Raw genomic sequence first — 144179 nt, 5'->3', positions numbered from 1 at the left:
GGCAGGAAAGGGGCACTCCTTACCCCTACAGTGGTGTTTCTCATTCTCTGACCAGAGAGCCAGAGGGAGCAGTTAAACGCAACTAAAATGAATTAATACGTAATTCACATCAGACCCTGTCTGTGTGTCCTAGGAAGACAGTCAGGAAGTTCACGGTAACCCAGGTGGGGGTGCAGGAGCACCTGTGCAACACAAACAAAGGACATGGGTGATGCCTCTCTCATCACTACCTGGAGTTAATCCTCCAGCCACTTGTATCTCAGGCCAACAAAAATGTCACTGCTGTTTTTGCAAAAAAAGCCAAGCTCCCAATTTTGGCAGTATGGATTAGAAGACTTTATTAACCATTCTGCCTTTATAGTAACTGATTAATACCATATAAAAAGCAAGTCTTCATAAAAGCAGCATCCAAGCCTTCAAGTCAAACAGCATTTATACGGAGCCCACATCTTTTTAAACATTTCATTCCCACTCTGTTGCTTTTCAAGTTATATTATTCAGCAGTAAAACACAATTAGCTTACACAACAGTTTCCTTATAGATATGTCCCTGACACATACTGTACCTAAAGGATCACATAAAATAGATGGTATTTTAAGCCCTCATTATTAACCTGAATTAAGTTTAGCTTGGCTGTCATATAAAAAGCACTGGAAGTATTAACTGCATTTATCTTGAATTTTTCACATTAAAAAGCATTTCGTAAGAAATAACTTTGGGTCAAACCAGTGGTTTCACTCCACTGGTGCTTGATTTAGGCCTGCACGGTAATATTTTAGAATCTAATAGTGAAAGATAATATAACAGGCCTTGAAAACTACACTTTATTAGAGATTCCAACTCTGCTAACACCTTGGGTGGGCTGGCATGAAATACAAATTGTGCTGTTAAATCCGGAAAGGTTTCAAGTAAACCCGGAATGAATTCTAGGTATTCAAAACTACATCCAAATTACTTTTCAAAATGAAAACGCAAACATTCAAATAAATTAAATATCATTTGTTTAACTGTTAGTGCAATGTAAATTATCCTAGCTACTGTTGAAAACAATAGGGAGATTTCTTTAAAAACTAGAACTATTCTTGCTATTTGATCCAGCTATTCTGTTACTGGGTATACACCTAAAAGACATGAACACATTGTATCAGAGGTACCTGCACCACCATGTGTATACCATTACCATTCACAATAGCCAAAACGTGGAATCAACCAAAGTGCCCATCGTCAGATGAATGGATAAAGAAAAAGAATTTTATATAGTTACACAATTAAATAGTATTAAGGTAATAAAAAGAATGAAATTCTATAATTTACAGCAAATAGCTGCAGTTCATATTGAGTGAAATAGCCGTCCAGGAAGACACACATATTGCCATGTTCCCCCTTATATATGGCAGCTAAAATTTTCAAGTCAAAAAACAAAAACAGTACCTGGATATATTAGATTTGCTGCAAATACAGGGTTTTGTCAAACTTTGTTTTAAATCTTTGTCAAACAAACTGATAGAAATTATATACTACTATAGTTGTAATGATTTTGTGAATATTTTAAAATTTATATAAATGAAGTTGAACATAATTTTATTTGATTATCATTTGTACCTCTACCTATATTCCTGCTGAACTATGGTCTTTTAACTTTTTATTTGTTGGATTCTTAGTGGAACATTACTTCTAATTATAATGTAGATTAAAGATGTCTCCTCAAAAAAATAAAATCTTAATTTTAAACAATACTAAACGTTTTTACAACGTCACTTTTTTAGAGGACCAATACCATGTACACCGCATTAGAACTAGAAAATCTGAGATCTTAAGATTGATTTCCTTTCGATGTAACGCACATGTGTATGGAAAACTGATATGACGGGGATCCAGAAAAGAAAACTGATGAAAAATAGCTTTGTTTCTCCAAGAATCTCTTTTTCATATGAGGAAGGCATGAAGGCGATACACACACACACACAAACACATTGTTTCTTTGTTTTAGAACTTCATAGCAAAATCATATTTTTTTTAATTAACCTAGCATTCCTCCACCACCCTTGGGCCTTTGGGGTCTGGGATTTTCCAGCTCCTGCTCTGGTCTGCTGACTCCTTCTGGAGCTGTGAGGAGAAGAGGATCAAAAGGACAGCAACGGCCCCTTGCTAGTCCAAGCACCCACAGATAATTGCAGTGGGCACACTTTGAGGGGAGGAAGCTATCTGGGGGGAGGGACTTCCTTGGCTGCTGCGCACCCTTCAGCTAGCCACTTCCTAGGCCTGGAACTCCCCTGTGCCAGCCGGCCTGCCAAGCATGCCGAAGGATTAAGCTAAGGCCCCCACGTCTAGGGTGACGATGGCCCACAAAGAGACTTGGCTGCACCTACTACACTCACACAGTAAGAAAAATGGCTTTTGGAGCTGTCCTCATAATGACTCAGGCCCACCACCGTGATTGATTCGGTGGCACAAAGTGCTTCCGGGGCATCTGTGGAGTCAGCACGACCCTTGCAGGGTCCACCACATGCCGCTCCGAGAGCCCCCTCCTCAGAAACCTCCCAGGAAGGACACAGAGATGCCTGGAGGGCCAAGACACAGGCACTCTGGGATCCAACCCAAAAGGCACCGGTTTCTCATCTCTTACCTGTTGGACTTCTGCCAAGTCTCCCTTTGAACCAAGCCTTTCACAATGAAAAATGCTTGAAAATCAAAAATCCCTTTCGGGCATCAGAGGAATGATGGAAGTCAGGACTGCAAGGCAAGGCAGCCTGGGCCCCCCGAGACAAGGGCTTTGGGGGTGCAGCCTGGTGCCACCGCGCAGGAGCCACGGGGACTGCGGTCCCACTCCTGCAGAAATGGCAGACTGCCTTCTGCCTCTGAATAAACAAACAAGGCAGCACGGCCAAGGGGTGGCCGGCTCTGACCTTTCCTGGTCTGGATTCTCAGCTGGAGAGGAACCAAGCGCAGGCAGAGACAGTTCAGGACAAGCCTGGGGGTCCACACCCACCTCGGATGCATACACTGCTCCCATGCATCAAGCCCTAAACCTCCTTCTGTGTGAGTAAACGCTGGTCGGGGCAGTTATTTTTTCCCCTTGTCCTACCCACAGACTGGAAAGTCAGTCCAAATGTTCCACAAATGAGGAGCTAGATGAAATAGGGAGCCTAGGACTTCACCCTTTAGCCGACTGGCTGGCATCAAGAGAGGCAGCCTGTGGGTTTGCACAGAAACGCAAATGTGGGCCGCCAAATGGGAGCTAGGGAAAGCTGCTCCGTTAGAGACCAGGAGGTGGCTGCTGGGGGTGACTGGCCCGGCTTCTAGCCCCTCGAGGTATATCACATACAAATATGCTTATTTTTAACTTATTAGAATGAACTTGCTGGATAGGATAAATGAGCAACTCAGTAGCAATCTACAGACCAATGGAAATTGCCACACAAGGCATGGTCCTAAGTCCAGGATTCACTAAAACTAACATGACTGCACGCATGTGTAGCTGGACTCCAGGAGTCACATACTCAGCCCAGGCACACTTCACGTATGAACCACAGAGACATGCTTTGATTCAGACAGGCTTCATGCATCCACACAGAATTTCAAGTTCAAGACAAGAGGCCTTTAAATAGAAGCACAGGATTGAGTCCTCAGTTCACAAAAAAATTAAAAAAAAAAATAGTTCCAATATGGAAATTGAGGACAAAGAGCAAGAGAGAAATTCCAGGTGCCAAAGATGAGCGATCCAACAAACAGCCAGCCATCAGCTATCAATAATACCATGGCATTAACACTTGGCTCTGCCCACGTACGCCCTGCATGTTTTATTCATATCTAGCATCGGGATATTATCCTCTTTTCACAACTGAATTATATTTGCCAATCCATTTCTAATCTGTGGATGACTACAACTCTCCAGTAGGTAGAATTTCCCTTTGCCTGTATGTCTACGACCTAATCAGGTGGGGGGTGGTTGACATTTCTTTGTGTATTTTTCTATCCCCTAAAGCTTCAAGTATTTGCATACTTCCGGCAGGAGTGTAAAGAAATCAGGGCTCCAGGACTAACTGAGTGCTAAGTATGCTCAACAATCTATCCATCTTACCAAAAAGATGTCCATCTTGTCAAAGGGAAAAAAAAAAAACCTCTCAGAATGCATTTTCGGTGCCCTGTTGATAATTGTCTAGAAACAATCTGTGTTATTTTGCCAGGGCTCAGGTAGGTTTTGAAATAGGTGAGTTTCCTACTCCTTTTCTTATGAAGTAATTTTCTCATTGTAAATTCCCTGGCTTTGACATAAGAGGACTTTGGAGCCAAAACAAATACATTCCTGATAACAGAGTACAGCAGTCTTTCCACCAAATGGAAATTTCAGAATATTTCAGCCAAAGATTCCAAATTTTTCTCCAGGCAATGTGAACGCCAAGATCGTTACACCTCAAAACAAGCCTCAACAAAAGCAAGGTGGTTTTTTTGTTTGGTTTGGTTTGGTTTCCCCTGCCTCTTCATTTACCATCACTCAGCCCTGGCTTCAGTACTGAGCCACACTGATCTGGGAGGTGTGTTACAGGTGTGTACCTGGGCAGTGGCCTGCCTTCTTTATGCAAGGAAGAGAAGATGCCACAGTGCCCATGGTCAGTGTGTGGCTAGCCTGGGAATGAAAGAGTGGCAGAGGTTTGGGGTAACCATTTTGCAAGTTCCCTGCCTGTCACTTCGAGGTGTCCACTGAAGGAGAATCAGGGCTCTCCTCGTGGCGTAATTAAGTGGCAGTGCCAGGTTGTCAGGCTGCATCATCTTCTCCAGCCAAAAACACTTGGAACCCGCACGTGGCGATTTATGATTTTGTTGCCTGGCCAAGCACCAGGACCCCAGCTATTTCAACTCATCCAAGCCGCTCTCTGAAAAACTCATCTGTATCGTTCCAACCACGTCTCTTCATTTGCAGCTATCACACATTCTGAGCTTGTAGAGCCTCAGTTACATGGGTTGAAGTTATTGATGCTGGCTTTGTTGTGATGTGTATGAATTGTAGCCTCCTTATTTTTGTTCTCACTGAAAACAGAGCAATATCGTGCCATATTTCAACTATCAAGGTGCACTCAGCAACAGCATTTGAGCTATGGGTACTTGTTGTTAAGCCAAATGACAAAGGGACTCTCCTTGGGCACCCTGCAACCACAGCCCTGTGGGGAGATATCTTGTGGATTTCCTCTCAAGGGAGAAACCGATAAAGACCTGTATTGTTAGTGTAACCAATAAACCACTAATGTCCCAAGCGCATGCCTATATAACCACATCAAAATGGTATCCTATACTTTGACTATTTAACACTAATTGAACAACCAGCTTTCAGGGGTCCATTTAGCATCTTCAGCCACTCTCTTGAATCTAATTTCTGGCTGGAGCCATGGCTCAATAGGCTAATCCTCTGCCTTGCGGCGCTGGCACACCGGGTTCTAGTCCCAGTCAGGGCGCCGGATTCTGTCCCGGTTGCTCCTCTACCAGTCCAGCTCTCTTCTGTGGCCCGGGAGTGCAGTGGAGGATGGCCCAAGTGCTTGGGCCCTGCACCCATATGGGAGACCAGGAGAAGCACCTGGCTCCTGCCTTTGGATCAGCGCAGTGCGCCGGCCGCGGCGGCCATTGGAGGGTGAACCAACGGCAAAGGAAGACCTTTCTCTCTGTCTCTCACTCTCTCACTGTCCACTCTGCCTGTCAAAAAAAAAAAAAAACTAATTTCTGTTTTTATTAATGGAGACAAATATATTCAGCTAAACATGAAAGTGGAAGTGATAGGAAAACAAGGCAGCCTTAGACTATCCAGAAGGACTCAATGCAGTGGATACTTGTTCTTCAGCCCAGGGAAACTTATTCTGATTAAGCTCCAGAACGTTAAAAGAATAAATGTATGTTGTTTTAAGCCACAAAATTTGTAGTAACCTGTTACATTAGCAATAAGAAACTAATACATGAGGATATAACTCTAAAAGTTTCTTACAACATAGAATTTAAAACTATTTATTTTGGTGCAAAATAATTTTGAAAGTCATGCATTTGAGGATTTTTATACAAGTCATGAAAAGTGTGGATGTTTGGCACAGCCATCAGGATGTTGCTTGGGTGTGCCTGGGTTCACATCCCAGCTCCGAATTCCAGCTTCCTACTAACGCACATCTTTGAAGGCAGCAGGCGATGGCTCAAGTAGTTGGGTACTTGTCACCCATGCAAGAGGACTTGGCTTGAGTTCCCAATCCCCTGTTTTGATCTGGTCCAGTCCCGACTATTGTAAGCACTTAGAGACTGAACCAGAAGGTGTAAGTGTGCATGCTCTCTCTGTCCCTCTCTCTCTTTTTCTATCTCTCTGCACTCAAATAAATGAGTAAAAAATGTTTTAAAGTCATTGAATAATACATATTATGAAAAAACTATGCATGGATCTTAAAATATCTTTATGACAAGTTTATATTTTAATACCAATTTTCCACAAAGTTTTTGAAGTTTCTTCATACACTCCTCTGTCCAGTGAAGTCCCTAAGAGTTTGTGTTGATTTGCCACCTTGATAACTCTTGATATTTTTTGTGTTTTCATTTTAGCCATTTTGCAGGTATATATTTCATTATGGTCTCAATGTATTTTTGCCTAATTAAGGATGAAAGGCATCAATGTTTACGTAATGAACATCCAAGCAGATTTTCTCTTTTGCAAGGTGCTCATCTTTATTTTTACCCACTTTCCTAAAGAGTTGCCTTTTTTGCTCATTGATTGGTAGGTATGATTTGCAATGCTATAAGCTAAAACTTCTGGGGTATATAAACATGGATGCATGGATATAGATTTGGCATAGATGTATAATCATGTTTCTCTACATGGTTCATCATTTCGCTTTTGTGAATTTTAGCTGGATGAACAGAAGATCTTAAATTGGGTCTTCTCATTTTCTATTAGCTGTTTTTTAGTGACTGGGAATTAGGAAATGTTTCCTGCCTTGAGATCATGAAGATATGCTACTATATTATATTCTGAAGATGTTAAGGTTTCATTATATTTAAACTCTTAAGATAGCAGGCATCAATGTTGGTTATGTTGAGATAATTGTTAATTTCATTTTCTTCCTACAGATATCCAATTTCCTTAGCCAGCTGTTGAAAGTCTAATTATCTTGTTGCTTCATCAGTGCCACTCCTGTGTGTATGCCTATATGTGATTTTTCCATTAACCTGTTTACTTATTATCTTTGTTACTGTGGTTTTATAATAATTCCTTCTATTTCTTAAATCACATCTTCCACATGACTCTTGTATTTCATGAGTGTCTCTTAGCAATTCAAAGCCCTTTGCAATTACATGTAAATTTCAGATTCAGCTTTTTAAGTTCTACCCAAAACCTATTGGGATTATTTGAATTACACATGTGTCCCTCAATTTGGGAAATATGACACCTTTAAAACATTGAGTCTATTCAACATATACTGATATGGAGTATCTATCCATGTACTTAAACTATCTCAAATTGCTGTCAATGAGGCTTTATAATTTTTTATTAAAAATTTCTTTAACAACTCTCTTATATAGGATTTATTACTATATGATAGATGTTGGCGTTACTACAGTAAATGGGATTTTTTAAAAAGTATTATTTAATAAAATATAAAATATATTTTAATAAAATTTTCTACTTAATCTTTATCCAAAATTTTAAACAACAAATTCTAAATATTAGGAGCTAAGTAGGTTTTTAAAATGCAATCATATCAAATGAAAAATCATACTGTGAGGTTAATCAAATGATTGATGGAGCCCAGGGTGTCACACCTCCATAGGTGAACACAACAAGCCAATGGCCTATAGTGTTATATACAAATTTGCATTAGGACTGGAGCTCACTAAAACATCCAAATACTGCTGTGTTTTTGCAGGCTGAATAATAAATGGATGCCAATGTATGGTAACTGAAATAAAATAAATTGGTGATTTTGAATTCCAATTTTTATACATATTTAAAGAAATGTAAGTTTTAAAAAACAATGAGTTTCTGCCTTAACCTGACAATGATAAATGGTGGCAAGAATTTAGAAATCCAACACTTCTCATATAATGGTGCCAGTTTTGTAAACTGGCCCAAACTTTTTGAAGAGCAATTTCTGTCAAATTGTAACGTTTGTACTCATTGTCCCTGGGACTCCAGTAGGAGAAATGTAAACCTAGATATACTTCCACATGTGCACAAAAAGAATGAGCATGAATGAGGATGCTCAGTGCAACCAACAGGCTAAGTCCACCTGCGTGAGCGTCAGTCAGAGACAGCATGGTGGAGCCCTGTGAAGCATACTTAGGTGAGAACAGGGCAGAACTACATTTGCAAGTAGTAAGTTAATATAAGAAGTAAAAAGCAATGAGTATAGTATGCTCCTGTGAAATTTTAAGATTTGATTTATTGTTTATACTTATTTAAAAGGCAAAGAGACAATGAACTCCCATCTGCTGGTTTACTCTTCAGATGCCTGCAACAGTTGGGGCTGGATCAAGCTGAAGCCAGGAACCAGGGACTCAGTTAAGGTCACCTAGTTTGGAAGGGACCCAAATACACAAGCAAAAACCTCCTGCTTCCAAGGTTTTGAATTCAGGAAGCTGGAATCAAAAGTAGAGCCAGGACTCAAACCCAGGCTCTCCAACATCAGAAGCAGAATGTGTCCCACGCAGCATCTTAACTGCAATGCCATACACCTGCTCCAGAGTGTTGTGGGTCTTTTTTAGACCAGATATATAATAGAATACAGTTTGTTAATCAGGGTCCTTCAGTAAGAGATGGGGAAGTGGGGAGAGACTTTAAAGACTTGACTATACAGCTGTGGGTACTGGCAAGTCCAAAATCTGCAAGACAGGCTGGAATCCTTGCAGGAGTTGAAGGTTTAGTGCAGAGGCAGAATCCCTTTCTGTTCTGGGCAACCTCAGTCTTTTCTCTTGGAATCTTCAACAAATGATATAAAGTTCACCCACATTAGAGACAGCAATCTGTTTCACTCAAAGTCTACTGATGTGTTAGTTGCATCTAGAAAATTCCTTCACTACAACACCTGGACTGGTGTTTGAGTAATCAACTGGGTACTGTAGTTACCACAGTTGACACCTAAAATCAACACTCACAGGTAGACAGCAGATAAGTTGGTAGATAAGTAGGTAAATGATAAACGGAAAGATGAATACAGTGCTAGACAAAGGCATGAATGGGTGGATGAATGCGTGCACATTCATGGAAAATTTCTGTAACTTAACAGTTTTCCTGGGTGGGGCTGACTGTTGAGGAAGCACAGGTTGATTTTAACACACACGCCTTTGTTTTTTAAACACACATATGCTTTATTTTTTCAATGACTTGCTAAAATATTAAATCTCATGAAAGAAGTATCAACATGAAAACACATCGAGTTACTCTCATGAACCCTTCTTCCTCTACTCCATTCTCTGCTATCATCTTTAATGCGTCTCCATGTGGTTGCTGAACTTTGGAATTCTTCTCTCTTAACCAGTCACTTACTCACACCTGTCCTGTTGTCTCCCTGACCTGTATCTTGACATGTCCTTCACATCTCCAAAGTACTCCCTCATCTGTTGAGAGGGTTCTGCTCATTCACATTGCTGAAGTCTTTTTTAAAACAGATTCTATTTTATGTATTTCAAAGACAGAGTGACCAGGGTGTGGTGGGGGAAGAGATCCTCCTTCTACTCCCCAGAGTAAATCAGTAGAAGTGCAATGGAACCAGAGCTGTACCACAAACACGGGCCCCCACGCTGGTGAACTCTTACCCACCCTTCAAGCCCTCCCTCACCAGTTCCGTGAGAGACTCAGGACTTCATCTTTCTTTTAGATCTCCTTGTCCCTCTGCTGTAGATTTTTCCAGATAGGTTAGCTTTGGATTTCCATTTCTTGTTGTGTCTTTCTTCTTGCCACCCGCATGCAAAGATCTTGCCTTAATTCTTAACTTATCTCTCGAGTTTAATCAACTCTGGTTGAGCATCAGAATTCTGTGTATAAATATTAAAAAATAAAATATTCTGTGGGGTAAGTGTTGTGGCCCAGTGGGTTATCCTGCTGCTTGGGATGCCTGGATCCTATATCAGAGAGCCTAGTTTGAGTTGTGGCTACTACACACTTTCATTCTAGCTTCCTGCTAATGCACCTGAAAGGCAGTGGATGATGGCTCAAGTACTTGGGGCCCTGACACCCATGTGTTGAGTCCAGGTTGAAGTTCTTGGCTCTTGATTTCAGCTTGGCCCAACTCTAGCTGTTGCCGGTATTTGGTGAGTGAACCAGCAAATGGACGATATTCTCTCTCTCTCTCTCTCTCTCTCTCTCTCATTCTCTGCCCTTGCCTCCTGTCACCTGTCAGGCAAATGAATAAATATTTTTTAAAGTACAAAATTCTGGAGATCCTGGAGCTCAAACATCTACTTTCAAAGATACCGGCAGGAGTCATTCACCTCCTTGCGGATAAGGACTTCTGATTTGTCTGTACCTAACTTTTGCAATTCTGCCATAAGCTGTTTTAACCACCAGTTCTTTCTAACACTTCTGCTATCTACCCACCAGCTGCCTTTGTTTTTTCCTTCTTTGATGCTGCCCTTTATTGAGTATTTACTACATAAAAAAACAGTGTCATGTGGCAATCTTATTTAAGCAAATTTTATTCTTCACAACCCTTTAAGTTGAACATTGTTATAGATGGGGAAGCCAAAACACAGAGAGGCTTGGGAATATCCCCCACGTGGCCAAGCTGGTAGGTGGCTACAGTGGGTCCTACAGTTCCGCCTGCTGTCTGGACCCATGTGTGATCTCTCTACTCCCGCCTCTGCTCGGCTGAGTCTTTGCAGCAGCTCCCCAGAACCACATTAGCTTGCCAGTCTTGGACCTCTTCAATGCATCCATTTCTGTCTTCCATGTGGGTTCCTTTTTTGTCTCCTTTCTCTTGAAGTAGGATTTCCAAAACTAGTCGTCCCCCACCAAAGTCAAATTAATATACCTGACTCCTCTCCCTACTTCTAGGCAGATAGTTCCTGGTCTACATCCAAAATAATTTCTATTTTAATCTACATGGTTTCTAATAGGTGATTTCCAAAATCTCTACATTCTTACACATCACTCCTATTTTTCTACTGAAACATCTTGCTCTGGCTTTCTCTGCCTTAACCCTTTAGTCACTTTGGACCAGATAAATTTTTGTTGTGGGCACTGTCCTCTGCATTGTGTGATGTTTACCCACTGGATGCCAGCAGTACTCCCTGGCCTCAGTTGTGACAACCAGAGTACTAGCAGTCATTCCCAAATATCTCGCGTGAGGTGGAGGGAGAAAAATTGCATCCTTGAGAACTATTGGATGTCTTGCCCAGCCCCTAACTCCATTTGATCTAAGTTTGTAATCTTCCCCCAACCAGCTCTTGTTCCTTACTTCCTAAGTGGTGGGTGGTGGGTCTAATCTTTCCGAGGTCATTCAAGTTCACACCTCAATGTCAAGTCTGACTTGGCCCCTACTCCCAATGCTCCATGGCCACCCAATCACTAGGACATTTGGAATAGATTTTAATCACTAGCCCCTCCTTTCCTTTCCAATTTCTCTCTAGTTCTGGCCTCTGTTATCTCACACTAATGCCTATCTCTTTCAGATGGTCTCCTCACCGTTAATCCACCCTGTCCAATGAAGATAGATAAAGCTTTCTCCAGGACAATTTGTAATATGCCCCTTCTGTTGATAGAACCTCCAGTACCAGTACTTCCCTCTGATAGACCAAATTAACTATCAGTTGCTCACCCAAGCGTTTCAGAGCCTCAGTCATATGGCACCACCTCGCTTTCCAGCTTTAGTTCTCACGTCTCCTCTGCAAGTACCAACAGGGTTGCTTATTGCTCATCACAAGTGGGCTATGCATATGGCCCAATGCCTTTTATTCATGCTGTTACTTCATTTGGTGTGTCCTCCTCCGCAATTTTTCCCTTAAAAATGCTTCCTTTTCCTTTAAGGCTAACCATGCAATCTATACTGTTTATAATTCATTTCCTGGTTGACCAAACAGAACAAGTTCACCTTTTCCACTGAATCTCCATGGCTGTTCCTACTATTTGTTGACTGTTATGGGCACAACACCTGTGTGATATCAGGAGTATTGACTATAACCCTAATGATGGCAGAGACTGGGCCATTTACTTCTTTGTACACCACCGGACATCATCCTACACAGCCAATTACCTTTTAGGTATTCCTAGTTCTCCACCTAGATGAAGAATAAAAGTACACTTACTGCTGGTTTCTTAGATCAGTTCCTCACCCTTCTTTGCTTAAATAATTGGCCTCTTAACTTGCCTTCTCGCTCGTCCTTTACCAACTCATTCTCTGCCTGTTACAAAGGGTAACTTTGCAAATACCAGACTGATCACACTGACCCTCACTTAGAATTTGGAATAGCTGCCATTGCCTATAGGATAGGTGCAAACTCCACTAGAGGACACACAACATCTACTGTGTTCTGGCTGCCCTGTTTGTCTGGGAAGTCTCACCTCCAGCCACATCCTGGTAATGGGTTGCTAAGTCTCCCATTGCAGCTGTCAAGCTGGGCTTTTCCCCATGTCTTCCATACTTTTGCTTGCACTGCTGCTTCTGCCAGGAAGCCTCTGTAAGGCATATTCTGCATCATCTGCACAGCTGTTCATTTTCACCAGTGTACAAGCAATGCACTTCCTTACACAATGCACTTCCTTCTTTGGGCACCCTCTGTACTCTGCATACATTGCTATCACAGCTCCTGTAATACTGTGCTGTGCTGACTTCCTGCATTTCTGAATCTACATGATACACGATGAACATTCAGAAAATGAACAGTGCTTTATAGTTCTTTTCATTCTTGATGCCTGGAAGAATGCCTAACAGTGGATAGAGTTAATGTAAACTGTCTTGCTTAACCCTCCAGTAAATAAAAATTCAATGAGTAGTAAGTAGAAAAACCACTGTTACTCAGAACCGTAGAAAAGGGCTATAAATAATAATCAAATCTGAAAATGTCAATTTCACTCATATACAGTACATATAGTAAATTGAAATTATGTCATTGCAAAACTGAAAATAAAAATAAGAAAGGAAGGCGGGTGAGAGCAAGGGAAGAAGGATAGTAGCATTAAGTTGTAGGCATTTGGGGAGTAAACCATAGGAGGGAAGATTTCTCTCTTTCCGCTCTCTTGCTTTCTCTCTCATTCTCTCTTTTCTTTTCAAATAAATAAAAACAAATAAAGAAGAAAGAAAATTAACCTGTAAGAAGAAAGGAAAAGAAAATACATCTCCATGTGATTTTCAAAAAATTGATGTCTACAGATATGGTGGAGAAGTCAACCTGCACTGACAAGCTCCACTCTGCCTCTGCCTGTCTCCTCCTCCCTGTTAGGACGTTCTCTTGCACATCTCTCCACTTTGTCCCTTCAACACTTCTTGCCCCTTCACTTCTGTTCTGCATCAATCTTATGACTCAATGCTGTTATCAGGAAAATCCAGGAAAGTAAATGTGTTAAGCTACATATGATCTCAGTCCATTTGGGGTGCTGTTACAGGATAAACCGGGTAGCTTATAAATAAGTGAGATTTGTTTATAACAGTTCTGGGGTCTGGAAAATCCAAGATCAAGGTGCCAGTAAAGTCAGTCTCCGGTGAGGATCCCCTTCTTAGTCTACGGACAGTCATCTTCTCACTGCGTCCTCACTTGGTAGAAGGAAGGAGCCATGGAGCTCTCTGGGGTCTCATACAAGGAGGCTAATCCTATTCATGAGAACACTGTCCACATGACCTAATCACTTCCTAAAGCCCTCGGTTCCCAGACCATCTCTTGGTGATTGGGTTCCAACACATGAATTGGGCAAGGACAAATCACTCAGACTACAGCGCATACCTATTCCGACTTCCATTTGCTTTCCCTGATCACTATATTTCTGTCCCCCACAACAATATGTGTGAGCTATACGGGAGCTGGTTCCCATATTTTTCAATGGCTTCAGAAGTACATATTTGTATCTGAACTCTGATCATGGTTCTTAATGTTGCTGACAGCTTCCCCACTAGAGAAAGGGGTTCAGAATGATCAGTGGAAATGCTCTACATTTACATATTTCGGAGTTGGAATAGGAAAATGAAGAGCAAACTCCAATATCAGCATACTCAATTTGAAAGGATGTTAGAACTCAAATGAAAGCAGAGATGTTTTTAAAAGCAGAACTTTGCAAATAGTGTGGGAAAGAAGTCAAATTGGAAAAGACCAATAGTTTACAAAGGCAAATGGTAGAGTTGTGTGTAATGGAATATAAAAATAAGTCTATACCAATTAAAATAATCAGAGATGGGGCAAAAATTGAAATTTATTTTTAAGAGGATAAAAAGATGATTAAAGCTAAGGCATAATTAAAATATGACATACTTAACAAAGTAATCTGCTTGCCAACGAAAGGAAAAATAAGTGTAGTGGAAGGAATCTGTCCAAAAGAATAAAATAAAGCAAAATGGAGAATTGAAGAAGTCAAGCAGTCCTTGTCTCTAAATGATAAGAATCAGTATTTCCTGGTCATGTCCCATTTAGGGTATCCTCCAGGCAAAGTGCATGTATGCTTTGTATCATTTAGTCTTCATCACACCTTTTGAGGTAATTACAAGTATTTTACCTGTTTAAAGACAAAGCAGCTCAGCCACACTATGTTAGCTCCCCTTTGTCTGGCGGACAGGCCACACAGCAGCTATTCTAGGACAGCCTCAGGTAGGTCTGGAACCACTCAGATGGGGTCCACCCATCTTGTCCTCTGCTGGCTAGTTTGGGCATATCCTCCTCACGACAACATGTAGGTTCTTTCTTCAGCCTCCACTAGCATTGGCCACGACAAGTCCTAGGGCCAGGCGGGGCATCAGAGTGGGTGTGCTTGACAAAGTTACCTTCCCGAGGATATGGACACAGGGTGGGATGAAGAATGAGCCGCTGATGTTATGGGAGAGCTGGACTGCCTCAACTGCAAAAGGTGATCAACTGCTGGGAGGCAGAGCCTGGATTCCAGCTCGCTCTTACTCAGGGCTGCCTATCAACACCTGCTGTAACCAGAACAGGCTACAGAAGACAGGAGTGTCCTTCATGACTCCGAGTGTGACAGCCTGCAAGTCAGTGACACAGCATGCAGAGGGAAGTGTGGCAAAGATGTGATTTTAAAGAGGTGGAGAGGAAAGTCCAATCAGAAATGAAAAGCTAAAGAAATTAAAACCAAATGAATACTGCAGAGATTGAGCCACCATGATAGCAGGCCTCCCAAAATCACATGCCTCTACATTTGCAAAGAAACAAACATGATGTGGCCAGGAGGGAAAAGCATTTTATGAAAGGAATAAAAGGAGGAATGCAATAAGGGTAAAAATATGAGTTGACAGCATTTGTACTTCAAATGACATTCATCTGTTGTGTCTGGATGTTATTATTGATCGGGTAGCAGTCTTGAAAGTATGCATTAATTACATAGATTTTATAGTACTAAAATGACACACAATGGATTGGTTTGAGGTTTACTAGAGAAATGTACCTTATAGATGATGTGGCCCTTTAGAAATCTGGAGAATTTTTCATACCATCAGAAGCAGCCATCTGCTAGACTGGTCAGTTGACCTGACCTTCTCTTTCTAAGATTTTACATGCCTTAAAGGAAACAAGATAGCCAAGGTAGGGAAATCTAGTATTCAACGACTGCTTTCGTAGAAATCTTCCCGACTGCCCAGTAGAGCAGTGTTGGACCACAGTAGCACCACAGGAGAAACTTTGAGTATTAATTCAGAAGGTTCTTCAGACAAAGGCCGACTGGCATGACAGCCAGCCACACTGGGTTTCAATGCAGAGTAAACGGCACAGGTAACATTTTCTGTAGCTGATGTGAGTGACTTTAAATTTAATTCCTTCCCATGGCTAACCTCTAACGTGGCATCGGTCATACGGAACCATTTGGAGACAGGACTAATCAGAATGTCACGGTGGCTTTCAGAGGTATTTGTGGCACTGTCGCTGGGCCATTTTCTTACAGGCCTTGTTGTGCTTTTTGCCCTCAAAGTTCTGATGCTTCCGTCTTGGCCAAATTCAAGGTCACACAGCAAAGCTGGGCTTTTTCTCCTTGGAGGTGACTGCTCAGCAAGCACAGGAATGGGGTCTGTTCACGGGGTCAGGAAAATCATGCTCTTGTTCCAACAGCAGTTATTTTCCCCTACCTCGTTCACAACTTGGTTTCCTTCACCATACTAGTGCAATCGTCTGACATTTTGGACTCTCGCATGGTCCTACGTCATTGTATTTAACCTCCATGATAGTCTTCTAGGGAGCCAGTATTATGTGTATTTTTCAAGCAAGGCACCCGTCATTTAAACAGACTGAATAATCGCTCAAAGTCACCAGCCTCAGGATTGGCACAGCGGCCCTTCCGCTTTAAATGCTGGCTCTTTCTCTATCGTGGGAGACAGCCTTTCTTCCTACTCTTTATCTTGTTCATGTTAACTTGGGAAGACAGAGCCACATTTCAGAAAGGGCCTAATACTATGGATGGTCTGTAGTTTTGTGTTCACCAGGACAACCTCTACTGCCACCAAACGCCCTGGTGCAGTCAACTACAGAAGACAAGAGCTCAGGTCCAGCTCAGGAACTCTTGTTTCATTGGCTCTGTGATCTTAGGCAAACACCTCCCCTGCCTGGCTGGCTCCTTCATTTCTAAGAGTGAAGTTAGTAATCTTTGCCCTGCCCACTGCTCAGGGTATGTAGGGAGGACTGACGAGGGTAATGCAAGTAAAATGACTATTCAGTCTGCAAATTGTAAACAAATGCACCATGCTGCTGTGACTTCTGCCTAATTCATCTCCACTGGGGCCTCGAAACAGCCCTGTCATGCTCCATTGCCAGAAGATGTCCAGCAGGACAGTGAGGCTAATATCCTTCCACCTTTCCCCAGGGTTACACTCCCACTGACCCTCAGCTCCTTTCCCACAAAGGCTGACCATGTATCTTTTTGAAGGCAAAGCACCCTGCTCTAATCTCTTCCCTCCTTCGGCCACACTGTCCTTTGTCACACCGCTTGCAATGGATTTTTCCCCCTCTTGCTCTCCTGGAACTCAAAGAGTGCAATTTTCCTCCTCTTAAGTTTTCTAAGCCCTGTGCAAACATTCAGCTACCTGATGCAGAGATTCTGAACGTAGCAACAAGCTGTGACTGTTCAAGTGATGCAGTTTTCCAGAATCATGAGTGAAGTCCCCAGGATCTCAGTGAAACACTTTGGAAAAGCTGTTTATACTAAAGCCACTGTGTTTAGAAACTGTACTGTCTTTGGCCTCATCCAAACCAGGAGACAAGCTGCCAGTTGAGAGAAGTGACTACAGGATGACCAGCCAGCCTCCCCACTGTTGACACAGAAAGCTTGCTTGCCCAGAAATGCCTGAGTCCTGAGCACATGGGACAGTGAGTCACCCTAGAAGTTGAGCCAGCTCTGCACCAACACATTGCCTTCTGTGTTTCTCCAGGTTCAAGCACAAGGAATAAACTTCACCTATTTGTTACTAGCACAAAGCCTCTTTAGAAAACATTAAGAAAGAAACAACTAAACACCGTGAATTTTTCCGTGGAACACTGTGCCCCCTAGTCATCTCTGGCTGAGCCAGAGCAGTCCCCACCTAGAGGAGAAGCCAGTCCACAGTGCCGCTGTCCACTGCCCTGGGGTCTTCAAGCCTCCTGATAAAAGATGGCTGTTTTTCATGTTTGTAGCTCTCCCAGAACAATGAAGCAAAAGTGTTTGTGATCCATACAGGACAGCTGCAAGCAGTGTTTGGGAGGGATAATTGGACGACACCCAGGGGAAGAGGGAAGGAAGCAGCTTCTCATGGAGGTGGGGGTGTCTCGTGGAAGGCCAGCCCGCCGTGCTCCCTGGCCGTGCGCCTGTGTCCCTGGCTGCGTCATCCTGGTCTCAGGGCCGGCCACACCAGCGCTGGCCAGCGCGCTGCTTTCTCTGCACTTTTCTCTCAGCTGGCAGCAGCCTGAGGGGACTTTGCTGCTGTTTTGCAAGTGGGCCACCGAGCTAGAAAGGCCAATTGCCTTTAACCCTGCGAAAAGACCCCTTTGACAGGGAGACTTTGATTCACGGAGGGCTGGGTGTTCACGACAGACAGCTGTCAAGACAGGGCCTCTGGCAGGAAGACGGAGGGAACGGGCACTGCTGTGAAAGACACACGAAAAGTGTTTGATCCTCTGATCCCCGTCCTGCCCACCCTCAGATTCCTCGCACACAATGGCGCAACTCACAGGAGTCCCACACAAAGGAGCGTTCATCACACCACGCTCAACAAGGCGGCTCCTGCTTTGAACCACTCTTGAGAAAACCCCAGAGTTTTAAAACTCGTCCCGCTCGTTCCTAAGTTTTTTATGTAGTGTACAAGACCATCCATTTAAAGATCAAAACTTGAACATATAGTCCTTGTATTTTCACATGTCATGTGTTAGGAGTGTGTGTGCATGTGTAATCTGTGTCTGTATGTACATGTGTCGATAGTGCACATGTGTGTATATGTGTGTGTACAGTATGCATCATGTGTGTAAATGTGTATGAGTGTATACATGTGTGGGTAGTGTGTACGTATTGTATGTGTGTATGTGTGCACATGTTTGTGTGTGTATGTGTGTGCAGGTGTATGCTGTGTATATATGTGTATATGTGCATTGTGTATTGTCTATGTGCATTGCATGATGTGTGTAAATGAGTGTGTGTGTGCATGCATATGTGTGTAAAGATGTATGAGGTATACCTGTGTACTCTATTATATATGGGCACATATTTGTGTGTGCTTAGGTGTGTGCAGTACAAGTTCTTTCATTTATATTGTTTTATGTTTAATATGAAGAGGACAGATTACATGTATTTTATAGGTACAATTCTAATAGCATAACCATAGTTCTTTCCCTCCCCCCCTCCCTCCCTCAACCTTCTTCTTTCCTTTTTTCCTTTAATTTTTATAATAACATGCCTTCAATTTATAATAATTTTAAATGAACAGCTTTACAGTTGTCTGATCCCAAAACCTCAAGAGCAAAGCAAATGGACAATTTCTCATTATCCCTTTGATCTTAACTCTGAGAGCCATGTGGGCACCATGTAGATGCTCAGTGGTGTTGCCTGGATGAGGGGCAGCAAGGCTGAGTTGAAAGAGCTGTACTCTAGAGGCAGGCTGCTTCAGCTCCACTCCACGATGCCTCATTAAGTATTGGAATGACTCATTTATCAGTTTCCCCACTTATAAGATAAAGTTAACAAGAGTTAAAAATTACAGGATAATGTTAATAGGCATTTCCATTTTTTACTTTATATCATTTTAAAGAAGATGTTAAATAAATGACCAAGAACACCACATCAATCCTTTATACCTATTCAGTGTCTTAGCTTTTTTAATTTTTTTAAAAAATTATTTAAGTTATACAAGCTTTGTGTATTTCATATATACAAATTCAGGAATATAGTGATGCTTCCCCCCCGACCTTCTCTTCCACCCACACTCCAACCCTTCTTCCTCCTCCCACTCACATTCCCACTCTTTATTTTTTCAAAGATCTCTCAGTGGAGTCTTTTGGATTAGCTATATATAGGATCATGTCATCTGCAAATAGGAATAGTTTGATTTTCCCCTTCTCCAATTTCTAGCCCCTTGATTTCTTTTTCTTGCCTAACATCTCTGGCTAAAATTTCCAGGACTATATTATAGCAATGGTGAGAGTGGGCATCCTTGTCTGCTTCCAGATCTCAATGGGAATGCTTCCAACGTATTCTCATTCAACAGGATGTTGGCTGTGGGTTTTTCATAAATTGCCTTGATTGTGTTGAGGAATGTTCCTTCTATACCCATTTTGCTTAAGGTTTTCATCATGAAAGGATGTTGTATTTTATCAAATGCTTTCTCTGCATCTACTGAGATAACCATATGGTTTTTGTTCTTCAGTTTGTTAAGTTGATGTATCATATTGATTGATTTGCAAATGTTGAACCATCCCTGCATACCAGGGAGAAATCCCACTTGGTCTGGGTGAATGATTTTTCTGATATATGTTGGATTCGATTAGGTAATACTTTGTTGAGGATTTTTGCATCTATGTTTATCAGAGATATTGGTCTGTAGTTCTCTTCTCTGTATCATTTTCTGGCTAAGGAATTAAGGTTATGCAGGCTTCATGGAAGGAGTTTGGGAGGATTCCCTCCATTTCAATTGCTTTGAATAACTTGAAAAGAATTGTAATTAGTTTTTTAAACGTCTGGTAGAATTTAGTAGTGAAGCTGTCTGGTCCTTGACTTTTCTTTTTTGGAAGGTATTTATTATTGATTCAATTTCCATCATGGTTATTGGTGTGTTTAGGTTTTCTATGTCTTCATGACTCAATTTTGGTAGATTGTATGTGTCTAGGAATCCACTGATTTCTTCTAGGTTTCCCAATTTGTTTGCATACAGCTCTTTGTAGTAATTCCTAATGATTCTTCTTATTTCTATTGTATCTGTTGTTACGTTTCCTTTCTCATCTCTGATTTTATTGATTTGTGTCTTGTCACTCTTTTTTTGGTTAGTTGGTCCAATGGTGCATCAATTTTGTTTATTTTTTCAAAAAACCAGCTCTATTTCACTGATCTCTTATATTTTTTGGTTTCAATATTGTTTATTTCATCTTTAATTTTAAGTATTTCATCATACTAATTTTGGGTTTAATTTTTTGTTATTTTTCTAGGTCCTTGAGATGCATTGATAGCTCATTTATTTGGTATCATTCCAATTTCTTCATGTAGGCACTGATTGCTATAAACTTGCCTCTTAACACTGCTTTTGCTGTATCCCATAAGTTTGTGTTTTTTTGACAGGTGGAGTTAGACAGTGAGAGAGAGAGAGACAGAGAGGTCTTCCTTTCCTTTGGTTCACCCCCTAAATGTCTGCCATGGCTGGCGCACTGTGGCCGGCGCACTGCGCCGATCCAAAGCCAGGAGCCAGGTGCTTCCTCCTGGTCTCCCATGTGGGTGTAAGGCCCAAGCACTTGGGCCATCCTCCACTGCCTTCCTGGGCCACAGCACAGAGCTGGACTGGAAGAGGGGCAACCGGGACAGAATCTGGCACCCTGACTGGGACTAGAACCCGGGGTGCTGGTGCTGCAGGCAGAGGATTAGCCAAGTGAGCCGCGGCACTGGCTCCCATAAGTTTTAATATGGTGTTTTGTTGTCTTCATTTGTTTCCAGAAATTTTTTTATTTCTCTTTTGATTTCTTCCATGACCCTCCGTTCACTCAGGAACATGTTGTTCATTTCCTGTGTGTTTGTATATGATCTAGAGATTCTGGAGTTGATTTCCAGCTTTATTCCATTGTGGTCAGAGAAGATTCGTGGTATGATTTTGATTTTTTGAACTTGGTGAGACTTGTTTTATGGCCTAGCATATGGTCTATCCTGGAGAAAGTTCCATGCACTGCTGAGAAGAATGTGTATTCTGTAACTGTGGGGTGAAAGGCTCTGTAAATATCCACTAGGCCCATTTGGTCCACAGTGTCAATTAGCTCTGTTATTTCTTTGTTGATTTTCTGTCTAGTTGTTCTGTCCATTGATGAAAGTGGGGTGTTGGAGTCCCCCGTTACTACTGTATTTGAGTCTATGTCTCCCTTTAGATCCATAAACATTTCTTTTAAATAGCCAGTTGCCCTGTAACTGGGTGCATATACATTTATCATAGTCACATTTTTGTGTTGAATTGATCCCTTAATTCAAGTGCCCTTGTCTCTATTAATAGTTTTTGTGTTAAAGTCTATTTTGTCTATACCTGCCCTTTTTTGCTTTCCGTTAGCATGAAATATCTTTATCCATCCTTTCACTGTCTTCATGCATCTTTGTTGGTGAGATGTGTTTCTTGTAGGCAGCAAATAGATGGGTCTTGAATTGTAATCCATTCAGCCAGTTTGTGTCTTTTAATTGGAGAGTTGAAGCCATTTATATTCAAAGTGACTATTGATAAGTAACAACATTTCCCTGACATTTTCCATAAATATTCCTAATTTTTACTTTGGATTTCCTCTGTCCTTCTACTGGGAGATTTTCTGCCTTTACTTTGTTTCACAGTGATGACCATGTTTCTGTGTTTTTGTGTGCAGCACAGCCTTAAGCATCTGTAGCAAAGCTGGACAGGTGGTGACAAATTCTTTCAATCTCTGCTTGTTATGGAAGGTCTTTGTTTCACCTTCACTCAGAAATGAGAGCTTTGCAAGGTACAGTATTTTGATTTGACAGTTTTTTTATTTTAAGACTTTGACTATATCTTACCATTCTCTTCTAGCCTGTATGGCTTCTGAAGAAAACGAGCTGTGAGTCTAATTGGAGATCCTCTGAAAGTAATCTGGTGTTTCTCTCATGCACATTTTAGAATCTTTTCTTTATGTTTTACTGTGGAGAGTTTGAGTACAAAGTGTTGTGGGAATATCTTTTCTGGTCATGTCTATTAGGAGAACTATGTGCTTCTTCTACTTGGACGTCCCTTTCTTTCTCCAAATTGGGGAAATTTTCTGTAATTATTTCACTAAATAGGCCTTCTAGTCCATTCTCTCTTTCCACACCTTCAGGAACTCCTAAGTTCTGTATGTGGGGTCACACAGTTTTTTAGTTTTCTATATTCTTCGTGTGTGTGTATGTGTGTGTGTGTGTCTGTGTGTGTTCTGACTGTAAGCTTTCTAAGGATTTGTGTTCTAGTTTGGATATTCTTTCTTATCCCTCACTAAGTCTGCTGTTAAGGCTTTCTACCACATTTTTTATTTGATCTATTGAATTCTTCATTTCTAATATTTCACTTGGATTGCTCTTTAAAAATCTCAATTTCATGGGAAAATTTTTCATTCACATCATGTGTGCTTTTCTTTAGTTCATGGATTTGCTGTTGATTGCTTTTGAGTAATCCTATGATTAAATTTTTGAATTCCATTTCTGGCATTTCCTCAATCTCTTCATCCTCACTTTCAAGTATTGAAATGTTGTGTTCCTTTATGGGGGAGGGGTGTCATGATATCATCTCTCTTGAATTTCTGTACTTTTAGGCATTTGTGGAGTTGATTTTTGCTTTTTGTTTTCTCCCTCTGATGGTTTTTATCTTTGGGCTATGTCTCTGTGGCTTAGTGGAATGCCTGCACTTTCAGTGAATACTAAGAGGTGTGTGGTGGATGTAGGCAAGGAGCTTTGGTCAGTGCTCCAGGGTAGGGGGAGTATCCAAAGTAACACCCAAGTTGGGCGAGGTAGATCTCAATGCCAGGTGGTAGCCCCCAGTGTATTCTACTTCACCATATGAACCACACAAATGATCTGCATAGTCCTCACTGTGAACATAGTTCCCACTGCAATGACCTGCTCTAGGCAGCCAAGGAGCTCTGAACATGTGGAGTGCTCCCAGTGATTGCACGGAGACCCAACTACACCCTGCATCTTCTCACGTAACCCCACATTCACAGCACACAAGAATCCCATAGTCACTGAGTCCAGAGCCTTCTCTCTGCCCTGCTAACCTGTCCAGCCAACAGAGAGGCAGATGTTCCCAAGATAACTCCGCCTAGGTGTCTTGATCCTGGGAGCCTACAGGCACCTCACCATCCTACTTGGGTGCCCAGACACCTCCAGGCCAGGCTCAGAGTCAGTGGGAACTCAGGTTGTTCCCTCTGCTGGAATCTCTGGCTCACATGCATACACAAGAGCCACTGGCTGAATGTTGCTCTCTCCCCACCACTGCCACCGGTACTACCAAAAAGATGGTTTCCTGTCTCAGCCAGTTGCTATATGCTTGCACAAAGTCCCTCATAGCTCCCACCCAAATCCAAAATGGTGCCTGCCCTTTTTCATCCAGGCAGCCAATGAAATGAGACCACACTCACAGCAGCAAGGCAAGAAGAGACATTTGCACCCTCTCCTGGTGTCACTGAGTGAAGAGCTTTGACCACAGGGAGTTAGATGCCATGGGTTTGCAGTTCATTAAGCAGGACATGGAACATGGCTACCCCAAGTAGGGAAAACATGGAAGTCTCTGGGGAGCCTAGGGCGTGTTGCTGGCTGCAGGTGTACAAGGTGTAGGAAGACTGTGAACTTGGGAAGGACTGGCATTTGGGATGCTCTCAGCCAGGCTCTGGCTCAGTGCACTGAGGCTGCTGCAGCCAGTCACCGTAGACTTGCTGGCTTGAACAGCAGATGCTTGTTTCTCACAGTCCTGGATGCTGAGAAGTCAAGGAAAAGTGCCAGCAGACCCCAGGCCTGGTGAGGGCCCACCTCCTTCCTGGTGGCAGACAGCTGTCTTCTCACGTCCGCAGAGGGCAGAGTCAGACAGTAAGGAGCCCCTGTGCCTCCTGTCCTTGCAGTGCTGAGCCACTGCTGAGGGCTCCACCTTCACCACCTAATCACCTCCCAGAGGTCTCACCTGCAGACAGCAGCACGTGTGGGATTTAGACTTCAATGTGTGGATTAATCTGAAGTGACACAGTGTTCATTCCATAGCAGGGTCCTTCAGAGAAGGAGAACACAAACATGCAGATACACACAGAGATGTACACATGCACACACATATACAAACACACTTCAGAGGTTTGCAGAAAATGGAATTACAACATGTTTGCTTTGGTGCAAATGAATTTTGAAATCCACAGCTTTTTGATACCATGCATTTTCTATAAATTTTGGTTCCGTGAGCTGGAAGGACAGCTTTCTCTTCTGAGACCTTCAGCTGATTGTGTGAGGCCCACTTGCATCGCAGAGGGCCACCTGCTCATCTTCACATCATTTCTCTATTGACATCAGTTGCATCCTGAAATACTCTCATAGCATCACCCCAGCTAGTGCTGCAGAGAACCAGCAGTTCCTGAACCTGGTCAGCCTGACACCCACAACAGTCCCTACGGAGACTTGCACTGTGCAGGGTTAGCACACTATTGGCCTCCATCTGATCCAGGCCAGGTGCACACCCTCCAGCTGTGATGAACAACAATGCCAGTGGGTACTGCCGAAGTCCCTTGAGGGTGGGGACAAAATCACTCCAATTGAATCCACTCTGGTAGGCATGAGGTAAAGAACCTGGGCTTGCTGTGCAACCTCACAAACAGTTCTGCACTATCCATGGTCTAACACAGAAAATCCCAACTGTCATGCTGCGTTTTCAGCATTTTATATTTTTACTCACATGCTATTTTAACACATGGAAGGTTAAGGAGCTCAATTAATACTTTTGAAAGTACACAGCAGGTAGGACATCTAAACTTTGGTGTGAGAGCAGTGTCCTAATTAGTAACAAACGAGTCTTGTCTTCAGATGCCGTCTTGTCCTCCCTCCTGGGATTTGGAATGAAAACTGAAATAATATTAATAGAACCAATGGTGAAATTTGTCCAACAACTCTCAGTTAACCTGTTTGAACTCAAAAGGGAGTCTCTGCTAAAAACTCCGCAGAAGCTAAATTCACGATTTTATTTGATGTTTCATTGAACAGAATATTTTTACTTACTAACTGTATAAAAATAGTTTGAGGTTGCTAAAGGTGAAGGCAATTGGACAAATATTCACTTTTCCTATATTGTAGATCTTTTTTTCCATGCATTGATATTAACAGATTTTTGTATGTACCCTCCTAATATAGAAAAAAAAAAGGTCCTGTGCTCTTTCAGCCATCTGGTGTGAAGTGACACATACATGGCAAGCCGCTATTTTAAACCCTGAATGCATTATCTATCACCAACCATGATTATTTTCTGCATTGTTAATTTCCTGCTGTGCCTATGTAATTTGGTATTTTCTTGGTCATGCACAACTGTATGTTATCTTATAAGCAGTGCGTGCGCACGCACACACACACACACACACACGAACGGCAGACAGTGCTTTAATGATACATCAGCTACAAAACTCTGGGGCCAGGGTTGCAAAAGGAAGACTCGAAAGCTCATAAACCACTCTTTGTAACTGGAATCTATCTATATTTTTCTAGTTGCAAGGCAAAGAAAAGCTTCCAATGTGGAATTTTAACCCACTAAACCATCATAGCAGGATATGGGGATTTCTCCTTGGCATTCTTGTTTGCCCATTAAAACACACATACACACACACCCATACACACTCACATGCAAAGAGAGAGAGAAAGGTGGGGGAGGGAGGGAGAAGGAGAGGGAGAGGCCATTCTCACTGAATTCGTAAGTGGGCTATGTGCGTTTCAGAGTGGTCAGCTGAGAAACAGATGCAGAGCATGTTTGTTGTGAAGTGTGCCGGATGCTGGCATTACTGGTCTGATAAACTACTCACTTTGCAAATCAAGCTCTCACAGGCCCTTGTCCACCCAGGCAGCAGCAATATCTGGGGTTCATTTCTGAAAGGGAGACTTTTGTGTTCTCCAAACCCACCTGGAAGGGAGTGGGAGGCCACTTCCCAACAGTGCATGAGTGATGACAACTTCTATCCTCTTCCACGTGTGTAAAGAGAAATGGATCTCACTGGCGAGCAGAGCAGCCAAGATGTTGAAGGACTTTTTTCCATCCTTCATCTTAATCCTCTCTGGGTGGCCCTTTTCATCTTGCCCGAAGACAGAAGGAAAGTGAATTACACATCTTAGTGCACTGAGTCAGTGCACTGGACACTCTCCCAAGTTAGGAATAGAGCCTACACATTCATCAATAAAATAAAAGCAATATTCTTCACCAGAAGATGTCACATTCCTAATTCTATTCACTCTAAGCCTGGGAATAGCACAGCACTAATATTTGCTTAGGGAAGTCAAAAGACTACGGCCCCACCTATTCTCAGAGAACCTAGATGCTAACAAACTGGTTTTTCATCATAATTTTATTAAATTCCACAGCAAATATTTAACTTTACAACCACCAAAAAAATCAAAATGCAAGTTTTGGCTTATTCTGTATGAAGACAAGTGCATTCCTCCCTCATGAGAGCAAATAACCTTTATGTTCTGTTTTGCTTGCAAACTCATTGCAGCTTCAGGATGTAAGATAGACAGCTGAGACCATTTCTTTCCATTGTTACTCTCATTTGTTTTTCACCAAACCTTTATGGAGTAGATATTATCACCCCCAACTGCCAATGTAGATACTGGGGCTTCTCTAAAAAGGTGCCATTAAAAAGAGGGGAGATTTGAAAACCTGCCTAATCAAACACAATTTTGCCCCTTTGTTTTAGTTGCACATAACTGCTGGATCACTCCACACTCACAGCATGAATATTCTCCCAATTCTGGTTCGGAACACATGTGAACTTATTATACTCAATGCACATTACAATATTAAGTCTCAAAATCAACCACTGCTTAGAGGTAGACATGGAGATGATGGTTATGGAACGTCTCATCCCACAATGGAGCTGAGAAGTACATATCCACTTCTAGCAATGGATCTAAACAGACCTAAACAGATCTTTTTGAAGGTAAATATCCCGCTGTAGAGTCTGACTTCTTGTTCAGAGTGAAGAAAGTTTACCTGGACACATGTCCATTGAGATGAGTCAATAAATTCCAAGACTTACACACTAAAGAGAATCTCCATAGCCCCTTTCCAGCTGCATCTTCTCTGTCTCATTCATCCATATGTATGAAACCAACACCCTCAAGCTCACTTCCTGAGGTTTTACTCAATCAAATAACCAAAATAAGAACCACAGTGCATGCAAGAAACACCCTAGTTATGTGCTAGATTTCTACTACCAAGACTAATTCTGGTTTCCACAAAGAATTTCATAAACACGAGTGTGCTTCAAAGTACTTGTGGAAAAATGGAATTAAAAGTTCACTTTGAAAGTTGGCATTGTGATCCAATGGGTTAAGCCACTGCTTATAATGCCAGCATCAGTTTGAGTCCAAGTTACTCCACTTCTGATCCATCTCCCTGTTAACACGCCTGGGAAGGCCGTAGAAGATGGCTCAAGTACTTGAGCCTCTGCCACCCAGCAGGGAGACCCAGCTGGAGTTCCTGGCTCCTGGCTTCAGTCTGGCCCAGCTGTGGCTGGTGTGACCATTTCAGAAGTGAATGAGGGAATGGACGAACAATCTCTCTCTTTCTATTACTCTGTCTCTCTCTGTGTCACTCTGTTTTTCAAATAAATAAATAAATATTGAGAAAACAATAATCAAAAGTTTATTTTGGTGCAAAAAAAATTTGAAATCCTTTTCTAGTTTTTTCATTACATGCATTTTCCAGGAATATTTGGAAGACCTTCATATACATAAATTTCAAAATTTTTGCCCACAATAAACATCTTTTAATCACATTTTTTCTTCATGTGCTTTTTGAAACCCCCTTATAACTACCAAAAGGTTGAATCATCAGTGGATTAACCCATTAAATAAACCTGTTTTATGTCAGGCAGATACAAGATAGTTCATATTCTGACCCTTCTATAAATGTTTAAAATAACTGGTAGTCTGAAAATACTGTATAAGACAAAGATTAATATTTATCACTGGCCAGAGGACATCAAACATTTATAAGTGAATTACGGGATAAGTGGAAATATATAGAAAAAACTGCTCACATAACATGAGTTATCCCAAGAGATTGTACCCTAGACCTAGTCTCACCTTGCGAATGAATAGCTGGCCAAAGTAAAAAGAAAAGATAAGAAACGCCTTGTAGTTCTGCCAATTTTCCCCTGTTGCTCAGCCATTACCTACTGTGTGATACATAATTGGCTTGAGAGAGACGTGGAAGGGAGAGGTTCTAATTATGGAGAAGTTAATGATGCACAAATAATTAATCCAGAGATTTTTGCATTGTGTGGTTTTCGTTTTATGGTTTTAGAAAACAGAATATGACATTCATCATGGTAAGATCCAAAGTCCTCCAAGATGATAGAAATGTAATACAACTTGACATGACAGCATTCCATCAGCAAGTCCATGTGCAGTGCTCCTGCCAGACTCCTGGCATTGCCCTTCGCTGCCACAGATTTCTTCTCTTCCATACGTGTCAACCACCCCATTGCTATTATGGTTCTTGAATATACAGTGCTCTCACTTTCCTCAATTCCTCCCACCACTTCATATCTTACAAAACATTACTCAGCCAATGTTCTCTGTTTATCATATTCCTACAAATTTATATTTCTCTCGTGTGTCTTGCCAGCATCCTAGCGAGGTGCATACCCTAAGCCCACAGCCCTAACACAAACTCCTACGAGTTAGATTCCTTTTCTAAAGTGTTAAATGATAATGCAGTCATTAATTCTGAAACTGTCTTCTATTTTTTCCCACTTCCTCTTTCTCTTTTAATTGCTGTGCCTCTGAGCTCAAATTTCCCAAGTTGCCACATAAGTATGCATTTTCACGATTACTTTCCTGTGTGTGGGATCACTCCTGAAAGAATGATGAACTTTCCCTTCGGTTCCACACTCCCACTCAAGATGGAGCAAGAAGCAGAATTAAACAGAAGCAGGAGGTATTCAATCCATCAGGCACTTCCTGACAAGCAGGAAAGGGCTCTTGGCTGGGAATGAGTGCATAATCTCCTCCACTAAGGGCCTTACAATCGGGAATGCAGGGAAAATCTCTACAATAACTGAGGTGAAACACAATGGAGTGACAACAGTCTCTATTCGCATTCTATCTTTCCAAAGCAGAATCCCACAACTCAAGGTTCTGTCACTGCACAGCAATACAGGGCAATACACACAGTGCCCACTGATGATGCTCTGAGAATAAAATTTAAAAATTCAGTCTGATCAGAAATTACATGGGAAATAAATAACCTCACATGTCTTCAAATTTGATGTTTCCTTGATAACACATATTTTATGTAGTAAGTAATTTTAAATGATTAGATTTGACTTTCCTGTTTCTTTTTTTTTAATTTTATTGTTATATACTTAATTGAGAGGCAGAGAAAGACAATCAGATACAGAGAGATTTCCCAAATGTTTCACTCCCCAGATGCCTGCAATGCCCAGGGCTGAGCCAGGCAGAAGTCAGAACTCAGTCCTGGTCTTCTATATAGGCATTAGAAACCCAATTTCATGGGTCACCTGCTGCCTCCCAGGGTCTTCAATGGTGGGAAACTGGAGTCCTGAGCCAAAACCAGGAACTGAACCAGGTACTCTTATAGGAATGCATCTTAGCATCTTAACTACTAGACCAAATGCCCATCCCAAGTTTCTTATTTCTTTACTGGTTCTTTGTCATTGACCAGAGTCACAAAGAAAACAATTGCTGATATTGAAAATGCCTCCTGATAGTTGATGCTTAAACAAATGACACCCTGACTCAGAAAATACATTAAAATATATATAATATAATGTAAATGCTTTTAAACTAAAAACTAGTTTTTCTTTAAAACAATGGCTGTTAATTTTGAAAGTTAGCTGAGTGCTCCTTAAGACTCAGGAGAGCTGCACATGAGCTCTGGAAAGCCTTGGTGCTTGGTGACACATTGAACTTTCTCTTGCTAAACCAAGTGCCCATTGCCTCTGTTGCAAGAGCTGTAGAAGGTCAGGACAGGACAGTGGCCAGCAACACATTAGGGACAAACGCAGGTCACTGTGGTTGAAAAGTATGAACACTCAGGAACGTAGGAATTTAAGGAGGGAAACTGTGGTCATGAATATTGACAATACAACAGGGTATAAACTGCTCTGAACAATGCACCTGAACTTAAGAATCTGACCTCTACCATCAGACAATCAAACTTCCTGTTAATTTACCATCAAACAAAACATAAAACAAACAAAGCTGTGATTACCTGCCCAGCCGTTTCTAACCTTAAGGCTTGTTGCTTGGCGAAGCAAAGAAGGGAAGCTATCTTACAAATCCTAACCCAAAGCTCATTACATTGCTCTATGCTGGCTCTTAAAAGTGAGAAATGCCTCCTTTGGAAGGATGAAATAATTTCTTTGGCTTTATTTTTAAAAGAAAAAAAAAAGCCTAAAGGATAGGTAATACGTAACTGCACATTTAGATCCCCACTTTGCAAATCCTACTGTCTTCAAAAATACACCTGAATCACATAAAAAAAAAAAAAAAGCTGAGAAGTGCTCACATGCATGCACACTATCTCTCCTCCACCCTCTCTCTGTCTAGTTTCCAGAAATATTTCAAAGCATCCAGGCTTTATCTGTAAACATTGAATTTCCATTGTCAGCTAGAGCCCTACTCCCTTGGTACCAGTAGTCATGAAATTACAGTTCTAATCCTTTAGCTATGAGTTAATCTGGCATGGAAATTCACTTATTTGTTTATGGCTGAAAAAAAATCTAGCTAAATTTTTAATGCCTTAATCACTCTAAAATACCAGACAGTGCAAAATGAAATTTTATAGATTCTACTGTCACTGTCACCCTTGGTACCTAAATATCCCAGTAAGAAGTATTTGAGAGGAGCTTTGTTTCAGACGTCCCTATTTGGGGTTACAAATTAGGATGTACTATGCAGAGAATATACTTGGGTAATTATGATTCCTTGCTTCATAATCTCTAAACAAGTTTCTAATTTTAGTCAGAAGCTACTAAATGCAAAAGTAAAGAGGGTGATGGGAAGAGGGAAGTAAAAATCGTCTGTTTTCTGATTCAAAGAAAAAGAGGCCTGCACTGTGACGTAGTAGGCTAAGCCTCCACCTACAGTGACGGCATCCCATACAGGCACTGGTTCGAGTCCTGGCTGCTCCTCTTCCCATCCAGCTCTCTGTTTATGGTGTGAGAAAGCAGCAGAGAATGCCCTAAGTGCTTGGGCCCCTGCACACATGTGGGAGACCCAGAGGAAGCTCCTGGCTCTTGGCTTTGGATCGGTTCAGATCCAGCTGTTGTGGACATCCAGGGAGTAAACCAATGGATGGAAGACCTTTCTCTCTGTCTCTCCCTCTCTTTGTCTGTAACTCTGCCTCTCAAATAAATAAATCAACGTTTTTAAAAGAAAAAAAAAAAAGGAGGGAGCTGAAGCAATGATCCCAACACCCCGTCATCCAATGGTTTCCTTCTTCCCTTCTTATCAGAGTTTCTGAGATAAAATGCACATACATTAAAATTCACCCCTTTTTTGGGTGTTTGGTTGTAAGTATTTTATTTTATTTTATTTTATTTTTATTAATGGAGGATGGGGCTGGGAATGGGAAAGGGATGAGGAAGTGGGGTGGCTGTGGGGGTGGGAGGGCGGTATGATGGTTGTAAACATTTTAGCAAATACATAGTAGGGCCACCATCGTGACAACTAAGATATGGAACATTTCCCTCCCAATTCTTTGGAGTTGGCTCCTCTCTTAGCCTCAGCCATTGCCAAACATGGATTCATCTACCCTCTGCCCAGTCCTGCCACACACAGAAGGTCATATAAACAAAACCTTAACAGTAGTTAGCCTTTCAGAATGTGGGTAACAGAAGAAATGCAACTGGATTTTGACAGAAGTCACAGTCGTCAAAGAAAGGAAACCACAAAAAGGAGACTAGCAAGCAGTTGGAAGACAGAGAAAGTACACAGAGACTCTCAAATTTAAAGAAAGAGGCACCAGTATTTCAAGAACAGAAGTGATAAAGATTGTGATGGAGATAAGCAAAGTGTGAAGTAGTTAGAATCAGAGTAGGAGATCAAAAGAGTGTGAGGTGACCAAAGAAAAAGAAGATGCGGAGGAGAGAAGGCTAGGAAGGAGAAGAGAGAGGAAGACAAAGTGTAAAATCAACCATACTAACCCATGGTTGAGGCAGAAAAACAAATACACAGCATTTGAAAAATAAATCGAGGATGAAGACTTAAACAGCTTCAAGGCCCAGCTACTCTACTCTGACCCAATCTCCTGCTAATATACCTATAAAGGTCACCCGGGCGCTTGGGTCCCAGCCACCCACCCACATGGGAGACCCAGATTGAGTTTCTGGCTCCTGATGTCATCCTGGCCCAACCCTGATGGTCATAAACATTTGGGGAGCGAACGCGTAGATGAAATATTTCTTTCTCTTTATCTCTTTGTCAGTCTGCCTTTCACAGAAGATAAATAAATAAATCTCTAAAAGCATAAATTAAATGAATCTTTTTAAACAAAAACAAATTGAAAGTGAGAAAGCAGGACTGCCAGTGTAGGCCAATCTTTCCAGAGTTATGCTGCTGTCTTATCTCTGAAGACTTAAGTATTTTTCTGGTCTTTATTATGGCTTTTGGAAAGTCTCAAGCGATTTTAGATTTCCATTTAATTTCAACATGTGTACAGAGATACTTACAGGAAGCTATGGGGACACAGGAGACTGCACGACTCATCCATTCAATTGGATGATGAAGTCCTTTGAGGTACCAGTATTGGGGTGTAGCAAGTAAAGCCACCACCTGCGATGCCAGTATCCCATCTGGGTACCCCTTCAAGGCCCAGCTGCTCCACTTCTGATACAGATCCCTATTAATGGCCTTGGAAAAGCAGCAGTGGATGGCTCAAGTTCTTGGGTCCCTAATACCCACATGGGAGACCAGAATGAAACTCATGGCTCCAGGCCTTCAGCTGGCCCAACTCTGGCCATTACAGACATCTGGAGAATGAACCAGCAGAATTCTTTCTCTCTCTCTCTCTCTCTCTCTCTTTCAAATAAATAAATAAATCTTTTTTTAAAATAAAACAAAGTACTTGATGACAAGATCTTTTAAAAATTCAGCTTTGTATTCTGCCTAGCACCCAGAACAACACTTGGTAAAGGGCAGGTGTTCACCAATACTTGTCATACAAAAGCCAATGGATAAAATGACTATTAAAGATGCAAATATAGGCCGGCGCCGCAGCTCACTAGGCTAATCCTCCGCCATGCGGCGCTGGCACCCCAGGTTCTAGTCTCGGTCAGGCCCCGGATTCTGTCCTGGTTGCCCCTCTTCTAGGCCAGCTCTCTGCTGTGGCCAGGGAGTGCAGTGGAGGATGGCCCAGGTGCTTGGGCCCTGCACCCCATGGGAGACCAGGAGAAGCAGCTGGCTCCTGCCATCGGATCAGCGCGGTGCGCCGGCTGCAGCGCACCGGCCGTGGCGGCCATTGGAGGGTGAACCAACAGCAAAGGAAGACCTTTCTCTCTGTCTCTCTCTCTCACTGTCCACTCTGCCTGTCAAAAAATTAAAAATAAATAAAAAAGATGCAAATATAAACTACCTTAAAAACCAAATCCACACCCAGGTTTTCAAAGAGTAAATTTCATTGTAAGTTTAACAAAGATTGCTCAAATCTTCCACCTGGCATTCTTTTCCCCTCTTGGTTGTTGTCTGTTGCCTGTAAACAGTTATATAGCCCCCCAAATTACTTCACAGTGAAAAGAGATCAATACCAGACATAGATGAATGCACCTCGGAGAAAATTGAGCCATTATGGTTTGTGGACTATGAAATGAGGTGACACCACCAGGCATATGCCATACTGCTTCGCACAATGCTCCTTCAATGAGGCATCATTAATTTCCAGAACTCAGTGAATGGAGCCCACTACAGATGGCCATTTGTTTTGATGTTCTCCAATTAGACTATATTATTGCTACATTCATAAAAATAATGCCACTGACCTGCCATCAACAGGCCACGTGCTAGAGGCAGCTTTCAGCACAAGGCAAATGGACCTACCTCCCGAGAAAGTCATCCAGCGCTGCTGTGATCAGCGAACACCTCACTCCGACATGATGAGAAAGTTCAGCTCTGTCCACCCTCTGTCCATGGGCAGTGGCATGCTAGGACGACTGTAGCACTTCCCGTTGCTTTTCTTCTTCTCAGAGACAGAGTGGCATGAGATCCACTCCACCTGCTGGAGAATGTAAACTAGACAAAGCAGGCCACCATCGTCTCAAAGCACCTGTAAATTCTATTGGCTTCCATCATCAGGCGAACAGTTGATTCACCAGACTTATCAACCCAGAGTAACATTCTGGAAACAAGAGGAAAAACACAGAGGATGCGACTCAGGTCTGGTAATTCCACTTTAAAAAATAAGTTTATCTTAAATATATGTCTAGGTTAAATGACCTCTGAGGATTATTTTTAGTCCTAGTGTGTTGTTTATGTGTGTGTGTGTGATTACATCATAATTTTTCTGCAATGAAGAACAATTCTTATTCTGCATATCAGGTCCTAGAGAAGGTTAAGAGGGTAGAGGACCCAGCAGCCCTTGGGCTGACCTGTGGGAACTGTCACCTAAGTCACCTGCCTACTCCCATTGTAAGTCTTTCCCAGGTGTGAGAAGGAGAATTCTAGGGGATGAGTCCTCGGGTCCTTGGGTCCATGGCCAATCATTGTAAGAAGTGTGTTTTCCCTAAAGAGAGAAGATCTACAGTGAAACATCCTGCCAAAGGGTCTGAACACTGTAGACAAAATAACACATCTAGGGAATGGCTGCTAAAAGGATGAATGGGCTGACCTCATTCACCCCTCCACCGACCCTGTGTGGAGAGAAGTGGAATGCTCATGAGGCAGCCAGTGCAGTTGTTTTTGGCAAGGAGCAAGTACAACTGGAAGGAGAGCAGAGATGACTCATGGCAGAATCTGGAGCGACTGGGGCCATGCCAGGCAGAAGTAACTGCAGAGCAGTAACTTAGGGTCAGACATAAGACAGAATGGCGGCTTCCAAACATACTGCAGTGACTATGGGCAAAGGGGACGGGCTGGCAGAGGAAGGGCACTGCCTACACAGGGCCGAGGCTGCCTGACTGGCAATCCTCAGAACACCTGTAGGGTTGATAGAGGCTGCTCACGATCAGAGTCCACAGCCCAGCTAAGTAAGGACAGTCCTCCTTGAGGAAGTCTCAGTTATGAAACACCAAGATAATTTTAGAGGGTTAAACAGTATCTCTCAGAAATGCGTGTCTGCCAAGATTCTCAGAATGTGACCTTCTTTGGAAATGGGGTCCTTGCAGATGTAATGAACTGAAGGTGAACTCACAGGAGACCAGAGCGGGTCCTAATCTAGTGACTGGTATCCCTTTGAGAAAAGGGGAAGATGATGTCAAGACAGGCACATAGAATGCCAGGAAACACCAACACGGCCAGCAACCACCAGAAGTGAAAAGGCCACTAGATTCTCTCCTAAACTCTGAAGAGAGAACACGGCCCTGCTGTCCAGCCGATTTCAGACTTGCAGTGTCCTGGGGGGTGAGACCTTCTGCTGGGAGACGCTGAGCCATTTGTGCTGCCTTGCCACAAGGCCAGACGAAACGAATGGAAAGATCAGCCTTGAAAATCCCCCAAATCAAGAGGTGCAGAACCATGCCATGGAGGCACTACTGAAATGATAATCACAACAAGAGTAGTAACCGCCAATCATGTAGCAAAGAAAACTGCCTTCCTTTTAGGCACAGAGGAAACCAACCCCAGAGAGGGGCAGCACACACCCTTGCAAGAGGCAAGGCCAGGTTTCCCAGGCGTGCAGAGGCTTGGTGGGAAGTTAGCATGACAGAGAACCCCACCAGGATGGTCTCTCCCGACTGCTAACATAAGATCAACAAAAATCCCTTTTTGTGTTCACTTGACCTAGATTTTGATCTACACATAAACATTTTAAAGGTCAAATAAGAAAATATTTTGAGGAAATGATCAGTAAATGATGACGTTCTATGGAGGTATTAACTGCTTTTATTAATAACTTTAACATTATTTTAAATTCTTTAACAGCAATGAAATTTTCAAGGGAATCACTTTAGAGAAATTTAGAAACGATAGCTTTTCAATTCTCCTATAATAAATCGTTCAGCTCAGATCAAAGACACAATAAGTGAGCAAAGTAAGTACAAATGGATATTAGCAACCACAATGGGAGAAAACATTTACAATGAAAATTCAATTTACCTCTACAAGCAGCAACATGTTTCACAGATAAAAATATACATGAAGGCACAAAAATATGTCCACTTAAGGGACTGATGTGTTTAAATTGTGTATAAATACTAGTACTAGCAATTGAAAATTAGTAGATAAAATGCACATAAATGCTATTACAGATATGCCATGGAATATATCTTTACATGAAGTACCAGGAAATACCACCGATCTTGGCATCCCTTGTAGAGAACACAGAACATGTCCTTTCATGTTAAAATACTGTGCACTTTTTTATTTATCAACTGCACTCAGCACCTCATTGCATGTATTTTAGCTGCCCAGCAAACATTTTGACTGTGCTTATAAATTTGGTTAAGAAACAAGATCTGGTGTTCCAAATCCCCTACAGCCCCACCCCACCCCAGAAAAAAAAAAATAATGTGTTTCCAGAAGACAAATTGCATATCTGGCATGTAAAAATCTACCGTGTTACATCAATGTACCATATTGTTAAAAAATCATAAAAGCTATGTTGGCAAAGGAAACGGAGACTCAAGATCTGTCAAAGGGAAATTTAATCAAATTAGCACATATTGTGAAGTGCATACGATTTTTGTAAAATTGTGACTCATAAAAGTGAAACAGAAAATTATGTATTTGTCTTTATAGCCAACATTGCAGTATACTGCCTCCTGGGTTCCAATTAAGAATTTAATCCAAATAACATTGGCCATCACCACGGCTCACTTGGCTAATCCTTTGCCTGCAGCACCGGCACCCCAGGTTCTAGTCTAGGTTGGGGCGCCGGATTCTGTCCCGGTTGCTCCTCTTCCAGTCCAGCTCTCTGCTGTGGCCCGGGAAAGCAGTGGAGGATGGCCCAAGTGCTTGGGCCTGCACCTGCATGGGAGACCAGGAGGAAGCACCTGGCTCCTGGCTTTGGATTGGCGCAGTGCGCCAGCTGCAGCAACCATTTGGGGGGTGAACCAACGGTAGGAAGACCTTTCTCTCTGTCTCTCTCTCTCTCACACAGTCTATAACTCTCTCTGTGTCTCTCTCTCTCACTGTCTAAATCTGCCTGTCAAAAAGAAAATCCAAATAACATAAAGATTGTTCAAGATGCCCAAATAGATTCTTTTTTCTTAAAGGCATCTCTCTCCAGCCTCAGCTTCCATGTCAATATTGCCCACAAGCATCGTGTTCCTTTTTTTTTTTTTTTTTAATAGGCAGAGTGGACAGTGAGAGAGAGAGACAGAGAGAAAGGTCTTCCTTTGCCATTGGTTCACCCTTCAATGGCCACCGCTGCCGGCTCACTGCGGCCGGCGCACCGTGCTGATCCTAAGCCAGGAGCCAGGTGCTTCTCCTGGTCTCCTATGGGGTGCAGGGCCCAAGCACTTGGGCCATCCTCCACTGCATTCCTGGGCCATAGCAGAGAGCTGGCCTGGAAGAGGAGCAACCGGGACAGAATCCGGCGCCCCGACCGGGACTAGAACCCGGTGTGCTGGCGCCGCAAGGCGGAGGATTAGCCTAGTGAGCCGCGGCGCTGGCCTCATGTTCCTTTGTTATTCTAAGGCCATAGTGCCTTAAAAGTACTACGCATGGGGTCTGTGTTGAGGCGTAGCAGGTTAAGCCACTACCTGTTATGCCTGCATCCCATATGAGCACCTGTTGGAGACCCAGCTGCCCTACTTCCTATCCAGCTCCCTGCTAATGCACCTGGCAAAGCAGTGGAGGATGGCCCAAGTGCTCAGGCCCCTGCAGCTATGTGGGAGGCCCAGAAGAGGCTCCTGCCTTCAGTCCGGCCCAGACCTGGCCTTGGTAGCATTTGGAAAGTGAACCAGAGGAGAGAAGCTTATTCAACTCTCTCTCTTTCTCCTTCTTTCTCTCTCTCTCGCTTTCTCTTTCACCCTGTCTCTCCCTAACTCTTTCAAATGAATAAAAATAAATCAAAAAGAAAAAAGAAAATACCAACCATCAAAAAGGGTGATATAGCAAAACACTTTTGCCTGTAAAACCCTACCCTCAGCTATTGCCTGCCTATCCAAGGCTTCCCTTCACTGCCCTTCACCCACATCAGTGTCACAGCCTATGGGACTCCCAGTCTCTTCAGGAGAGTCACCTCCCTCATTGCTGCAAGCCCCTTCCCATCCGCTGTATATTGCCACTCTGTGAAACTCCACATTGCTGACTACTGGTCCCTGAAACCAGCCTCTCCTTCACTCCCATCTTTTCTTCTTGTTGCTGCTTTTAAAATATATCTTATTTACTTGAAAGGCCAAGTTACAGACAGAGAGGGAGAGAGACACAGAGAGATTTCAACTGCTGGTTCACTCCCCAAATGACCCGGATGGCTGGGATGGGTCAAGTTGAAGCCAGGAACCCAGAACTTATCCTGGCCTCACACACAGTTGGCAGGGATCCAAGCATTTGGGCCGTCTTCCACTGCTTTCACAGGTGCATCAGCAGGGAGCTGGACTGGAAACGGAGCAGCCAGCATGTGGAGCAACCAAGACATGAACCAGTGCTCACATAGAATGCTGGCATTGCAGGCAGTGGCTTAACCTGCTGTGGCACAATGCTGGCCCAAACTTCCACCCTTTCTATTTCCAGTTCTGATGGTCCTTCCCAGACTTGGGCCTTCCTTTCCTTCCTGTGACTCATTTTCTAGAGGTAAATTCTACCCAGCCTCCGGCTTCAGCTCTCTTCTCTTGCATTCATTGCCTCAGAGAATGAATGCACACTCTTCATCTGCTTGCCTTATCTCTAATCAGATGGCCCCCCATGCAGCTGCTTCTGAGAATACTTCCCAAAGGATGCTGTCCTATATCTTGTCTATCTGGTAGTTAAAATATTCCAGTATAAACAATGTTGAGTCCACGTTTGTAAAACTTAATTTTGATCTACTTGGATTGCTTTGCTAGCATTTAAAACACATTAATCATTAATCCATAATCTACAAAGTATCTCCCACAGATGCTTTACATACATACCTTTAGCTAAATTTCACAGGTAGGTGGTGGGGTTTCATGTAGTCATTAAGATGCCTCTTAGAATACCCACATCCTCTTTCAGACCTCTTCTTAAGCTCAAGTCCAGCTATTCTTCCAAATTCTGCTTCTTCTTCTTCTTCTTTTTCTTCTTCTTCTTCTTCTTTTTTTTTTTTTTTTTTTTTTTGACAGGCAGAGTGGACAGTGAAAGAGAGAGACAGAGAGAAAGGTCTTCCTTTGCCATTGGCTCACCCTCCAATGGCCGCCGCGGCTGGCGCGCTGTGGCTAGCACACCGTGCTGATCCAAAGCCAGGAGCCAGGTGCTTCTCCTGGTCTCCCATGCGATGCAGGGCCCAAGCACTTGGGCCATCCTCCACTGCACTCCCGGGCCACAGCAGAGAGCTGGCCTGGAAGAGGGGCAACCGGGACAGAATCCGGTGCCCCGACTGGGACTAGAACCCGATGTGCCGGCGCCACAAGGCGAAGGATTAGCCTAGTGAGCCGCGGCGCCAGCCCCCAAATTCTGTTTCTTGCTATACAACCCTGGAGGTAGTGTGATGGCTCATGTATTTGGGTCCCTAACATACATGTGGAACACAAGGTTTGAGTTCTTAGCTCCTGGCTTCATTTTGGCCCAGCCCCAGCTGTTACAAGCATTTAGGGAATAAACTTGTTGGTAAAAATCTCTGTCTCTGTGTGTGTCTATCTGTGTCTCCACTTTTCAATAAATAAAATGTTTTTAAAATTAAATTACATAAAATTCATGTAAATTATTCCAGAAATGAGGTCACATTGGTCAAATGAGTAGCACACATGAAGTACAACAGAGCCCACTGCCCTCACATGACAAAGTATATGATCCCGAAAGCCAGTAATGCCAGACCCGTGAAAGCCTCAAGCAGAGTCCAATGCCTAGAACCACACTTAGCCCTATTTCTGCCCCAAACCTCTTTCTCATCCTCTCCCTCATTTCCCTTTGTCCCAGCCCATCATTCTAGCTACTTGAAGACTCTGCTTCCTGACCTGACACAGCCAGTCCTGTTGTCAGATTACCATCGCATCCACTTCAGAGTAACCTCTCATGCCTGGTACTGCTGAGCACATGAAGACAAAGCAGAGATTCTCCTGCACTCACACATCTCTCCCTGACATGGATATTTACCCTGCTTGCTACCAATGTTGGCTCTCTGAGAGGCTCACTGTATGATACTTGCTTTACTTCTCAGTGTCTTTACTGTACTAAAGAGCTGATCACATATAGAGCTGGTGGTAGAGATTCTCAGGTTGCAGTGAAGAACATGTGTCCCCTACACATGAGTCCATGTCAGGGGCTCTCTTTTCTATCTATGTTTCTCCTGACCCTCCTGTTCCTTGTCTTCTTCCCTTCCTCTACAATGGATCCAGACAGGAAGTATCATAGGCCTTCTCACTCCTCCATGTCTTCATTACGGGGATGCCTTGGCCATTAGGCCCCACACCTTCCTTTCCTGTGAAGGGCTAACCTGTGCAATGGTGAAGTGAAATGTTGAAGTCCTATTTCCCTACCACGTGAAGGCAAAGGGAGAGATGGGAGAGATGCAAGGGAAGCTCCTTGCCTGGAGGTTTTGAGGGAGCATAACCCTGCCAGCAACTGAATATCAGATGTCAGACTTCTAGTACGGTGAGAGGATGGGTCTGTGTGGTTGTTTGCTGCCCAGTTTGCAATGTTCCCTTAGGATATTCCTGGAGAACACACAATTCCCAGCAGTGCTGGTCCTGTTCAGTCCTCAGAACAAATTGATATCCAGTATTGTGTTATACAATGAGTCTGGCCCCACCTGCCTCCTCTTCCTCCTTTTTATTGGAATGAGATCAGTGTTCCCAAAGACACCTTAGACTCATCTTGACATTCTCTTACTGGGAATCTTGAGGATTTTCTTCTAGGTAGAGAACAATGTTCTAAGTAGTGGTCTCCAAGGCCCAACCCCTGCGGCAACAGCTACATCTCCTTTATCATGGCCTGGGGCCTTTCACTGCATGCTGTGGTCTCTGCTCTTCGGTAATCTGTCCTTCCCACCAAAGCTTTTGCCTTTCCTACCACTACCCTGACATTGTCTCTACCTCACCTACTCTTTTCCTAGCTATATGAGTCAGGTCCAGCTCACATAACATATTTTGAGTGATGGTTTTTATAATACACTCTGTCAAACAGGAGTTTGCATTTCTCTGCTTCATAAATTCATATGTATATGCATTCATATCTCATTATAACACACCATAGTCTGTAATATATAATAGTGAATCATAAACATATTCTGTCTCACTGTCTGAATCCCAAACTCTTTAAAGGTTTTCATTTTTGCCTACTCTGAGTTATCTTGCATGAAGACTGACATCTTACATGATAAAGGTCGAATTGAATTGGAAGAAAATGAACTTGGGCTGCTTCAGAGAGATCCCATTGCCACATGTAATGAATTAGCAAGTCTCTTCATCAAAAGCTGCCCGTTTGCATTTGCATGTTCACATTTGCACAGTTAACTTTTCATACAGAAGTTACCAAGTCATAGATTGTACATTAGACAGAGAAAGAAAAACTACTCATGTCATTGTTTGCCATCAGTAACATGATCAATGATTCCATTTTGTGTGCAGAAAGAAGATATGAGAGTGTGTGTGCATGGATACATATACACATTCTGTATATTTGTGTATATTAACAAATGTCCATTGACAATATACCTAAAATAAGTGATACATAGCTTCTTTCATTTTTAGAAATTATACTAAGTTCCCCCATCTAAAAATAGGATACTGAGTCTTGACTGTAAGTCAGTCTCTCTTAGACATAAACCTTAGAATGTTTTTGCTCAGATCAGGCCACAGCACACACTGGGTTCCGTCAGGTATTTCTTTCTGCAATTTATGGTAACGATAGAGCAAGGCTGAGTTCTGATACACTAATGGGATGGTATTTTGTGGGAGTTTGTTCCTTCAATGTTTGCATATTCTCAGCCCTGGGGTGCAGCAGTTTTCTTGGACTTAGTATACCTTCCCTTCCGTGTTCTCTGTGACTGCTTCCTCTATAAATTTATTCTGGATCAGCTAATTGATGCTCTCCTTCAAAAGCTAACAGTAAAAAGGTGATTATGCATTCTTTTTCTGAAAAGGTTGAAAATCAAAATTCATTGAGGCAAGGATTAAGCAAAAGTGTTCAAAACTGTGCTATCAAAGAGTAAAATCTTGGGCATTCATTTGCTGTAGCAGTTGAGGCACTGCTGGGACAGCTGCCTCCTCCATTGGAGCACCTGCGCTTGAAATCTGGTCGGGCTGCTTCCCAGGAATGCACGTCCCCAGAGGCAGCCTGTGACGACTCAAGTACTTGGGTCCCTGACACCCGTGTAGGAAACCTAGGTTGGATTTGTACGTGTTTGGCCAATGCACCAGTTGATGGGAGATCTCCTTGTTTGACTCTGTATCTTTCTCTGTCTCTCGGCCTTTCAAATAAATGAAAATTAACAAATGTGGGGCTGGCGCTGTGGCACAGCAGGTTAAAGCCCTGGCCTGAAGTGCTGGCATCCCATATGGGGGCCAGTTCTAGTCCCGGCTGCTCCTCTTCTGATCCAGCTCTTTACCATGGCCTGGGAAAGCAGTGGAAGATGGCCCAAGTCTTTGGGCCCCTGCACCCACGTGGGAGACCCAGAAGAAGCTCCTGGCTCCTGGCTTCGGATTAGTGCAGCTCCAGGTATCTGGGAGGCCATCTGGGGAATAAACCAATGGATGGAAGACCTCTCTCTCTGTCTCTACCTCTCTCTGTATCTCTTTCAAATAAATAAAAATAAATAAAAAATTAACAAATACATTTCTTTTAAAAAGAGAAAATCCTTAGCAAGTACTTTTATTATGATAGTCACTGTCTAACAGGGAACAAATGATATCACTTGAAAAAAGTGAAAAAATTCTCAAAGAAAGATAATCTAGAAATACTAAATTCTATGGGGAAAGAAAGGATCATTTACTTTGGCTTCATGCAATAAAACCATGGACTGTAAATCATAATGACTAATTCATATTATCTTTTAAGTTCGAGTCTAATCACTGAGTAATTTGATGTGACACAGTGGCAGGTTCCCCTTATCAACCATCTGTACTCAGGAGTTTAGAGCTGCATCTCCACTGATCCATTCAGGACTGTGTTCCTCATCTCTGCCTGACACATGGATATTTACAAAGAAATTAAAAATTCAGGAAGATGCAACATCAGTATTTCCACCAACATTTTCATGAGAATGCCTTAGTATTCAGAGTTCACTCTATGATGCTGGTTTTCCTACTCTGTAATTATTATTGTTTAGCTTAAAATGCAAATGCCCCTTATATTTAGACCTTTGGCATATATCCTCATGTTACCCAGAGAATAAATAATAGAGCTAATATCAGCAACAGACTTGATCCCTCCGCAAACTGTCTCTCCCATGCTGGATAGTCATACAACAAAATCAGGTCTCAGAACTGCAAATGAATTCATGCGCTTTGTTTTCTTCAAGAGTAACTCTTAAGAACACAATGATAATTTTTTTCAAAGATTGATTTATTTATTTGAAAGGCAGAGTTACAGAGAGAGAGGGAGAGAGAAAGAGAGAGACATGGTAACTTGATAGTTCCTCTTCAGAAGAAGAAAAATATGCTCCTGTTGCACCATATTTGCAAAATATTCTCATTCTTTCTCATTCAGTGGGCTAAGGATCAGACATCTATATAGGTAGACCAAGAATTTCCAGAGGTCATCAAGCTTATTCATGTAATTGGATCCTTCTGTGATTTCCAACTTGAGTTCTTATTCATAGTGTTATAGTTTTATAAAGGGTAAGTATATACAGATTGATAGGAAAATTGTAAAATAGAGAAACAAAGGTTAGATTGAAAATATTGTGATGGCCAAGTAGTATGATAACTTCAAGGACCTCAAAGAATTATTTGCCTACCAAGCCATTTTCACAGAAAATGAACATCTACTTCCTGTTTTCTTTATATAGTTTCACAGAACACCATAAACATACTAGTTTGGCCTACACTGATAGTCTTCAATATTTGTTATCCCAAAGAGAATTTTAGACCCAGAGGGGAAACCAGACATTTGCCTCTGCTTGAGAAACAAAAGTCTGGTTGATGAATTGAAGTAAGGAAATATGAAAAAAAAGAGCTTTTTAAAATCATGTTGATAACAAATTATTATTTCAAAGATGGTTTTAATGTAAACATTTTCTACAAGTTGAATGAATCTGTGAAACTTATTAGTGATGTTTCTGATAAGCAACTTTAAGGATATGGAGGACAGCTTTTATTACTCCAAGTCTTACGGACAAGTCTCAAGGGACAAGGAAATAAAGGTGGCAGCCTCATTAATACACATTATCTGAATGTCAATGGCACCCGTACTTTTATATCTTGGTGTTAAAATGTGAATGGGGTCACTTAAATGTGTTTTTCCTGTAGCAAATTCCATTTGAAACTATTACCTGGATATGAGTTTATCCCAGGTCTCAAATACAAGTCAGTTAAAGTCAAGCACAACTGTGAAGCCAAGCGGTTACACCAATGAATAGCCATTAATCAATGTGTACTCTTAGCATCCAACTTGCAAAATTATCTTGAAAATGATACAGCCATCATCATAAATGAGTGTGCTTGAAAAAGCCCATTTTAAGTGTGATTTCAATTCTGCACAGCAACTGGAAATCTGTGAATTTTTTTAAATGTCTCATTCAGACATTTTATATCATGCAGCCCAAATATCAATAATATGACTGCTTCATAATTTTGATTTGATTTCCATATTGACCTACATTTTGTTTAATTTGTTTTTAGTGCCTGTGCAGGTGCACCTTAGCTTATGATTCTTCTATCACAAGATATTTTCAGTCACTGTGTATTAAACTGTTAAACAATTCTTGGCCCTTTGGTGTGTTAAGTCCCAAAGATTAATGTCAAGTTTTTTGCCATGCTTAAATATGCATGCAAAAATGTCTGCTGTCCATTTTTACTACTTTGTAAGAGTATAATAAAAATATGCTTGCTATCAAAATAAAAATTGTAAGATTAAAAAATTTCAAAATGAAAAAGATAAGTCAATATGGGGGGAAATGGCAAGGATACAAATTATTGCAAGTTAAAGTAAATAATAATCTGCTTTGCAAACACCAGCATCTAAAATGAACAAAATCGAAGTGATATTTCTGAAAGGAACATATGGTATCTTACCCTTTAATAAATTGGTGTTAGTATCAACAGTAAAAAATGGAGAGTATGCTTATTCAAAACCAAAGCCAAACCACAGAGGATAAAATACCCTCAAAGCAATGCAATAAAGTAAAACTCAGGATTTGTTTATTCTTGTTGTTTAAGTGGGAAAGATAAGTGCTAATTTAAGGACCTGTAAAATTACATATGGGAAAGTTTTACTGGGGTCAATATGAGAGGTAAATAATAAAATGAGAGATGATTCCCTTTCTGAAAGGATATCCTTTATTCAAAAATCTCATTAAATGTACTCAACAAAACAACACACTGAGATTTTATAAAGACTCTTCAGGGTTTTACAGTGTCAGCAGGATTTAAACTACATCACCAAATAGAATGAAGAAGTTCACCAACCTACCAGCCACATGATACAGGAAATCTGTGAACTATTTAAAAATGCATCTTAATACTATGAAGAATCCCATGGGATTTAAGAAATACAATAATACATCTACCCACAGTGTGTCTTTCCCACCCCAAACATGTATAATTGTACGGATATCTCACTACATTTCACATGCATAATTTGTTACTGTATAAAATACAACCAAGAAAACTGGTAGAGAATTGGAAAAGAATCGAAACATTGATCCTCAGGGACATGCATATACACACACACAGAGATAAGATTTAAAAAAAAAAAAACCTATAGTTGATCTTAAATTATTGTTTGTTTCCCAAACTAAAATTTGGTCAGATTTAAAGGAGCAAGTCCTAATATTTTTACAATTAATGAACTCTTTCATTATTCTCCTGTGAATTTCATGGCTTAAAAGATTTTAAGTTGCTTTCCTAGGAAGATTAAAAATGTTTAGAATGAATTCATTTTCTATTATATTAATCAAAGACAAACTTAACTGAAACTACAGTAACCCCAGCACACAGCTAAGCAATATAAAATTTGTGTGCTTGATTAACCATATATTCTGAAATATTTTAATAACCTGTGTGAATTTAGGATTCTGAAAACCAGTGTCAAAGAGATCATCTGTCTTGGAACCCAGACATCCCATTGTATATCTTCATTCTCACATTCACTGGCTATGGGTCTTTAAAGAAATCATGTAAATCCTCTTAGAAACTCCAGCCTCTATGTCAGTGAAATTAAAGCAAGGATAGGGTCACTCCAATATCACAGGTGCACCATAAGGATCAATTTTCTGAAAAAATAATTTACAACGTATAGAAACACCAGATGCATTTTAGTGTGACACATTTAGGTGCTTGGATTAATTTTGCAGATTTATATATGTGAATCACAAATTATTCAATCAATCACTAGTAATGGTGAGAAGAACTTGTGCATTTTTTTTTTCAGCAAACAGCCTTGCAAAAGAATTTGGTGCAGTGTAGAAAAATCTAGAAACATGCCAATGGCATCATGGTAGAAAAAGTCTGAAAACAAGGGAGCTCCATAAGCAGATCCCCCATTTAACCCGTCTGGCTTTGCACTTCACATCAATAAAGGTGGAATGATGACTGCAAAGCACCATTTCTCACACAAAGCTCTGCTACTGCTAAGCATGGTGGCAAAAGCAATACCAGTAGGAGAGATGTGCAATTCGGGACATGCTCAAGCTGACTTACCTCAAACGGTAGAGTTAGAAACATACCAGGGGATTCCAATTCAATCCCATCAAGGTGGCATGTACCAATCCCATCTCACTAGTCCCAGTGATCAATTTCTGTTCACAATTGATCATAATGATAGGACTAAGAGCCAAAGGATCACATAAACAAGAATAGTGTCTGCAAATACTAGCTGAAAGAATAAAAAAGGGAGAGAATGATCCAACATGGCAAGTGAGATACACAGCAGACCCATAGAATGGCAGATGTCCTAAACAGCACTCTGGTCTCAGAATCAGTCCTTAAGGCATGCGGATCAGGCTGAAAAGCCCATGAGAGTATTTCAGGCATGGAAAGCCAACCACTCTGGGGAAAAAAAAAAAAAAAAAAAAAAAAACCCTAATTGTAAGATCTCCGCGAGTGAGATCCCAGGGAAAAGAACAGGTCATCAAAGAAGGAGGTACCTTTCTCTGAAGGGAGGAGAGAACTTCCACTTTGACCATGGCCTTGTCTAAATGTGATCAGAGTCGGTGAACTCAGGGGGCTTCCATAGCCTTGGCAACTCATGAAAGAGTCTAGGGTGATTACTGATGCCATAAACAAGAGTGTCTATTTGTTAAGTCAACAACAGGAGTCACTGTGCACTTACTCCTCATGTAGGATCTCTGTCCTTAATGTGCTGTACATTGTGATTTAATGCTATAACTAGTACTCAAACAGTATTTTTCACTTTGTGTTTCTATGTGAGTGCAAACTGTTGAAATCTTTACTTAATATATGCTAAACTGATCTTCTGTATATAAAGAGAATTGAAAATGAATCTTGATGTGAATGGAAGGGGGGAGGGAGAGGGAAAGGGGAGGATTGTGGGTGGGAGGGAAGGTATTGGGGGGGGACCATTGTAACCCATAAGCTGTACTTTGGAAATTTATATTCATTAAATAAAAGTTAAAAAGAAAAGGAGGAAAGTTTTAAAGATGTTCATGTTCAAATATGCAAATAAATACTAACATCATTTGATCTAAATTTTGGCCCAACTCCATAGTTATGAATTTGTATTATTAATGTATTAAGAGAGTAAGAGGAAGACCCAGCTCCTAAATACCAGAGAGACGTAGTTGACAAAGATTTGGGCATGCACAATGTACAAATCTGTCCTAAGTACAGAGGGTCAGGATTTAGACAAGAAGCCCCCAGCTCTGTCAAGGATGAAGGGTCACAGCCTCTTGCCCACTTCTGGCACATCACTGGATCCCTATATCTTCTCTGGAAAATATTCTGGAAGAATCTTTTTCAATTAATAATACAAACAGCTTGTGACCTAGTAGTTCCTCATTTGAAAGTTGTGAGAGTATCTATTGTAGTACATTTTTCTTTTTAAAAAATTATTTGGGACAGAGAAAGAGAGAGCTCTCCCATCTGCCGGTTCACTTTCCAAATACCTGCAGCAGGTAGACTGAGTCAGGGCCAAATCTGGAAGCCAGGAATTCAGTTCAGGCCTCCCACATGGGTGACTAGGACCCAACTATTTGAGCCATCACCAGCTACTTCTTGGTAACTGCATTAGCAGGAAACCGAAGTTGGGAGCTGGAACAAGGACTGAAACTCAGGTACTCCAATATGGAATGCCAAATGCTTGCCCTGGATTGCAGTATTTGCTATAGGGACAAAATGGCAATAGTAATAGCTACAACAAATCTGAAGGAAATATCTGAAAAACTTGTATGCAAAAAATAACGAGTTATGCACCTTTGTATACTGCACTGTGATATACTGTTAAATGAAAAAAAAAAAACATTGGGAGAAATTTGAGTTCTGTTTGATCATTTTATTATTAATTTTTTACCTCATAAAATTATATGGGCAATGCCTGTTCATTTAATGGGATTAAAAATGAGCAATTTGAAAACTAGTAGCACAAGGAGATACAGAAATAACTTAGAATTTGCATTCAAGTAGCTTAAACACAATAGGTAAGATGAGGATTTTACAAATTAAATTGGAAAAAAAAAAAAAAAACCCTGTAGAAGATGCTTCTCAACATCCCCAAAACATGTTGGAACTGATAGTGGTCGAGGGGTAGATGAAATCACCTGGAAAGGATTTTGGTAGAAGGAGTGAACTGTATCCTAGTCTCCATGAACATTCTAGACAAGAGAAAGCTGGAGGCAGAGGCTGGAAGGAAGGGATGAGACAGGAAGGAAACCTTCACTCCAGCTGACAAACCCTGACATCAGTGCTCCAACACGCACCCTTGAGCTCTTGGGAGTTCAGCCCGTGCAAACGTTCGGTCCTAGGAGAGGCTGCTGCAACTGTGTCCACGTAGCTAGACAGAGCTAGAGCAATCTAGAGGACATGACAAAGACATGCATTAGCATTTCTAAATAAATTTTGCTGAGCTGCACTTTTAATCTGGTAATACTCTAGATATGTTGAAAAGATAATTTAGTAAAAGAAGAAAATGCTTCCTAATGATCAATTTTAAGATGATAGAACATCATCAGAACGATTACATATACAGATGGCAGACTTGTGCGAAGATCACAACGAAAAGCTAAATAAGCCAATTTGTATATTATCTTTGATAGAATAATAGACTATCTGTCTCTGTGGAATTCTGACTTCCAGAATTACCCCCCATGCAGACCTGAACATCATTCAGGCAACTGCTTAGCACTTAAATAGCTTTCACAGAAACAGATGGCAATAATAAATAAATCTGCATATCAAGCACTTACTGGTAAAACCATAAGCCTGCTATGAAAATTAAAATCTAAGCAGAAAAATAAGAAAAAATATATATTTTAGTAGGTTCCTAACAACAGTCAAAATGAGCCATGTAAAAATAATTTAAAAGGCAACAGTTCTAAGCTTTTTCAATGAACAAATGAAGTTAGGTAAAAATCTCTCAATGTCTGATTAACTCTCAGTCAAAATGTACCAGGGATGGAGTGGAAAATGAGATGGTGGGAAAGCAAGGCAGGATACGCACAGACAGTGCCCTGTAGGACTAAATCTCAATATCTTGGTGCCATCTACACATTAACTCAACCTAACACAGGAATCAAACACTTGTTATCAAAGGAGGAGTATTTCTCTAGCAAACCATACCAAAAAACCCTTTCAAGCATATCTTTGGTATCCAAGAATCTAAGGAGATCAACGTATCCACTAGATTGCCCCTCCTTTACCAGCCAATGCAAATTAAAAAAGAAATACCTACAGATTGGATTGCTCTCAAAGGAGCACTGTGAGTATAAGAATGGCACCTATTCCTACCTTATTTCACAAAATAGGTGAACCATTTATTTTTAATATCAAATAAATCTTCAACACTCCATTTACACATCCCCATTTAAATTATAAGACTGCATAGACAAAGAACAAAAAAACTTATTCAAAATGATATTCATTGCCACTTTTGTAAATCAGTCATGACTGATGGTGAAAGTCACACAGTTACACAGTTAAGATTTTTGATCACTGTCAAAACAGTAGCCAAAATTCTCTTAGATTCTCTAAAAATTTATATAAATATCTGCAATGCAAGTTTCACCAGTAGAATAATGCTGGAGACATATGAAATATGTAGACTTTCATGATTTCTGTACCAACCACATCTGAAAAGGTGGTAAGTAAACAACTTGTTCCTATCACATTTAGCTGCAGGTTAAGGTACCACCTCCATAACGTCACATATAAATTGGTTTATAAGTTAAATAATGTCCTATTTGGACAATTCTCTCTCAAAGTAAAGCAAGCACTTATGCACACGTGCTAGAAGCACACACGGGCATGGGAATGTGCTTCTGGACACCTGGGAACGTCCAGCTTCATAGCTAAAAACTTCATCAGAATTTCTGGAAGGAAAAACCCCAAATCATTGCTTTCTGGTGACTTGAATTACAAGTGACTCTTTCTCTGAATGAGTAATTGGGCTCAGGCCTGAGAGCTCACGTCGCCTTCCCTGTGGTAGACTTGCAGAAGGCCGCTGCCTCTGGGTCAGCTCATCTCACTGTGTCCCAGTCAAGTCCCTGTAGAGGAGATGCTGTGCTCACTGGGGCTCCACCCTGACTCCCATTCATCTCCCAGCGTCTGTTCTCCGGGACGCTTTTCCTCTCCTGATTTCAGAGAAGCCATACTGTAGAGTTCACACCTTTCTCTTCACACCACTTCTCTTCAGTCCCATTGTCTCCTAATCTCCGCATGGTCTCACGGAGGAGTGCTTACCTGGAGCTCAGTCTTGGGTCTACAGATAAGCTCTTTGGGGCGATCTCATCCACACTCCTCTTCTATACGGGCAACTCCTAACTAACTCCTCATTGTCGTCAACATCTCTTTCTAGTGTCAACTCTGTATCCAATTGCTGCTGGAAATATCTCCAGGGGCCCCACAGGTTCTTCCCCTGCCCCTCCACATTATCTATGCTACAGTATTTCTAGATGCGGTCGGTGGAAACCTGTTCTTGATCAAGGAGGTCTACTCACTGAAAAGATTGAATTCACGGAAAACAGGAGATGATTTAATGCATGTTTGAATCTCTAACATGACATCATGAAGAGTAAATGATCAATGAATGCTCTTTAAATGAGTAGCAAGTGAAATTTACAATAACATTGATAATATCCAAAGATACAACACAAGGAAACAGAAGTGTGAAATATTAAGACAGAAAAGCTTGTTTTGTTTTGAGAAATGAAAGATAAAAATTGGTGCCTGTGTATTGTTATGCTTGTAAGGAATGTCTCTAAGTGCTGGTAACAATAGGCACTCAATGCAGCAACTTAATGAATTAATGCAAGAAGCTCTCTTTTACACTTCAACCCAGTAATTCAAGGAGAACACCTTTAGGTTTTCTAATATCTATTAACAAGTTAGTTACATCTAGGCAATGATAAGGACAATGAAGTTGGAAGAATACAAGATGTCAGAATTAAACCACATCTTACTCCTGACCTTGACCTCTGTGTAACCTTGAACAAGATGCTTGCTTTTGTAAGTCTCCATTTCCTCATTTGTAAGTGAGTTTAATCATGCTCCTCCTGCATGTCCTGACCTCCTGAGAAAATTTGCAACATGTGTATGTGAACTACTATATCAAATACAACACAGCACTGGAATGAGAACATAGATTTCACACTGGGAAACCTCCATAAAACAAGAGATGTCAAACTTCTGTCGGGTTCACTTGCATCAGAATCAGAATCTTTGGGAGTGGATCAAACACCTGCATGCTTATCAAGCTCTTGGGGTTAATCCAGTGCACACAACTCCAATGTTTAGGAACTGCTGCCTTGGATAGGGACAGTGCTGTGTAGTTATTTCTGTTACCTAAAGTGCTTTCAAACACATCCAACCAATTCATGTAAGGCAGGGAGCCATCAATCCATTCCTTTATCAGTCCAGTGATGAGCGTGCATTCATTGTCTTAGGCGCAGGGGGGTGACAATCCTTCCTAACAGAATAAACAATTTGTATGACAGACTTGACTTACACACATCACTATGACGTTCTCATCCTGGATACATAGGTGAGGAAATTGTGGTTTGGGAAGGCCAACATACATCTTAAATCACCCTCATTGGCCACGGCCGAAAGTCATGAAATCTGAATTTGGTTTACGGTGAGCATTCTACCATCTCTGCAAATTTCTTACTAAAGTCCTGACTGCATGTGTACAGACAGCAGAGACAACAAGGCTCCCACACGCTCACGTGTGATCTGCAAGTGCCAGAAGGAAAAAGAAAAAACTTCCAGAGTTGCTCTGAGATTGATTTTCAAAGCTGTGGCTGGGCCAAAGTCTGGAGGGAAATAAAAGGACACACAGGCCAGCCTCGCCCAGAGCCACTGAAAGAGAATATCCAGGTATCCCACTCTTAGTACAGTTACACTTCATAAGAAATTTGACAGGACAAAATACTAAAGTCTTAAAGTTGTGGGGGAGATCCAAAATGGTGGAATAGGGAGGGAGCTTGCTGCTCTAGTCTAAGGGAAGATAGTTTAAAAAAGGGGTGGGGAGAGAGTGCAGTCTCAGGGAAGAGTTAGGAAGAAAATGGCAGAGGGAACTTCACGGAAATTAAAAGGACACTGCGGACCTATGTGGAGGGCATGGACGCGCACAGCTCAGGATCCCAGCAGCCAACAGCTTCGGCATCCCAAATCAGAGTACAGGTTCCTGTCCCTGCTGTGCGATTTCTGTCCCGCTTCCTACTCACGCACCTGGGGAAGCAGTGCAAGATGACCCAGATGCTTGGGCCTCTGCCACACATGCGAGAGACACACATGGATTTTCTGCTGGCCATTGTGCAGTAGATATAAGATATTTCTTTCTATCTCTATCTCTCTCTTTCTCTGTTGCTCTTTTAAATAAATAAGCTTTAAAGAAAAAATGAAGAAAATCAACTATTAAGAATTAAATGTTTAAATATATGTTCAAAATAATTTCTAAGCATATCTTATTTTGAAATGTTATTATGGTTTTGAAAGCTCAAAAAAACTTAAATGTGTAACATTAAAAGAATATTTAATAAACCTGTACAGTACTAAAAAAAGGGGTTTTTGAAATATAATAACATGCTCCCTACATAAAAATAAATTCAAAAAGTATATATACCTGGTTTGATCTGAATTTGGAGAAACATAAGCCAAAAAGCCGATTATAAATATTGATTAATTCTGCCTTTAATTGCAGTTCAATTTCTGTCCCAGCACCCCATGGATGTTCATCAGTAAATAAAGAAAGGAAGAAAAACTAATGGCAGGTGTTTCTAAAAGGAACTGACTTTTTTCTAAAGAACCACATCTCCTCTGGCTGACCAAGAGGGTTATGAACTAAGAACACAGCAATCGGCTTCTCTAAGGGAAGCTGCAGTAGTGAAATTATTTTTTTTTAATATTTACTTATTTTTTTGAAAGGGAGAGGAAGAATCTTTTATCTGCTGGTTTACTCCACAAATGCCCACAATGGCCAGAGCTGGGCCAGTCCAAAGCTAGGAGCCAGGAGCTTCCTACAGGTCTCCCACATGGGTGCAGGAGCCCAAGCACTTGGGCCATCTTCCGCTGCTTTTCCAGGCCATTAGCAGGGAGCTGGATTGGAAGTGGAGCAGCCGGGACACCTACTGGCACCCATATGGGATGGTGGTGCTTCAGACAGTGGCTTTACCCACTATACCAGCTCCTCCAGTGGTGAAATTAAAGAATAATTCTCACCTGTGAGCTAGCCAGTAAGAACCTAGACTCACCAAACAATCTTTCAGAAGCCTTGTAGCATATTTATTACAAATAAGATGCTTGTAGATCATTAAGTCTATTTTAAATTGTCTAAAATAATCTGATTCAATTAAGTTTAGGACAAAACAGTCATTAGGAATATGGAGCTAGGTCAGCAGGTAAGACACTGGTTAGCATGCCTGCAACTCACATGGAGTTCCTGGCTTTCATGCCCAGCTCTGGCTCCTGACTCCAGCTTCCTGCCAATGCAGACCTTGGGAGGCAGCAGTGACAGCTCAGGGAGTTGAGTGGGAGACCTGAACTGAGTTCCTTGCTCTGCATTTGAGCCAGGATCAATCCCAGTCATTGCAGGCATTTGGGGAATGAAGTGGTAGATGGGAGCTCTCCATCTCTCTTCTTTTCAAATAAATAAAGTTAAAGAAAATGTGGATATATATGATAAGAGTAGAATACGCCCATTCTTTAAACATCAAACTATGTCCAGACTTTCGGACGCTTCAAAAAGTTCATGGAAAAACACAATTAAAAGATGAATCCAGGGGCTGGTGCTGTGGCTCACTTAGTTAATCCTCTGCCTGCGGCGCCGGCATCCCATATGGGCGCCAGATTCTAGTCCTGGTTGCTCCTCTTCCAGTCCAGCTCTCTGCTGTGGCCTGGGAAAGCAGTGGAGGATGGCCCAAGTGCTTGGGCCCTGCACCCCATGGGAGACCAGGAGAAGCACCTGGCTCCTGGCTTTGGATTGGCACAGTGCCAGCCGTAGCAGCCATTTGGGGAGTAAACCAACGGGAAGGAACCTTTCTCTCTGTCTCTCTCTCCCTGTCTATAACTCTAAAAAAAAATTAATCTATTTCAGTGCAAAAAATTTTTGAGATCCATGCATAGCTTTTCCATAATATATATTTTCCAGGAACTTGTGAAAGACGCTTCATATTCCTTTAAAGTCCCATTCTCTCTATTGTTCCTGTTGCTCCCCCTCCATCCATTCATTGATGTAACTCATTGCTTTCATGTGTGTTGTCTTAACTGGGAGTGTTGGATTGCATAGGTATTAACATACATTGTCTTCTATGAAGCCAACACAGAATCCCATGACATCAGAGAAACGCAACATAACCCGATCTCAGATTCATCAAGGAGGTCTCTGAGGAGGCCTTTGGGTGGTGACAAGTCAGCGTCTGAGCTTACCAACTGGCTAACAGAGTGACGCACTGCACTTTCCCATTGGGTCTACGGAGCCCCACGGACCCAGGGGAGACCCACAGGCTGTCCTCCCAGCTGGTGGCCATCTGCCTAAGTGAGAACAGCCAGATGGGGAGAAAAAGCTGAAGTGGGGATCAAACATTAAATGAAAGAGGATTTCTTGGAAAGCAGCATTGACATCGATTATTCATGTGACTTTTTAATGTCTTGGAAGTCTTCATGCGAAATATTTGAGTAGGAATTAAAAAAGGCAGATAAAAATTCCTGGATGAATATGTCTAGTGTGCTAGACGTGAAATGCTCTGTGTTTCCTACAGAAACACACTGAATTGATTTATAAATGTACTTGTTGTTCCAGTCAAACTTCAAACTCATTCAAGATCAAAGAATCAATAAATGGAGTGTTTCACACCCCTCCTGGCCCCCAAGAAAGCATCCGGCTGTCTCCTAATCACATTTCCAGTTGTTGTACAACTCTCTAAAGCTGTTCTCATAGGAACCTCTCACCTGTGGGTTGTCTAACTTTGAAAGGTGAACAACAAACAGAGAAGAGGGTGAGAAAAGCTGGGAGCCACTCAGCTCTCTCACTAACTTGCAAGTCAGGTCAGGGTAAAAGAAGGTCATGTAAGTGACATGAACCAACAGAAATGGACTTGGTATTTTTTTTACCCATTTTGGAGTCCACACAATTTTCTTTATAATGTAGGGTTTTAATGTTGAGGGCAACATTCTAGACTCAGCAGTTTGAACTAAAAGGAGTTAGAATAATGGTACAGCCTATCTGTGTTGTTATTAAAGAATGAAAATAGTAATTAACAGCCAAAAGAAGATTAAGTCAGAGAGGTAAACAGATTTGATTTTTCTTTAAAGAAATTTAAATCCTGGATAAAAGAAAGTATAAAAAAGACTTTTTTTTCCCCACTGTCATCCATTTTCCTAACCAAATCCAGATAAAACCAAGAATATGAGCACAGATTTAAAATGAAGTTAAGGAGAGAAGTCAGAGTTATAGGAATTAATTGACAACCATGGATGCTCAAGTCCTCTTTTATTATCAGGAAGTGTGCTTCTCGCTGCAGCCCAGCAAATGTGACTCTGACTGGAGGGCTCATCTCGAGACAAGGGAGTCCCCTGGGCACTCTGCGGCCAGCCTCTGAGTGGGACCAGTGTTGTGCTTTGACCCCTGTTTTCAGGGCTGCGTCCATTTCTCTCACTTTGGCTAGTATCGGTTCCATCCATGCACAAGCTTTATCTAAACTAGCAGTTGTGAGGTGGAAATCTCTAACGAAAACTGACAAATGCAAACCCTCTAATTTGACATTTTCTGAAGTGCTCGATTTGGCTTCAACATAATTGCTAAAAGATGGTATAAGTTATTTTCATATATTTACATTTTTATCATTCAAACCTCTATAGCTCATGCTTTTTTTGTTATGTAGCCTCTTGTCTTTTCTAAGGTTTTTCTGAAGGAAATATATAGAGACACATACACCAAAATGATTCAAAGCAATCAGTGTTACTGTGGAGACTTTTTTAACACAAAATCAGATCATTAACATTTTGTTTGTTTTAAATTCTAACATCAGAGAAGCAAACAAGCTCTATGTTCTATCGTCAGATATACTTCTAAGAATATAAGAGACACCAGGTGACACTGAAATCTCACACAGTCCCTACTGAACCATAAATACGCATCTTCTATGATGTGTAATGATTCTGAACTAGAAGTACAGATAGACTTTCTATGTCACAGCAGAGCAAAGAAATGAGACGAGCAGAAAAGGTAAGGGAATGTTAGGAAACTGATGCAGTTTTAGCCAGGTGGAGCTACCTGAGCCAGGCTCCACCCCCATCCTAATGGGATTCGCTGCTCCTGCTTCCCTGCCCGCCCTCAGGGGAAGTTTTAAAAGGGCCTGTTCCTGAACAGGCTCTCTTGGCCCTTCTCTCTTAGCTCTCCTCACCTGCTCTCTCCTCTCTCCTCTTCTCTATCTTCTCTCCTTGCTAGCTCCTCTCCTCTCTGTTTCTTTCTTATATTCTCTTTCTCTCTTTTTTCCTTTGCCACCCCTTCACTCCAGTCTGTTGGGTGTTCCCCAATAAACTCTTTCCCTTAAAAAAAATGTTCTATAGTAAGATGAAGAAAGAGTGGCAGAATCCCATGTCGTTTCTACAAAGATGGTTAAATTAAAAAAACAGTAACTTCTCTAGCACATTCTAAGCCTTTAAAACAAGAGTCAACTCAACATATGCCAAGTAGTTAATCAAAAAACATGGAGAATAGACACCTGCCCGGCTCCACTGCCCACTACACTTTGGGGACACCCATTGTCCCTGCTGGCTCAAGGAGTCATTGGGGGACACTATTTCCACTGAAAGGATCTACTCAGAAGATAGAAATTTGGATGCAATTCTCCAAGTCAGAGCATAGTAGTTCAGCTTTGCGTGTATCACAAACTCCACTTCCATGTGCTCCGTACATCAACATGAGCTATTCTTACCTCACTCTGGGTAATCTGGGTGGCTGTTATTTTGCCAGCTTTCTCATGGCATGTCACATTTTCTCAAGTGTTAGCTTTAGAGAAATATTTCCTATTTTGTAGCCAAATATTTTAACATTCAGAAAATAGTGTCAATTTTCTGGTGAATTTTCTGATGCTGAGACTAGCTTTTATTTTGTACCTCAGCTACAACAAATCCCAGATGGAGGTAGATGAAACAGACCATTTCACTCTTTTTTGACCATTTCTCTCAGTTTCTCAGTAATAGTTATGGTGCCAAAGATGCCACTATTTCACGGCTCTTTGAAAAGGGCTTAAGAATGTAGACCTGGATGTCAAAAAAAAATTTTTTTGTAGTCTTCACTCTGCCACTACTCAGCTGGGAGATATGAAGCCAGGAACCCCATGTTTCCAGTCTCCATTTCTTTATCTGAGAAACGGTGATTAAATGACACGATTCACATGACATGCCCAGACCATTGCTTGGCTCATTAAACACTTCTCATTCATAATAGCATTAATATCACCTGGCCATAAATTGTGTCATCAGGGTTTATCCCCCAGGTGCCACTGCCCTAAACGTCTTATAAATCACAATTAGGGTGCAGGTAGGGTGAGGATATACGATGTTGTCCAAGCAGGTTGTCTCCTACACATCTAAGGAATCACGGATGGGCTCTGCTGTGAGGAGTGGCGGAGGCAAGCATGTTTAACAGGACAGGTGCTCCACATCCCTACACAGAGAGTGCTTTACAGATATGGCAATAAATTAGGCATTTTCTAGTCCTCTGACAAAACACTGCATACGTCTAGCAGTGCCCAACTAAATGTCATCGCTGAAGAAATGCGTTTGAAATGGGGAAGTCACTAGCTTATCAGAGTTGGTCAACAGACAGATAATGCACCATGTCCTCCTCATTATCTCTTGGCACAGTGATCTTTGCAGTGAAACCACCTTCTAAATGTCTGGGACTTCTCAGTCCTCTCCATCACCAGATCAGGAGAGAAAGCTGCCAGTGCTCTTGGATAGCTCTCCAACCTTCCCTCACCACTCTTGTCTGTCTCTATGGCTGTCACCGTCGGGGTGCCACAATAGAGAACAGGCTCCATCCAAAGTACTTTTGTGCTGGGTGCTTGATGTGGAACACCTCAGTCACAGATCTCAGGCACAAGCAAGCACCCGCATTTAAACGCTGGTTATGCACAACACGACTGCTAAGCACGAAACATGCCAAGTTGTCCACAAAACTTAGAGTTGAAAATATGTCTTTTTAAAAATCTACATCACAAAAAAAAGCACCACCAAGATTTGTCAGCAACTACCCACAAGGAGGTAACTTTTTAGTATAAGAGCTCTTATAAGCCAAGGAGAAAAAAAAATTCTCCTGGGAAAATAAGAGGTCAGAAAACTTTAAGTTTTTAAATTTATTTTTATTTATTTGAGTGACAGAGAGCTCCCCATCCATCATTCACTGTTGGGAGAGGGAGAGGAGGAGGGGGAGAGGAAAGGGAGAGGGAGAGGAAACTCACTCCAGGACTCCACATGGGTAGGGGGAGTCCGATCACTTGAGCCATCATTGCTGTCTCACAGGGTCTGCATTAACAGGAAGTTGGAGACAAAGAGCTTGAGCCAGCATCAGCCCAGGTATTCTGACATGGGACATGGGCATCTTAATCACTAGGCTAAATACCCACTCCAGAAAACATCTTTCAAAACTCATTCTGCTATACAACGATAAATGAAAAAGAGTTTAAACTTAAAGTGTAAAAAGGAATATTTCCCCAATGTTGACCAGTGCTATTAAGTGTATAAGGAAAAGACATAGACATAAGTGGAAGTGAGCTAACCTTATAACACAGACATATTTTTAATATCTACAATCTTTAATCCAAACGTTAGTTTTCTTAAGAGTATGGGTATCGGGGTCGGTGCCGTGACTCACTTGGTTAATCCTCCACCTGCGGTGCTGGCATCCCATATGGGCGCTGGGTTCTAGTCCCAGTTGCTCCTCTTCCAGTCCAGCTCTCTGCTGTTGCCCAGGAAGGCAGTGGAGGATGGCCCAAGTTCTTGGGCCCTGCACCAGCATGGGAGACCAGGAAGAAGCACCTGGCTCCTGGCTTCAGATAGGCATAGCTCCAGCCGTAGCAGCCATTTGGGTAGTGAACCAATGGAAGGAAGACTTTTCTCTGTCTCTCTCTCTCACTATCTAACTCTATTTGTCAAATTAAAAAAAAAAGAGTATGGGTACCAGGATATTCGGAGTTCCATGGGTAATATTAAAAATAATGGAGGCACTATAAAGATCTACCATCAGTTAACTGAAAACCATGAGTAATATCTATTAAAACTGATTATATAACATATATTTATTGAAATGCAAAGTCTCAATTGTTACTGGGAAATGCAGTCACAAAATAATCAGGAGTTTAGTACTAGTACTGATGTCAAATAATGCACGCCTAGACAGATGTTCAGGATGAATGGCAAAGATGTGGTTATTTCAGAGTGGTGAGATTTCAAAAGATATTTATTTTTAAAATAGTCTTCTATACTGTTTGCCTATTTGGTATAAATACGCACTATTTTAAAATAAGCAAAGCGACAGCTAGCTTTATTTTGGAACAAAAGTGCACTCCCTCCGCTGGAACTGTTTTCTGTGAGTTGTGCGCAGTCAGAATGCAATTCTCAAAGCCCCGTGCCCCGGATTTTTCCAGCCTGCATTTCACCAGGGTGGCGAAACTGCAGCTGGCTCAGGGCTGTGTATGTATGCTCTCACTGACTGTCTGGCTGTCAGACACAAAAAAGTGTCATATTTCCTCAAAGCAAACCCAGGGCCACAATACCACCACTAAGACCAACAACAATAATGCCTACCAGTGATGGCCCCTGGCACACAGTAATAGCGCTGATCAGTGCAACAGCAAGTTACAATTGCCATTCTGTAGGCAAGTAAACTGAAGTACACTTGGCAAGGACCTACAGCTGCCCAGTGGTGGAGCTGGTGCCAACCCAAGGCGACCCTGCCAATACGGAGCAACTCAGCCGAAGCCGCACCTGTCCGTGCCTTCTTCTTTTCACAGAATAACTGCACCACCTCTCTTCGCGTTCCCTCCACAGGTGCCAGGGAGCTGTGCCCTGCAGCCTTGTCAGGGCCTTGCTCTCTCCTTAACTCCTCTCGTACTCACTGCAGCCTGGCACCTGCCCCACTGTCCACTGAGTGTCCTCTTGCCAGGTTCACCTGGAAGACCCCAGAGCAGTTATGCTGCTTCGCGTGGGCAGTGGCTTCACATTCCAGTGCACCTGTGTGCCACATCTCACTTCTCAGCTATTCTGTTACCCACACTTGATACTCCCAAGTGGTAATCCCTCTGGCACTCCAGTTGGCATAGTTAATAAGCAAAAAAGTCTGGGTGAGCCTCTGGCATAGAGGCTGAGATGCTGCGTGGGATGCCAGCATCTCATAATGGAGTGCCTGGGTTCGTCCCAGCTCCGCTTCTGATTCCAGTTTCCTACTAATGCACACTCTGGGAGGCAGAAGGTGATGGCTCAAGTAGTTGGGTCCTTGCCACCCATGTAAGAGAGGGGGAAGGAGATCCTCACCCCTGGGCTTGAACTGGCCCAGTTCCCACTGTTGTAGGCAGGTGAGGAGTGAGCTGTTGGACAGGAGAGATATCTCTCTCCCCTCCCTGTTCAAGTAAAAAAATAAATAATTTTTACAATGATCCCCAGGTTATATTTTCTCCTTATATTTCTCTTTTAATAACCTATAAATATTAGATGCAGTTTTAATCTTATTACATGAAAATAATTGCTATGCCCTAGACACACAAATACACATATTCTTGTGAAATCTTAAATGAAATAGATACTTTTGGACCCTGTTGTATAATCCTTTCAATTTAATTCAATTACTTTAAGATCAGAATAGCACACAAAGAAGCAACACAGCTGAGAAATAAAATGTAACTGCTGGGTTAACTTATTTTCCTTTTCATCTGAAACAGATCTGTTTAATCTCACATTCCTTTGGGATGGCAGAGAAAGAGGAGAGAAGTGCCTATTGCGTATCTTTAATAGGCCAGCCACTACTCTCAGATATCATATATGTTTTCTTCTTCAATCATCATATCATCATGGCAAACTACAGTTTGTTATTCATGTCATAGAGATAGTGCAACTCAGGCTCAGAGACAGCAAAGATTTACAGAATATCCACCTGAAAGTAGCACCCCCAGGCACCATCTTTAACTGTGTTAGGAACACATCAAGAAATCTCCACAAGCTCAAATTTTTTTCAATTAAGAAACATGGATGGATTCTCCATTGTTCCCTAGATTTTGAACTTCCTTGAAACGTTAATACTGTAAGTGCACTCACATAAAACCACACAAGTGCTGCAATGATAAGTCAGCACAATTAATTAAAAAGGAAAAGAAAAGAGAGAGGAGACACTGCATCCTATAACCCAGAGGAGCAAGTTCAAGGCAGCACAATGGCCCGACAGCTTCACCACAGGTTACAAGGGACAGCTGTGTGCCACATAAATTTGCTGACCCTTGAGAACCTTCTATCAACAAGATTTTCTCATCCTCTCATTATTGCTGTTCAACAATTAATCAACAGCTGTTGAAACATTATAAGCTTGCTTGTAATTTAGGGTAGAATTAATGATTGCCTATCTATTAAAAAGCTGAGAGAGGCTTTGTTTTCCAGCCCCAGTGTGAACTTGCTGATTTATTCCTCAAATCAATTAGCTCCTGAACTCCCTTGCCTCCTGACTGCTGGTGAAGAGCATCCCACTCCCCAGGCCTCCCCTAAGTGAGTTTTGACATGCATAACACCAGATATGTTTGCCTGGCTATGTGGCAGAACACAGAAATATATTAGCAGTGAAATATGGGCGTACTTAGAAAGAGCAAGATTTTGTTTCATCGTATTTTATAGTCATCGGAATGTATTTTTTTGATATTATAACAGGACCAAAATAGTATGAAATTCTATGACTCAAAGACTTGGACAGTAACAAACAAATGCCACATTATATATGAATAGAAAACAATGCAATAAAGACAATTTAAATGGGTTAATTGCTCATCAACTAATATTTGCAAGTTTTGTGTGTGTGTGTGTGATTAACCAGTATCTGGACCTGTTAATAACTGAGAGTGTCCTGAACATTTCCAAGGTCCTTCAGAAATGTCACCTCACCCAAGTGGGCACCTTGTCCACAGTGGCGTCCTCAGCAGTGCTGAGAGGTGCCCTGGGATCTAATTTGGAAGGGAATGGCCATGACCTGGTTTACTCTCAGCCCCCAGCTCCAGGAGAGGAAAGCGAAGGCAGAGCTCCCTCGGGCCTGTTTTAGGAAATGTGCTAGATGACCTGAGTCGATCATTAGAGTTCTGATTTACTCTGGGTGTTCTGTTGTTACGTGTCATTGTTTTTTCACATTTTACTTGTAATAGGAACAAAGTGATCCTTTGCCTTCAGTTGAGAAGCTTGACACTGGTAGGACTTGGAGACCACGATGAATCACCACTACGTGTCTACACTGCTGCCCACACACTACTGCACTACAAAGCTCTGTCACAGTAAGTCACACTCACTGGTCACACTTGCATCAAATCAGTCACTCAGACAACTGCCCACAAGGCAGCTCTCAACAATACTGCTATGGCTCAAACCAATAGACCATTTCACCTCTTTGTAGCTTTCAGATTAATTATGGATAAGAAGGAAAATTCAAGATTTAGCATGAGTGTTAAACCAGTATGAGAATATTTTTTGCAAATACCGTAGAAGCAGCTTTTGCTGAAAGGATATAAAACACATAATTAGAGGTGAATAGGGATTTTAATTATACCACATTCTACAGATATCCATTCTCTTCTACTTGTCCGGCCGGTTCTCAGTCTGACCAGTGACTTTTTATTTGCCTTGAAAGTATAACAATTTCTAATACTTCTGACTCAAAATCTATTTCTCTTACACAAGGAAGTAATATTTTTCTACAAACTACATCTAACATATTAATAATGGTGTGCCACTTCAAACAAATTACAAACCAATGTTAGCGTCCTTACCAATGGTTCACCAAATGACAACTCTCTGTAGGCCAATTTTCATGCAAAAAGTAACATTTAAAGCCAAGTTACAATTAGCACTTTATTATGGAACCCAATGATTGTAATATACTACAACTTACTTGTATTTGCTACAAAGACTTTCATTTATGAAAAATTGCTCTATTAGAGTCACCATCACAACAAACCAACTTGCATTCAATTACTCACAAACTCGAAGACCAAGAGTCATTGTTTATGCTTAAGGAGACAGAAAGTGTAGGGCAAATGCATGCCCTTGACAATAAGACATGTAAACAAGATACATGTGATTCAGGAATTCCACACTTAAATGGCAAAGAAAGTGACAGGACACCCAGAACACCCCCAGCACAAGATACATCCAGAGGCCAGCTCCCTGCTAATGGATTCAGAAACGCAGAGGAAGATGGCCCAGTATTCTGCCCTTGCAACCCACATGGGAGACCAGATGAGGCTCCTGGCTCCTGACTTCAGCCTGGCTCAGCCCTTGCCATTGCAGATATCTCAGGAGTGAAACAGCAGATGAAAAATATCTCTCTGTGTCCATCCTCTTTTTTCTCTGTAACTCTTGACTTTCAAATAAATAAATAAATATTAAAAAAAAAAGATAGCACCCAACACCAAAAAAAAAAAATGAAGTATGAGGAACCATAATCAAAAAAATCAAAAGTCGGGGCCGGCACTGTTGGCCCAGAGGGTTAAAGCCCTGGCCTGAAGCACTGGCATCCCACATGGGCGCTGGTTCTGGTCCTGGCTGCTTCTCCTCCAATCCAGCTCTCTGCTATGGCCTGGGAAAGCAGTGGAGGATGGCTCAAATCCTTGGGCCCCTGCATCCAAGTGGGAGACCCGGAGAAGACTCCTGGCTCTTGGCTTCAGATCGGCACAGCTCTGGCTGTTGCAGCCATCTGGGGGGTGAACCAGTGGGTGGAAGACCTCTCTCTCTGTCTTTACCTCTCTGTGTAACTCTGTCTTTCAAATAAATAAATCTTTAAAAAAAAATTAAAGGTCATGAAAACCACCTAAACCTTTTGAAGTGGAGATTCACTAACACTGGATGTATTGAATTCTCTCACAAGAAGTTTAAAACTAGATTATAAATAATGCCATTAGTAGTTACATAATTTATTATTTAAAAAGTGAAGTCACACAGGGTATGCCTTTAAGTGTGTGTGTATTCAACAGGACTGATTTTTCTCACTATTCTCCGAAAATTTAAACTTTCAGCTCACTGGACTCTGTTCTCCATTTTAAATGGTAAAAAATTTGTTCATAGTAGCAGTTCACACATTCTTAATTCCAGCGGAAGGGTAGTTTTCTTAAATGCTCTAATCATCTGCTTTCATGAAAGAGTGCTTATGGGTTTTATGTACGTACATCAGTTGCCTTAAATTATAAATATGCCTTTCAAATTAACTTTAGGTTAATTACTTCTTTATGTTTCATCTCAATACAAAAAAAAAAACAAAGTTGACTGTTTACATGTATGATTTGCTTTATATAATAAAGTGACAGAGCACTTTGATTTATTAAACTATTCCAAACAGTGAGAAAAGCCACAGAGATGGCCACATAAACCATTGCACATATATATCTTGTGCACACAGACACACAGCCCCACACACACACTCACACATTTCTTCCGAATGGATCTTAAAGAAGATATTGCACGTGCAACTAAAATTCCATTTAACAATGATCTCAGAGTCTTTAAGGCTCTATTAACAATCAAAGTTCCATTCTTCTTTTTCCTCATTTCAGCTTGCCTTTTTGTGCAGTAAGAATGACACATTCCCCCAATCTTCCTCATTCTCCCTCAGCATAATTTTCCCCCTGTTTGACTAATATTATTAGTCAAAGTACATGAGTGAGCAGTGGGGGATGGGAGTCACCCTACAGCGGCAAACTACAAATACTGCAAGCTAAATTCTGTCCTGCGATAAGCACTGAAGGTTGCAGCTGCTGTCAGCAAGAGAAATAGAGACAGCACAAGAGAGGAAATGTTCCCTAGTCATATTTTTATAGTGAACATAACACTACAGAGTAACAGAAATTATAGCTTCCTGGGAAGAAGGGGTAGCAGCAACTTTAGAGTACATTCACTACTTTCCTGCTGATTTGGGTCAGCACCTTAGAAAGTCATTGAACTGCTTTGTCACTCAACTTCTCAGATGCTAAATTGGCAGAAATCCCAACTAACATCTTCCTATCAGCAGTCCAGGAATAATGTGAGTAAAGAAACTTCAGATTCCAGACTCAGAAGAATGATACCCTCATCCAATGTTAGCCTGCATTTAGTGTTGTGAAATGGATAGAAGCCAGCCTATCCATCATGCCTTAAGAAATAAGGAACAGTCAACTTCACAAGGTAAATGATATCTTAGAATTTCTAGTCATTCAAGTTCTGCTGTGTGGCATTTATATTTAGCAAGGTAAGCCCATCCCTTTTACCACAAAATCATGTTAAAATAGCTCTTGTCCTGACGGTTGATGTACAATGTAATACTTTATCCATTTTAGTATTTTTTTTGTTCTCGTACCATTGGTTGAACTCTGTAATTAACACACAATTATTCTTAGGGGTTTAAATTTTAACTGAAAAGTGATCCCTGTTAGGAATTTGGAAAACATTATGCTGAGTGAAATAAGCCAATCCCAAAGGGACAAATACCACTTGTTCTCCTTGATAGGTGACAACTAACTGAGCACCAAAAAGGAAACCTGTTAAAGTGAAATTAACACTATGAGAAACGGTGACTTGATCAGCCCTCGCCCTGACTATTGATGAACAACTTAATATGTTATCCCTCTTAGTATTCTTTTGTTTATTCTACTTACTACTTTAGGTTGAATACTGTAATCAATACACAATTATTAAGTGCTGAAACTTAACTGAAAAGTGATCGCTGTTAAATATAAGAGTGGGAATTAGAGAGGGAAGAGATGTGCAATTCGGGACATGCTCAAGCTGACTTACCTCAAACGGTAGAGTTAGAAACATACCAGGGGATTCCAATTCAATCCCATCAAGGTGGCATGTACCAATGCCATCTCACTAGTCCCAGTGATCAATTTCTGTTCACAATTGATCGTAATGATAGGACTAAGAACCAAAGGGAGCACATAAACAAGACTAGTGTCTGCAAATACTAGCTGATAGAATAAAAAAGGGAGAGAACGATCCAACATGGGAAGTGAGATATACAGCAGACCCATAGAATGGCAGATGTCCTAAACAGCACTCTGGCCTCAGAATCAGCCCTTAAGGCACGCGGATCTGGCTGAAAAGCCCATGAGAGTATTTCAGGCATGGAAAGCCAAGCACTCTGGGGGAAAAAAAAAAAAACTAAATGAAAGATCTCTGCGAGTGAGATCCCAGTGGAAAGAATGGGTCATCAAAGAAGGAGGTACCTTTCACTGAAGGGAGGAGAGAACTTCCACTTTGACCGGCCTTGTCTAAATATGATCAGAGTCGATGAACTCAGGGGGCTTCCATAGCCTTGGCAGCTCATGACAAGAGCCTAGGGTGATTACTGATGCCATAAACAAGAGTGTTAATTTGTTAAGTCAACAACAGGAGTCACTGTGCACTTACTCCTCATGTAGGATCTTTGTCCTTAGTGTGCTGTACATTGAGATTTAATGCTATAACTAGTACTCAAACAGTATTTTTTTTTTTTTAGGAGAAAGAGAATTACAATATATTTCTCAGCTGACGTATGTTACGGTAACTCCATTCTTTTTTTTTTTTTTCAGAAGATCAGTTTAGTATACATTAAGTAAAGATTTCAACAGTTTGCACACACATAGAAACACAAAGTGAAATATACTGTTTGAGTACTCGTTATAGCATTAAGTCTCAATGTACAGCACATTAAGGACAGAGATCCTACATGAGGAGTAAGTGCACAGTGACTCCTGTTGTTGACTTTACAAATTGACACTCCTGTTTATGGCATCAGTAATCTCCCTCTGCACCAGTCATGAGTTTCCAAGGCTATGGAAGCCCCTTGAGTTCTCCGACTCTTATCTTGTTCAGACAAGGTTATAGTCAAAGTGGAGGTTCTCTCCTCCCTTCAGAGAAAGGTACCTCCTTCTTTGAAGACCTGTTCTTTCCACTGGGATCTCACTCACAGAGATCTTTCATTTAGTGGTGTTTTTTTTTTTTTGTTTTTTTTTTTTTTTTTTTTTTTTTTTTTTGCCAGAGTGTCTTGGCTTTCCATGCCTGAAATACTCTCATGGGCTTTTCAGCCAGATTGGAATGCCTTTAGGACTGATTCTGAGGACAGAGTGCTGTTTAGGACATCAGCCATTCTATGTCAAACAGTATTTTTCACTTTATGTTTCTGTGTGGGAGCAAACTGTTGAAATCTTTACTTAATATATGCTAAACTGATCTTCTGTATATAAAGAGAAACGAAAATGAATCTTGATGTGAATGGAAGGGGAGAGGGAGTGGGAAAGGGGAGGGTTGCAGGTGGGAGGGACGTTATGGGGGGGAAGCCATTGTAATCCATAAGTCGTACTTTGGAAATTTATATTCATTAAATAAAAGTTAAAAAAAAATATGTCATCTAACCATCCCACAATTGGTAGTCACCAGTTTACAAGTAACAGGCCATTATTGTGTGAGTGATGTGGTACTAAAATTGTCATTTCATAATTTTTAAAGTTTTCCCGATTAAATAATAAATTCTAGATTTTCTTTGTTTCCTCCATATTTTTATGGTGTCCCTTTATTTCAATGGAACAAAAAGAGAAAACCTATCAAACCAAGCACTCAGTTCACCATGATTCATTAGTACAGAGTGGGTGCTTTATCTTAATGTTTGTCTCCCTCAAAATTCACATGACAAACTAAGTGATGGTATTTCAAGGTAGGCTCCTTGGAAGGTGATTAGGTCATAAGAGCAGAGCCCATAAGAATGGAATTAGTACCCTCGTAGAAGAGGCTCAGGGGAGCTGTTATCCCCTCCCATCCTGTAAGGGTATAGCAAGAAGGAACCATCCCTGAACCAAATCTTCCCGGGCCCTTACCTTGAGCTTTCCAACCTCTAGAACTGGGAGAAATAAATTTGTTGTTTATGGGTTCACTGGAGTTAAATCCTAAGAGATACTTAAGAAGACGCCATCTTTACCTGTTACAGAATTGTCTGACAAAACTAGAAAAGCAGAAAGAGACTCCAGAACAGACTCAGGATCCTTGACCTACTTTATCACCTTTAGTCATAATGATATTGATGATTTACTCTCCGGCACTCCTGTAAGTTCATAATTTAGAGTGGATCAGCTTACTATAGGAACAATTCACAGGCAACTATCAGCACTGTGTCAAGGTCTGCAAACTCAAAGATGTTTCTCTGGAGTAAAAGCCTGTAAATAGGAAGTTTGAGTCTCCACAGTTTCTGACCCACCTGTGAATGAAGACATGGATACTTGTAAGAACCCAAACTCAAGAACACAGCGCCTTCCCCAGCACTAAAAGAGCTCAGAACCTGGGAGATGTCTGGCTGTTGGTGGGAATTCTGTCGTGAGTTTAAGTTCAGATTTTATCCAGCTTGTTTCATGTTCATTCAAGTCAAGCCAATTCCCTTTCCTATGCGGTTGGCTAGTCACTAAAAGACGAAGGGAGATGACCAGACTTGACCTCTCTCTTCAGAGCCCTGACTTCTAGTGCAGAAACCATGACTGTGGCAGAGCAGAATACAGTGCACCAGCCAATGTTTACAATACATGAAAGGCAGGAATTAACTCTCAAGATAGGTTGAAAAAGATAAATGCTAAATAAGATTAAAAACAACTTTGAGAAAGGAAGGATAAGACTTTATAGTTTCTTATTTTGACATAAGAAAAAGTAACAAACAGAAGAAGACACAGAGAAAACACTTCAGGACATTGGAATTGGCAAAGATTTTCTAGATCAGACCCCAAAACTACAGGAAATAAATGCAAAATTAGACAAATGGATTTCATCAAACAAAAGAGTTTTTGCTAAGCAAAGGAAACAATCAACAGAGGAAAAAAACCTATAGAATGAGAGTAGATATTTCCAAATTATACCTTTAACAAGGGGTTAATATTCAGAATATATAAAGAACTCAAACAACTCAATACAAAAACATAATCCAACTAAAAATGGACAGTGTATCTTAATAGACATTTTTCAAAGGAAGAACAGCCAACTGGTACACAAAAGAATGCCCAAAATCATGAATCAGCTGAGAAACTCATATCAATATGTATGAAATCAAAATATCATAGAGATAGAATGAGATATCCCCTCATTCCAGTAAGATTGACTTTACCAAAAAGTCGAAAGATAACAAATGTTGGCAAGGATATAGAACAAAGGCAACTCCTGCACTGTTGATAGGATTGCAAATGAATGCAGTCATGGTAGAAAACAGTATGGAGGTTCCTCACAAAACCACATTAGAGCTGCCATATGATCCAGCACTCCCACTCTTAGGTATATATCCAAGGAAAATGAGATCCGTCTGCATAAGAGATCTGCACTCTCGCGCTTATTGCAGCACTATTCACAATAGCCAATAAGTGGGAGCAACCCGAGTGTCTATCCACTGACTAACGAATAGTGGTGCATATACTCAATGGAATATTAGTGTTTAAAAGGGATGAGATTTGTCATTTGCAACAACATAGATGGAACTAGAAGTCATTGCGTTATGTGAAGTAGGTCAAGCACAGGAGACATATCACATGATCTCATTCATGTGTTGTGTATAAAAATGGGAGATCTCAGTGAAGTCACAATGGAAGGGTTGTTACTAGAGCAGAGGAGGGAAGGGTGGAGGGTGCAATGGGGAAAGCCTGACTGATGGATAACAGCCTATAGCTGGATAGCAGTAAGAATTGCAGGAATTCTATTGCTCAGGAGGCTGATTGTGGATGATATGAATGTACATTGCTCTATAAACAAAAACCTTGAAGACAGGACTTGGATGCTTTCACTTTAAATAAATGTTAAATTCTTGAAAGGATAAATATACTGGCTCTGATTGCATGCTATACAATGTATACATGTAACAAAACATCCCATAATACCCCATACATCTTCATAATTTTGTGTCAAAGTTTTTTAAAGAAAAAAAAATACCAAATTGATTATTTTTAAAGCAGAAAGCATAGAAGTAGTTCAATTGGAAGGGAATGAGGAGAAGAACATTACAGCCCTGTGGGACAAGGTAGACAAACATATGCAGGCAACATTAGGCTGTGGGGCCTCTTGGGGAAGAAGGGACAAAATCCTGGGGCTGTGATGTGATGAACACAACAGAATGCAGAACCGTTTGGATTCCCTCGAATTGGTAGACCCACACTCCAAACCTGCCAGGCTGGGTTGCAGCAGTTTCTCTACATGGATTTTCTATCAGAGTCACCCTCAGAATGCTTAGCAACAATGCTCTCCATTGCTTTGTATTGAGCTTGTGATAATCTGAAAGCAAGTCTGTCTCTCAGCAAGTATTGTCAAGCTTGATCATACTTATGTTTTTGTAAATTACTTTTTAACTTAAACACATAATCTGACTTGCTATTGTTAACTTTCTTTCTGTTGTTATGGTGATTCATTATTTTAATTTGTCAACATTTTCTTTGAAACCTGACTTTTCCATGCTCTTCAATAACTATTCTTCTATGCACTGAGCCATGACAACGTTTATAGTTATATCACAAATATAATTGTTCAGCACAAAGGCTGAACCCAATGGCACGCTGTCAGAAACCTTCAGCCAGACTGACCTTGAGCCAGTCAACACTCCCTAAGTATTGACTTGCTGAGCGTATTCATCCACATCACTGTTTTCTTACCCAGTCTGTATTTCCCTAACTTCTGTACAGGTTCATGATTTTTTTGAACTGCATTGATGAAATTAAAGCTCACCCTTACCCAATAAATACACAAGTCTAGGTTCTATGCATAGGTATATTCTCCGCATGCAAACAAAACTTAAATTGAATACATCTACTTTGTCATATTGTGCATTATGTGATTCTTTCACGCAATATCAGTTATTGAATGCACACATTAGTTCTTCCCAGATGACCAGAATTAAATTCAGAACTATCTGTGGTATGATATAGGCAGCTTGTCCCAGCTCACGAAAGCCAGTGGTGTACATTTCCTCCCAACTCTACCATCGGTAACTCTCACCTAAGTTAAATTACCTGGGTGGAAATATTTACATCCTGGTAATGAGCAAATGGTACACACCAGGGTTGGCTGCTGCTGTTGAGAACACTGGCTGTTAAACATTTACCAGCACAGAACTAAGAACAGTTCTAATCAGCCTCCAAGACTTGGAGCTTTTGACAATTCCGAGTGTCATCCACAGATAACTCAAGCAGTGTCCCCTGTAGGTTTTGGGTGAAGGAAAAGAAAAGACATTTGTTACTACACAGCACACGGAAGGTGACCCCAGGACATCTTTGAAAAGACATTCAGCTCATAGGTGGTGATAGTGGAGTGAAGCACAAGAAGATATAAAAGCTAAGATGCAAATTTGGGAACCATTAACTTGATATCAATGCAGTCCCAGACATAGAGGGACTTAGAAAGGACGTTGTGAAGAATAAGAGCAAAAATCTAGGAACAGAGCCTGTGCAAGGCCACTCTGAAAGGTGCAACAACACCTGAGGAGCTCTTGCAGAAGACAAAGATCCCTGAGAGCCAGGGAGAACTGGTATGAAGCCACTGCAGCTGCAAAAGCACCCAGGGAGCACAGAATGGGTGCAGTGCCAGGGCTGGGTTTTCCTCTTCCCTGGGAACCACTCACCGGATGCCTTGTCTATGATGGATCCCAATGCAAAAGTGTGTTTTCCTGAATGGGAAAGAATCTTCAGATGCAAGCAATGTTGAAAGTATTGTGATAATTTCAGCCCATAGAACCCATTTATCTATAATACATCAGCACAGAATCAAATACCATTATGTTTCATAAGCAAATCTATTCTAATTGTTCCCTAATATCAAGAATTTGAAAACAAATCAATTATGTGTGTTCTTCCTTTCATCCTCTTTGGCATATCCCTCTTCCATTTAGCATCACTAATAAACTGTTTCCTTTTCAGACAAGGACTATTGGAGCAAAAGGAGTGAATCATTGACACAAGCACTTCTTCCAATTATGCTGTGCCAGAGCTCTGAATGAACTCTGTGTTGCTACATTGTCCAACTGAGTCGGCTCACCTTTTGGAATTACACCCATTCTTGCCATCTCTGGGACTTGTAAATGTCGAGAAAAATTTGACACCATGGACAGGTGTGAAATGTGAAAGGTCTGCAAAATGTTGACTTGGAGGAAACACACTGCTTTTTGTTTTCCAGAAATGTGTACTTTGGTTTTCACCGGAAGTTGTAAACCTTAGGCTAATGAAAACTACTAGTAATTATTAGGTATCCATGAATGAGTCTATATTATATAGTTATTTGTTATGAAATTTAAAATCATTTATAGCAATAATTCCTCCCCAGTAATTCCTACAGTTTACATTCCTCTCAAATCAACACCCCACAGTGGGTTGTTAATCTCAGAGGGTACCCCAAGATTTAGATTGCATTAAATTTTGCGTTTCTCATTTTGCTTTTCCATATTTTCAGTTTTTTTGAAGTATACATTTAGACTTAGAACTTCTTAAATCCACCTAAATGCAAAACAGAATACTTTTTTTGCAGCAGTGGGCATTTGCACTAAGAACTATGTTTATTTCAATATGCTTCATTTTGGCAAAAAAGACAAATAAGTAAAATATGTGTGTGTGTGTATATATATATATATATATATATATACTGCATCCTATTGAGAAATTAAACTTTTTCACTAGAGGCCAGGGTTATGGCACAGCAGGTTAAGCCCCTGCCTGTGATGCCAGCATTCCATATTAGAGTGCCGGTTTAAGTCCCAGCTGCTCCACTTCAAATCCAGTTCCTTGCCAATGGGAAGGCAGCAGAGGATGGGCCAAGTGCTTGAGCCTCTGCCACCCACGTGGGAGACCTGGATGGAATTCCAGTATCCTGGCTTCAGCCTGGACCAGCCATCTGGTACGTGAACAAACAGATGGGAAGATCTCTGTGTACCTGCCCCTCTGCCATTCTGACTTTAAAATATAAAAATAAATAAGTTTTTAAGCTTGTTCACTGACGTAACATAAAGTCATTTGAAAGATGTTACTTTGGGGCTGACATTATAGGACAGTGAGTTAAACCACCAGCTGAGAGTAGGCATCCCACGTGAGTATCAGTCTGAGTCTTGGCTGCTCCCGTTCCGACCAGCTCCCTGATAATGTGCCTAGAAAAGCAGCAGAAGATGGCCCAAGTACGTGGGCCCCTTCCACCCATGGGGGAGACTTCAGTGGAGTTCCAGGCTCCTGATTTCACTCAGGCCTAGCCCAGGCTGTTGCAGTCATTTGGGGAATGAACCAGCAGATGAAGTTCTCTCTCTGTGTGTCTCTGCCTCTCTCTGTAACTTTCAAATAAACACAATAATTTTTAAAGTATCTTTTAAAAACATATCCTTTCAAATAAATAAAATAAATCTTTTTAAAAAGATGTATATTCAATACAAATTGGCTAAATTTTAACATCATGGCAAATTTTGAGACTTGTAAGAAATTCAGCGGATAGAGGTAACTATGAAATGCAACCAACAAAAACGGCTCATAGATAGGAAAGCTGTCATCAAGCCCAGGATGAGTCCCTGACAGCTGATAAAATCATCTCCATGTGCGAACAGACATCCCCTGCTCAGCCACACTGACCCCTAGGAGCCATGCAGGGAGGGCTTGGCTCGTGTGTCCATGTGTGTGCAAGTGTGGAACTCTGGCCTAAAGGAAAGTCAACATACGGAGCAAGATTATTTTTCTATTTGTGATTGATCTCTTCTTTTGCTTGGTTCAAAGTATATTACTCATTTCTGCGAACAAAACCATTCTTCCAGCAACAGATGTTATGTCATAAAGGGAGACTTATATGCACTGGTATAAATAACAAAGGTGTTAGCTGGAATTAGAGGGAGACGGTTCATATATATATATGTATGTACGGGTGGATGTATACATATATATTCAGTGATTACTGAGTGAGGGTAAAAATCGCTATAAATAAATTTTACATAAACAACATGTTTAAGGAACATTGGAAAGTTTGACTAAGGAAGAAAATTTATCTTCAAATTAATGACTGTTTTGCTCACCCCACGTAGAGTTTACATGACTGTTACACATATACAGATTGTAAGATACGCATTAATCACTAGCTTTGAACTAACCCCCCATCTGAAGAGAGCACATAGACTTGTGAGTGTGATTTCTATAAACACCAAGATGCATGCGTTCCCACCCATGTTTGGGAGCCAGTTATTGCTTCCCAAACCTCCTGGAGTGAAATGTCACAAGGGAGGAGGTGGCCTTGCATGAGCCGTCGTCCTCTTCTTCAGGAAGATCCTTTGCCACCCAGCTGGCACCAGGTCACCCTGTCACACACGGTGAGGTATCCCCCACTCACCTGGCAGCTGCTGTCAGCTCCGGCTGGCTCTCCAACAGCTGCCTTCTGGCACTTTGGATGGCACTAGGGAAGCCGGAATTCCACGAGCCGTGAAACTACCAGCTCTGGAACAATGACTGCCCTCTCAATCCAGAGTGAGCCTTGTAGAGAGTCTAAGAACACAGCAGAAAAAGCACATGTCCTCTTTCGCAGAAGTCTGCTTTCCAAACTTCATTTCAAGCTGTGGGAGGTGTTGTATTCGTGTATCACAGTAAAAGCCAACAACAGACCATGAGCTCTACAGACAGGTTAGAATCCTGGTCTTCCACCACAGGGTGCAACCTTGTCACTTACCCTCCCATGCTTTCCTCTTACAAACCAGGGGCTTGATAATGGCAGTACCTACCCTCACAGAGCTGCTGGACTTGGAAACGCAGATGGTACTGAGGATTTATTAAGGCAAAATTAAAGCAAGAAGAAGTCTTCCTTAAGTAAACAGCACTTTCATGTATTTTCCTTAATTTAATTTAATGGATAAATACATGGAATTGACATTATTGTTCCTCTACATGAGAAATCTGAGGTTTATCAGCATAACTAAAGAACCAACCAAAAGTTATTTAACAGGCCCACACACCTACTAGAGTACAAAGTGTGTTTTCTACAGTCCTTGTTAAACTTAATAAACTCAGAAGAGTAACTCCCAAGCTACTAATTAAAATATTCATGAGTGTAATTGTGCTCTTATCTTCCATGTTGCTCCAAAATGGATTTGGGGAGACTGATAAAAATATACAACAGTAGGGCCAGTGTCTTGTGGCATAGCAGGTAAAGCCTCTACCTGCAACGCTAGCATTCCATATGGGCACCATTTTAGGTTCTGGCTGCTCCACTTCCAATCCAGTTACCAGTTAACAGGCCTGGGAAAAGCAATAGAAGATGGCCCAAGTGTTTAGGCCCCTGCCACCCACATGGGGCACTCAAATGATGCTCCTGACTTGGCCTGGCCCACTCCTGGCCATTGTAGCCATCGAAAGAGTGAACCTCTGGATTGAAGACATCTCTCAGTCTCTCTCTCTCTCTCTCTCTCTCTCTCTCTCTCTCTCTGACTCTGATGTTCAAATAAATAAATATACCTTGGAAAAAAAAAGGACAATAGCATACAGATGAAAAAGAGGAAAAGATTTGGCATCCTTGGAGGATGCCATCTTCCAGGACTAAATGACCATAGGACAGTGATTCTTGATATTTTGTGGATCATGGACACTTTGAGATTCTAGCTGAGTTTATGGACCCTATATTTAGAAAAATGCACAAATCGAAATCTTTCACAGGTGCTCAAAGTTTTCATAGATGCCAAGCCAATCTTGGAAGTCCATGGCCTCTGTGGCTGTGATCTCCCATGGAGTCTTATCTAATTGCCAAGAAAGAAAAGAGAAAGTATTGAAGGCAGGAGCCATTCGTGTGATTTATTTTAACCCTGAGAATGAGGAACTGCTCTCAGATTTTGTAGCTCTAAGCAAGCACCGGAAAGGGGCCGGTGCCAAAAATCTGAGTCTAAAATTGCAGTCTTTCCAATTTTTAAGTAGTCATCCAGACACATGTAGCTTTCAAAACAAGTCTTTTGGAATATAAAATCTAAATAACACCTGCTTGAATGCATTATCCCAGAGGTATCAGTAAATCAGCATATAAACTTTAGGCTGCGACATTAATTCATACATACTTCTTTTAAACAACCTATTCATTAGCACTCTTCATGTTTTCAAGAGCATCATGGATAGTTTACCAAATATATCTTTTTTGTCCCTGTCTAAGAGGACACAACTTCAGAGCTAGCATTTGGCCTAGCAGTTAAGATGCCAGTTGGGAAACCGACATCCCACAACAGAGTACCTGGGTTCAATTCCTGCCTGGGGTTCCTGATTCTAACTTCCTGTCAATGCAGATCCTGAGGGGCAGCCATGAAGGCCCAAGTACTGGGATTCCTACCACCCATGTGGGACACTTGGATTACATGCCTGCCTCCTGACTCTAGCCTCAGCCAAGCCCCAGCCATGGTGGGCATTTAGGGAGTGGACCTCTCAAGTGAATGAGTAAGTAAACAAAACGCAACAGCCACTTCACCTTAGAAATGTGTATAAACATAGAATTTTATCACACTTAATCCTAAAACACATAGCAGCTACTTTATGGATTTTACGGAATTTTTACAATCAAACTTATGAATAGAGTTCTACAGAAAAATAAAACCATTGTTTATCTACAGAAATAGAAACATACTGAGTAAAACTCATCATTTGGGGTAGGGGGCGTTTGGCTCGATGGTTAAGAAGCTACTGGGATACTTATACTCCATGCACCGTGCCAGGGCTCCAGCACCAGCTGCACTCCCACTTCCAGCTTCCTGATAATGTGCACTGTGGGCGTGGCTCAAGCAGCCGCCCTGTCACCCACAAGAGTGACCTGGCTTGAGTTCCATGCTGCCAGCTTTGGCAGAGGCTGGTTCTAGGCACCTGAGGGAATCGACCAGCAAGTGGGGGCTCTGTTATTCTGTTTCTTTCTATTTGTTCACAAGTTGATCAAATGCATAAATAGAAATTATCATATATGTATTAAAATGCTTTCGCCACATTCTTACATTCTGTTTAGAAGTGCCCTTCATGAAACCAGGAACTAAGTCCGTTTATTTACCTGCTCTCACAGTAGGAGCTCGGCACACCGTGGGTGCTTACTGAAGTGCATAGATTGCATGTATTAAGGACTGTATAGAACCTTGCAATGTTTATTTAGCCAACAAATACTGGTTGAACTAATGCTCTGTGCCAGGAGCAGCTCCAAGTTTAGGGCAGAGCAGTGACTAAAACAGGCAGTGTAGGATCATATAGAATTTATATCCTAGAAGAATAATACATTAATATTTCTAATTCTTATGCAGGGAAAAAAAACTTTTTCTTGTGGTTCCAAAAGACAATGATGGAAGATTCCTAGGTTTAAGGAACTGTGCTAAAATTCTCTTTTCAGTTATTAATCGAGTCTTCTCTTAAGGAGGAGTCCTGTAACGCTGGTTGCATGTGAGACAGTCCTTTCCAAGCCTTGGGCATCTTCACACGTCTGAAGACTGACTGGGGCCAGGCCCAAAGTGCCCTCAATAAAGCCTGCAGGCGACTCTGGGGCACACAAGAGTCTAAGAAGCTCAGTTCCACGTGAATAGACAGCGCACCTTAACCGCATCTTAGAACTCCCCGGGGGACTGGAAATGCCTGTGCCTGGGTCTCAGGCCCAGACGTGCTGGTGTAATAGGTCAACGGCACGTGGCACAGGCAGCAGGGAAGCTGCAGATGAGTAGTCATCTGTGCGTTCACCTGTGAGAACTGCTGCTGCACAGAGCAAACGGGCCCGCTGCCCTGCCTTTCCTTCTCCCCAACTGTGCTTTCTGTGTGGCGTTTCACCTGCACTGCGCCTCAGCTTTATGGTGCAGCCATGATGCCCTTATCTACAGATGCCCCTCACACTGTGGGGCTGTAGAGGGAATACCTCCACCAGCGTAGATCATAGGCACCTCAGTTCAGTGCAGCAAAGACTAAACTCTCCTGCATCCTCGGAGCCGGGAAGGGCAAGATCTCTGCACAGAGCTGCCACATTGCTGAGCGCCAAGGTCATCCACTGCCATGCCACCCCCGTGGACAGCTCCTGCAGTGCTGGGCAGGGGACGATCTGCAGCACAGAGCCTGTGTCCTTTCTGCTGGGCTGGACAGAGGTATTTTCTTAAACTCCTGTGCCTCAGTGTCCTCCTAAGACAGAAATAATAAAAATGTACAGGCAGGTTTATGCTAATGATGGAAGAAGGTGTTTCGTGTAGAGCAGGGCTGGCATAGAGGGAGCATACAGAAACAGAGCGAGCATGGTAGAAACAGAACAGAGCCATCAGGTATCATCAAAGTAACACAACAAAAGGCTCCTGTTACCTGAGTGGCAGGAGTAGCAGGCTCTACCTCACCTATGGGTTCCCAGCGATGTGGGAGAGGTGGGGTTTAATGTTACTGCAGGCCCTTGTCTTCTACTTAGAGGAACGTTCTAAGTACAGGCGCATATATGGTGCACAAAGTGGCAGTTCATTTAAAAGGTGAGAAAACCATCATGAGTGCATGCGCATGTGCACACACACACACACACTAGGGCATAGTTGAGGAGCAGAATGGGCCAGAGGGAGAAAAGGAATAGGGGGAAGGGAGGTAGAGAGAGGGCACCCTTAGTGCCTCTGCATGTCCTGGTCTCCAAGGAAAGAAGATGACCCCTCCCAACTGCCAACTCTCATCCCGGGTCCCAGGGGAAGCAAGATACATCCAGGGAAAGGGAGAGGGTCTATTTGACTGACAGGTAGGTAGATACGATTACATGCAGGGAGGAGGAGGGACTTATGGTTTCCAGATCATGATTTTAATCTAACTTTTCCATATAAGAGGGAACACAAAAGATACCACCACCCCTCTTGTATCTTTTACCCATGCTCTAGACCCACCCAGTCTGTTCTCCAATTTAGTGTTGAGTTTTCTGCGTCTGCCTTCCTGTTTCTCGCCATGGAGCTCCTGCAGCCCTGTACCTTCTTCCTGGATTGGAACACTGCCTTCCACTCTGACCCAGCTGCTCCCACCCCTTCTGCTCCCAGTCCCTCCCTCACCTTCCAGGAGGGAATCCTCCCTGAGAGCAAACAACACCCAAAGAAACACACTCTCCAGATCCCTCCTGACTAAGGAGTGGCCATGGCTCCAGGGAGCCTGCATTTATGAAGCCAGCTCTGACGCCTGCCTCTGGTTGTGCAGGACCAGGGTTAGAATGTGGGTGGCTTAACATGGCCATAGTGTGCGGCTCCTCCCTCAAGTCCCGGTACCTGAATAATGTCTATACAGTGGGGATTCCATGAGTTCTGGAATGAGTGGGAGAAGGAAAATTTGTGGGATGACTGGCTGGGTGAATGGACAGATGGGCGGAGGAGGTTACTGGTAGTGGTAATGTAATCAAGCTGTGTCACATACCACTGCTCAGATTAACTAATATTCTATTATACTAATAATTGACTATATATCATTAATTTCTGGAAGTATCATGTGGAACAGAAATAATATTAGCAGAGACATATTTGCACACACAGAAAGCTTGACGAATACATATTATTGTGTAGTAAAATGGAATATAGGGATTAACTTGTCTTGAAGAACAAGGTCCATTAAGCTTTCTCTCTATATATACACATGCTCATACATGGTACCTCAAAATGTTTGTGGAAAGTGGAAATGTTTTTCATATATATGGAAAATGTATAAAATGGAAAATCTATACATGGATTTCAAAAGAATTTTGCACCAAAATAAACTCACACTTTTAATTCCATTTTTCCATGACTTTTGAAGTGCCCTTGTGTGTATGTGTGTATTCAAGAGGGACTTAACGAGCTAAAGTACCCTTCCCATAAGTACCCTTCCTATAAGCCTGGCCTAAACCTAAGTTTGTAATTGTCCTGATACTGTTTTCTAAGCCTGTCTTTCAATGTGTAAAGAATATAATTGAAAAAAAAATCAAAGATCTCTTTGCGTTACCAACTCAGAAATGGGTCAGCTGGTTCTGTGCTACTGTGTAGTTTTCTTTTCCCCTATCTCTGTGAGCCTATTCTAAGATGCTTTATAATATACCGATAGTGCCAGACTGTTTATTTCAAGAAAAGTTGAGGACTCCTTGACTTGTGCTGGGAATGATTAGAAATATGCGCAAGTGAGCTACAACCCCAGGAGCTTAATCCCTGTGGTCTGAAGAAATCCCACAAAGCTCTCCCTGGTCCTCAGGGTGGCAGAGCAGGGTGGACACAGAAGGCACACACAGGTCGGTGTCCTCCCATGCACGATGGTGCTTCCCCTCAGCAGCCCTGTCAAGGTCAAGGCTGGTGGACATCTTACTGACAGAGGGGAAGAGGGCAACCTTTTTGCCTCTTACTTTGCTGCATTTATCACACTTTACCTTCCCTTTGAAATTCATCCTTAGTCTTTTTTTATTGTTCTCCAGAAACCTTTTATTTAATAGATATAAACTTCATACATTTCATATTACAACTTTAGGAACATGGTGATTCTTCCCACCGAACCTGCACTCCCACCCTCTTCCTCCTCCCTCTCACCGTTAGTTTTAGAGAAGAGAAATAAATTTCAAAAGTAATTTAACACATTGGTTGCAAAGCCTATCCTGGTCATTCAACCTGCACATACACATTTCTGGTTCCATCAGAGAGAAGGCCTGAGCCCACGCACAGAGCCCCTCACCACCCAAAACAGCCGATGCTGGAAATATTTTGTCAAGGTGACCACACAGTCACATTCTGGTGTGACAGCCATCAGATGTACAATCAGTGTGTCATGGACACTGGTTACCCACACAGATACCTGATCCATCAGCAGGAACTGGAGTTGTAACCAGTGAAGACAACCATGAGAGGCCAACAGTGCACCATTGGCTCAGAGATGTGGGCCAGTGGTTATGAACTTAGCCTGGCCTGATAAAGGTACATTGATGTGGGCCCACTGAGTGCCATAAAGAACTACTTTGATGCGTCTATCAGTGGTGGGAGAGGGCTGGCCTAGCTCCTGCCACTGCAGCCATCTGGGGAGTTTAGCAGTGGAGGATGGCCTAAAGTGCTTGGGCCCTGCACCCACATGGGAGACCAGGAGGAAGCACCTGGCTCCTGGCTTTGGATCGGTGAGCACGCCAGCCGTAACGGCCATTTTGGGGTGAACCAACGAAAGGAAAACCTTTGTCTCTCTCTCTCTCTCTGTGTCTAACTCTGCCTGTCCAAAAAAAAAAAAAAAAAAAAAAGAGTGTATATCTGAAATTGCCAAGTATATTCCAGATTTTGAGGAGTTAACAGCTTCATCTCCAAGTCAATCGGTCCCTCTCTGCTCTATCTGCCTTTCTAACAAAACAAAATTCAGAAACCTGGAGTGTGTTTCCTTCCAGGCTTCCTGCCAATCAATGCGCTAGCTAGGCGTCTGGTGGAGAAAATTTCTCCACAGGTTTCAGAAACGATTTTTAAAGTAAATGACTTCTCCGAGTCCCCCAGAAGTTCAGCTTTTAGGATGCACATATTTTTTAATGTTACCCCAAATTTAAAATAAAAACGCAAAGCTGACAAACGGAAGAGTTAAAAATAATGCATTGATAAAAGAAAACAAATGAGAGGATTAAATGTGCCACACTACACCAAAACCAATTAGTACAGTTGGAGAAGATAGATTGAGTTGAATGAAATAGAGGTAAACATGGAACAGTTCTCATCTCTTAAGAAAAATGATGAACACAATTACATTCAATATTTGGTGTGTTTGTGAAAATGAAGTTTGGTATATCCATCCCCTATCGATGTGTCACCTAAAGAATGAATCATAGCAATTGCTGTCAAGATGGAAAGATTGTAGAAGAGAGAGCCACTTTTCTAAAAACCTATAGAAACCTGAGAATGAATAAAGTGATTAAAAACTCAGCAAATACCCAATAAAAATTTGCCAGGGGTGTAAGGATGATAACAGGGTGAGTTCAAAGACGAGAGTGTTAAACACTAACAGAAGTAAAGAAACTATATAACAATATACTCTCTGGTCTGATCCTGACTATATGGGATAGGAAATTCCAATGTAAAATAAAAAATATTTCCTCACTGTAGGGAGTTGGCTTCTATTGTCTTTTTTGAAGGTTTCAATCATTTATAGCTTCTATTCTTAACAAAGAGAGCTTACACTGACACCACTGATTTAAAAATGTACTAGAAAAGCAAATAATGAGTGATGTGAGTACAATACTACATTGCAAGCTCCCTGCAGTCAACAATATCAATAATGAGTGGCTGTAATGGTGACTGTATCATGAGACTTGTTAACCATCCACACCTCTGGCCAATTCGGTGAGCAATTTATCATGATCAATGCACTGATACTCTCATCACATCAATATTCTCACTTTTGCGTCTATTTACAAAGCTGCTGTATGCGAAATTCATAAATGTCAAGAACTCTGACTGGCGTATCGCTGTTGGGCCTGTCAAGTGGTTTGGCCACTATTTCCAAATGTGCTAAATCACAGAGCTGAAGTTTTCAAGCCGTCCCCTGCCCCAGTATCTCCATCCCTTTGTTCTAAATGGTTGTTTTTCCTAATCTTTATCTTCTCCTCTGCTGTTTCTTCTCTTCTTTTCTATCTCATTCATCCCACTCTCTCACACAAACACACACTAACCTAGAAGTCAGTAATATTTGCTGTGTTCAAAACCATAGCATTTCAGCCGGCGCTACGGCTCAATAGGCTAATCCTCCACCTGCGGCACCGGCACCCCAAGTTCTAGTCCTGGTCAGGGCGCCGGATTCTGTCCCGGTTGCCCCTCTTCCAGGCCAGCTCTCTGCTGTGGCCCGGGAGTGCAGTGGAGGATGGCCCAGGTGCTTGGGCCCTGCACCCCATGGGAGACCAGGAGAAGTATCTGGCTCCTGGCTTTGGATCAGCTGCAACGTGCCAGCCACAGCAGCCACTCGGGGGGTAAACCAATGGCAAAAGGAAGACCTTTCTCTCTGTCTCTCTCTCTCTAATTCTGCCTGTCAAAAAAAAAAAAAAAATAGCATTTCAACAATAACTTTCATATTCCACCATGTACCAGGAAGGATCTGACTCATATTTGTGCTTTCTTGGATGCAAGAAATCTTGAAAATGCATATACAAAACACACAGGTCAGTTATTAAAGGATTGATGAACAAAAATAAAAACCTAGTTTAGTGCTATGGCACATTTCCACTTATTCCCCTCTTGCTTTTCATGGAATCACCCCCAGAAAAGGACAAACAAAGCCATCTTTGCCTGTTTTTGTGAGGGGGGAGTCCCCCTGTTCTCCAACTCGCTTCATCAAGCTTAATTCACATTCCACCAGCAACACCCTCACTGACTCCAGCCTTGTAAATGTGATAATAGAACTAAGTAAAGCATCGTCTCAGACCTTCAGCACACTATGGCCTATGGGCTAAACAGCCTCATTGCCTGTCCCCTCGTATACTGCTCCAGCTCATGGTCTATACAGTGGAAACTTTGCAGTCGATTAGATGACAGGGGACACTAACTTCACTTCCAATGAAGAAATCAAGCATCCCACTCTGCTCAAAGCAGACTTGCATTGCAAAAACATCATACTCACTGCATTTTGAATTTCATCAAAAAATGTGTCCGAACATGTTTCCTTTCTTGGTAGATGAGTACCTACACAAGGGGCCGATGTGGCACAGAGATTAAGCCACTACCTGCACTGCCAGCATCACTTATGAGTATGAGTTCAAGTCCTGGCTGCTCCACTGGCAATCTAGTTCCCTGCTTATGATCCGGGGACAGCAGCGGAAGATGGCTGAAGTGCCTGGGCCCCTGCCATCCATGTGGGAGAGCTGGCTTCAGCCTGGCTCAGCCCTGGCTGTTGTGGCCATCTGGGGAGTGAACCAGCTGACTCTTCCTCTCTGTAACTATGCCTTTAAAATAAAGAAATAAATCTTAAACTATATATATGCTGGGGCTGGTGCTGTGGCGTAGTGGGTTAAAGCCCTGACCTGAAGCGCCGACATCTCATATGGGCACTGGTTCGTGTCCCGGCTGCTCCTCTTCCGATCCAGCTCTCTGCTATGGCCTAGGAAGGCAGTAGAAGATGGTCCAAGTCCTTGGGCCTCTGCACGCACATGGGAGACCAGAAAGAATCTCCTGGCTCCTGGCTTCAGATCGGCACAGCTCCAGCCATTGCAGCCATCTGGGGAGTGAACCAGCAGATGGAAGACCTCTCTCTGTGTCTCTACCTCTCTCTGTAACTGTCTTTCAAATAAATAAATCTTTTTAAAAAAACTATATATTCACCTAGATGATAACCTTGGCTGCTCTTGGGTAGCAAAACCAAATGTAGTTTCTTCTGGCCCTTTACAGAAAGAGTTTGTAGGTCCATGATTTGTACTGCTTTGTGTGTGTGTGTGTGTGTGTGTTTAAGATTTCTTCATTTATTATAAAGGCAGAGAGAGAAAGAGCAAGAGAGAGCAAGAGAAAGAGAGAGAGGTTTCATCTTCTCTCTCCCTAAATGCTCCTAACAGCTAAGGCTCATCCAAGCCAAAGGCAGGAGCTCAGGACTCCTTCCAAGTCTCCCACATGGGTAGCGAGGACCCAGGTATTTGGGCCATCTTGTGCTGCCTCCTAGGTGCACCAGCAGGGAGCTAGATCAGAGAAGCATGGAGTAGCTGAGATACTCCAATAAGGGATGTGGGTTGTTTAACCTGTGCACCACAATGTCTACCCCTTAGATTTTCTTGAAAGGTAAAATCTGTCTTCCAAAACCAGTCCTCTCAAAATACACTGAGAAAAGCAATTGTTATTCCCATAACTGCTCCCTGAAAATCTACCCTGTCTGCTCTTCCCTCTGCTTTAAATAGACTCACAGGTAGGTCTTGTTTTATTTCTGGTCACTCTCAGATAATAAATCTAACTGGTCCAGTCACTGCAACTCTGTCACTCTCTTCAGTAAAACTCTAGTGCGCTAGGAGAGTCAAGACCACCAGCCTCCCTCTGTTCAGTCTATCTGCTGCTCCCAGTCCAACCTCTCTCTGCCCACCCACCACTGAATGCAACCCGGCTCACAGCCCTCCCAGGCTGGAAGCAATGCTGTGAAAGAAACATAAAAGGGAGAAAATATAACTAGCATAGTGCCCACAGCTCTGAATCTTAAAGGATGTTTTTGAGGGGTTCATCCAGGGCCTCCCAATTTCTCTACTGAAGCTCCCTTCACTCAGACCTTTGTGCTTGTGAATTATCATGGCTGTGATTCCTGCTCCCCTAGCCTCTTGTGGGAAGTCCTTCTAAACCCTCGGGAGGCCCCCAGGATAGATGGCTGACCAAGTGGCCACCCCTCCTCCACAGCAACACCAAGCCCAAACCAGTGCCTCCTAGTGGCAAACTTTCCCTGGTGGTACAGTTCCCTGCCAGGAGCCCTTCCTGCAGGAGTGGGTCAGACACCTGTGCACCGTGCCCCTGAGCTATGGTGGGGGTCACGCACCAAGCTCTCCAACAGGCATGATTTCTACCCCCCCCCCCATCTTGCAATGTCTTCATGTTAGAGCTCTTCTTTGTGCATGGGTCTTCAACAAGTTCAGGAGACATGAACTAGGCAGAGATTTGACTTCAAATTCTTTCACACCTAAATAAACTTATGTTTGGGTTCCATTTTTCCATGAACTTTCTGTGCGTCAGCCCTTCTATGGTAACTCTTCTCATGAGACTGCATCGCCTCATTCAGATGCCCCTTGTCTTTGTGTGCTTACTTGTTTATTGTCTATCTCCTGTTATGTGCTGCATTGTGTGCCTGAAAAACTCATACACTACAATCCTTAAACCTCATATTTCTGTCGCTCCCCGTCTTCGTGGAGGAGCGACACAGGACCCTGCGCTGTTCTTTCGTCTGCTCGGCCCTCCCCGGGTTTGCTGCTGGTTCTTCCCGGGTTGGCTACCAACCCTTCCACCTCCGTGGAAGGGCGGTTCCCCCTGCCACTTTCCCCACTTCCGCGGGGGAGCGGCACACCGCCGGCCGGCTCTCTCGGGGGCTGCACAGGTGTTCCTTCAGATAGATGTTCCCCTTAGATGTTCCTGGTGCATGTTGTCTCTCTCCTCCTTTATAGTCCTCTTCCACCAATCCCAACTCTGCTACCCACACGCCGAGTACACTGCTCTCCTCCAATCAGGAGCAGGTCCTACAGTTTATTGGTTGAACTGGAGGCAGCTGAGTAGAAGCTGTTTTCTCCTCTCCCAGCGCCATATTGTGGGAGAGCAGATGCATAGAATAAGTCTTAATTCCAGTAACTTAGTCTAGTCCGAGTTGCTCCCAGTTGCTCCCCACAATTTCAAATGTGCCTGTATTAGGCTCAGGATCTTTAAAAGGTGTCAATGTTAAAATGTAGCCACTAGGGTAGTTCCTAATCCAGATTGCACATGGGCACACATACACATGACAGAAAGACCACGTGAAGGCACAGCAAAATTATGGTCTCCCATAAGCCACAGAGAGAGGCCTTAGAAAAAACTAACACTTCCAACACGTTGGTCTAAGAAAGACTTCAGTCTCTAGAAATGAACAACAAATTCTGTCAGTTAAGCCACCCAGTCTTCAGTACATTACAGCCACCCTACTCACTTCAAATGTTCCCGCAGTGGAATACAAGCTCTGAGACACTGGGAATGCGTGCTGTTCACTGCTCTGCTCTCTGCACCTAGAATAGAGCCGAATGGATGGCCTGCTGAAGGTATAGCCCTACAGCTGAGAGAGTTCACAGCTTTTTCTACAGAGCTTGCAGGATCACAATGATGACAAGTCTTGATATTCCTGAAGGCTAATTTCCGTATTGTGTGCATTGATTGTTCTCAATTTATGTTTTTGAAAACTGCTGAGTTAATGTGTCAGTTTTACCATTACATTTCATCAATCTAGAATTAAACTACAGAGGACTCAAGTGATTTGCACGATTCATATAACTGACCAGCAACACGGGTGATACTAAATCTGGTAAGCTTGACTTTCAGCCTAGACACACCGCTCTAATCTTTCCCTGCCTCTATTTGGCTTTATAAGAAGCAAAGAATGGTTCATATTCCTGAGGCATCAAGGACTTGGTAACTTCCACTTTCACCTGTCATGCTTCAGCGTGGGTAAGAAACTAAGCTCAAACCCTAAATGGTACACTGAGGACTCCGCACCATGCCCCCTCCCCCCCCCCCCCCCCGGCCTGCCAGGTTTGTTTCTGTCTCACTGGATGTCACTCCTCAAGCACCGGTTTTTAGTGCCAACCTCAACCTCTCAGGTGGTTGCCCTCCTACAAAGCCCTGCTATGACTCCTTCCTAAAGCCCTGGCCTTGGCTCCAGGGTGATTTCAGGGTAAGAACCCATGCACTACTGGTGATAAGTACTTTGTGATCCACTCATGTCATTTGCATCCAGACTGTCTGTTCAGGTGACCTGGTGTTACGTCTTAAGCCAAAGGCTCTGAGACATCATGGAATTGTCTTCCACTTCTTTTTCCACCACGGTACTTGATAATTATGACTTAAATATCGGGCACTGACCAACAAATTGGTTGGTTCATTTTTAACTCTACTCATGCGTCTGTTTGGAATATGCTGACCAGCTGATGTCCTCGGTCTCTAGGTTATTGGCAATGATCATGAGATTTGATTATTTTCTGTTGTTGCTACTGATAATATTGAGTAGCATTGTCTTCTATATTAGAATACTAAAGTTAGACTAAAAGCACAATCGCATTTTGAGGCTAATGTTACAATGATGAGAAACTGAGATACATAATCCCTGATGGGATCATTATGGGTGGCATGAAAAATGGACTTGATCTTATAAAGATGCATATTTTTCCAATACAGTGATTGGCTAATGGATAATTAGATCAATTGTGCCTATATGTATATACACAACGACTCTCTTAAATACTCATCCATCACAGTTTTATAAATACAATTTTAAATGACTCTAGATCGGCTTCTTTATTCTCCCAGCAGTGACAAACATATCAGGAAATGTTACAATGTGCTGCAGGCATTCTATAATCACCTCCAAGCAATTCCCTATAACGCTTCTGTTATTTTTATGTTTTCATTGTACTCGATTCTTACTCCTGCTCAACTACTAGAAGAGTTCTACTTTTTAGTGTCATGAAAAATAAAGATTTGCTGATTTCTTCTCATTGGCTTCTAAAATACTTCCTTAGGTTGTGTTATGCAAAGAAGTAACTATTGTGCATATTATTTAAATTGACTTTAAATCTATATTTTGTGTTGAAATTATAATTTGAAAAATCTGCTGAAATAAAGAAAAAATTTTTTAAAAATTTCCCAATGAAATAAATTTAGCTGGGGCCAGCATTGTGGAGCAGTAAGTTAAATCTCTGGTTGGGATACTCACATCCCTTATCAAAATGCCAGTTAGAATCCCAGTTATCTACTTCTCTTATTTAAAGATGCATTTATTTATTTTAAAGTCAGAGTTACAGAGTGGCAGAGGCAGAGAGAGAGAGAGAGAAGTCTTCATCTGCTGGTTCTCTCCCCAAATGATCGCAGCAGCCGATCCAAAGCCAGGAGTCAGGAGCTTCTTCTGGGTCTCCCATGTGGGTGCATGGGTCACCTTGTACTGCTTTCCCAGACCATAGCAGAGAGCTCAATCAGAAGTGCAGTAGCCAGGACTCAAACCGGTACTCATATGGGATGCCGGCACTAGTGGTGGCAGCTTAACCCACCATGCCACAGTGCCGACCACACACTTAGTCTACTTCTATCCAGCTGGGAAGTAGCAGGTGAAGACTCGGGCACTTTAGTGCTTGCCACCCACATGGGAGACCCAGATGGTATTTCTGGCTACTGGCTTTGGTCTGGCCCAGGCTTGGCTTTTGCAGCCATCTGGGAAGTAACCAGAGGCAGATGATCTCTCTCTCTCTCTCTTCTCCCACCCCCCATCCTCTGTCACTCTGCCTTTCAAATACATGCATACATACATACATACACACTTAGGATCACTTCTTGGAAAAGACCCCAGAAGCACAAGCAATCAAAACCAAAAATGACAAATAGGATTACATCAGGTTGAGAAGCTTCTGTACTGCAAAAGAAACCCTCAGCAAAGTAAAGAGGCAACTGACAGAATGGAAGAAAATGTTTGCAAACTATGCAACTGATAAAGGATTAATATCCAGAATCTATAAAGAGCTCAAGAAACTCAACAACGAAACAATCAATTAAGAAATGAGCAAAGGACTTGAACAGGCATCTTTCGAAACAGGAAATTCAGATGGCCAGCAGACACATGAAAAAATGCTCAGGATCATTAGCCATCAAGGAAATACAAATCAAAACCACAATGAGGTTTCAATTCACCCCAGTTAGGATAGCTTTCATTCAGAAATCAACAAACAGCAAATGCTGGTGAGGGTATGTGGGGAAAGGTACCCTAATCCACTGTTGGTAGGAATGTAAACTGGTACAGACACTTTGGTAGACAGAAATCTGAATATAGACCTACCATATGACCCCCACTCCAGGGAACTTATGCAAACCAAAAGAAATCAACACCTGAAAGGGTTATCTGTACCCTCATGTTCATTTAGGCTCAATTCATAATAACTAAGATATGGAATCAACCCAGATGTCTGTCAACTAAAGACTGGATAAAGAAGTTATGATATATATATACACCATGGAATACTACGCAGTGGTAAAAAAGAATGAAATCCTGTTGTTTGCAGCAAAATGGATGCAACTGGAAACCATTTTACTTCGTGAAATAAGCCAGTTCCAAAAAGACAAATAGTATATGTTCTCCCTGGTCTGTGGTAACCAATACAGTACCTAAAAGGTAATCCATAGAAGTGATATCAACACTTTGAGATGTGATGATTTTGAACAGCCCTTATCTTGACTGTTGAAGAACAGGTTTTTTTATGTTTCCATACTATTTGTTGAACTCTTTACTTAGTATAGGATTAATTTTATGAGCATAAAGTTTATTGAAAATAGATCTTTGCTTAAAATAAGAATAAGGGCCGGTGCGATGGCTCACTAGGCTAATCCTCCACCTGCGACGACAGCACCCAGGGATCTAGTCCCCGTTGGGGCGCCAGATTCTGTCCTGGTTGCTCCTCCTCCAGTCAAGCTCTCTGCTGTGGCCCGGGAGGGCAGTGGAGGATGGCCCAGGTCCTTGGGCCCTGCACCCGCATGGGAGACCAGGAGGAAGCAACTGGCTTCTGGCTTCAGATCGGCACAGCGCAGCGGCCACAACATGCCAGCTGTAGTGGCCACTTGGGGGCTGAACCAATGGAAAAAGGAAGACCTTTCTCTCTCTCTCTCTCTCTCTCACTGTCTAACTCTGCCTGTCAAAAAAAAAAAAAAATAAGAATAGGAATAGGAAAGGGAGAAGGAAGAAGGGTGAGAGTGTGGGTGGGAGGGAGGGTAGGATGGGAAGAATTACTGTGTTTCTGTATTTGTGTATATGAAATGCAGGAAGTATGTATATCTTAAATAAAAGCCTTCTGGGTAAAAAAAAAAATGCTATATTGATTTGAGATCTTAATTGTTTATGTTTTTGAATGTTCCCACGCCAGCCTTCAGAGACATAAATAAGAAATTAGTTTAAAACTGTAATGAACCCACTCTTGCTTCTATTCCATTCACATTGATATAACTTTTATCATTTGAGAAGGAAAAGGGAGAACTTCCCAACACACTGCCTGAGATACAGAAAATATTGGTTAAGATCAAGAAGACCATAAAAATTAAAATAATCTGGGCAAAGTGCACCTTTAAAAGAGTGGCCACTTAGATCTCAAAAACAAATGAGTATAGTCTGCTTCCCCACTGCTTACCATGAATACTTAAAGATATGGCTTAAACAGCCACCTTTCATCTACTATGTGCAAGTCTGTACCATTCATAGGATTTAAATTCACTGGTAGAGTTCAAGGGTAGGTAGGAATGTCAAATATAAGGAATAAAATGAATAAATATTTGAATTTGGCTATGTAAATCATCCATTTGCAGGAGTATTGCCCAAGTCTTGTTAACTTCACAGTGCTTCTTTTTCTCTAATATACTTCAACGCCACGGCACGGTTCCTCAGCTATGGTACACGTAGGCAAACACCATGCAGTAGAAGGGCATATCATTACATAGATGGTTTCCAATTAACAATGGCTCAGCATAGAGCATTCTTTTTTATTGCTTTACCAGAGTACAAAAGTGATGCACATTCTGTAGAATGTATACTTAAGTTCTGTAATTTTGAGCTCTCCCTGGGCTAGCAATATGCAGGATCTTACTGTCTTGAAACACTGTGCAGAGGCAGTGTCATGGCTCCCGGCCAGCCCACGGTGGAGAAAGAGGCATCAGTCCTCTACGTATACCATATTACTAAGCTAGGACATTCAGGACACTAGATGTGATAAATGCCTTTTTGACTTACGATATTTTCACCTTCCAGTGCGTTGATTGAGACACATCCCATCATGAGTAGAGGAGTATCTCCACTAGCTGAGGAACTTCACCTGCAGTGGGAAACATTGAGATTCCACCTAGATTCTTGGAAGGGGGAGAATGTGACTAAATATTATCTGGAGACAACTATTAGCAGAAGTGATCAAATAAACTTACTTTTAAAGTGAGAAAGCAGAAACTGACTCTCTCAACAGAAATAATTATGCATCTGTTGGAGATAAAGCAATAGCCACATATATTCACTTCTGGGGGGGGGGGCGGGATGCAGTCACAATAAGTCAGCTCTAGGAGAAGAATTCGTCTTCAATTTCATAAATAGACATAGGTTTGTAACACTTGTTGCTGTGTCAAAAACTATCAGAAATATGGGTTATGAACAAAAATTTAGGGAAAGAGTCATTAAATACTGACATTCTCTCCTTTTGGAATGTATTCTCAGACCTGTAAAACATCTATTTTTGGGGAGGCGGCATTGTAGCATCATGGGTAAAGCCACCACCTGTAATGCTGACATCCCAAATGGTTGCCGGTTCACATCCTGGTTGCTCCACTTTTGATCTAGCTCCCAGACAATGTGCCTGGGAAAGCACTGGCAGATGACTCAAGTTTTTGGACCCCTGCACACAAATGGGAGACTTGGAAGAAGCTCCTGGCTCCTGGTTTTGGCCTGGCCCAATTGGAGAGTGAAGCAGCAGATGAAAGATCTGTGTGTGTTTGTATGTGTCTCTAACTCTGCCTCTCAAACAAAAAATAACTCTTTATTTAAAAAGATATTTACTGTCAAACATTGCTAGAGGGAGTGCTCCATACTTATTAATGGAAGGAAATCTGAAAACATTCACCAGACTTAGTTGTGACACACTTGGAATATTCCCAAAACAAAAACAAAATTAAGACTATGCAAGTTTACAATAAGGAATTAACTATAAACTATGGTAAATCTACACAACTGAATAGAATTCAGCTTTTCAGAATTGACTTTCACTTCCAGCCAAGGTAAGGACAACACAATTTGAGGCTACCTAAAAGACCAGCAATGAAAACTTTATCAGCAACTCCCACTTCCAGCCCAAGTAACCAGAATTCAAAAGGAGGCCATCTGAAACAACAGCAACGACAAAAGAACAAACTATATGGTGTGCTGGCGCCGCGGCTCTCTAGGCTAATCCTCCGCCTTGTGGCGCCGGCACACCGGGTTCTAGTCCCGGTCGGGGCGCCGGATTCTGTCCCAGTTGCCCCTCTTCTAGGCCAGCTCTCTGCTGTGGCCAGGGAGTGCAGTGGAGGATGGCCCAGGTCCTTGGGCCCTGCACCCCATGGGAGACCAGGAGAAGTACCTGGCACCAGCCGCGGCGGCCATTGGAGGGTGAACCAATGGCAAAAAGGAAGACCTTTCTCTCTGTCTCTCTCTCTCACTGTCCACTTTGCCTGTAAAAAAAAAAAAAAAAAAAACTGGTACCACAATCGGCAAAATAACAGACATCAGTTAACAAAGAGTACTAACGCCGAAAAACAGGAAGCCAATTAAGTCCTGCAAGTCCTTCCTGCTGTTGGCTTGATCAGCACACGCATGGAAGGGAAGTGGCTGAGAGTATATGAAGAACCACCTGAGGAGATTATTAGTGTCCAGCATGGACATAAGACTAGGAATAATGTCTGTCTCCACCAGTCACAATGGCAAATCTCAAGATATATAGGCCCTGAATAGAATACTCAGAAGGGTGTTATCTCAGTAATGAGGAACAGTGTTAAACACTATTCTGCATTCACTTAACAAATCTTAACAACAATATCCACTGCTAAGTAAAATAAAGATCACAATGTGTGGCATCCAACTGAGAATTATCAGAAAAGCAAACAAATAGAGAAAAATGACCACTAATGAGATAAAATCACAAATGTTCTAAAGTTGGTACTGATGTTATAATTAGCAAAAATATTAAAGCTGATACTACAAATATTCCAAATGTTCAAAAGTTAAATTGATGCATGAAATTTTTAAATATTCAAATCAATGTTTTAAAGATTTATTTTATTTATTTGAAACACTGAGTTACAGAGAGAGGTAGACAGAGAGAAGGGTCTTCCATCTGCTGGTTCACTCCCCAGATGGCTGCAACAGCCACAGCTGCACCCATCTGAAGCCAGGAGTTCCCTCTGGGTCCCCCACGTGGGTACAGGGGCCCAAGGACTTGGGCCATCTTCTACTGCCTTCCCAGGCCATAGCATAGAGGTGGATCAGAAGAGGAGCAGCCAGGACTAGAACCGGTGCCCATATGGGATGCCAGCGCTTCAGGCAAGGGCATTAACCCACTGCGCCACAGTGCCGGCCCCCAAATCAATTTTTTTTTAAGATACATTTTATTTGAGAGGCAGAGCTATATAGAGAGGGAGAGGCAGAAAGAGAGGTTTTCCATCCACTGGTCCACTCTCCATATGGCCACAATAGCCAGAGCTGGGCCATTCCGAAGCAGGAGACAGGAGCTTCCTCCAGGCCTCCCACACAGGTGCAGCAGCCCAAGGACATGAGCCATCTTCCATTGCTTTCCCATAGCACTAAGAGGGAGCTGGACTGGAAGTGGAGCAGCCAAGACTAGAATCAGTGCCCATATGGGATGCAGGAGCTGCAGGAGCTGCAGGGGGAGGCTTAACTCACTGTGCCACAATACCCCTCAAATCACATTTCTAAAGAATAACGTTACACTACCTGAGTCTTAAAAATAAAACAAGAAAATCACTGGACATAATTTAATGTCTGATTGGACTTTACAGGAGACATTTATAAACTTAAATATACAGCAACAAACACTATCCCAAATGAAGTATCAAAAATAAAAGAGCATCCAAAACCTAAAAAGATCATTAAGGAGTGGGAAGTGGGAAAACTTCACACGACCTAGTAAATGTGCAATATGAATCCTTACAGGACACAAAGTTATGAGGGAAAAAGACAAGAAAAATATTTGGAAAAGTAATGGTTATCTATTCTTTCTAAATTTTAACTATAAAATAAGCATGAAACCCTAAGCAATGAAATGTGAAGAAAACAAAACCAAACTACTGGTTAATCAATACCTAAATATCTATGCACATAATAACAATGATTCAAAAATACATAAGGCACAAACTCTTAAAACTGTAAAAAATAGACAAATGCTAAAATAAGTGAGAGATTTTAATGTCTTTCTTTTAATAACTGATGGGCCAAGTAGATGTAAAGTCATTAAGAGATATTAGATTTATATATTATTGTCCAGCACCTTAACTTAATTGGCATTTATATTCCACTCCACCCAACAAAAGCAGAATATCCATTCCTTTTCAATGATACACAATATTTACTAAGATGAGTATTTTATGGACCATAGAATATGTCACTGCATTTTAAAAGGTTCAAATCAGAGAATATTTTTTCTCTGAATACAATAAAACTAAATTTAAAAATCAAACAAGATGTCTAGAAAATCCCTAAATATTTGGAAATTAAATAACACTTCTAAATAACCCATATCTCTACATCCATGAGTCTGGAATTACTGTGAAACAAAAGATAAAGATATTACAAGAAAGATAGTGATGTTACAAGAAGTCGACAGACTAACATCACCATGAACACAGATGCTGAAATTCTAAACCCAGTTTTCTCAAATAGAATCTACCAAAACATTTAAAAGGATAAGACATCTGGATTGTGTCAGACAACATTCTAAGGCAGTGCTCAAGATTTCTGTCATCTGGTATAAACACCTCATATAACTCTCTATTTGTGTGTGGATGAGATCTCTGAATTTGGTGGAACAGTCACTCCCTTGATAACATTACAAGATTCTGTTTTAAACTAGAGAAAGAGTTCTCCAGCCCACTTTGGAAGACTGCAAGATGTGAGAGATGACATGGCTAAGTTTTTAGAGTAGCCCGTAGAAACTGAGAACATCCCTAAGCCAATAGCCAAGAAGAATATGACGATCTTGGTCCTGCATTCTTAATTCTGCCAATGATCTGATGACTGAGATCCTGATGAGACACATCCTGGCCAGTACAAGAATTCCAGCATATGAAAGCTGAGCAGAAAATGTGGGTAACATGTGTCTAACTTCTCACTGTAGAACTGTCAGATAATCAGTGAGTATTGTCTTCAGTCATTGTATGTGGTAATTTGTTACACAGCAATAGAAAACTAGTGCAAAAACTAAATGGGATTTATTCCAAGAATTCAAGGTTAGTGTAATATTTATTTTAAAAAAACCTGATCTAATTCACCACATTAGTAGGGTCATAAAGAAAAATTATATGTTCATCTCAATAGATATAAAAAGAATATTTGACAAAATCAAACATACATATGGATTTAAAAAAAAAAAAAGTCTCATGCAACTGGAAAAAACTGGAGGACATCATGTTGAGCGAAATAAGCCAGACCCAGAAAGATGAATATTGTGTGTTCTCCCTTATATGTGGAAGCTAAAATTTAAAAAAACAGAAAAGAAAGAATATGTGTATCAGTATTGCTGCAAATATGCTTTTGTAAAGCCTTGTTTTATACCTTTGTCAGACCAATGGTTAAGAATGTTATCTACTATAGTTTTAATGATCCATGATTACTTTAAAATTTAATATTTTAAATTTAATATTACTTTAAAATTTAATATGAGTGAAAAGGTCATTTTTCCATTCAATTATTGTTTACAGTCATTGTCTGTATTCCAAATAAACTAGGGTATTTTTGGCTTTTACTTTTTAAGCTTATTCTGTGAAGTAGTAAGCCACCTTTTACTACAATTTAATTTTAAAATGTTATCTCAAAAAAAAAAAAAAAAGAAAAAGAGAGAGAAGGAAAGAGGTGTGGGGGAAGGGAAGGAGGAAGAAAGGAAGAGAATATCATGTTCTTAGAATTGCACCTGTAAATCACATTGACTCTTTTAAAATAAAAATAACAAAATTAAATTAATTTTTAAGAGTCTCAGCAAAGTGGCAAGGGAACCTTTTCTTCTTGACCTAAGGCTCCTGCAAACACACACACAAGCACACAACACACACACACACACAGCTAATACCCTATCTAGTTTAGAAAGGCTGAATGTGAAAGATCTGGAATAACAAGAAGAAAAAATCCATTTCATCATTCCTGTTCAACTCCTTATGAAATTCTAAACAGTGTGATAAAACATGGAAAAGGACAACAAATCTGTTTCAGAAAGGAGGAAATAAAACTTTTTTATCCAGAGAGGACGTGATTGTCTACGTGGAAAATCTGATGTAATTTACAAAAAAGCTACTAGTGCTGATATATGAGTGTAGCAAGATTGCAGAACAAAAGGTCAATCTGAAAATCAGTTTTCTTGAAATTGCTAGTTAGAAATAAATTTTAAAAACACCATTTGCAGCATTACCAAGCAGTATGAACTACTCTGGCATAAATATGCTGAAATGTGAAGGATCTATGGACTGAAATTATAAAATCCATGCTGAGAAAAATTAAAACACATTGAAATAAATTAAATTACTGTAAGATTTTTCTGTAGAAACAGAAAAAGTGATTTTTAAAATTTACATAGAGAAGCCAATGACCTAGAAAAGTCAAAAACACTTTGATAAAGGAAACACAAATGTGGAAGACTAACATTGTCTAATTTGCCACACAGCTTTAGTACACAAGGCAATGAGGCTTTGCTGTAAGGACAGGCAAGCTTAAGGGACAGAACTGAGACTACACTACTCATGCCACAATTGTGTAGACAAGGGATGTTCAAGCATGGTGGAAAGATAATTCAATGAAGGAAGAAGTATTTTAAAATAATTGTACTAAAGAAACTGGGAGGCCATACAGTTTTTAAAAGAAACTTTAATTCATACTTCACAACTTAAACAAAAACTGATGCAAAATGTACCAGAGAACAATATATGTGTGTGTGTGTGTGTGTCGTAAGCTGTATAATTTATAGAAAAATAAAGCAGTGAAAACTGTAATCTTAGATGACAGTAAGAATTCTCCATTATGACACAAAATTCACAATCCATAGAACAAATTGATAAATTGGATTAAAAAAAACCTACATCTGGCATTGAAAGGACACTGTTAAGAAAAGGAAAAGTCAAGCTACAAACTGGGAGAAAAGGAATTGTGAATGTTTCCAATAAAAAAATTTGCATACAGAATATCTAAAGAATCCTAAAAATTTAACAAGAAAATAATAAATAAATATGAATAGATTTTTATACTTCTTTTAAGAAGATATGTGATTATCAAGTCAGCACATTAAAAAGATTCTTAATGTCAGTTATCATGGAAATACATATTAACACCACAATGAAAGAGCACCACAACATTAGAAAGCCTGAAATATTTAAGTCTGACAATAGTGTAGGAAATGTTATGAAAGACCTGGAACACTTTTTTTTTTTTTTTTTTTTTTTTTTTTTTTACAGGCTGAGCTAGACAGTGAGAGAGAGACAGAGAGAAAGGTCTTCCTTCCATTGGTTCACCCCCCAAATGGCTGCCATGGCTGGCGCTGCACTGATCCAAAGCCAGGAGCCAGGTGCTTCTCCTGGTCTCCCATGCGGGTGCAGGGCCCAAGCACTTGGGCTATCCTCCACTGCCCTCCCGGGCCACAGCAGAGAGCTGGACTGGAAGAGGGGCAACCGGGACAGAATCCGGCACCCCAACCGGGACTAGATCCCAGGGTGCTGGCACCGTAGGCAGAGGATTAGCCAAGTGAGCCGTGGCACCGGCCAGACCTGGAACTCTTGTATACTGTTTTAGGAGCACATAATTATACAACTACTATGGAGACAGCTTAGGTGAATGTGCACCAATGATCTGGCCATTTAACTCCCGGGTGTTTACTTAAGAGAAATGGATGTATTTGTCTACACAAATATACTAGTGTCTACAGCAGCTTTATCTGTAATAACTCAAAACTAGAAAACTAGAACCAATCCAATTTCATCTAAGTCAATAAGCAAACTGAGGTGTATCCACACAATGACTTGCCACATAGCAATAAAAAGGGAACCCATACATGTGAAAACATGGACATTCTCAAAAATAACCATACTTAGTAGAATAAGCTAAGTTTAAAAAGTATATATTGCATAATTCCATTTATATAAGTTATAGGAAATACAAACTAATATATAGTGACAGCATATCAGAAGTTGCCTGAGGACAGGAAGGGGAGAGAAAGGAATCATAAAAGGGCAGGAAGAACATTTGTTGGTGGTAGGACTGTTCATTTTCTTGATTGTGGTGATGGTTTCATAACTCAACTGTGTATTCCTCCAATATGTGCATTTTATTATGTATCAATTATGCCTCAGTAATGTAGTTCAGTAAAACAAAGAGTGAATGTAACGGCCACATGTGCTGACCTGAAGTGTACACGAAGACACATTAGACAAAAAGTTCCGGACACAGTGTTGCATGCTGTACAATAGCCAGCATGATAAAGCAAGCATATTGAGTACCTGTGGTTGCGTTGATTGCTTTTGCATCAAGAAACTCTTGAAAGATATGCAGCAAAAGCCAATGAAATGGTTATTGATGCAGAGAAGATGGGGAGAGAAATGAAGAGAGATCCTCAGTGTATAACATCATGTCTCAATCTCATTTTAACCATATAAACGTGCTGTTTAATACAGTGCAATCAAAAATATTGCTACAACCCAAATGTCATCCACTTGTGAATGGATAAATACCAGGAGATTTAGCCATTCAACAAGTGATCTTTTAGAAATAAAAAGAAATATAGTACCATTACCTGCTCAACATGGCTCAACCTTGAAGAACCTTGAATGAAAGAAGCCAGTCACCAAAAGCCACATACTCCATGTGCCCATTTTGCTGAAATGTCCAGCATAGGCAAATTTACAGAGACAGAAATTAGATGAACAACTGCCAAGGGCATGGTGTGGGGGAGTGGAGCACCTGCTGATGGCCATGGGTTTCTTTCTTGAGAGATACAAATGGCCCCAAATTAGGCTGTGCTGATAATTGCACATGTCTGTAAATGTATCAAAAGCCACTGAACTGTGTTCTTTAAATGATGAATGATGTGGTGTGTAAATTCGTAATCTCAATAAAGTTGTTAAAAATATTGCCTTCATAAATATTGATTGAAATTCAAACTCTATTTGGAAGCTTTGTATATATTATTCTTTATTTGAAGGATATTTTTGATAGCCACCTATTGAGGGAAATGGATATTATAGTTCCTACTTGACAGACACAAAGGAATAATGTTTTACTTGTTCATGTCTAGCAACAAATGAGTCAAGAGCAGAACATTTTGGAAAGGCTAAAGTGTTCCACTTCAACCCATGCAGGTTCATAGATCACCTTAAGCTCTCATGTGTGCAGTTTTCCTGTGGTACCACTGCTGCATCCTTGCCACACTGCCTTGAGATATGCTCTCTCACAAACTGGACCTAACTGGCTAAGGGACTCCGAAATTCTTTCCATAAGGGTCCTTGCTGACAGGTGCAGAATAATCACTGAATGATCCTTGGAGGGCACTGGGGGTCATGCTAGGGTTCACTGAAGTGTATTTGAACTGATCAATTAATGAGGCAAGCTTAATATCATGTGACTTATCAATTAACTGTGTATTCAAGAGTCCTAGGCTGTGTCATGCAACAGAATCTCTGAAGCCTTCAGTCCAGATGGGTGGTCTGAGGCAGGACCAGCTGTGCAGAGAACATGACAGGACAAAAAGAAACAATGCTAAGGTAGATAAGCCGGCGATGGCACAGGCTGCAGAATTAGGTCAATAAAATGTCAGCATCTCATATAGAAAATGTACAAATTAGGAGCTTAGAAATAACTTAACTTGATTAGACTAGAAGACTATGGGATAAGAAGACCACACACAGCAAGTAGAAAATAAACCCAGATCTAATTATTGTTCTTTCAAATTATTTAGAGAATCATTATAATTGGAAACAAAAATTCCACGCTGACAGAGGTGACAGGATTCCTCAGGAACTGCCACCCCAATGCAAAACCACAGACCTAAATAGCGCTTCTATTTATCACCACTCTCAAAGACTCCCATGGAGGCAAAAACTCGCAATGCAAGGGAACTTAAGAACAAAGCAAGAAAACTGGAATGAATGAAGCTGATCATTTTATCTTGAGTCAATCCGGAACATAAAGCAAACTATGTGCCCTAAAATATGCACATTTTAGCCATGCATAAATGGCACGGCTTCTCCACGTATTTTCTTCTTAACTTAGGCATCCAGTAAAAATAGTGACATTTTCCTGTTTAAAATCGAGGGGGAAACGTTCCGAAGAGTTTTAAATACCTGGATTATACCTATTTCCGAATCAGCTTCCTTTGCTTTCTTTACACAAATATTAGAATTAAGAAATATATTTATGTATAGAGAAGAAGAAAGGAAAAGTTTAGAATTTCTTCCTCAGATATAAACAAAAAGAAAATCCTTCTTGCCGGCTTCCAGAGCCAAGGAGGACAATGGGCACGTTGTTGTGTTTGGAGAGAAGCTGATGAAGTCCCTGAAACTGAGAGAGCTGTAGAAGCACAGTCCCGTGAACTCATGGTTGTCTTCATGTGTACTGCAGCCGAGTGTGTGTGCTGCTCCTGGGTATGTGGAGAACTACTGACTTTGAGGGGGCAAATTCCATGTAAAACTCCAAAGTTTGTTATAATCAAGAAGCCACAAAGCTCTGAGCGCTAAGGTGTTAGGCAAATGTTCCCATTAAATCATTTCCTAATTCTCCCCAACTCTATGACCCTCCGCATCTAGAAGGTGTCTTCACTCAGACCCTACACATTCTATACAGTTGAAAACAACTGATGAGCAGTGTGTAAGTGTCCTTAATCAATAAGCAAAGATGATATAGCCCAGCCCTAGGATCATGCTGGGGTCAGGTTGCCTCACTGTTTACCCCTTCTTCTTGGATTTTCCTTACTCTGACACTTGTCTTCTTCTTGAATCATACTCCTAGGTCCCTCCGTCTCTCCTTCTCTGTCCATTTCTCACATGACTTCATTTTGTGCCATGGGGAGGTGTACAGTGGCTGGACAGATGGTGGTGATGGAAACCCTTCTTCTACCTTTCCCCTCCATCCCCACAATTCATCCATTACCACTTCAACAACCCAGCACGATGCTCTTAGGAAATAATATCAAGTATTACAAAGGGTTGAGTGTCTAGCCAGTGTTTAAATAAGCCAATTTAGTACGTGACACTTTCATGGGTGCTGCTAAAAAAAAAAAAAAAAAAAAAAAAAAAAAAAGTTCCTAGGCCCAAGGAAAAGGGCAATCTATTGTTTTCATAGCAATCTATCACCAGAGTACCTGTCTTTCCCAAGTCTCTGCATAACGAAGGCAAAACAAATAGAGCCAGAGGACATGTGCCTGTCCATGCTGTGGGAAGTCTTAAAGGGAGAGGAATCCTGAGTTTGGGGGAACCCAAACATTTTATAGTGAGTAGTAAGTATGCCAGAGGGAGCATTTATCTCTATTCTACTGAACAGTAGGCATGCTATTCCTTTGCTCCAGAGGGAGATTCCATCACTGTCTCCCAAGACTGTTCCAAGTACCAACACCCTTGCAACCATCAACAATAGGTTGACAAGTCAGTCCTTCTCTCAAAAGACAAGCAAAAGAACAAAAAGCCCATGGAGAACGGTTTCCCAATGCATTGTTGCACCACTTGTACTCATGAGGAGAGATACGAAACCTGGGAAAGATTGCCTGTGGTCCTCATGAGTGCTTCATTGGACCATAACTAAGACAAATATTGAAATGAATCCAAGAAAAAAACTTTAGAAATTACACAGGGACCACAGGCTGGCCTTAGGGACAGGAAGAGAAGCTGGAGATGCCTGAGGAGTGACCTGCCTAACCTGGACCTCCGTGACAGCAGGGGATCCACACTTGTTGGAAGACAAAAGTAAACACATGGACCTCGGCAATCCTGGGAAAAAATAAAGAAAGAAAAAGAGGGGAGTAGGGGAGAGAGGAGAGGAGGGAAGGGAAAGGGAGGAAAGGAGAGGGGAGGGGAGGGGAGGAAGGGAGAGGAGAGGAGAGAGGGGAAGGGAAGGGAGGGGAGATGGATGGACGGGGAGGGGAGGGAAGAAAGGAAGAGGAGAGAAGGAGAGAAGTCAATAGTTTTCTCTGAGCCTTACAGACAGAGCGGGTCCTGCCCTTGTGTCTGCTCCCTTCCCTCCCCGGGCCCTTCACACTGAAGCTTCTGCTTCCAGACTGGCACGTGTGACCCCCAGGACTGTGACCTGTGGTGATCACTGCAGAACAGGTACAAGAAGGAGGAGTCTTTGACCCCATCGTGACAAAGACCTTCTGGGGCTTCACGTTGCAGCTCCAGGTGATGTTCTGAATTCAGAGGCACAGACTGCAAATGCAACTTCCAGGCACGTAACCCTGGAGGAAGAAGTTTTCTGAACACCTTTCCTAAAAGGTTTTAGAATGTAGCCGTCTGTTAGCCAAAGATTACATGATTTTGGTGAATTCGGTGAACACATCTGCAGGCTGACTAATTGGGCTACTCTTTGCAAAAGTTGTCTTAAGATTTTGAATGAACATATTCAATCATCATAGCAACACCCTACACTGCAAAAAAATAACAAGGCAACATAACCCAGCTACAAAGATAAAGAATGGGCATGACATTTTCTTTAATGCTCACTTGCTGATTAATGTCTAGTGAAATGTGCTGGAATAAAAGAAATGGAAATAATGTGCCTTTCATCTTCTAAGTCAGGAACCTGAAAAACCTCACAGGATGTGTCTACTGTCCAGTCACCAGCAAACACCTTCCCAGGAAACAAGACCATCAGGTAAACGTGTGCAGCAATGAGGGGTGAGTGAGAGTCATGCAACTTTTCAAATTTTCCTCTAAAGGGAGCAGCAATTGAAACAGGTTGCACACTGATAAGCACATTTTACGAAGGGGATGAGAAGTTTCAAAACCCAAAACTGATGGAACAAGGACAGAAGCCTCAGCCATCCCAGCTCAAAACAAAGAAACGGAATGCTCACGGATCCAGGCCCCGGTCCACCTGGGAGACCACAAGGGTGAGCTGACTGGTGCACCAGAACCACAGATCAAGCGATTTATAACCCTAAGTGCTCTCTGGGACTACAGAATTGCAATGCCTTATAGACAGGCCTCAACGCTTCCTAATTCACCCTCGTCCCTGCACCTCCACGGGCTGCTTACTCCACTGCCCCAGTGTGACTAAATCAAAGTGTTGTTCCCAAGTGTACTGGGGTTTCCAAAGCAACGTGACCAGTTGTTTTCCGGCCTGATTAGGTTGTGCCCAAGGTTAAAAATCCTTACAGAGGGGCCAGCATTGTGGTATAGCGGGTGAAGCCACTGCCTGCAATACCACCATCCCACATGGGCACCAGTTTGTGTCACAGCCGCTCCACTTCTGATCCAGCTTCACATTGATGGCCTGGGAAAAGCAGCAGGAGATAGCTCAAGTGTTTGGGACCCCGTCACTCTCTTCAGAGACCTGGAAGAAGCTCCTGACTCCTGGTTTTGGCCTGACCTAGCACTGGCAGACGCAGCCATTTGAGGAGTGAAATAGAGATGGAAGACCCTCTCTCTCTGTCTCTCTTTCTCACTCTCTCTCTCTCTGTATCTCTTTCAAAATAAATAAACTATTTTTTAAAAACCCCATTATGGATCTAAGATGCCTTAAATGAAGTTCCTGTTTGCCTGTCCATGGGTACATTGTTACCAATGATTATGTCAACCAAGTGAATTCTGCTTAGTCCAGGAATCAGATGAGAACTGTTAGAAAAAAAGAGGGGAAGAGTGGAATAGACAGCTTGTTTGTTTTAAAGTGATAAAAATGATAAATACAAAATATGGAAACTTTGAGTGTTTTTACTCAAAGTGTTCTTTGTAAGACATCAGTGACAAAAATCAATAAACCTGGGGCGGGTGCTGTGGCGCAGAGGATAAAGCCGCCGCCTGCAGTGCTGGCATCCCATATGGGTGCCAGTTTGAGTCCCAGCTGCTCCACTTCAGATACAGCTCTCTGCTATGGCCTGGGAAAGAAGTGGAAGATGGCCCAAGTGCTTGGGGCCCTGCACCTGCGTTGGAGACCCGGAGGAAGCTCCTGGCTCCTGGCTTTGGATCGGTGCAGCTCTGGCCGTTGCAGCCATTTGGTGAGTGAACCATCAGATGGAAGACCTCTCTCTCTCTCTCTGCCTTTCCTTCTCTCTCTGTGTAACTCTGACTCTCAAATAAATAAATAAATCTTTTAAAAAAATCAATAAACCTATGTTCTTATGGTAATCCCATATATAGTTTATTTTTGTTTTTTCTATTAACAGCAGCTTGATTTTTTGATATGCTGTCCTTTCGTCCTGAAGAATTCTGATGAGCTGAAAATCACACCAAGCAGACTAAGGAAAGGGGAATGGAAGGCTGCACGTCAGCAGGTGCTTGCTACGGATGCTCACAGTACTGCAGAGTCAGACTAACTTCTCAGTAGGAACCTCCGCGTTGTCCAACGAGGCTGCAATGGGCTCCCATCTTCGCCACCCTTCCCATCACAGGACAGACATGAATGGGGCAGCTTCCTGAGAAGTGTTAGTCTAAGCAGCCTGGAGGGAAAAATCTCTTCTAACAATACTGCCAACGCTGAATGACTCTAACAGAGTTGAATGCTATGAACTGCAGTCCCCAGTACTAGGAACACAACCTGAGACACGGGAGAGCTGCCTCTGTTCACGGCAACTGGCCCAAAGGCCCAGCCATCACTCAAGCTAGGCTTCACGACTCACCTGCCAAGCCTAGTCGTTGTCTGAAGCTGATAACACAGCCCTGTTTAAAGACCTAGGTCATGAAATGCCTCAAATAATCACTGTGCTGTCCTCTCAAGAGTCCCAAATTATAGAAGCCCTTTGATATTATAATTATTTGGGACAGGTGCAGATCACCTAACAAAGCTGACAGTGGTACCCAGAACTGGTATGTCCCCTGCAGAAAGTTATCTTAATAAAGCCCTTTCATTCTGGACTAGGCCACACTTTGGATTTGTACCGCACATGAGGGTATATTTACCTTACCTGGCAAATAAATATTTCAAGGGCAAGAGAAACCTTAGAACTGAGTATTTTTGTGAATATGCCAATGGATCCTGATGTTTTTCTGTCTGGTTTTATAGAGGCTGTGGCAAATCAGGAAATATAGCGACTCATAGAGCCACGGCTTTAATGAAGCATACAGCACAGAATGTACAAATTAACTGAATGCATTTGGCTTATTAATAAATTATCTTCCAACAAGAAAAAGCCCACTCATTTCTTGTTGTTTTTTTCCCTAAAGAGATTTATACGTAAACTCCCATCTGAACTCATTGGAAGGAAATTTAATCACAGGATTAAGTTACCCTGGGATTCACCTCTCAGGAATTTGCTGTAATCCCAGGGTTCTATGCACGAACAGAGATCTGGACAGCAGTTCCGAAGAGGGTTATCAGTCCAGCCTCGCTCTCACTGAGTCACCAACTAGCTCCCTTCGCCTGGCCCTTCAGATCTGGCCGCTCCGAGACTTCTACACCCCAGATGTGGCTGTGGACATCTGGAAAGTGTGGGAGACGTGCATTCAGAAGCCTATTAACTGCACCATGACTCCTCTCACCAGGGGCGCCCGGCAAACCTGTGCCTAGGAGACACATAGCTTGGGCTCTCTCCTCATATGCGGGGGACACCTCCCTTCTACTGGTCCTCAGAGGCATTTCTAACATGCTCCCTTTAACACACTTTAGCTGTTAAAAATAATAAGAATAAGCTCCTGCTCATGTGAATCATGGATGTTCTCTGCATTTCTTTTCTCCTGGTTCATATAAGTGAAAATTAAAATCCCTTCCCCATCTACCTGGGATGTATCTTTGGCTTATCTGTTTTACTTAAAAACTTATCATTCCTGCTCATAATCCATATCTTTATACAGCATTAAATAAGCCAAATATTGTGTGTGGGGTGGTGTAGGATTGCTTTCTATTACTTTATGTTGCTTCACATTGCTATATTGAATTTGCATTGCTTTCATGGTTCTGGTGCCTGAGCTGCTGAGTTCTTACTCTGGGGAGACCTGGTACCCATCACGATAAGGCAGAGTTCGAGCATACACAGTTCTTCTATGTCATCCACTTCAAGTCACTCTCAGCACATCCAAGAAGAATTCAGAATAATCACCATGAGTCTGTTTTCTAGGCAGGTGATTTATTATCTCAATATTTAAAACAAAAAGTGAGAAATAAAGTTCGAGCAAGAGTTTTAAGTACCTGAGAACACGGTTAAAGTTACATTATTCTGGAAATGGGAGACTGCTTACCTTAAGTCAGTAGAAAAATAAAAAACTGAACATAAAGTAAAAAGTACAAATATGGTAAGAAAAACTAAGCTGAATGTTGACAATAATGTGAAGTATGATGTTTATAAAAGTGTATAAAGTTGACATTTTTGCAACTAAGAAGAAAATCTGTTCGTAATTCTGTGACCTGAAATAGAGGGTGTGAGAAGAGATTCAGAAACACCCCATCAACAATGATGAGTGGCCAGGGACTTCTGAAAGCAATTAAGAGAGGAAATTGGGAGATCGAAGTTTGAAGAGGGGAGAGTGTGCTGACGCTTTGGATGCCGCGGCGGTCTTACACGTGGAGATAGGGTGCGCTGTGAACAAGGGTAGGAAAGAACCGAAGGCTGAACGTCAGCCGCTGGCCTGGGATTCACATTTGATGATCAGCTGCAATAGCAAACACATCAGAAATGGGGTAGAGCCAGGGAAGCAGTCACATTTTTAATGCAGGTAAATGGAAGCGTGGTATTGAAAGGATGAATATTCCCACAGGTCAGAAGTACAAGAAAAATTAGGTCATAAGAAGGAAAGAAACATGATCAATTCTTTGTTCGTTATAGGTAAATTGCAATGTTGCATAGGTTGTCATCTTGTAGGAGGGTACTTCAAAAAACCTCTGGGAAATAGAATTAAAAAGTTAGATTGTTGCAAAAAATTTGAAGGCCATGCATCAGAGGGTATTGAAAGGCATTCAAAGTTTTCACAAAGGGTATTCAAAGTTTTCACACAAAATGGGTATTATGAAAAATCTATGCAAGCATTTCTAAATGTTTTCACACCAAAATAAACTTACATTTTTATTCCATTTTCAACGAAGATTTTGAAGTATAGTAACATATGACCTGATCATAAAAGTTAATCTTCCAAAAGATTAAAACAAGTTTAACTAAAATGAGAGGCACTCTGTGCTTATTTTGTTTAAATCCTTTTTAATGATTATGTGAAAAGCCTCCAAAACTTTCTAAAATTTTTACTTAGAAAGAATGACAACTGAAAAAGTGCTTGATACTTTGAAGAAAAAATGAATATACATAAGTAAGATGGATTTTTATTTAAATTTACCATGGAATTAATTCCAAATGAGCCTAACTTTAAAGGAAATGATTTTTTATTACAATTCTATAATAGCTTGGTATAGGACATCACTTTCTAAAGTACTAAATAAAAAATTTACATACGGTAGACGTTTTGGTTTCAAAACATTCCAGTTTTTTTTTTAAATATTTGATTCCTCACTGGAGTCCAAGAATAAAACCAAGCTGCATAAAATTGTATATTGTTTGAATTTCCTTGTGAAGTGAGAAATTTTCTAATTCTAGTCTGTTTTCCAAATAACAAGCGATTGATAATATATTAGAGAAAGGAAGTTATCAACGTGGACCACTATTTATTATCAAGAAACCCTCTGGATTCATGAAGTAGCGATCAAATTGGTGTTGATTCCCCTACAGAAATTTAGAATCCATAGAAACATTGAGCCTCCTTGGGGAAAAAAGAAATGAGAATACACACCCATGCTAGCATTTCCCAGAAATACGACGTCAGCCATCCCTTTTTGGGGAACATTATGAAATTCAGGCAGAGAAGAGGGAAAACAGAGCTTTCCAGGGTCTGCAATCAGTATTTTTTCTGGAATTAGAGAGGACAATCCATGAAGAAACCACCATTCTCAGTTCCATTTTACTCCTTGCTGCTGCTTCTTCAAGAGGGAATTTACAAATTTAATACTTGTGTCAAGTAACTTCTCTGTTACTACTAAAAATAGTTTTTGCTTCAAGGCAAGAATAAAGAACAGCTTTGGGGACTTGTGAGTGTTGAAGGAAGACATCTAATGGCAAATCCAGAGGACAGTGAGTGCAAAACAGGGAGAATATGAAATGAGAAGACTCCAAATCACGGCGCCATTAGACTGAAGTTCTTGTAGGATTATTCACACACACACATGCTAAGAAGAGGGTGATAAAGGTAGGGTCAAATTGTCATTTCTTGAGCAGCTATGCTACTGATCTGAATCTTTCAGACAGAGCATGTTTGGAATTACAATGATCTTTAAACTGGATCAGAGTTAAAATTATTAAGTGTCTCTGAAAATTTTAAACATACCTGAATGATTTAAGGAGCCATTAGCTTCTCCTATAAAACGAGCCTCGTTATTAAATATGTGCCTTGAAGCGATGTGTGTGACCAAATACTGATTTAATCTAATGAACTCGAGTTACACAAGAAGTAACCTTGGTTACTCTTCCTCCATTTATGTGCTCAAACACACAGGAGAAATTTGTGGGGCTGCTGATACCCATCCCAAGGCACATTCTATAGATAAACAGAAGACTTTGTTCACTGGCTCTTTTCATTCAGAGCCTTTCATGAGCTGTGAATTCCCTCTAAAAGCACCTATCAGCATGAATAAACTGATAAAAGCAAATGTGTGAAATGCCTTTCACTTAACTAACAGGCATGACTCCAAATTCTGGAACTCCCACTGCTTTCATCTGAAACCCGACCCCATGATGGTAGTAAACACCATGTGATGGAAAGTCCTCCACTGAAGTTACAAGATCTTTGGCCTATTGTGAAATGATAGTTAATGGAAAGCTTTGTCGGGCATAATCCATTCCTGTACAGTCTTTCAGATTATCCTGTGACTGCGGTTTTCCATTCTGAACAGAAAGTCAGATTAATAAGTCTGCTCAGTCTTCCCAGAACACCCACTTATTCATCTGCTCACTCAGCAGCTGCCACCCTGGTGAAAACAGAGGTGACAGAGTGGTGGCCCACGCCACCAAGTCCAGTAAAGATATGGCTCTGGCCAAGTTCATGAAGAATCACCAGGAAACACGGATGGAACGAGGCTGAGACCACCATCCACAGCAGGGGGACACCTCAGCTACTCAGGTCAAGGGAACAAAACTATTGGGAAGACAGAAGCTGCTTAGAGGCAAATAAAAAGCTTATTTAATAAGCATACCTCAGACCCTGAACACAGAGCATACGCATTTTTTCTCAAGAATGCATGGAAACTTGTTCTAAATTATCACATGCTCATGTATAAGAAATTTGCAAACAATTTCAAAGGATTTCTATACAAAGAAAAGTAAGATAACATATTACAGTAACAGAAAACTAAAAATCCCCATATTTTGGAAAACCTAAAATACTTCTAAATAATTGTCAAAGAAAGAAATCAGAGTCGAGGTTTTAAAAAAACTACATTGAAAAGTCAACAATGGCCAGCGCTGTGGCTCAATAGGCTAATCCTTTGCCTTGCAGCGCCAGCACACCAGGTTCTAGTCCCGGTCGGGGCACCGGATTCTGTCCCAGTTGCCCCTCTTCCAGCCCGGCTCTCTGCTGTGGCCCAGAAGTGCAGTGGAGGATGGCCCAAGTGCTTGGGCCCTGCACCCCATGGGAGACCAGGAGAAGTACCTGGCTCCTGCCATCAGATCAGCGTGGTGTGCCGGCCGCAGCGCGCCAGCCACGGCAGCCATTGGAGGGTGAACCAACAACAAAGGAAGATCTTTCTCTCTGTCTCTCTCTCTCACTGTCCACTCTGTCTTTCAAAAAAAAAAAAAAAAAAAAAAAGAAGAAGAAGAAGAAAAGAAAATTCAACAATAATAAAAATACATCTTAATACTTGTGGGGTGCAGTAACGTAGTGTTTTGAAGAATTTTATATCTTAAATTTTTACTGCACAAAGGAAACAAAGGGATAGGTATCTCCACTAAAAAGATAGAAACCATACAACAGAACCAATTGAAAGAAATCCAAGAATTATTGAAACAGAAGCAAATATAGAATTCGAAGTCTGCACAAAACCAAAAATTGTCTCTTCAGGAAAACTACAGAAGCAGATGAACTTGTGGGAAGAATGGAAAACATCAACATGAAGTACACACTCTGTCCCATGAATGAAAAGGCAGACAGCTACAAAGACGAGATGAGATGGACAGCAAGACTGTTGTGTACAAATCCATGCCAACCTCTCAGAAAAGTCCCTTGAAAAAAAATAACATTTCTCAAAAGATTCAAGGAAAAAGAGAAAGCCCGAGGAGTTCTAACTTATTGCAAAAGCTTTCATAAGTTGTTTAAAATCTTTCCATAAGAAAAACATCTGGCCCAAATGGTTTTATAGGACTTTTCCATATTACTCCACTCTCACATAAACTCTTCCAGAAAGTAGAGGAAGAGGAATGACTACCCAGCTCACACCATGAGGACAGTATAACTTTGATTCCAAAGCAGACAGGGTTTGGTATTACAGAAATTCAGAAAAGCCACATTCAGGAATACAGAAGCAAAATTCCTAAATAACATAACAGATAAACCCATATGAGCAGACCCATGTTTTTAAAACCTGGATGACAAAGTTGAGCTAATCCCAGGAAAGTAAAGGAAGCAGGTTTATACAAAGGAAACTTCTAATTAACCATGTTAAAAGATCAGAGTGAAAACCACATAATCATCTCAATAGATATAGAAGATGTGCTTGATAATGTCACATTCCTTCATGATAAGGAAAATCTTACCAAACAAGAAATAAAAAGGAAGTCCCTTAACAAGATAAATACACCTATGAAAAACCTGGAGCAGAGAGGGTTCCTGATGAAACATTCCGAAGCACTTTCTCTTACAATCCTCCCAATAACACTGAGACTTCTGCACATCAAAGGACACCACAGAGACTACGAAGGACAGAAAATAATGGGCATATAACATTTGCAATCCGTATACACAAACAGATTCTGGAATATAGAATAGAACCTATCACCACCTGCTTGGATGCTATGACAAGATACCTTACACTGGGTAACTGAGAAACAGCATCAGTTTATTGTTCAACATTTCTGGAAACTGGAGAGTCCAACAGATTCAGTGCCTTGTGAAGGCTACAGCTCGGCTTCCCAGATGACAAGTCCTTGATGCATCCTGACATGTGGGTGGAAGGGAGGGCAACCTCCTGCAGCTCTCTTGCACACAGAATTTCCTTCAGGGGACCCCCACCCTCATAACCTGATCACTTCCCAAAGGCCCCACCTTTCAGAATATCATTGCCCTTCAGATGGTGTTTCAATATATGAACTTAATGGGAACATAAACATTCAGGCCATAGCAGAATCATAGATCCTGTTAAGAAAGAAATCAATAATCTCATAGAAATATTGGAAATATGCATAAACAGCCATTCACACCAACGACCTACAACTCTGTGGAAAGGTTCTCCATCTCATTAGTAATAACTGAAGTGTGAATTAAGACCAAAAATCATACTATTTACACCCCTGAGACTGGAAAAGTTATGAAGTCTGATCATCTTAAATTTAAAACTATAGAAGCCAAGGGCAACACCAGCACAGTGTTGCTAGCAGAATTCATACAAACACTTTGGAGTTTAATGTGGCATTAACTTTTAATACTTATCCTACACCCAGCAAGTTGTCTCATAAGTGTGCATATAACCTTGAGAAACCCTGGGTTGTATGCATAAGGAGGCAAGGACACAAATCTTTATAATTATTTATGAGAACAAAAAATGGAAACCTCTCACATATTTATTAACAACAAAATAGATAACCTGTAGTCTAGTCAAGAAATATGAAGTATTACATAATAAAAAGGAAAAATGGAATTATTTATTAACCATAACTTTTCTCCTTCTGGAAATATGAGCCTTGATCTGCAGTGCACAAGAGCTGAGATGTGAGATGTGAGGCAAAGTGCGGCCCCAGGACCAGTATCTGTGGGTCACCTGGGAATGTCTGAAAAATGCAAACCCCTTTCCTCAATTGCAGGCCTACAACTTAGCAGGATTCCTATGCATGCTGACGTTTGAGAAGTCCTGTCGGAGAATCACTGCACACATCATTTGGAACGTCAGCTAGTTAGACCCTCTATTACATTCAGATACTTATTTCAGAGATTCCGACATTATTCATTCAAACACACGTGAATGAGTGAACACTCCCTGAGTTCCTATTATGTATTTGCACCTTCTAAAGTGCCACAGCTACAAAGAAAACGTTCTTGGGCCTAGTTCAACAGCTTGCAGACTCATATACATACACAGACGCACCCCAAAGCATCCTTCTGTTTATGTATATGTGTGCACCTGTGAGTATATACATGTATACTTTCACATACATATGCACATATACATACATACTGACACGTGCAAAAGTTAATCTCACATGACCAAGTTGAATTTTTTCTTCTCTACTTTTCTCAATGTGTGATTTTACATAATGTTGTATAATTATGTGATATGCCCATTTTATTTTCATCTTCTATATTTAAGAAATTTTATGTGTTTATTTTCATTTGGTGGGGGAGAGAGAGAGAGAGTGAGCGCTCCTATCCACTGGTTTATTGCCCAAATGCTCACAATGGCCACAGCTGGGCCTGACCGAAGTTGAGAGTTCAATCCAAGTCTCTCAGGCAGGTGTCAAGAACCCAACCACCTAGCCATCACCAGTTAGTTCCCAGGGTGTGGATTAAGAGAAAGCTGGAATCAGGAACAGAGCTGGGACTTGAATGCCATTATTCCAATATAAGATGCAGGCATCCCAACTAGGATTTTAATCATTAAGTCAATGCTTGCCTCTAATCTTCTGTCTTTATACATCCCTCTGGTGGGTAGCAATAAAACATACGTTGTTTTTACTAAGTGCCAGGGTCTCATGACACATCACACTCAAGAAATTTGAGAGCTTAGACAATAACCTAGACTTTTGTTACTTTTGGTACTTTAGCTTGGTCCAGACAGCAAAATTCTCATCTAAAGTCACAGAGGATGGGCAACCCCTGATCTACTGGCCTTTCAGTTGATTTCAGGAGGACCAGTTCAGGCACTAGTTCTGGCAAATATTAAAATGGGACAGTGATATTCTTGGTGTTCTATTACACTATTTTTTACCATCCTGAAATAAATTCCTAACACATCTTATGTGTATTATATACAAGAATGTGTATACTAGTCATATAAAAAAGAAAATGATAAATAATAAACTAGAATGTCTTTCAAATTTACATGCTCTCACATAACTACACGTGAAGAATTATGGTGTTCAGGTGTTTACAATCTCCATGGTGAACAAGGCGGATAGAACATGGTGGAGACTGAGATCCCTATTTGACTTAGTTGAGGAACAGCAGTTGGTAGGGTTTTGAACCAATAAATGCAGTATCACTCAACTTGTAAAACAGTTGCATTTCTAGAAAAATCCATCATATCTATATTTAAACCCACATCAAAACAGAGTTGGTTTCCATGTGCAGATCATTTTAATTGCTTTTTTTTTTAAAGCTGGAAGTTGATCTGTGAGACATTAGAAATTTATGCCAAATTCAAGATAACTTTGTTGTACAGTACAAACCTGATGTTTGTGGATGCCTAACATCCTTGGCCCAAATCCATTAGTCATTATGATCCCTCATTCATTACAACAACCAAAATCCTGTCTGCAGATTTCCCTGCAACAGAAGCACGCCAGGAACCAGAATTAGCCCCACCTAAGGCCGATGCTCCAAGCAGAGGTTTTGTGGGGACATTCATGGCCTTGACCCCACATGGCCTTGGAAGCAGCCAGTTGTCTCTGCTCCTGGAATTCTGTAAGTGGACTTTGTCCTCCACCACTCCTGTGCCTCTACCAGTTATCAAGAACTTTCACCCAATATTCAGAAATCTTTCCATCCAGTTGAAGTCGTGTTAGTAGTTTAAAGAGACTGTGTTGGGATCTTCATCCCAGCTTGATTTGTAGGCCTTATGGCCACTTGGTTAACAGTTGACACCCAATTTCATAGGAAGGACTTTGACAGCTTCTTGTAGTATCATTTTTACATATTCAAGTTCCCTCTGCAGTACCTCCTACCCCAAGGTTTACTCTCCTTTGACTGGCACTGCCCAGTGCTATTTCCCCTGTGCACTCCCTCTCACTTGCTCACTTCATGTCAGAAGGCACCAGACACCAACACAGCCTCCATGATTGAAAAATGTACAGCAAATTTCAAGGCACTAAAATTGCCTGTTGCTCATTTTCTTTTTAAGGCATTAATTGTAATGTATTTGCTTTTGTTTTCTAAAGATTTATTTATTTGAAAGACAGAGAGAGAGAGAGTTCTCTGCTAGGTCTCTCCCCAAATGGCCACAATGGCTGGGGCTGGGATAAACCAAAGCCAGGAGCCTGGAACTCCATCTGAGCCTCCTATATGAGTACAGGGGCACAAAAATTTGGCCCATCTGCTGCTGCTTTCCCAGGCACATTAGCAGGGAGCTGGATCAGAAGTAGAGCCGTTGGTACTTGAACTGGTGCCTTATGTCTGCATTGCAGACCCCTATCATCTATTTGTAACAGAACATATCCACACACACAGAGCTCCAGCCACACACACACACAAAGAAAAAAATGTGAACGTTGATGAGGAAGAGTTTTTGGTGAAGACAGAACCTCTGCCTCCACATTAGGCCCTGTGGCTGGGGCTCAAGCCCCTTGTAGTTGGGAGGGCAAGGCCAGCTACTGAAAGGGCAGACAGAAAGCACTTATGGGACTGACTTTAAGGTTGGCTCGAATGCCTGAATATCAGCACCCTGAGCATGGGGAGCCCTGGACTGCTCCTTACCTTGAACATGGTCAGGTAGAGGATTAGCAGTGAAAGCAAAGCCCTTCCTGGGGTGGGGCAGGCAGGAAAAAGCAAGTGAGAGAGGGAGCAGGAGAGAAAGTAGCCAGTGTGGCTGCCTCCAGGGGACTCCGCATGTCTATGGGTTCCAGAAATGGCTAAGAGTGACCTTAAGGAAAAACTTAGTGGAGGTTGTTAATTCAGCAGACATTGGATTTGCCTCTCAACATGGAATAGCGTTTGCTGGGAGTATTTTGACATCCAGCTCTGACTTTGGAAGTGACTGTTAAATCAGTGGTTCCCAAACTTTCCTGTATATAATAGTCTGTGGGGAATTTAATCAACATGCAGATTCCTAAGCTCTCACTTCAAATTAATCATGGTTAGGGTTGGGTGGAGTTTGGGGAGTTGCATTATTAGCAGCCAGCCTTCTAATGTCAATAATTTCAAACATAACGTCATAATCCCTGGCTTTTATTTCTGAGCAGAAATACAATACAGAAAATTGCTTCTATTCATGAAGTTCACCTTCACATTATCTAATCAGTTCATAAATTAATTTTGGGAGAAAAGGATCTACAGAAGTCTCAGTTACTCTTCTCAAATAGTGCTTCAGAATCTACCTAAAGAATATCCTTTAGGATTAAATCAGATTTTAAGGGTTCAAAATTTTGCAAAGGAAATATTGCATCACACAGGGAAAAACAGGCACACATTTAATCAACAGTATATTACATATTCTTTCCATTCATAATCAGTAAACCAGCAAGTCCATTAGAGCCAGATTAGCTAATAATGAATATAATTAGCTAAATCCTTCACTGTTTTGAAGGGCATATTAATTCAGGTAGAAGAAAATGTGACAAAGATGATGTAAAAAACATGTTCCCACTCTGCATTCCTCTCTTTCCCAAAAACCCACAAACCTGACCTGCGAATTCTGCCTATATGACAGCAACATAATCCAGTGAAAAATGGCAAACAATGTTTCATTTCTTTTTACCCACAGCAAAACAATCATTTATTTATCAGTCATTCATTCATTCACTCAATGAATAGACCAATTCTGGCATTGTTTCAACACAATACAGATTTGGAGTAACAAAGAATCATGTTCATCATTGAACTTGCAATGCAAAAGATACTACACTAGTACCATATAAAGGGTTATTGGTCTGGTGCCAAAAAATAAAAAGACAAGAGAATCTGCCCTACCAAAATTCTGATGTCTGCTCTTTAATTCTCTAAACCTATTTATTCCCAGGAAGAGTCTAAGTTTCTTCCTCCCCCCCCCACTTTATTTGTGGCAGGTGAATTTTTCATCTATTTATATGCATGGATGAGCCACACCCTGATCCCACAATCAGGTAAAAGAAAGAACACCCAGGGCCAGCACTGTGGTACGGTGGGTTAACGCCCTGGCCTGTAGTGCCATCATCCCTTATGGGTACTGGTTTGAGACTCGGTTGTTCCACTTCAGATCCAGCTCTCTGCTGTGGCCTGGGAAAGCAGTAGAAGATGGCCCAAGTCCTTGGGCCCCTGCACCCATGTGGGAGACCCAGAAGAAGCTCCTGGCTTCAAATCGGTGCAGCTCTGGCCGTTGCGGCCAGTCGGGGAGTGAACCACCAGATGGAAGACCTCTCTCTCTCTCTGCCTCTCCTCTCTCTATGTAAATCTAACTTTCAAATAAAGAAATAAATCTTTAAAAAAGAAAGAAAGAAAGAACACTCGACACAGGTAAGAGTGAGTCCTCTCCCCTGCTGAAATGTCAGTAGATGATCAGGCCATCATAATGATTACCAAGAGTATGAATCAAGGGATATTTTATGCCACTCATGGCTACAATTTCAATAGTCTTATTATATAAACGTGCATTCTACTGCTCAAACTATATTTCATAGCCAACCAGCATTATACTTTGTCACTCCCTTTTAAAAAATGTAGAAATACCCAAGAGATCCCAACCACTTGAAATACTTATACCAACAAAAGTTTAATTAACTAAAATACTTTTCCCATTTTTTATGATTATGATTGACTACTTTCTTGGACAGTTTGACAAATTATTTCAACATAGTTTTTTTTTTTTCATCTGACACATTACAACTGAAAGCAAAAATACAAGCACGATGTGATATATTTACATAATATAAGCTCTCACTTACTGGTACTGAAGGGTGTGATTTCAGGGCTCACAGTTTAATGGAGTCAGGAACACTCAATAGAATGTTCAACCAATGGCCCCTGTGATGAACAACCCCAGGATTCTGTGGAGGTGGCAGCCTGGGAAATGTCAGAAGAACAGGAATTATCACTTCATGCCTCTTAGGGCTTAAAGACAGCAGCACTGGGATATGAGTGACTTGCCAAATGGAAGTATTGACTTAACATCATACTTCCCATAGAGGACAGTTTGTACTTGGCTACAAAACTAGAGGAAGATGGGAACACTCATGTGGAAAAGGCTGCAGAAAAAGTTCCCGCTGAGCCACGCTCCTCACTACGTGCAGGAGGCGCACATGATGTCTAGACACAGGGGCAGGATGAGGGACCAGCACTGTGGCACAGTGAGTTAAGTCATGTCTTATGACACTGGTATCTCACATCAGAGTGAGTTCTGGTTCAAGCTCTGGTTATTCCACTTCCAATCTGGCTCCTTGTTAATGCGCCTGAGAAGGCAGTGGAAGATGTTACCCATGTGGGAGACCAGGATGTTGCTGGCTTCTGGCTTTACCCTGGCCTGACCCTGGCCATTGTGGCTTCTTCAGGGAACATATCAGTAGATGGAAAATCTACTTTTCCACCCGTCACTCTTTCAACTATGAATAAATAAGTCTTTTGTACAAAAGAGGATGAGGTGTGAGATGGGAAGAGGGTGGAATGGTCAGGGTCATCATCTTCAACAAGGACAAGTAAAGTTCAAGTGACCTGAGGGTGCCTATTGCAAGGAATCCTTAGGAAGGGAGGGGGGAAGGAACAGAAGGGAGAGAAAAAGGGAAGGAAGGTGAAAGCAACCTTGAAGTCATTCTTTTTTTAAAAAAAATTATTTATTTGAAAGGCAGGGTTACAGAGAAAGAGGGAGAGATAGAAACAAAGGTCTCCCATCCTCTGGTTCACTCCCCAGGGTTGGGTTGGGCCAGGCTGAAGCCAAGCACCAGGAGCTTCTTCTGGTCTCCCACATGAGTGCAGGGGCCCAACGACTTGGGCCATCTTCTACTGCTTTCCCATGTGCATTAACCGGAAGGTGGATCAGAAGTGGAGTGTCCAGGACTCAATGGGCACCCAAATAGGATGCCAGCATCACAGGCAGTGGCTTTACCTGCTATGCCACAATGACGGCCCCTGATGTTTTTATTTTCAATCTGTATTCATGCCAAAATCATTGCATCAAAATGAGTCTTTTAATCACATTATCAGTGTCAAGATGAGTGCATTAAATACACACACAGTTAAATAAAATAAACATTGCCTAAAAGTAGAGAGTAAGTTGAGATGAGGGTCAGCCAAAGATGATGACACCAAACAGGAAGTAATTGAGGTATACAAAGAGAAAGTGCAGATTTGTAATCCATTTTGGGGGTGGTACTGGTCAACTTGGTGACTAATGGTGGACTTGAAAGAGGACTGAGAAGTCAAAGGTGACTCTGAAGTCCCTAGTTTGGCTGATGAGGTTCACAGCTGTAATGCAGATACTCAGGTGACAGGAACCCAAGCTAGCTTACCGGGCTTTCTAAAAATAATCATACAGAGATGACAGAGACATAAAGATCCTAGCACACCTTCAAGCAACTGTGGTACATACACACAACAGACTATTGTTGTCATGACACTGGTGAAATCCTGTCATTTACCATCACCTGGATGGACCTGGAGGATATTATGCTGAGTGAAATAAGTCATGCACAGAAAAACAAATACATGTGCTGATCAATATTCAGAAACTAGAAAAGCTGATTTCACAGTAGATAGGGTACGAGAAGGAGAGTGGAGGGAGGTTGGATAACAGGCACCTGTATTTTGATACAGGTAGATAAGAGGAAGAGTTCTAGTGTTCTACAGCACAGTGACTGTAGTTCCAAACCATTTATTATGCATTTTATAAAGAACTAGAAGCTTCCCAGCACAAAGAAAAGATAAATGCTTAAGGAGAAGGAAATGCTAATTACCCTGAATTGATCATTATACACTGTATACGCGTATTGAATTATCACACTCCACCACATAAATATGTACAATCCTGTGTCTTTTCTTAAAAAAATTAGCAAAAAAAGGTGTGACTTTTGAGACAAGAGCTCAGTCCCATTACTTACAGTGTCACTCCTTATGTAAAGTGTCATGTGTTCCATGATCTTCAAATAAAGACCCAAGTCCCAGTTGTGGACCCCACAGCACTCACAGCCCTTCTTTCACTTCTCTCTGCTTTAATCTTCCTGCCCCAGGCTCTCTGGAATTGAACAGCAGTGATTTTTTATCAGTTTCTGACATCGCTTTACTGATTCCTCTGCCATGACTTTCCCATTGTTAGCTGTGGACATTAGCTCCTCTATTAGATCCTCCCCTGATCACGTTCTCAGGGACTTCTCCCCTGATCCCTGATGGGATTTCTTTCACATGTTGCATTCCTCTTCTTAAAACATTTGCACTTTCTTAAGTATTCATTCAAAAGCAGTATGATTTGGCATTAGACCCTAAAGCTCACAAGAATAGGGCTGTGTCCCTTAAGTTTTCAATGTTATCCCTAGCATGTAACATATAGCATGCGTTCAATAAACTGTTGAGGAAATAGTGGATGAAGGAGTGGTAACATGTCTCCTATTAACATGAGTTTGGCTTTGCCATTTTGCAAAGCTCTCCTCTGCCCAGCTTCCCTCTGTCATTATTAGGCCAAGGAGCACTGGCTCTTTCTTGCATTGACCAAGGCTTGGCTGTGATACAAGAGACACTTGGGGAGCTGTCACTGGTTGCTGTCTTTGCTATCCAGAAGGAATCGTGCCAGCCTCAGGATGCCAGGTCTGATTAAATTCTTTTGATTCTGGGCTTCTGTCTGATTGAGAAAGGAGGAAAGGGATTTGTTGGTTCAGCCTACCCCTGCGGAAAGTGAAAATAAATACAGTTTTCACTTATTTGAGACCATGTCTCCCAAACAGTCCTTCAGAACTCAGTGATACTGTCTCATTACAACCTAACAAGGTGGTTTAGGAGGAATCCATCACTCTTTCCTACTTCATTTGGCTCTCACCGTGACCACACAGCTCCCACATTCTGGTTCCAAAATCCACTTGGAACTTCATCACAGCCTCCCTCCCAACAGCTCCAACCCTCAGCTTGAGAATTAAGGCATGAAACACATGGAAATACAATGTTCCAATCCATCTAATTAATGCATTAAGCCCCTCATTTACATAGTACAAATTTCCCTTTATGCTTTCAGTTGCTTGGCAATTGCTTGCCTCCAGAAAACATATTAGCAGTTAAAACACAGCTTAAAAATAAGAGAAATAACAAAGGCATCAGCCATATTTCAAAAAGCGTATTTTCAAAAGGAAAGGGAAAACCCATCAGGCAGCTGAATCATTTGATTTTGAGGAATAATCTAAGCATAGTAAGTGAAGTAACATATATTACTCTGTCAGGCAGGAGGGGCATCAATTAAAGTCTGTGCAGCAGATGCTACCGTCAAACCCACACAGCGTCTCCCCCAAGTGTGTCTTTGTCAGGAAGGGCGCGCAGGGAACGAAGCCACCTCGGCCTTCGCAGAGCAGGACAACAGGAGGTCTCCAAGGCTACATGATTCCCTGCGAGAGGGGCTCTGTCCTCAGAACCAAAATGCTCCCAAACAGGGGTCGATTCTGAACCAAATTTACGACAACGAACCAACAAAGCACTACTAGACCATACTGAATCACTGGGAAGAGACAGATGGAGGGACAACTTTGATCCTAAATTAATCCCAGCTTGTGTCAAAACACCATGTGCTCCTCCTGCTTCCAGGGAGGGGCGTGGCTGGGCAGGAGGCGAGCTGCGCATGCCCCTCCAAGACGGCAGCCCTTTCTCCACGCGAGAGTTCACGTCCTCCCGCCGCGCGTGCGTTCATCCGCTCTGCTGCAGCTGCAGAAGGGCGCCCCGGAAGTCAAGGCCAAAGGGCGTCACTTCCGGGTCACCTTTAAAAAGAGAATAAATAGCAAGCGCGAAGCCTTATAGAGATGTCCGTGCCCTTCCTTGCCCATGAAGGAGCGGGCGCAGAGGAACCTAGAAAGAACACTTGAAAATGCGGGCTTTAAAGTGTTTCATGAGCATAAAGGTCCCTCAGTACATATTTGTAACACTACTGTTCTCCTAGAATGAAGTTCTTTATAATAGCCAACACTGTTGGCATATTACAGGACACAGAAAACTTTCTATATGTAAAAATTCCTTTCAATACCTAAAAAGTATTGCAAGTGGGAATTTTGCCCATACTCATTTTTTGGTGAGTTCACCGAGATTCACTCTACTGATACCATTAATTCTCCATGATACAAAACAAAAAAATTGCAGTTATGACAAGTCTAGATAAGATTATGCCAACTCTAACCCCAAAAAGAAGAATAAATTAACACATTGTATGAAATCTTACTAAATGCAAAATAGCTATGTTCCTGGTGCCTGATCTGATGGTCTAGTTTTCTACTTTATCAGTAAATTGGAATGGACATATCCTCAGAATGCTGCCTTTTTATACCTAGATACACATCTTTTTATTTATTTAACTGACACATAAACATCGCCCATAGCTGTGGGGTGCACTGTGGTGTTTGATAAGTGATGTTTGATGGGTGTATGTATCGTGTAAAGTTCAAACTAGAGTAAACACATCTATCTACTCAAAGATTTATCTCTTTCTAGTGAAAACATTCAAATTCTTTCTTCTAACTTTTTTTAAAACAGAAACCTTGGTGTACATTATCCTGTGTATTATGCTGTGTAAAATCACCATAACTTACTTTTCCTCTCTCTCTCTTTTTAAAGATTTATTTATTTGAAAGTCAAAGTTACACAGAGAGAGGAGAGGCAGAGAGAGAGAGAGAGAGGTCTTCCATCCGATGGTTCACTCCCCAATTGGCCACAATAGCCGGAGCTGTGCGGATCCAAAGCCAGGAGCCAGGAGTTTGGAGCTTCTTCAGGGTCTCCCACATGGGTGCAGGGGCCCAAGGACTTGGGCCATCTTCTTTTCTGCTTTCCCAGGCCATAGCAGAGAGCTGGATCGGAAGTGAAGCAGCCAGGTCTTGGACTGGCGCCCATATGGGATGCTGGCGCTTCAGGCCAGGGCATTAACCTGCTGCACCACAGTGCCGGCCCCCTTTTCCTCTCTTAAGTGTCCCTCAGTTTTCCTGGACCAACCTTTCCCCATCCCTGCTTCCCCTGCTCTCTTTAGCCACTGGTAACCACCATTCTACTCTCCACTCCTGTGAGAAACAAGTCAATGTGAGATGGGAGAGTCAACAGAAAGTAGGATGCCTCAACAAGAAAAAGAAGTCAAATTAAATGGAAGAGTCTTAGTAGCCAATTCCTGATTAGTTACCCTGGTTGCAAGCATCTGAGTTCGAATCCAAAATATTCTGGGGGCACCTAATAAATCGTCATTTTCTCTAATGGATTGATGAGCAGCTGTTCTCTAACACGCCCTCATTTCTTGGGACTGCTGTAAGGGACAAATCCCAGTTTCTAAAATCAAGCATTAGGCTGTTTGAGGAAAACGTTTCTCCATAAAGTTGGCAGGTTCTGGTTTAAGTTTCCCAGATGCTAATTTCAAAGCCATTTTCGATATCACTGATTTTCCACATCTCAGCCTTCACCAAGTCTTCTGAAGAGAAGCTCTTACTGTCTTCTGATTTCCACAACAACCAAAGATACGGGACCCTATTAAATTCCTTCTACAACAGCAGAAATGCTCCCCGTATTGCTGCACACAAAGCTCTTGACCTTTTTATTCTTCCTTGAATAAAAGCATTCAAAGTCCCGAGGGAAGAAACATCCTTAGCTCACACAGGTTCTTATGCTATATGGCCTGAACCCATCGTCTCTCTCCCACTCTTTCCTATGAGCCTTAATCTTCCAGGAGTCAAACTCTACTTCTGATCCGGTTTCCTGCTGTGCCTGAGAAAGCAAGAGAAGATGGCCTGCACCTATGTGGGAGACCCAGAAGAAGCTCCTGGCTTCTGCTTGGCCCAGCCCTGGCTGTTGCAGCCATTGGGATAGTAAACCAGCAGATGGAAGGCCTCTCTCTCTCTCTCTGGGTGTGTGTATGTGTGTATCTCTAACTCTTTCAGATAAATAAATCTTTTAAAAAAGTTCTGGACAATCGAATTACAAGACCACTTCATGGGGTGGGTGTTTGGCCTGCTGGTTAAGCTCCCAGTTGAATGACTGTGTCCCATATCCAAGTGCCTGGGTTCAACTCCCAGCTCTGCTCCAGACTTCAGCTTCCTGCTAATGTGTACTCTTGGGAGGCAGAAAGCAATAGCTCAAGTGATTGTATTCCTGCCATCCACCTGGAGATCTGAATCAAACTCCTAGGTCCTAGTTTTCCAGTCTTCAGCCCCAGCCAGGGGACAATGTGAGAATCTGGAAAGTAAACCAGTAGATAGGCGCACTTTCTCTCACTCTCCCTTAGCCTGTGTTTCTCTAAATAAATAATGAATAAATTTATTTTAAAAAACATAGCAAGTTTGGCACCTGCAATGCCAGCATCCCACATGGGTGCCAGTTCATGTCCTGTCTGCTCTGCGTCTGATCCAGCTCCCTGCTAACCGCCGGGGAAAGCAGCGGATGATGGTCCAAATGTTTGGGCCCCTGCCACCTATGTGGGAGGCCTGAAAGAAGCTCTTGGCTTTAGCCTGGCTCAGCTCTGGCCATTGTGGCCATTTGGGGAGTGAACAAGTGTATGGAAGATCTATCTATAACTCTGCCTTTCAAATAAATAAATATTATTTAAAAAACCATAATTTGTTGTACTTCAAAATCCAATGAATGAAATCCATTCATATAAAGGGTCTTCAAAAACATGAAAATGTTCATGAAAAACTGCACTGATTCAATTTTTTAAAGTTTTTTTTTCTATTAATTTATTTGAAAGGCAAAGTGACGGAGAGAATGAGCTAGAAAGAGAGAGAAAGAGATCTTCCATATGCTGGTTCACTTCCCAAAAGTCCACAAGGGCAATGTCTGGGCCAGACTAAAGCCACAAGCCAGGAACTCCACCTGAGTTTCCAACATGAATGGCAGGGTCCCAAGCACTTGGATCATTTTCCACTGCTTTCCCAGGTACATTAACAGGAAGCTGGATTAGAAGTGGATCAGCTAGGACTTGAACCAGGGTTTCTTTGTCACTTGTGGTGGCTTAAGCAAGTGTGCCACAATACCAGCCCTAGATTATGAAAAATTTTTACACTAAGATAAACTTATTTTTAACTTCATTTTTCATGATTTTTGATACTTTTTTGTGTTAATATAATATTAATACAAAGAGAACAGATTCAATCTAGTTAATAGATACAATTCTTAGACTATAATGATACCCCCTCCCCTCCTGTCCATCTTCCTCCTTTGTCGCTCTCCCTCTTCGTGGAGGAACACACAGGACCCTGCGCTGTTCTTTCGTCTGCTCGGCCCTTCCCGGGTTTGCTGCTGGTTCTTCCTGGGTTGGCTGCAGACCCCTCCACCTCCGTGGAAGGGCGGTTCCCCCTGCCACTTTCCCCACTTCTGCGGGGGAGCGGCACACCGCCGGCCGGCTCTCTCGGGGGCTGCACAGGTGTTCCTTCAGATAGATGTTCCTGGTGCATGTTGTTTCTCTCCTCCTTTATAGTCCTCTTCCACCAATCCCAACTCTGCTACCCACACGCCGAGTATGCTGCTCTCCTCCAATCAGGAGCAGGTCCTGCTGTTTATTGGTTGAACTGGAGGCAGCTGTGTAGAAGCTGTTTCCTCCTCTCCCAGCGCCATATTGTGGGAGAGCAGATGCATAGAATAAGTCTTAATTCGAGTAACAGTCTAGTCCGAGTTGCTCCCCACACTCCTTCTCCCTCCTTTCTTTTTTAGTTTTGCAGATATCATGATTTTAATAATGTAAGTGATACAATATGTCTATATAATTTAAATTTTTATAATGACGGTGTTTACCAACCAGCTGCCAAATTTCTAGAGATCTAAAAATCTGTTATCAGGTAGCAGAGAATGGTTCCAGCACAGAAATTCCTTTTCTCCTCCTGAGAATTTTTGTGTGACCTTGAAGAAGTTACTTTACAACTGAAACATTGATGTCCACATGTGAAGTATAGTTATACATTATTAAGTTGTTGAAAGGATAAAACATTTAAGACTCATGTGGTTAGATCTCAAAAAATCTAGTTCTCATTGAGGCATTATTATAATGTTCATTTTTGTAGATGCCCCCACAGCTCTCAACACTATATTTTATTTGTATAATTGCAGTATAAATAAAGTTGAACAAGTTACAATTTTTTATTTTATTCCTAGAGATCTCTTAATGTGCAAACTTTAGGGACGATAGCCAGCAAATAAATGTCACTAGGGCATGGACGCTGCCTTCTTTTCTTGTCTTTATCAGTAGTATCCACAGTAGAACACAGTCCAACCTGGGAGATCGCTGAGTTAAACTCAATGACATTTGTTTATGGAAACCAACACAATGTTCCCAGAAATGTTTTATTTTCTAACAGGTGGTGTTTGAGTGTAGACTTTGATTCATGGTTTACTAATAAAAGCCAGGACAGAATTTTACCTTTCGACTGAATAAATATTTCATATGTAAAATAGCTTTTAAAAGTCATCCAGTCATCAAAACACAAATGCTAAGAATAAAGGAGATGCTTTGTGTCAATAAGAACCAACTTGACATGATTTCCCTTTGCACTCAGCAAAATTTGATGTGATAACACTTTGTAAAATGTGAACAAGCAATTGTTTTGCAATGAAGTTGCTTGTCGTCAAGTCCAGACCAAAGTTTCTTGCATTGAAGGCATTTGGCCATATAAGGAGTCTTGGCCTTGGCCTTTTGAAGCGATTCCTATGTCATAGCTCACAAATTCTTCCCAGTACCCTCTGGAATATTTGTATCTATTCTTTAGAGTACCAGCATGTTGATTGGTCTCCTTGCTTCATCAGTAATGTGGTCCTTTCTGCCATGTCTCCAGTTTCTCTTGTGCTAACTTTTATCATCCTAACTCAAGTTCAGAATCTCTTTGACCCTAACCCTGCACCACACACATGCAGTCTCACGGGTCTCTATGTTACTGTTCTTCCTCCTGCTATCAAACCTTTGGAAAGACTTATCCATACTCACTACCTCCACTTACTTCTTTATTGTCCTTAAACTCTCTGAAGTTGTTATTTTGGCTTTCAGTTCTACTGGAACTTTTCCAGGAAAGCATCCATTGCCTTCGGAGTCTAACCAGCATGTTGGCCACTGCTCCATTCTCACCTGCGACCTCTGCATGTAGTAACTTTCTTTGGCCTGGTCCCCTTCTTTTCTCAGTCTCTTTTTTTCTTTTTCTTTTTGGTGGCAAGTGGCTTTTCTCAATCTTTTCTAAGCTGTTACATTCTAGGACTCAGTTGTCACCAGTTTGCAAATGAATTGCCCATCCACCTCTCTGCCTTAATCTTTCCACACTCATATTTTCAGCTATGGACTACACATTTCTACATAAATCCCAAAAACATGCTCAAAATAGAATACACCTGTCACCCCCCCAAAATAAAAATTCTGAACTACATTAGTTAAAGGTAACATTAAGTGTCCAGGAAATTAAAGTTAAAATTTGATCTCCATCTGTAATTTATCCCCTTTTTTCATATCTACATTCAATCATACATGGAATCCTCAGAAGTCCCTTTTTGGGATTATATGCTTCTCTCTCTTTCTACTCATAGATACATTTTTGTTTAATTTATTTGACAGGTAGAGTTATAGACAGTGAGAGAGAGAGACAGAGAGAAAGGTCTTCCTTCCTTAGTTCACTCCCCAAATGGCCGCTATGGCTGGAGCTGCTCCGATCCGAAGCCAGGAGCCAGGTGCTTCTTCCTGGTCTCCCATACAAGTGCAGGGGCCCAAGCACTTGGGCCATCCTCCACTGCCCTCCCGGGCCACAGCAGAGAGCTGGACTGGAAGAGGATCCATCAGGACTAGAACCCGGCACCCATATGAGATGCTGGTGCCGCAGGCGGAGGATTAACCAAGTGAGCCATGGCACCGGCCCCATAGATACACTTCTATTTAGCTTTTTATATTATCCCACCTGGTGATTTCAATGTTATCTTCTCTAGAAGTATTACAGACTTCTACAATTTTTTCGTCCTTCAATCTACCCTACAGATTGTTGGAAAAAAAGCATGTTCCTAAGCAAGACTCAGATCACATTACTATAGACTCAAAAGTTTCAGTGACTCTCTACCTGATACAGTATGAAATACAAACGCCCAGCCCAGCATTCAAATATTTATTTGCCCTTCACCTATCTTTCCCTATCATTCTCCATTACACTCCACTCCCAGGGCCACCTGGGTATGCCACACTGCCCCCACAGCCTGGCCCCAGAGACCCTGTTCTCCTCCACTTTCATCAACCTACTGTTTTCTGTCTGCTGTGCTTCTCTTCCTGTCCCTCTCCCTCCATCTAAACATTGAAGAACCAGCTCCGATCCTAGCTTTTCCAGAAGCCCTTCCAGTTTTCCCAGGTGCAATCCGTCTTCCCTTGTTTCCGTCCTGAATGTTCCCATGGCATTTGGAATTGAATCTTTACCAGTCTTTAAAAAAAATTATACATGTTTATGTGTGAGTGCACATGCATGTATATATAGATAGAGAGTCTTTCAGAGCAGGAAGCGATATCTTAATTACGATTTTGTCACTCACCACTAGTGTGTTTTTCACAAGACAGGGTACTTAAGAATTTGAGCAAGGACCTTGTTACATGGCTGCATCTGCTGTTCCAATGCAGTTTCACTGATCCTTATCACACCCTTAGCCATTTGAAGCAATAAAACCTGTACTCTGTACTTTTCCTCACAGGCTTAGTCACTTTTACTGTACCTGTTTCCTGGTCACATACATTTATTTTGTGGTCAGATGTTTTACGATAAATTAAGCAAATTAGTACTCCGTGATCCGGGCATCTGCAAAATCTCAGAACACTTTCAGACAGAGCCCGTGAACATCTCGTGAAATTTAAAGACCCTCATCCCAGACACACATAAGTGAATTGCACGAGCATTTACTTACATCTGCAGAAAGTTCTCTGACACTCTTGCCTCCCTGAAAACCCACTGACAGGGCAGACAAAGGGTCAGTAGATCCCTGGTTAAGAATCCTGTAACTAGGGGGATTTTTACAGTCATTACAACCATAAATGCAAACAGAATTTATAAAGACACTTATTGATTAAAATAACCACAAAAATCTCAGCAGTTAGCACCACTCTGAGCTCTCCTAGAATAGCAGGAGGGCACATATCTCACTCTTCCATTAGAATTCTAGCCAACTCAGAAAGTAGATTTTCTTCAAGCATTATTATATAAAACATTTTTGAGCTGGTATGCTATTTTGTTTCTAATACACTTTCTCAACTATTTCTTTGTAATGTTAACTAAACAATCTCCAATTGGGGCTAAATATATATATTTAGGTCTGAAAAATTAAAATGGTGCTTAGAGAATTTGATCTTTTTTAGGGACACACCTTTGAGTCTGAGGAATATTTCTGAAAAGAAGTCACAATGTGAGCAGTAAAAGCCACTGGAAGATGATATTCTGTGATATAATTTGAGTTAAAACCTCTACAGGAAATTGTAAAGTAAAAATTCTACTTAAAATTAGATGGTACTCTAGCAGAAGCTAAGAATCCTGTCAGACTGTTTTTTGTTGTTGTTTGTAAGAGGTATGTTTTAAATTCCCTTATTTAGTCATTCTTTCATGTAATCGTTCTCTCAACACCCTTTATAAAGAATACACTAGAGGTTGACACAGTACTGGTTCTAGAAGTACAAGACTGAGGACTTTAAATCAGCTCCTGTTTTCACAAGGCTCATTGTCTAGCAGGTAACAGAAAGCATACAACCATTTCGATAGCACGGTGATTGCCCCAAGGTCACACAGGGTGAGCTCCTGAGTGGTGACATCTAGGGACATGGTCCACAGGAAGTGGAGTCTGAGATGTGGAGCAAGGGTGATGATGGGTGGTGGGTCAGAAGGAGGACAGCTGGACCTCAGATGGGGTGCACACATGAGGGAAGGGCGTTTCAGTGCCACTGTGTCGGAATGTGAGAAGAGAGAAACAGGGAGACAAGAATGGAAAGGGGGCCAGAATCCCGTCATCCAGCACCCTGCAGGTCATCTTGATGTCAAGCATCCCCCTAGGGCCAGTGGTGGGCCTTGGGAGCATTTTAAGCCAGAAGGTCATGGGAGTCAGTTAGTATTTTGGGAAAATGACTATGTATTAATACCAAAAAACAGATTTGGTGGGATCATCGGATATGTTGGTGGATGCTGAAGTTTTCTCAAGAACCCTGGTACCAGCCAGAACTATCAAGCAGGCGCACAGTCCTGGCTCACCGTCAGGGTTGTGCACAGTGCTTGCCATGATGTGTCTGCAATGGTTTTCAAGCCTGATCAATAAAGGCAAACAGAGAGCTTTGCAAAACTGCACATTCCCGGCTCTACCCCCAGATGAGCACATTCACAGGATCTGGAGAAATGGCCAGAGCCCCTTGCCTTCATTCCTGGAAACCTGGTGCATATGTATCCAACTGGACCACCTGCTCATCATGGTCCACTATTGACCATTCCAACTTTGACATCCAGTAGGCCATGGGGCTGTCACATGGCAGCCCACAAACAAACCAGCCAGCAGCCTTCCCAACAGAAACCCACGTTATCTGCCTTTGCCTCTCATCCACACTGGGCTTGTCCCAACTGTGTCTTCCACAATAACGTTTCCACTTGCATTCTAAGCAGACTTGATCCTTCATTCTTTTGAGTTCCCATAGGACTTTGCACTCTATAGTAACCTTTTTGACTTTTCAGTGTAAAATATACTTTAAATCCTAAGAACTGACTTTGTGTGTGCTTCTGTGTGTGCATGCCTAGGGAAAGCGTTTGCCCATGCCAGTTGAATTGATCCACTTTCTGATAAAAGTGGGGAGGGCGGCCTCATGAAACAACAGATAAACTCACTTTTAAAGCAGCCTGTATCTTTGGGGAAAAAATGAATACCAAGATAAACATTGACTCAAGAGAAGATCAGGAAATTGTAGGATAGTGCATTGTCATACACAAAGGGAAAAAATTATTTTCTTGATTTTTTTCACTGGGAATCGAAAGCATCAAAATAAAGCAAGTCATATTTCAGTGGAAAATAGAGGTAGAAAGTAATGGGGTTCTTGCAAATAATCCACTGGAGGGTAGAGCAAAGAAGAAAGGGCCTTAAAGGAAGCAGAACTTCGTAACAGTTATGGGTGTAATATTTACCATATGTCCCAGATGTTTTCAAATTACAAAAGTGTAACTCTTTCCCACAGCCCATTTGCAAGTGGACCTGACAGCCCAAGCCCACAGAAATCAAAGACTGTAATCTACTATAAATTCTGCCACGCTAGATGGAACGAATATCTGTCAGATTTTTTTACTTAAACTTCTCTTCCTTCAAGAAAGCAGCATCTGGCTCTACACTGCACATTTAATTGAAAAATCCTTTAATAATAGCATTAATTTTCATCGTTTTGCATTCCAGCAGTCTGTGACAAGGAAGCAAAGCCCTGCATGTGGAAGGCAGCCTGGCTGCAGGAGGGAGAGGAGCTGCAGGGTTGTGGGGGCCTTCAGGGGGCATTGTTTGCTCAGAGACCTGCCTTGTGATAAAATCAGGTGTTACGATTAAGGAAGAAAAGTGAATTGATAATGCCTTTCAAACAGGACAATGCACTTGAGGCTTATCAGCAGCAAACTGGGCACCTGAGAAGGCTAACTGGGCAGTGCAGACCAAGGCCACGGTTCCCCACCCATGGAAAGTCGGACATTAACCAAGGTTTCGATTGCACTTCTGAATGATCTTATTTTTGTGTTCTCACTTAACCCTGTCTCCCTGCTTTTCTTTCTGAATGGCTTCTTTGCATTCCCCCCAAAAAGGAAAACTGGAACCTGTCGTAAAAGATCCTGTGTCCACGCTAGAGAGAATCGGGGTGTGCAGGGGGAAGCCTGCTAGTCCCCTGGCAACTTCCTCCTGACAGCCCTGTGCACTGGCATCTGCCACAGCGCAGTGCAGGTGCCCCTGGAATTGAGCCTGTGGTGGTGGGGAAGGGGTAAAGGGGGAACTGGGATGTGCCCAGGGCATGCACTGCTGTATACACCTGGCCAGGGGACCTGAGGGACATAAACTAGCAGGCTTGGTGGGGGGTGGACAGGAAGGGCAGGAAGGGAAATGGAGTCATGAAGAAAGGGCCCCTTCTGAAGAGCCTGGGTAAGCATAGAAAAGAACCCTTGCTTTGTTTGCCCTCCCTGGGGCCTGGAGAATTTGCAGCAGATAAAAGGCCAGACTTTCTCCGTGAAGACCACAGGGTAGCACTTTTGTTTAGGAGCACACACACCCTGGGGTGGGGATTCCTTCCTTGTTGCCATGACCGCCAGGCACACAGTCCCCAGTCTTGTCCCTCCTCCCTGCCCTGCCCATGTTGTCTTAAATGGCCTAGAGTTTTACTTCTTCATTTCGGAAGAGAGAGAACTTTGTTTCCTAGGGTTTCTAAGTAAATGATCTAATTTTAAAGTCCATTTCCCTCAGCCGAGCTCATCTACAGGAAAAGTACGCTGAGAATATTTTATTTTTGTATTCAATGCCTTTCAGATCCTCCTTGTTGTTTTATTGAAAGTGGGTTTTGTGCACTGGCAACGCACGACAATAACCGCTTGACAAATGCTTCAAAACGGAACTGGAGCGGTGACCCCTAGGGTGGGGGGAGAAAAGAGAAAGAGAATTCTCTTGGCCTCAACAAAGAAATATGATCCTGGCTATTATTTCACTGGAGAAGTGAAATGTTCTAATAGAGAAACCAAAAAGAGGGGGAGGGGAGGTGTAAAGTGGTCCGTGGTCTGAACTCTCTTCGGTTTTACTTTGACTACTAATGTCCGGTGACCAAGCAATTCTTACATGACTCAAAAATCTCATTTTAACGGACTGAAAAATCCGCCAGTGAAGTGGACCATTTCTGCTTTCTGCTCAACCTCAGAAAAGCTTGAAAGTTCCCGAAGTGACCAGGTAATAACGTGAGGACTCAGGCTTTCTTTGGTGTTTGCTCCTCAACCTGAGAAAGTAAACCCGGGAAACAGGGATTTTTGCCCAGTGTATTCTCAGCATCTCCCCTACATAAAAGGTGCTCAACCAATATTTGTTGAATGAAACCAATCTGCTTCTTTGTACAGGAGAGGCATTGAAGCCACGTGATAAAGGGAAATGAAACATTTGTGCTGAGACTTTTCAAAAAATCAAGAGAGCTATTCACCTGCAGCTTGGTTTTTCCTTGTATATTAGCTGCCTCCTCGTCTCTCCATTGAAGCAGATGGTGTGAGTGAGGAGTGTTTCCTGAAGTGCTGCACACCGTCCACAGTGTCAGAAATCCAGTATTTTGTTTCCCCAAATACCCAACATTCAGAGGCAAAATATCCTTGCAACAACACATGAAGAGAGAAGGATTTTTCTCAAGACCAGAAAGAGATTCCCCAGGCTGGCTGGAAGGAGGCTGTTGGACCCTGGTTTGAGACAGAACTTGGGGCCTGGCAGGAGCCCTGGGGCAGTTGGTTGGGGATGGTTCTAGCTGGAGGATGTATGCGCAGCCTAGAGATGGCCCCTGTGAACCATGCAAGGGGCTGGAGCCCACAGTCAGCTGGTTCTCCTGCGGACACAGGGCCCTTAGGAGAAATGTCTCAGAAACTTATTTGAGGGTGCCGGTTCGAGTCCCGCTGCTCCTCTTCCAATCCAGCTCTTTGCTATGGCCTGGGAAAGCAGTAGATATGGCCAAGTGCTTGGGCCCCCGCACCCACGTGGGAAACTGAGAAGAAGCTCCTGGCTCCTGGCTCCGGATTGGCGCAGCTCCGGCCGTTGAAGCCATTTGGGGAATGAACCAACAGAAGGAAGACCTTTGTCTCTTCCTCTCACTGTCTGTAACTCCACCTCTCAAATAAATAAATAAATAAAATCTTTAAAAAAAAAAGAAACTTATTTAAAAGGGGACTCCCACTTCCAGCCTCCTCTTCCTCTTCCGCCATCCTCGAATACAGCTCCAGGAAGTCAGGAAACATTGGAGTCAAAACACCCTGCCAGCTACTTAGCAGAGCATCCTAACATAATTTATGGAACATAAGTTTCTTCCTTGTATAACTTCAGTTTGTGAACTAAAGTCATACCATGTATACAGGAGACTTCAGAGAGTTTGTGGTAAACCAAAACTAGGAATTTATACTGGTGAAAAAATTAATATAGCCATTCTATAATATGCATTTTCCACATATTGTGAAAAAATATGCCAAAATAAGCTCATATTTTTTAATTCTGGTTTCCTTGAACTTTTTGAACTACTCTTGTATTCTTTTTTAAAAATTTTTATTTATTTATTTATTTGAGAGGTGAAGAAAAAGACAGAAATAGACAGAGGGAGAGAGCTCCCATCTGCTGGCTTGCTCACTCCACAAATGCCCATAACAGAGCCAGACTGCAGCTAGGAGCCAGGAACGCAACCCAGGTATCCCACATGGGTGGCAGGAACCCAGTCCTTGAGCCATCACCTACTGCCTCCTGGGTGTGCATTAAAAGGACGCCAGAGTCAGGATCGGGAGCCAGGTATCCAACCCAGGTGTGTCATTCCAATACAGGACATAGGCATCTTAACAAGCAACGCTAAACCCTGGCTCCCGTACACTATTCAAACAATGCATTTTAGAGCAAACACAGACGTCCTTTATGTGAACTTAGGAAAGAAAAGTCACACTTCCAAGAAACATCACCCTCTTCTGGGCTATGACTTCTTCCCCACTCAACTGCGAGTTGGGCAAGGCAGAAACTGATCATTTTTGCTGTGAAGTACCCCCAGGGCCTGCCACATTACTTCATTCAGAGAAGGCACCAAATATTTTTTGAATGAGTAAATTAATGCATGACCTCCTCTGCTATTTGGGATAATTCAATAGAAAATTTTCAGATGCTTTCAAGACGGTGTAAAATATGTGTACACACTGTGTTCTAGACCACTGTTTTTAAAAACATAGTTTTATTTGGTGGATTAATATCATTAACATGTTAAGTCTTTCAAAAAAATTTTTTAAATTTGAGAAGTAGAAAGAAATAGGCATATAGACAGAGAGCTCTCATTCACTGGTTCACTGGTTGGTTCACTCCTCAGATGCTCCCCCCCCCCCCCCAGTGGCTGGGGCTGGGCCAGGTAGAAGCCAGGAGCCAGGAACTCAATCCAGGTCTCCCTGGTGGATGGTAGAGACCCAATCATTTGAGCTATCACTGCTGCCTCCCAGGGCATGCATTAGCTGGAGGCCAGAGTCTGGAGCTGGAGCCAAGAATCAAACCCAGGTAGGACACAGCATCTGGATTGGCATCTTAACTGCCTGGCTAAATGCCTCCCCAGCAGGTGCAACTCAGTGACCCTGCGGCTCAGAGGGTAAGGGGAGGTGGGGAGGTGAAACATCCTCTCCCCATCATGTTCCTTCTCTTTTGCGGCCAGACGCCACACATTTCCCCAGCAAACAGTAACAGAGTGGCTTTAATGTGATTATTTCTTCTTTTGGTTCTTTCGAGCCATTTTGTATCCAAGTAGAGTGACAGCAGTGGGTCCTCTGCACACTTCTTCTTTTCTCCTTTCATCTTCAACCCACCCCAATCTGAGAGCTTTTTTCTGGTGCAGTGCAAGCAGTACCAGGCAAGACAAACACATGGAATACATATCGGTACAGGCATATTTTGTCACCTTCTCCCTACTGAAAGCCATCACTCATTCCTGTTAGTCTAGAGAAAAAGGTGCATACGTCTTGAGCCAGTGGCTGAGAGACAGATCAGACATGTGTACAGTTGGGGATGACATTAAATGGGCATACTCACCCATAGGGCACAGGCAGCCCTCATCTAAACAGGAACCATAACATAAGGCATGGCCCCTGCCTTGAATCACCAGGACAGCCATGGCACGCCCCACCTGAGTCTCCCACCAGGTACCCATTCACCAACCCAACTCAGCACTGCCCACCCAACAACCAAGCAGTGCGGGCGTTATCAGTTGTGGGACTTCTCCCAGCTTCTCCCAGCCTACACTCTGACTTTGTCTCTAGCTTTGCTGCTGCCTTACATTTGGCTGTCTTAGTTCACCTGGTATAAAGAGGACACAGACATTCACACTTTGTCAACCCGTCTCCTTCACTCCTCTGCCTCACCCAGGTCAGGGCTTGTCTCCTGTATCAGGATGCCTGAAACACTTCCACGCTCTTGGTCCTCCTGAGCCCATGCCTCATGGGTATAAGTCTAATTAGAACCCTGTTCTGTCCTGTCCTCTACTATTACAGTATTTTACTGGCACTGACTGCTCTAAGGAAACATTCCAAACTCTCTTTCTCAGCTCTCTCTTCCCATCTATTTACTCGATCAGCAGACTTAAATTCAACAGCTGCATTGTTCCTGACACAGACGCAGGTGCCAGGAACTCAGTGGTGAGGAAAAGACCCGGGGTCCCTCCTCATTTCGTGAAGTTTTAGGCTCTTGGGTCAGAGCTTCACTTGGAAAGACACAGGGCAAGCCCAGGAGTGCTCAGGGACTTTGGTTTTTCTTCCTGTCTCATGTGTAATGCCTTCAGATCCATCTATGCCCTTGGAAAAACTAGCCACATAGAGCAACAGCCTCACCCATGGCCTCCCTGTCCACAACAGAATCATCCTTCTTGGGCCAAGAAGACTGAAAACCCTTGAGCTTACCTTGTCACCTGTTTTTCTATGTACTAACATTGTAATGTGACTCATCACTCCTCCAGACTATCACTGGGGTCCCGTTGCACCTGTTCTCCCCCTTGTGCCCAGCACCCAAGACAGTGACTGGCAGAGAGTTGGTGTCAACAGGTATTTGTGGAATTAGTGAGGGAAACATTGAATAAACTCATTGCCATTCTCAAGTGGTGCCTTTGCAGAATAGGGTGGGTTTTATCCCCATAGTTAAATATATATTTCTGAGAATAGGAATAGTGTGTAAAATTTATTTTGTGTCTTTCACTGTGTCTAGTGCAGTAATAACTTACACATAATATTTTTTATTGGATGATTATTGAATTAAATGATCACATCCTTACTTTCTGTGGGGATGTCTACATGTCATAAAAATAACAGCTAATTTTTACGGCATGCTTATTAAGAGTCATTGTTCTTCATTGTTTTCCACACTGCTTTATTTAATCTTCACTAAAACTGTTGGATATGGGATTTTTGCTCAGGCACAAAAACCAGTTCACCTAGTCTAAGTTCAAATGGCAACTGGCTCACTCACTACATAAGCATCTCCCAAAAAATGGCAGGTATGGTCAACACTGTGTCTTAATCACCCCAAGTTGTTGCAACAAAATGCCATCCTCTGGGAATCTTAAACAACAGACATTTATTTCTCACAGCTCTGCAGGCTGGGAAGCCCAGAATCAAGGTCCCACCCTACTTGGTCACCTCCTGGTAAGGGCACTATCCCTGGCTTACAGACGGCTGCCTGGCAGAGACTGATACTGGCACACAAGGGCTCTTCATTCATGACCTCATTCAGCTGTAATTACCTCTTAGAAACTCTGCCTTCAAAGACAGTCTCTAAACATAGTTACGCTGGAGGGCAGGGCTTCAACATATGAATTTGGGGTGAGGTGAAGCACAGACATTTAGTTCATAACACAGTGATCCAGCACCTAGCACACATAATGTACATGGTCCACCTCAATAACTATCCCCACCACCGCTTCCCAGGATATGGTTCCTAGAGGGAAAGCAAATAAGCAATTTTGGTACCATGGACAAGTGCTTGAATCAGTCATGAACACAGACCTGTGAGAGCAGAGGCTGGAAGGCATGCAGAGGCCTGCAGGGGTCAGAGAAACCTTTGCAGGAAGGGCACTGTTTGGGCTCCATGGTGAGTGATGTATGACATAACTGCCACTCAGTTGGTGGCAAGACAGGCTTTCCAGACAGCAGGAGCAGCATTTGTACATTCTCAGGGTCAGGGGCACATGGACACTAGAAAACGTAACATGAGATTGATGTCACTGGCAATGGGAGGCCCATGTGAGGAGATGAAGGTAGAATTAAAAGCAAGGGACGGCCGGCGCCACGGCTCAATAGGCTAATCCTCCGCCTGCGGCGCCGGCACACTGGGTTCTAGTCCCGGTCGGGGCGCTGGAATCTGTCCCGGTTGCCCCTCTTCCAGGCCAGCTCTCTGCTGTGGCCCGGGAGTGCAGTGGAGGATGGCCCAAGTGCTTCGGCCCTGAACCCCATGGGAGACCGGGAGAAGCACCTGGCTCCTGCCATCGGATCAGCGTGGTGCGCTGGCTGCGGCAGCCATTGGAGGGTGAACCAACGGCAAAGGAAGACCTTTCTCTCTGTCTCTTTCTCACTGTCCACTCTACCTGTCAAAAAAAAATTAAAAACAAAAAGCAAGGGACAAATGGATGCTTGTATGTCATAGAAAGGATGGGAGTTTGATGCAGTTTTTTTTTTTAAAGACAACTAGAGAGACAGGCCTCGCGGCACAGCAGTATAAGCTATCACCTAGATGCCAGCATCCCATATTGGGGTGCCAGGTGGAATCCCAGATACTGTTTCTGACCCAGCTCCCTTCTGATGCACCTGGGAGGCCCCAGTAAAGTTTCTAGCTCCTGGCTTGCACTCACACTAGCTTGCTTGTTCACACTCTGCCTTTCAAATAAATAGTGGATGGAAGGAATACCTCAGAAGGAGCGAGCGACCAGGAGGAGGATGCCTGTGGAGCAAACACTATGCCCCACTCCCCACATTATGGGAGTGTGGAGAGGGGCCATGAGGAAGAGTTTGCTGGGAGCTTGAATTCACTGATCTAATGACTAAGGGCCTGGCCAGATCAGAGTGAGGCAGTACACACGATTTCCATTTAGAATTCAGAACAAGGGAGAAGTCCTTTAATTGACCTGGGAAACACCTTCGTGGGCGCTATAGTCTAGAGAAGGGCAATGATGGTTGAGAACAACTGTAGTGCTATATCTGGTGCTTGAGAGTGACTTTTGGAATCGGGATATAGATTATGACATCATCAGTGCATAGGTAGCCCTTTGGAGTTTCCAGTGCAGCCCTTCGCTCAAAACCCTATTAAGAATTTCTAGACAGTGGCCCTCCTGACAGTGAGGCCCTGCTTGCATGGACAGGTCACTCGTTCGGGTAGCTTGCCTCAGTGCAGAGAGGGAGAAAGTGAGATGGAGAGGAGGGAACACAGGACAAACCAGGCTTCCAGGGACAACCAGGGAATGAAGGCTGTGAAGTCATGTACAAGTGGTCTGGAGACACAAGTCACATGTTGGCAGAAAACTTTTTTTTTTTTTGACAGGCAGAGTTAGACAGAGAAAGGTCTTCCTTTTCCGTTGGTTCACCCCCCAAATGGCCGCTACGGCTGGTGCATTGCGGCCAGCGTGCCGCGCCGATCTGAAGCCAGGAGCCAGGTGCTTCCTCCTGGTCTCCCATGCGGGTACAGGGCCCAAGGATTTGGGCCATCCTCCACTGCACTCCCGGGCCACAGCAGAGAGCTGGACTGGAAGAGGAGCAAACAGGACAGAACCAGCACCCCAACCGGTTCTAGAACCCGGGGTGCCAGAGCCACAGGCGGAGGATTAGCCAAGTGAGCTGTGACGTCGGCCGGCAGAAAACTTGAGTGCACTAAATAAGGGCATTTTCTCCCTTGAGATTACTTTTAAGCAAAATCTGAGTTGGATTAAGAAGTTTATAAAATTCCAAGTCAGAACAGACATCAGACCCATTTTCTGGGCCTCCCAGGGAAGTTAAGTAATTTGTTCTACAACAATAGCTGGTACAAGTTGGAAACTGAGTGGTGTCACCACACATGATGAGTGATTATTACCAGGGAGGACCCAGGCTAGCAGCCCAGCTACCACAGGCCCCATGCAGTGGCCTCATGAGGTTACAGGATCTACCCTGGCCCGAGATCTGGCCTCTACTTTACAAGCTGCTACTCAGGGGCAGAAGCACATTTTCCAAGCTCATTAGACTGCAGCATGAAGCAAGAATGCCAATTTAATAATTTCAGAGAAATAAAACTGCCACACAGACTTAGTTAGCAGGACCAATACATTCTGTCCCCAAGGTTAAGCCGCAGGGGAAAAAAAGGAACACAGTCAAGAGGCTCTTTATTGAGCTACCAAGAAGAATGACTGCAAAAGGATTGATGTTCAAGGTCATGTGTTCACATCGTCTCCATCCAATAAGCCAACTTACTCATTAACTGTGGAAATGCACTGTTGCAAGAGCCAAAATGCTTTACACTGGGAGACCTACCCAGGGGAAGCCACGCTATGATCAGAACACTCTGCATGCTGACTAATAACCGAGAAGAGAAAGGCATTGGGTAGTTTGATGGCGTCAGGCAAAGATGGGCTGTGTTGACTGTGGGACAGGAGGGACAGCAGACAGCTGTGACATTAGGACCTCAGCACTGGTGGCTTCTGGGCAAAGTACTGCCCCATTGTCATTGCACTGTGGACACTTTCACTGGAGGATCCGGAAGGCCAAAGTCCCCCAGCCAATGTGCTGTGACCCAGGCAGGCCTCTGTGTCTTCCCAGGCTCCCTGGGTATCTGCGGGAAGTACCGTTTCTCCAGGTATGGAAACAAGTAGGCTCTGCTCTGCAGGCTCACAGGCCCCTGGGTCCTGCACGTGTTCATGTTGCATCTCCACACTCGGCTTCATCTGCTGTTGACGTTACTGCTGACCATGCAAACGACAAGCCTGCTTCCTTCCTTCCTAACAGGAGCTGCAGGTGTCATACTGTGTCCCTTAATCTCTTAAACGTAAGTGCCAGAGTCAAGGCTCAGAGCCTGGAGTGCTGGATCCTAGCCTGATTCTCCCCTCCGAAATCGCTCCTCCATGTCTCCTGAGCAGGCCTCCTCACGGGCTTAGCCCGTTGTGCTCTCCACCTGCAGGGTCTCTGGTCTGTTACTCTGCAGCACTCACTTAGCAACAACCATGAGTGGTAGTGACACTGGCAAAGAAAGCAAAAGAAGAGGGACTACACGCAGGAGGCTACAGTTTTTAAATCCACATCTTTAAATTCTGATGCCAATTTAGATCCATCTGGTGCTGAGTCCTGAATCTCACTTTAGATTACTTGCCCAGTGGCAGCGGCGTTCACCCGCCGTTGTGGTGGCCCTGCCCTGGCGTTCCTTCACTTTCCAGAACAGCAGCTTCAGCCTTAAGTGGGATCTTGTGAGCAAAGTCTCAGCTGCACCCCAGGGCAGGACATCAGAGGCTCGGGCCGAGCCAGCAGCTGGCTGCCTGATGAGCGCGCTCAGTGATTCCATTGCAAGCTCAAGTTCAAGAACTCTGGCTCCAGCTTACAGACCTTCCTGAACAGAACTTTAAAGGGATGGAGAAAAATAAATGACAGCCACTGTGACAACAGTCTGGCTTTTGGACAAAGCCGCAGCTTTCTCTAAGTGAATTTCACAGAGATCAGCTGCTTGTTTTTACTTTGAGCTCAAGAAATCCTGATCCACATTGTCTGAGGCAACAAAGTTAATATTCTAGAAAAATCAGCTGACTTACTTTGGAGAGGCTCAACCTAACTCCTAATAGTTTCCTTTAAGACCATTGATCTACTTGTTTGTTTGTTTTTTCCCTAACTACATGCATCAAACAAAAAACAATCCAACTTCCTCAGATGCCGGTTTTCTACATGTCTCCCCTGAAACCCCAAAGTCAATAATACCCCCTACATCATTTTATACAAAGACCCATCTCCAAATACATGCACTGGGATCTCCTTTTCCAGTGTCACAGCTGCACAATTTTTAGAGAGACAGTAAGACGAAGGTCCCAGAAAATAAAGAGCGTGAATGACATAAAAAGGAGTAATTTAATATCATGTTAACTCATTCTGCATGATACAAGGTAATGCCGCATCACGGCGCAGACACGGTGTTAAGTACTCCCAGATGATTTCAGAACCATTAATATGAGGATTCCATATTTCATAACATCAACAAACCAGATGACCCTCATCCACTTAAAGTAGAGAACAGTGAAAAGAACAAATGTCTTGTGAAGAGTGGAAATGAGAACAATGTGTCTGAGGTTAAACAGTGGAAATAAGTTGCGGATGTTGCGCATGAAATAATTATTTCTGCAGTGCCATTTCTGCATTTAGTTTATAAGCATGTCAGGGTGTACAATCCAGGCATATTTCAGGACAAGAAATACCAATCTACATGACGCAGGCAGAAAGTTCCCGCATGCAAAGCAAGCCCCTCCGTGGACTTACAGAAATGGAAACGTAGAATGAGCATCTCTGACCAGAATGGACGTGTAGAAGGTGTGCCTGGAACCCATGCCAGCCACTGCAAACTTTTATGAATAAAATTTTTTGTAACCACTTGATAATCCGAAGAGACTATGAAACAGGAGTTTATTCAATAACAAAATGTCTTGTTCATATGAAATTTAAATAGCTTCTGCAATGAGCGATGGTAACTATGCCCTCATTTTAACCTGGGCTGACCTCACCCGTTTTAGATAGTTATCATGTAGGGGGATGATGTATTGGATGCTGCATTAAAGACTATTTATCCCCTCAGGTGAGTTTCCAAACTAATGAGTAACAGTATGCAGACTCCTTAGGTGCTTAATCATAGAGAGAGAATATAATGACCTTGTGAAATAAAAAAAAAAAAAATTCTAGGGTCATTTTGTAGCATCACAAATGATGCC

Source organism: Oryctolagus cuniculus, chromosome 9 (genome assembly GCF_051225735.1).
Source record: "Oryctolagus cuniculus isolate XC-2025 breed Fujian yellow rabbit chromosome 9, ASM5122573v1, whole genome shotgun sequence".
NCBI lineage: Eukaryota > Metazoa > Chordata > Mammalia > Lagomorpha > Leporidae > Oryctolagus > Oryctolagus cuniculus.
This window is presented reverse-complemented; position numbering follows the sequence as displayed.